The sequence below is a fragment of the Lacerta agilis genome, chromosome 5 (assembly GCF_009819535.1).
Source record: "Lacerta agilis isolate rLacAgi1 chromosome 5, rLacAgi1.pri, whole genome shotgun sequence".
NCBI lineage: Eukaryota > Metazoa > Chordata > Lepidosauria > Squamata > Lacertidae > Lacerta > Lacerta agilis.
This window is the reverse complement of record NC_046316.1, coordinates 72,361,551-72,479,313: the sequence shown is the minus strand read 5'-3', so window position 1 is coordinate 72,479,313 and position 117,763 is coordinate 72,361,551. Positions and strand designations below refer to the sequence as shown.

Below are 117,763 nucleotides of genomic sequence, written 5' to 3'. Positions count from 1 at the left end.
GTGAAAGTGAGAGTCACATACAAAATAAATGCCCTCTAGTGGTCAAAGCACAAACTGCAGCTGCTGTTGTGAAGCCAGTTAAACTGTTACTTCAAACGGATACTAAAAACCTTCCGCAGACACCAGTCCAGGAGCCAACGTATAGTCAAACAGAGGCTTCTGCAAAAGTTATGCAGGTCTGGAGAGCTGAGGAAGAGGTTAATAAGGAATTTTTGGAGACTGTCAGAGTAAATGGACAAGAGTTAGTGGGACTACAGGACTCTGAATCGGAAGTTACTCTGATGAGATCTAGTTGTATTCCTAAGGAACAATATCTCCCAAACCAATCTTACAGCATAAAAGGTATATGGGGACCGGAGTTTGAGGTGCAGGTAGCAGAAGTGAATATTCAGTATCAAGATTTTAATGGCAAGTGGACAGTGGGTATTTGGGATGATCTGGAGGTTCCTGTCCTGATAGGCAACGACCTAGCCAAACGGAGACCTCAAATACATGCTATCACAAGAGCGAAACCAGAAGCCCTTGTGGATTCAAATCCTGCCATTAATGCACCAACCACAGAGCCTGTGGGAGAGGAAGTACTGATTACGCTACCAAATGCACAGGAATCTAGCACCCAGGTTTTAGTGGAACAGAGGGAAGATGAATCTCTGAGAGACTTGTGGGATGAGGTGCAGGGTCCTGACTCTGAAGTGACTTTAGAGAATCCCTGCCTATTTACTGCAATAGAAGGGAGACGTCATAGAATAGCCAAAAGGAGAAAAGGTGCAGCCAAGTGGAAAATGAAAATAGCCAAAAGGAGAAAAGGTGCAGCCAAGTGGAAAATGAAAATAGCCAAAAGGAGAAAAGGTGCAGCCAAATGGAAAATGAAAAAAAAAATTGGTTTTGCCCCGGAAATACCGACTACAAGTTTTACAGCTGGCACTGGAGTCACCCATGGCTGCTTATCTAGGCATTAATAAAACCAGAGACAGAATAAAAGCATGGTTTTATTGGCCCGGAATGGGAATGGAAAGGAACCCATTGGGAATGCGGACGTCTTAACCTATCTTCAGGATCTACAAAGTGATTTACAGGAACTTAAGGAACTATCATCCTGTAATTTAAAAAGAGCACAACAGAAAAGATGGTACGATGCACACGCCAGAGATCGGAATTTACAAACTGGTGACCAAGTCCTGGTGTTGAGGCCCAGACGACAGCGGAAGCTCGAGGTTTCCTGGGATGGACCCTTTAGAGTGATAAAAAAACTATCAGCGGTGAACTATCTAGTTGAGTTAAATGTTGAAGAGAGAAGATGTAAAGTTTTTCATGTCAATATGTTGAAACCATATTTTGACAGAAACCAGGTAATATTGAAGGTTAATGGTCAAATTGGCATGAGGCAAGTATGGTATTTGGGACACATTTTAGGAAGTGGGGTCATCAGGCCTGACCACAGCAAGGTCAAAGCAATTAATGAATGGCCTAGACCTGTCACACACAAAAAAAAACAACACAGGTTAGAGCGGGAGTGTTTAGCAATAGTGTGGTCGATTGGAAAACTAAAGCCTTACCTGTGGGGAAGAAAATTCACCCTGTGTACCGATCACTCTCCTTTGAGGTGGTTAAACCAAGTAAAAGGCACCAATAATAAATTAATTCGATGGAGTATGCCTTTGCAAGATTACAACTTTGACATTAAACATGTAAAAGGGAAGGATAATGTCATAGCTGATGCATTATCAAGATGTTTTAAGGACTGAATGCTAGAGTGAAAAAAAAAAATAGAAAGATAGCAAATGGTATTCCAAATTAGAAATGTGTATAAGTGCCAAAGTAGTTGTTATGGTGGAAATAAGATACAGGAAAAAGTAAATTATTTGTTAAGTTATGTTGCAACATAGAAGTTGTGTACAAAAGGGAAGTACTATGTTGTGGGTTTTGATTAAGCTCCAATACATTGCTTCGGCATTGTTTAAAGTGTATAACTATGCCTATGCAATGACTTTGGGGGTGGGACGAATGTGGCGGAATAAGGCCTGGTTCATCATGGGTTAACCTATCACTCCCATGTTAGGTAGGTGTTCCCTGGGAGGCGGAGCTACTGGGCATTCTAAAAGGAGGGGGAACAACCTGAAAAGGCAGTTGGGGGTTTGGCAGTTGGGTGTGGAGGTTTAGAAAGAGAAACTGCGAGGTTAGGCTTTGGGGAATGGGAGGAAAGGTCATTACCAATGCTAACGGGATGCAGGAAAGATTATAACTGAGCTGGATTATATGAGAAGATTTGTACCAGTAACAACTCAAGACATCCATGTTTTCACGTTACCTTAATAAAGTTAAAAGTGTTTAAACGTTCGCTGACTGTGGCAGTGCGTCAGTGCCTCAAGAGGTGTGGCTGAGGGGAAAAGCACTAAGGGTTTCCTGTGATAGAGGGAACGGGTGGCTTATTTTCCTGGCATACAGAGGACTGGGCAGGGAAGCCAAAGGTGCCACGCAGTTGCCAAAAAGGGAAGGCAAGCTGCAGTATTTTGGGAACCCAGGGCGGGAGATCCCAAAGGTGGCAAGAGTTGTTTCGAACGTAAAGCACTGAGGTACCCCAGAGACACTCCCATATAACCACGGAAGGATTCATCCTAGTGGACAGTGAAACTTAGGGAGAGTCACGGTTGGGGAAGAATCGAAAGGGTGAGGGAGTGGGATCCCTCACAGAGCTCACCTAGGGGCAGCTGTGGGCAGGATTCTTACACTGCAGGGAGTTGGATTAGACGATCCTCGGCGTCCCAACTCTACAATTCTGATTCTATGGGCCAAGCTGCCATTTTGGCTTACTTGTTCCCTTGGCGACCAAAAGCCCTCCCAATGTGCTCATATCAGGGAACTTAACGATCCCGCTATCAGTATCGTTTGTACCTGCAAAAGTTTCAGGGCAGGCATGTCCTGCTTCATTTTCCAACTGGTGCATATCCCACAACTTGCAACAAAATAGCTGCAACTTTCTTTGCCACAAATGTCCGGAGCAGGGTGTTTGCCCACGTTTGTTGCTCTTCAGAAGGCACCAGTGCAGCAACGTTGCAGATGTATCACAGAACAACTTATAGAGGGGAATGATGGGTGGTCCACTATAAATCCACCTCTTAATGCACTATTATCGCAACAACTGCATGTGATGTTACAGAATGCACCTGCAAAAAACCCCACCACCATCACGGCCATTCTACAGCAGGGTTTCCCAAACTTGTAGTCCAAAAACAGCTGGAGACCCAAGTTTGGGAAACCCTTTTCTAGAGGAGGCCCCAAATCCTCTTCAGATGCATAGGCATAGCCAAGGGAGTGGGTGGGGGGCACCCCAAATCAAGTTAATTTTTTAAAAAATAACTAACTGAGGTTCTCCCCCTCCCATCCGCCGCGCAACATAAATCCTGGCTATGCCCACGTTCACATGTGTTATTCACAGCAGGCATCTCTCTACTGCTTCATGCTTCTGATTGAAGCGACCTCCACGAAAGCTAGCGCCTTAATGAATGCGTTAAGGAAGCTGTCAGCCGCAGAAGGCCGCTTGACAACCGCCTAGCGGTTCCAAAACGCCCCGCGAGGGGGTGGATTGGAAGTACTGCGTGGGGACAGAATCAGGAGGCGGAACGCTTCGGCGCGGAAATTGATTTCCGGCCGGGCACCTTTGGCTAAGGCGCCGAAGTGGCTGAGAGGGAAGGTTCCGCCTGACGCGCTGCAGCGGCGCCGGGGTTACGGACGGCGTCGGTTTCGGTCGGCGGGGGGCGCCAAGCTGCGGAAGATGTTGCTGGTCCTGTCGGAGGAGCATAAGGAGCACCTGGGCTTCCTTCTCCAGGTGGAGAGCTCAGGTACGAGCGAGGGGGGTGGGAACTAAAAGACAATCGGGTTAGGATTGGGATGTGCGCATTTACCGGGAGACAAATCCCACCGAAGTCAACGGGGCTTGCTTCTGACGTGAATTAGACACGGGTCAGGATTGCCCTGTTATTGTTAAGCCCTGTTTCTTTCAATGGGATTTGCTCCCAGGCAAGCGTTTATGGGATCGAACCCTAAAAAGTAAAAACAAAAAACCCAACTTTTTTGAGATTAGGGATAAAAGCTACAGTGCTTTTCTTTCTTTTTAGTGGGGGTGGCAATTAATACTTATTAGTTTTCCAAATTTTTAACAAACCAACGCCAGATTACATCGAATTTGATACAATGGATAAAACGTTGCAGCCCTAACCCCATTTATTTATATAAAAATATTTGTGTAGGTCAGCTGCATGAATACACAAACACTAAAAACTAAAGTAGGTAGCATGCCATGACTGAAAGTGCTTTTCTTGAATGGTTGGCATAGGAAAGGTTTTCAGCAAACGCTGCAAGGTTGAGAGAAGAATCTCTCTTGGAAGAGCATAATTCCAAAGCACTGGGCCAAGTTAAGGCCATTGAATTCAGTGGGATTTGCTGTTTTAGAAGAAATGGGATTGCAGCATTATCCTCAGTGGTGGACTTTGGTCTTTCAAATTTCAGTGGCATCCTGGGTGATGCCAAAATTCGGCGTCTCTACCCCCTCCCCCGCCCTCTGTGGCATCATTGTGGCAAAGGTAACCACCAACCTTCTGATCGGCAAGCCCAAGAAGCTCAGTGGTTTAGACCACAGCACCACCGGCGTCCCAATTATATCATTGTGGCACCCCTTGTGCCCTCTTGGTTCGTCGCCCAGTGTGGGCAAACTGGTCGTGCTCCCCTAAATCTGCCTCTGTTATCCTATACACCACTTAAGGGTAGTTATACCAAACTGATGCAGTTTGCACAATAAATCTAGCTTCATTTCCCCAACAGTATCACAGTTGTATGTAATAGAAATCATGATTGATTTGTGAATAAATTTGTTCACTTTACAAGATGTTTCAGGTCTGGGCCTGCGTGGAGTTGACACTCGCTTCCTCCCACCTCTATGTTTGCTTTATGCATTTTCTGTGTGAGCTTATGATTAGCTACGGCTTTTAATAGTAAATATTTATGTAGGACTTTTGAGCTTTCTAAGTGCTTCACATACTTTATCTTAGTAGTATTTACAGTAGCCCTATAACATAGGTCTTTATTATAACGCTCCATGTTGTGGAGGAGGGCCAAGGCAGCAAACACGCAGCTGGGCTGTGACCCCCAAATTCATAGAGCAGAGGTAACATTTCAGTTAATAACTTCCCAGTTCACATTCTCAGAGTCTTAACTAGACGTTATTGGGCAGGTAGGTGTGGCTGTCACTGGCATGTATCTCCCTGTTAAAACATGCTGAGACATCATCTCACTTGGTATTTCCCTGCCACAATTCACTAGCTCTTCCTGCCTGGTAGTGGGGAGATGTCGAACTTGGTGACATCATACGTTCTCAGGCAAATATTTAGAGATGGGGGGTCTTCAGCAGCCCCGTTTCCCCTGTAACAGCTGACTAGGTATTTATTTATTTTTAGTAAGCAAAACCTATGTGCCAACAAATAAACAAACAAACAAATAAGTGGTTTACATAAAATATTATAAAATATAAATTTTTAAAATAGAGATTAAAACACACAATAAAATTATCCAAATATAGGTAAAACTATCCATCCTTAGCTGCTACACAATGGAAATCTCACAACTGTAATAACACAAAATGCATTTCTTTACATTCACAAGGATCAGAAATTTAGGATGCACACTTTAGTACTCTGTCCATTCCTGCTGACTTTTAATACCATAAAAATTGCCCTGTGGAAATTAAAAAAAATGTATTCACAATTTACAGTAGGCTGAGATAGGCAGTATTTTTTTTTGTCTATAGATAGGCAGTATTAAGTTGGGCTACTCCTAATGAAGTCTGGTTTTCTACAACCAAGATATCATCTAAGTTTCCTGGTTCTGCAAACGAATCTTTTTTTCTTTTCAGTTGTCAATGAATTCTGCAAACAATCTTCTTCTTTCTTTTCAGTTGTCAATGAATTTGGCCGTATTGCTCTGGAGTTTCTAAGAAAAGGCACAAACCCAAAAATCTACGAAGGAGCAGCAAGTAAGAATTTGAGAAGTGTGGTTGAAGGGCAGTATTTTCCATGGGCCTTGAATCAATACACTGCTAGACATTGGTCCAATTCTGAGGTAACAATGTTGGTCCAGCAAAAATTGTATGTTGGACCAAGAATAGCTGTGTTTTCACACAAAGGTAAACTAAGGTACTTGACTCAGTTAACCAAACTGTGCACGTTGCTCCCAATGACACTTGCTTCGCTCCTCCCATGGTAAGAGCAAACCAGGATGGGAATAGCTTACTGCTCTATCTATGCCTGACATTGTGGTTTGTTTAAAGCAGGGATGGGGAATCTTTTTGGCTCCATGGGCCAGGTCCTTATCAGCATCAACCTCAGTGACCAAATTTGAAAGGTGAGCAGGGCCACCCACCTGTCAATTACACTGTGTCATTATGATGTCTCATGGTTGACAGATGGGCAGTCAAAATCCATTGCTGGAGTGATGTTAAAATGATGCAGGTGAGAAGCGCTTCAGAAAACAATTTGCCAAAAGTATGCCTTGCTGAGGGCTTACTGATTAAGAATTTTTTTGAGTGAAATAAATCATTATTTTTGATTTGAATGGAACATGATGACACCTGTAGCTTCCTCCAGTTATTACAAAGCAGCAACAAAATTGAAATAATTTCCTGCGGAGTTGTCAGGCTGTAGTACCTGTGTAAGCTCAACTGAAATGAACTGAGCTTTCATTGCTGCAGATGCAACAGTTTGCAGGTTGCTGATGGAAGAGTTGATCTGTACCTTTAGAAAACAAATTGTGCAGTCCTAGCACTGTTTGCCATGAGAATGTAGAGGAGGAATAGTGGCATGTTTGAATGCTTCTATGTGAAAAAAAAATTCTTTTAGACTCCTTGGAGCACTGTGTCACTTACTTTTCTGAACATATAGGTTCGTCCTGTGTCTATATTGTTTTAATCAAATATTTGTTAAGATGATGCTTGTTTACATTTTTTTCTTATAGATTCTGAAGAGACAGCAGCTGTAGTACAAAATGCATCAAAGATTAGTTAAGTCTAGAATACAAGCACTATTTACTAAGGCCTCTGATCTCCCATAATCGTCATGTACACTTCAGTGGAATATTCTAAGCTAGAGGCCTCTTTTTGCCTTTACTTTCCATTATTGTTATATACCATATATAGTACAAGGATATGCAGACTAAGTGTGCTTAGATTTGCAACCTATTTTTATTTGAGATTTATTTCCATGTATATTGTATTGGATCAGATCCTTGTTTGATGGTTTCTCATTCCATTTTTCAGGAAAACTTAATGTTAGTAGTGAAACAATTCAGCATGGTGTAGAAGGATTAACATACCTTCTCACTGAGAGCTCAAAACTCATGGTAAGTGTAAGTCATAGTGCTCTTAGTGAGCCAGGCAGATGCTTTGAACTTTCTTGGATATGTGGGTTGGGGGTGGCGGCGGGGGCGGTAAATAAAGGTCACAGTTACAAGATGTGGTGTTTTAGATGAAAGCTCAGAAAAATTAGTGCAAACTCCTATTTTGCTGCATCCTGCATATAGTGTTGCCAACTTCTTTTATTCCAGCCCCCTTCTGCTGCTTATCGGCAGGCGTTAATGCTTATCTCCACATCGTGAAAACTTCACCTGCTGATTGCTACCAATGTGGGGTGGGGAGAGAAAGAAACACTGCCAGGACCAAGACTTAGTGCTACTTTTTATACCAGCTTTCAAAAAGATAAAGGCCATTTTATAAAATCTTATGTATATTAAGAGGATTAAATCTGAAAAATTCAGTCGGTTTCTTCTGTATGATTAGGTTTAGTTTTTATTCTAGTTTCTGCCACGACGGGGGGGGGGGGGTGGCGGCGGCAGCGAAGCAGATGCTGCTGAATCCTCCCCGCAGCTTCTGTTTGCAAAAACAAGTCTGCTTTTGCGAACGGAGGCAGCGGGGAGGAACGAGCAGCATCTCCACTGCCCGCCGCTCCCCGCTTGCTTGACAGGGAGCCTTCGCTCCATAAGACGCACCAACATTTCCCCTTACTTTTCAGGAGGGAAAAAGTGCATCTTACGGAGCGAAAAATACAGTAATCAGATTCCTTTCACACATACTTCACAGTTGGAAATGCAATATTTACACAAAATTACAAAGACTGTGAGCAGGGTAAGGGCCATTGCTCAGTGGTAGAGCATCTGTTTTGCATGCAGGCTTAATCCAAGCAGGGCTGGGAAAAGGCTACTTCTGCCTGAACCCCGTGAGCTGCTGCCAGACAGTGTAGGCAGTCTGGAGGCAGATGGACCAATGGTGCAACTCAGTATATGGGTGGGAGTTTTCCTACGTTCATAAGTAAAACAGTAATAGAAGCAATCAAGAACTCAAATGTTCTGTTTTTAATTTTTAGATATCGGAGATAGATTTCCAAGACTCTATACTTGTACTAGGATTCTCTGAAGAATTGAACGCTGTATTGCTTCAGCTGTATCTTGACAATAGGAAGGAGATCAGAAGTATTCTTACTGAACTAGCACCGAAGCTGCCTAGTTATCACAGTCTTGAATGGAGACTAGATGTGCAGGTAAGGGTGAAAATCTTTAGTTTATAGTGCTGTTTACATTTGCCATGACACAAACTGATAAAGGCAATGGTTTCAAAATTACAGCGGTAGCAGTAGTATTATTCATACACATTTTTGCATACATTTATTCATGATAGAACAGTAGAAAGTGACGTGCACAGTTAGTTGCCCAGTGATTTAACAGCACAGCACAGCCTCCTTAGGTTTCCATGTACTTTGAAGCTGTACTTTAATATTAATACAGAATTTCCCACCTCTGTATCAGAACTAGCTCAGACAGTACGCCAGTGTTCTGCCTGGTTACAGACAATTGTATTGACATTTTATGGAATTGATTTGGCATTGATTTTGAAAGGAGCAGCTTGTTACTAAAATTTGCCATTTAAAAAAATTGAAAAATTAAATCAGAGGACATTTAATAAGGTATTGAAAATGTAGCTTAACAAAAAAATTAAAAATTAAAACAGAATTAAGAAACTAGGGAAAATGTGAAGTTTAACAGAGCCAGTAAGAAGTCAAGTATGCAAACAAATTGTGTGGAAAGCTATCTGTGAGCTGAGTGCAAGGGCAACTCGCATACATGTGCAAGGACACACATCTTAAATATTCACTACCACCTTAAGCATTTTACCCTGTTCTTTAGCTGAAAAGCTTCCAGAATATCTTACATAAGGTCAGTAAAAGCAAGGAGGCTCCCACCTGCAAATGTACCGACTCGCAAAGAGCCACAGCCTTTTAGCCCGAGGTTTCACAACAAGTCCCCCAACCCTATAAAAGGGTCTCATCTTCCATATCCTCCTTCCCACCCCCTTTATGTTACTGACGCCATGCTAGTATGCAGCCTATTGTGAACCTGTGGCAACTGTAGCTGGCCAGGCAGGTGAGGGGAGCACATCTTTAGTGATCCGTGTTCCAACCTTCCCTGGGCTGAGTTTAATCTTAAGGCAGAAATTGCCAACCAAAGGCACTGATCTGTTTTTGAAATGTTTATCCATTTCATCTTGTTCCTCAGAAGAGGCCTAATAGGGAGCATTTCATGCAGTTAGTCAAGCTCAAAAAATAACACTAGCTCCTGGTTTAAAAAACAAACAAACCAGTTTAGCTTATTCGGTCTACAGACCATAAACATCAGATACAGCATAGGGTTATCAAGACAGCTGCAGCGGGGTGGGAGATGGTTTGCATGTAAACCAGTTGTGCCTTTTAAAATAAGAGTATTACAAAATTCATGAACAATCAAAAAGTAATATTTTAAAAATGCAGGCAATTTGACTCAAAATTCATCTTCCCTTTGTTGCCTAGTTTTGATGGCTACAGCAAGGAACTTGGCTATATTTTCAGTAATCACGGGGTTGGAGTCTGCCATGAAAACTGAAACACAAAATTAATCTAAATTCCCCAAGTATAAGGAAAGTACTGGGGAAGTAAATCAGGATCTTATATTTCTATAAACATTACAATATAGAAGAAAGTTTTCAGTGCAGGCAAAGCCTATTTACCTTCAGGGATTTCGGCTGCCCCTGGCTTTGCTCGATAAATATGTTGCTTTTGGCTAAAATTTGTTTATAAAAAAATTAACACCTTTGGCTATTTACTACCTCAGCTTCTGCCATTGGGATTAGAAAATGCATGCAAGTAGTAGCATTAAACAGAGATTTCTAGATCTCAGTTTATAAATTTCATTAGCTTGGGCAAAATTTTCTTCTAGACACAGAAGTGTATTTTCAGCAGTTAGGTTCAGTGCTTTGCCACCAGCAGTTATGGAAGTTCAATTTACCTGGCTGCCTTGGCATTTAAGAATTTGACTTTGCAAAAGTGGCTCAGTTGAAACATTATCCCATGTAATGTTTATAGGAATATAAGACCCTGATTTTTTTCTCCAGTATTTCCCTTACACTTGGGGAACTCCAAAACTAGGCCACAACTGTTAAAGTAAAGGTGAGTTAGGAATCAAAATTGTTGGTATTTTAAATTTATTTTTTAGATACATTTGATTGTTCACGGGTTTTGTTATACTCTTACTTTAAAAGGCCAAAATCACAACAGTGAAGATAATAGTGTTTGGTTCTTATTTTAGTTCTTAACCCAGTATATGCAATTGTCCTTCTGAATCAAGGGGTGGATATCATAATGTAGTAGGTACACACTGTAAAATATATCTACATTTCCCTGTTGAATTATGAATGCTGAGAATTAGAATGCTTTTGTTAATTGCTATTCTTAGCACATCTCTTCATTTTAAATCTTACTGAGTTTTCTTTTCCTCACCTCACTATTTAAATAGCTTGCTAGCAGAAGTCTGAGACAGCAAATTAAGCCTGTTGTGACTCTGAAGCTCCACCTTACTCAGAATGGAAACCAAACTACTCAAATATTGCAGACTGACCCTGCTACGTTGCTTCACCTGATTCAGCAACTGGAACAAGCTTTGGGAGAAATGAAAACAAATCATTGTAGAAGAATAGTGCGTAACATCAAGTAGTATTTGCCATCTCAGTAAACTTATGGAAACCAGTGTCGCCAAACAACAGTGCGTCTGGACCAGTCAAAAACTTTTCCTTGGCCAAGTTCTTGAGGCTACATTTAAGGGCTGAATTTGCTTGGGTGCTAATCTAGTAATAATGTCAGATGCAAGTTAGAATAATCATAAACTAACCAGACATCAATATTAGTCGATCATGTGAGCTTTTCTAATTTTATGTACAGCTGCCTTTTGCATAATGTTCTGTACAGCTTATTGGTATAATGACCAAACATTTTTCCTCCTTATCTTTTCTGATCTGAATAAAGAAACATATACAGTAATATTTTATATGTATTTGTATTCAGGCTAATTTCTTGTAATTACTTTTGGGCCAGCTGCTACTCATACAGAGGTGAAAATTTTCATCCCCTAAGTGCTGGCTGATGTTACTGTGTAAAAGGAAATAGCACCAACGTATCGTCAAAATTGTTGTTGTGCTTGAAATAAGCAACCATGTTTGGTTCATACAGGATGTCACCTCCTCTGCATGAGCTGACTTGAGAAGGATGCCCTTGGATAACATAACATTGCAACAGGAAACCTGAAAAAATATCACTATACTGAAAAATATTGCGGTGTGGGATTTGCTAGCTTTATCTATGGTACAAACACCGCATTACTCATGGAAGTGCACGGGCAAGGCAACTGGGACTGCTCACATGTACAGGAAAATGCATTGTTATGAATCAAAGCACTTAACAAAAAAAGTGCCCCCAACTTGCACAGATTGTTCAGGAGGATACTATGGTCACAAGGCTGGATTAACCATAAGCACAATAAGCATGTGCTTAGGGCATCTAGGGAAAGTACAGAAGTTTTCCATTGCCGGATTTACCATGGACCATATGGCGCAGCTAAACCAGGTTCCACAAACAAAGGCTCCCATAATAAATGAAAAAATGCATACATTTCAAATATTTTTTAACATTAATGATGACAAATTGCTCAGCAGAGCATTCATTTTCTCATTTGAGGTATATTGAAAACCCCAACAGAACAACTATGCAACAAGCAGGCTGGATGCCTTAACTCTATTAAGTATAGAAGCAGATGTGTTACATAAGATTTGTTTTGAGGATCTGATCAAAGTCTATGCATTTAGACAAATTAGTAGAATCCCCCCCCAAAAAATTAAATAAAGTGGAGGTATACACAAAATAAAGCTCATTTCCCATCTTACTATAGGTTTTGTTTAATTTCTAAAAACAAAAGTTTATTTTATGGTCTATTGTTTATATTTTGAATTAGATATATATGGGGGCACCAGAATATTTTAGGTGCTTGCGGCATGTAAATGTCTTAATCCAGCCCTGCATGGTCAGTGGTATCAAAAATTCCTGAGAGATCAAGTAAGAGGTACAAGGTCATACACAGCCCACTCCTGAAGGCCATCCATTAGGGTGGCTAAGGCTGATTCTATCCCCAAACAGTGCCTGAACCCAGAAGGATAGAAACCAGAAAGGTTGACAAAGTTCTCAGGAAATGGGTAACAACAACCCTTTTCTTGGGAAGCAAACTTAGTTCTACTGTTTTGATTGGCTGAAGGCAAGGCACAAGGTTTTTCTGTGTAACGTTGCTAGGGTCAGAAAGCAAAGAAACAGTGCAGTTTCTATTTGTTCACTATGGGTATCCTCAACTACTTAAAAAAGCAGAAAGCAGCTAGCAACCCTCAGCCCCATAGTGAAGATTCAAGAGATCATTGGAGGTTGTGCTAGTAGTACCCAGTCCGTCTGCTTCAAAAGAGAAAGAAAATATCCAGGTACGTACAAGCAGGGGCGGGGCATGAGAACATCCCAGTTGTGAATACTGAGGCAGCTACCAGTTACTGCACAACCCAAACAACACGAAAACTGGATATAGGGAAGTACATATCGAAAGCAGGTGTTAAAGTCTGAGCTGCTTACACAATGCTGGATCCCTGCAGAAAGCCATCTCTGTGGTTGAATATATGGGGATAGCAAATCTAACATCCAAAATTCGGCAACAAGGAGGTGAGAACTTTGGAAAAGAATGGGACAAATTTAGGAAATACTTAAATAAGATGTATACAATATAAAAAAAAATGTAACAGTCATAGTTCAGAAAATAATTCTTTATTGGAATTTGAAGCAGATTATATAATAACATCAAAGTATAAAAAGTACAAACAGTATGAGATAATAATCTGTAAGTTGGGCATGCATGGATAAGAATTGTTTATACTTACAGAATGTATTTTAAGTTATTAGAGTGTAAATAGATGACAGTAGAAATACACAATAAAGAAGGGTAAACCGCGGAAATACCTGACAAAATAAAACAGCGGAAGTTTGGGGGGAAGCAGAAGGGGGGGTAATATGGGTTTGAGCTCTGTTTATGGTTTTTTTTTTTTTGTTCTTCTTTTGCTCCAGTAACAAACAATGAGCATAAAATATATTTGAGATATTTTAATTGAACAGAATACATCTTAACAGCTATGTGACAAACCATAGAATCGGTATAAGGGAGAAGCTTAAGAATAATCTTTTCTTCTTTTCACTTACTTGGAGATATTGGTATAGATCTATGTGAGATATAGATATTATACGGTGTTGTATTACTTTCTGTTATTTTTTCTTTCCTGTTTGCTGAAAATTCAATAAAAATTTTAAAATCGAAAAAAAAAAAAGAAAGCCATCTCTGGCAGGTCCCAGAGCTTTTTGCCATGCGTGGCTTTCTCAGCATACTTCTTGGTTAGCAAACTTTGCTGTTTTGAAAAGACCTGTATGTATGCCATTGTTGCATTTTATTTCCCAAGCTAGGTATGTCCCATTCGTTACCAAAGTGGATGACAGGGTTTCGCTTCTGACTTCCTTTCTGTCATGAACAGGAAAGAGGTGTCAATTGAACATCAACTTAATAAGTAATACGCAAGAGCTCTAGAGGAAAACAAGCAGAAGCTGTACCGCATTATGCTGTGTATCGTGGGTTGTATGACTGCTCTTTGTGTTAAGACCAGCACCGCAGGTAACATGATAGACTTGAGTCAAATAAATAAAAGAATATGTTTCGTGGGCCAGCATAGCTATTTTGAACTTGAGAGAGTGCTTGCCACTGCAGTTTTTAAAAGGCACGGTCTTAACCATTCAATGCCCAGTTTAATTCAATGGCGCTTACTCCCAGGTAAATGGGGTTAGGATTACAGTTTTAGTATATGAAATCCAATGGACTGATTAAGCATGGCAGTATCTTTGCAATGGGCAGGGGAAAGAATGGGAGAGGCTCCCAATCGAATCATCAGCACTGACCAGCTATAGAAACCCTCCACATCTCCCTTCCTCTCACACCAAGCACCTGTGGGAACCTGCAAAGGGGGGGGGGGCATTCCTACCATGCCGATTGCGATGCAACTCTCAATGCAGGATCAGTCAGAGCCTAACCCTGTGCTGTGCTCAAACTCCTTTTTGCATATGAAAGTCCCACTGAATATCTGAGAAAAAGCGGCTAAGTGGCTCCAGGGAAGTATTTAATGGTAGTTTCGGCCAGTCTGATAAAGGCGAGGCCGCCCCCAAACGAGCGAAAGGGACGGACTGGCTTTCTGCACCGGTACCCCTCCCCTCCCCCCCCCATTGTATGATTCCTTATTAGGGAGAGTCCCGCAGGAAGTGGTGGCACGCTTCCTTCGCCCGATGTATTAGTCATAACTCCGCTGGATTTCCGTTCAAGATCCCCGTAAAACTCCCTAAACCCACCCCCAGGAGGCTCCTCTAGCCCAGCCGGAGAAAAAAAAAAATCCAGCAGGGTCCGGCTCTCAGCTGAGCCGTGGGAGGACTCACAGTGGGTGTACCGTGTAATCGGGCTGGTCCCAGACACTGAGCTCATGAATAATGCAGCTGCCAAACTTTCTGCGCCGCCCTGAGAGTTTTGGGTAACTTTGTTTGGGATAGTCCGAAAGAAGCAGCCGCCGCTGCCGCCACTACCACGGCGGAAAGCACTCAGCTCTTCAAGATCCGGACGATGGGTATGTGAACGGGAAAGGGGACCCCCCCATCCCCTCTTTCTCCCCCCGTAAAAGATCGATTTTCTGCCCGCCCACCCTTTTAAGAAAAAATCAAAAACTTTATTGCGCCCGGCCAGGAAAAGGGAGGAATCTTCGGTCAGGCCTGGGAACCGAACGCTGGCGAGACCCTCTGGAAACCCCGGCGTTCGAAATCGGAACGTTCGCGGAAGCGTCAGCGTTCCAAATCAGAACGTTCAAGCCCCTCCGAAGTTTTCACTCGAGCCTCAGGCCTCCTTTGGAATTCCGGACGGCGAGGCTGAGCCCTCCTTTCCTCCCTCCCGTGACAGCCGCGGCTGCAGATCTACCCCCCCCCCCAACACACACACACACACTCACAAACTAGTCCTTTAAAGGAGCTGCTTTCTTAAGAGGGAATTGTAACAAATCTCTGCAGTTGCAGCGGGGGAGGGACAGCAAAGAAAAGAAAAGTTGCATAACTTTCCGCCGGGGCCTGACTTGGACGTGCTTCATGTGTACTCTGGAAGATCCTGCGAGATAAAAAGTTTTGGGAGGGAGGGAACGGCTGCCTTGGAGCCGCCGGGGCCTCTGGGGAGAAGGGGAAAGGGGGGGAGAAAGGGCGCTCGGATAAGTTTCGCTTTGGAAGGGTTTGAAGGAGCTTATCATCATCATCATCATCATCATCATCATCATTTGCATCCGGCCGGCCCCGTGTCTCGGATGACTGTCGGGTCTTTTTTGTACCCTCACTGCAAAATACTTATTTTGTGCGACGGTGGTTGGAAACTGGCGATTTAAGAAGGCGAAACCCTAGAGATCTGCTCCAGAGACTCGACTTCTTCCCCCCCCCCAAAGTTCGCAAAAAAAGAAGTTCGGTAAAAGGTGGCGAAAATGAACCCTGCTGGCGTCCCTCCCCCGCCGGGGCAGCAGGTGATCCATGTCACGCAGGATTTGGACACCGACCTCGAAGCTCTCTTCAACTCGGTCATGAACCCCAAGCCCAGCTCGTGGAGGAAAAAGATCCTGCCAGAGTCCTTCTTCAAGGAGCCCGACTCGGGCTCCCACTCCCGGCAGTCCAGCACTGACTCAGGCAGCCACCCGCCGCGGCTCAGCAGCGCTGCCGTCGGAGCCCACCACGTCCGCTCGCACTCGTCGCCCGCTTCTCTGCAGCTGGGCGCCGGCGCCGGGGCCACCCCGAGCCAGGCCCAGCAGCATGCCCACCTCCGCCAGCAATCCTACGACGTGACGGACGAGCTGCCGCTGCCTCCCGGCTGGGAGATGGCACTCACGCATACGGGCCAGAGATACTTCCTCAAGTAAGTGTGGGGAGGAAATAGCGCGGGAGTGGGGGGGGGGGAGCGGGCAGAAGGAAGGCTTGGGGGCACCGGGGCTGCTCTTGAGTGCAGGGAGGCGACTCAGAAGAGTCAGGGGGCAACGCAACGCTAGGTCTGGCTGGGACGTGTAAGATCGGTGGTGGAGAGAAGGAATAGCCTGGGCCCGGGGGAAGACCCCCCCCCCAGCCCGAAGCCCCAGAGAGTTGCTGCCAGTCAGCGCAGGCAGTACTGACCTAGTGGGTCCAAACGTTTGACTTGGTATAAGGCAGTTTTTGTGTGTAGTCCAGTGTTGTTGAGAAAATACAGGTGGGTCTGTTAAGATACTATACAAAGACTAAACAGTGCATCTGAGCGCACTCATCCGGTGTAAAGTTTTATGCTATTTCTTACATGGAAATTCCATCACACAAATCCATGTGTGTTTCATGGACTAGGACTTTGGAGACCAGAATTCGAATCCCCACTCACTGGGCCAGTCACTCAATCTCAGCCTGACCTACCTCACAGAGTTGTTGTGGGGATTAAATGAGGAAGGGCCGGGAGAACTATGCAAGCAATCCTGAGCTCCATGGGGAAGAAGGTGGGATATAACTTCAATAATTTTTTTAAAAAATAAAAATACACGGAAGTGACCATTGTTGGTGAAGGAGTTTGCATCTGCTCAGAGGAGCTTACCTTTACCATTTATTTCCTTTCCTTTCCTTCGAGGAGCTCAAGGTAGTGTGCATCATTCTTCCGCCACCCAGCCTCATTCAAACACCACCCAATTTTATCCTGGCTACAACCCCGTGTGGTAGGTTAGGCTACAGTGGTATAACTGGCCCAATGTCACCCAGTGAGCTTCATGGCTGAGTGGGAATTTGAACCCGGGTTTCTTCGGGCCAAGTTTGACATGCTGACTGCTACACTACCCTGGTTCTCGGTGTGATGTCTTTGATACTTCAACCTTGGCACAGAAAACAGGGCTCATCCCCTAGGGCCAGACTTGAATAAACTCTTCATGCTCTTCATGCTTCTTTTAATTCCTCTGCACACATAAACTTGAGCAGGTGTGCAAAGTTGTAAACGGGAGTGAAGGACCCCCCTGAGGAAATGCCCTCCTGTGAGCCCCCTCCATCGCCTGCAGAGCCATTCATATGGCGGGTTTACTAGGAGCAAGCAAGAGGCAGCATCTGTGATGGGTGTTTGTGAGTTGTACCACTGAAAATTAATTCTGGGCTTAAGTCCTTGGGGGTGATCCCTGGGACAAATCAAATGCCACAGTGTAGCCCAGTGGAGTATAACCTCTTTGGAAGCGGTTGACAGAAACAGTACATTTGACTTTCCAGCCAATATAAGTTGAGGTGCTGTAACGAAATCTTGAGGTGTAGCGACGGCATGTTCATGTTGATGTCTCCAGTGGCTCCACTCTACTCCATTCCCCTTCCTCTCGTTTTTTTCTTGCCCTGCCTCCCAGCAGTCAAGCTACCATTCCATACCCACTTGAGTATCTCAGTTCTCAATAGGCTTCTTTTGGAGTGGGGTTTTCTCCCCCCCCCTCCCGCCACTGCCGTTGCTGTTTGGGGGAGTGGGGTGGTGGTGGACAAGCTTGTTCAATTCCCTGTTGATGTCAATGGGCAGCTCCTCCTTTTGCTCCTGGGAATGTCTTAAAAATAGCTTCTCAGAGTGAAACAGGAAGTGGCCTATCTAGACAATGGTTTTATTCTCTACACTTTATGTGTGTGTGTTTATATATATATATGTTTGTGTCCCTATCTTCCTGTTCCAGACACTCTATTCTATTTTCACCTCCCACCCAGCTGGCAGGGATGTATTCTTTCCCACCCTGCAACCTCCTGTCTCTCAAAGGTCTATGCTACAGTTGTTATGGGTTTGTTCCCCCCTTGCAAATTTTCTCATGTGCGTTTCGACGTTATCTTCAGTCTGCTGATGATTGTCACCTGTGCATAAATTGTCCAGTTTTCCTTCCACGAACACCAGAAGGCTCAAATCAGTATTATTAATTAGAAAGAATTCTTTGCGCAGTACAGGTTCTCCACTACTTTGTAAAGGCAACCAGGAAGACTGCAAAAATAATATTTTAAAGGGTTTTTTTTTTTTAAATCTGTGGATTTAAAAAAAAGGAGTAAAAACAGAACAACACTATTGCTGTTATTCCAGATAAATTATTTTAGATAAAGGAGAAGAGGTTTAAAAATATGCCCTGAAATATACCAGAGAAGGGGTGAAGGTTAACCCTAGGAGCTCCTGGCCTGTTTCTAACTGTATGCTAAGCCATGGTTTAGTGCAACCTGGACAAACCATAAGCTGTTAACCATAGGGCATACCTTGGCTATAGTGTGTGGTTAGTGTGGAGAGAGTTAACCCATGAGCTAGAATTGGCTCGCTAGGTGGAGTGGAGCTGCTATGCTAGCTTTCTGGCAGGAGAGTTGATGTTGCTTATCAGGAGGGAGGTCGGCGCAGTGCAGCGGCACTGGCAGGAACACTGGGTTGGCTCTGCTGGTGCATTTGTGCTGCACCAACCATCTCATTTCCTTGCTGCTCTCTGTGCCAGTAAGCAACAGCGACCCACCTGTCTGGATGCTAGTGTCATGGCTCTTTCCCACCTGGAGAGCCACTTCTTCCACCAGCCCAGGTTCAGATGACAGGCTAGGCCAATCCATGGCTTGGCTCAGCACAGCACAACACCAAAATAACCAGGGCAGAGCAAAGCAGCTGCAACCTGCTCTCCCAGAGACGGTATGCCTGCAGTTTTCTCCTAGCATCACCTGCAAACAAGGCTACAGTGTGATGGGAAAATGGATGAAATGGGCCTTTCCCAAAGCCATCTGTGTGTGGGTAGAGAAACAAGAATCTAAAATATGGGCAATCTGTATGGCCTTCAGGGCCTGTGTGGGCCCCAAAGTCAGTTTACACATTCAGATAAACAAACATGGGAGGAACATGTTTATAGAGAGCATCGCTATGCTGCGTTGAGGGGAAAAGAAGGGTGAGATAGGGAAGGGATGAGAGGAGCACAGCTTGAACAGCACCCTCGATGCTAACATGTTGCTCAGAAGTAAGTTGCTTTGAATTCCATCATGGAACAACAGACTGTCGACAAATGCCGCAGAAGAATCACATCAGGTGTTGTGAAAGCAAGGGTCCTTCTGGGCTGGGGGATGCACACCATAACTCAGCGGTAGAGCCCATGGGTTGTATGCAGTGGGTCCCAGTTCAGTCACTGGCCTTCCCAGTTCAAAGGACATTGGGCAGAGCCTCTGCCTGTCTGAGCTAGTTCCCGCTCCACATGTAAAGATACGGAGCTCACTCTTGCAAGTTGTAGCAATGGCCACCAACTTGGAGGGCTTTAAAAGAGGGTTTGACCATAAAGAAGGCTGATTGCCGTAGAATTGATGCTTTTGAATTATGGTGCTGGAGGAGACTCTTGAGAGTCCCATGGACTGCAAGAAGATCAAACCTATCCATTCTCAAAGAAATCAGCCCTGAGTGCTCACTAGAAGGACAGATCCTGAAGTTGAGGCTCCAGTACTTTGGCCACCTCATGAGAAGAGGAGACTCCCTGGAAAAGACCCTGACGTTGGGAAAGATGGAGGGCACAATGAGAAGGGGACGACAGAGGATGAGATGGTTGGACAGTGTTCTCGAAGCTACTAACATGAGTTTGGCCAAGCTGCGAGAGGCAGTGAAGGATAGGTGTGCCTGGCGTGCTCTGGTCCATGGGGTCACGAAGAGTCGGACACGACTGAACGACTGAACAACAACAACAAAAGAGGGTTTGACAAATTCGTGGAGGTTAAGGCTGTCAGTGGCTTACCAGCCATGATGGCTGCATTCTGCCTTCACTGTTAGCGGAGGTATTCCCCTCAACACCAGTCGCTGCGCATCACAAGCGTGGAGCATATTCTTGCACTTGGGTGCTACTTGTGGACTTTCCACAAGCATCTGGTTGGCCACTGGGGAAGAGGAAGCTAGACAAGATGACCCTTTGGCCTGATCGAGCAAGCCTCTTCTTGCATTTTGGACTACAACTCCCATCATCCCTGACCGTGCTAGCTGGAACTGATGTGAGTTGTAGTCCAAAAACACCAAGAGGGCTCCAGTTTGGAGAAGGCTGGTTCAGTAACTTGGCTAGATGGACTAACAGTCTGACCTGATATAAAACAGCTGACATGAGGCCAGGTGAGGCAGGTGCCTCAGGTGGCAAGTTCCAGGGGCAGCAGATTCCGATGGAGATATTTCCTCCCATCTTGTTCCTGATGCAGATCTTCACTTGCCCCTTCTTTCCTGGTGGGAAGTGGGGTGCCATTTTGTGGCTCGCCCCCCTAATGTCATGGGCCAGCCCTGCTTCCTGTATTTCTGTACTAAAGACAAATGCTACTGGCCATTCAGGATTTCTGCAGTGCGAGGAAATCTGGATGTTAGTAGACAAAGCTTCTTAAAGAAGGGTGCTACCACTTAGGAGACTGAATAGGAGGGGTGGATTGGAAATTACTGAAACGTTTACACTGTTGGTTCCCTCCTCCCTTTCTTTTTGATTTTCCAATCATCTTGATTGTGAATTCCGAATACCGGTAAACTGAAGTAGGGTGCTGCAGTGAGTTTTATTGGGTGAGTTTTCTATAGCAGTGGCTCTGAACCTCTGGAGTAGCAAGATGAGCATATACTGTGCACACAGATCAGTGGGCTGACTGCTCTTAATATGGCCATTCTTGTCAGATTTGACAGCATCAGCTCCCCGTTTGGTGCTGCATCCATGGTCCCAGATTTGTGCTGGGATCTGTGTGTGCACTTCTAAGTGGCCCTGATACATACCCTGTACCACGCAGCGTGCTATTTTTTTTTCTTGTGCAGCTCCTTTCCAAGCAGAGGATGTGTTTAGGAAATCTGCTTTCCGCCTGTGCGTCGCTCTTGTTGCCAGATGGTGGGCATTTGCGGTAGTCTGTCAGCATTCATCAGTGCTTTGCAAGGGGATGATTTCAAACTCTGGAAACAAATATCCTGAGCGTGATATTTCAAAGAACACATTTGCTAACTCCCAAGTGTGCAGTCGAGAGTATTTTCACATTGTATCTCCCAAACTGGATTGCTAAGTTAAAAGTGTTTTTGTTTTGCATTTACTGTGCATATTTTCAAAAATACAAATGGCAGCCAACTGATGATGATGATGATGATCAAGGTTGCAGCTGGCAGGGAATGAAGTTTAACTATTCCTTCCCCTTGCCGTGCTACTGGGAGAAATTGCCTCTCCAGAGCTGCTATTTGCATTGGGAAAGCTCTCCTCAGTGCAGCTGCCATTTGCATTTTAAGTGCACATTAAATTAAAATACAAGTTTAATGATGTGTTGGCTCCATGTAACAGCCACACCTTGTCCTCCAGGGCTGCATTGGGTGCTTGAAAGACCCGTGTGGGAGTAGAATACAATGACGTCTGGCCTCTTGAGTAGAAAGAGTTGGCTAAGATGCAATCCTATGCATTTTACCTGGAAATTAGGGCCATTGTGCATAGTGGGATTCACTTCCAAGTAAATATAAGGAGGATTGATTGGTTATTGTTGTTTTCTCTCCAAAAATAATATTCATAGTGTCATTCAACAAATGTTTCTCCAGGACTATTTGCAAAAAAAGTAGCAAGTGCTTTTGTTGAAGGGTAGAAGCATCCAAACTTGATGTAGACAACTCTGGGATAGCTATTATTTTTCAATATTTTCCAATATTCAGAACCGAAGTGTCTTGTGGCAATTTTAAAGATTTATAGAATAATCATAACCATATCTACTCAGAAGTAAGCCCTGTTGACTTCCACAGACCTTACTCCCTGGTAAGTGCAGTATACCCACTTTCCCGAGAGTAAGCGTCATTGGTTCAAAAATGTATATGACTGTACTGTAAGAAATTTATTGTGGCATGGACCAGCGGCTGCTTCATCAGATGGTAATGAAATCCAAAAAGTACAGGGTATCAATCAGAGCACAAAAAGTGTGCAAAATAAAGCATAGCGAGCATTCGACTTCCCTGTTAACTTCCCCCCATGCCCTAGCACCACTGTATATATAAATTTCTTCCAGCTGAGAATAAGGCGTCCGGCATCTAACGAAGTGGATTTGTACCATCGTAAATGTTAGTCTTTAAGGTGCTGCAAGACTCCTGTTTGTTTTTGTTGCAATAGAATAATTCTGCTACCACTCTGGATGTTTTCTCCAATGGGAGACAAGATCCCACTGGAAGAATCAAGAAGTGGTGGAAATAATAATAATAATAATAATAATAATAATAATAATAATTCTGGACGGCTTCCAACACATAAAATGTGAACTCATGCTGTTTGAAATGGTCGATGTACAACACATTGGGGTAGATCCAGCGGTGCAGCACAATCATTTGCATGCTTACTCAGTAGTAAATTCCCCTGTGTTTAATGAATTTGATTCCCTAGTAAGTGTGTTTAGGACTTGAGCCTAAGTTCATTGAAATGAATGAATCAAGTTAGGTCTGACTAACAGCACAGTCCTAACTGTGTCTACTCAGGAGTAGGTCCTATTGAATTCATTGGGGCTGATTCCATTAAGTGGGGTTAGGTTCGCTGTCTTGGTCCCCTCTGAAATATATAGGCTTCAATTTCGCTGAACTCAACAGTGCAAACCAGTGCAGATCTACTCAGAAGTAAGCTCCATTGTGTCCCGTGGGACCTGTTCTCAGGTCTGTGTGCATAAGATCCAACCCATTGGCCTTGGAAAAGGTTTTAAAGGCTTGTAAAGCAATTTGTGTTTATATTAGGACACTGGTTAGTTCTCAAACGGTATATATTTCCACTTGCAAATAGAAGAAAGTAGAGCTGGAACTTTGTACTGACAATAAGTCTTGCTTTGCTTTGTTTACGCAGGACCAGCTGTGACTTATAGAAATCAGAGTTTTGCATGTCGGTTCCTGTGGAGATTTTTTGGCGATGACTGTAAGAAACTTAAGTAGCCCCAGGACCACCCTAAACTGTAATGGGACACCGGGTCTCAAAAGTAGGGGGTGGAAAATAGACTTACAACAAAGCTGCATGTGTTTACCAGGAACGATTCTCCATTGGTATTGGTTGTACTTGGCTGGAGATGTTTAGATATTTAACAAACCTTGAACAGTCACTGGTAAAACAATAGTGACCGGCAAGAACTGGAGGAAAACAAGATTGTCATTACGTTTGGCTTACCTGGCGCAACTCCAAAATGTGCAACTTGTTTTATATTTGAGGGCTGGGAGCTCGGTCTTGCGTCTGTCCCCCTTTTGAACATGGGAAACTTGGAAAGGGGTGGTTAACACACCTGAAGAAAGGAGACCCGGAAGAACTAGGAATGGTTGGATTAAAATTTCCCATCCCAACTTTATTACAGACATAATTGATCCAGATGCTTTCTTGTGCCAGCCCAAAATATTTACACAAGTTATTCAGTAAAAGGAAATCACTGTCAAGAGTGTATTCTAACTAACTAACTAACTAACTAACTATTTATATATATATATATATATATATATATATATGCATTCTGCAAAGGTCACAGAATTTCTGCTTCCTGAGAATCTCAGTTTTCATTTTTTAAAAGAAAGTTTCTAGTCCATAAGAGTGTGAAAACAGTCTTGTACAGCAAAAAAAGAAAAAAAAAGAAATTGATAGTGCACCTCTGTATCTTAATTGACTACTATGTGTACATTTCATCATAACGTTTGCCAGTCAATAAAACAAAAACATCCTTGTATAGTTAGTCTCAAGATACAGTAAACGTGTATACCAGAGGTCAGCAAACTTTTTCAGCAGGGGGCTGGTCCACTGTCCCTCAGACCTTGTGGGGGGCCGGACTATATTTTGAAGGAAAAAAAATGTACAAATTTCTATGCCCCACAAATAACCCAGAGATGCATTTTAAATAAAAGGACACATTCTACTCATGTAAAAACATGCTGATTCCCAGACTGTCTGAGGGCCAGATTTAGAAGGCAATTGGGTCGGATCCGGCCCCAGGCCTTGGTTTGCCTACCCATGGTGTATACAGGTACATTAGAATAGCCTCAGAATGACATCTTACCCAGATTTTGTGGCCCATATAAATGTTGCAAATTGAACACAGTTCCTTTAAACATTAATTTGCACAATCTGTTTTGGTTTGAAGTACTGTGTTACCTTGGTACTCGAACAACTTGGCTCCCGAACAAATCGGCTCCAGAACGCCAGAAACCCAGAAGTAAGTGTTCTGGTTTGCAAACGTTTTTCGGAAGCCGAACATCTGACGCGGCTTCCGCTTGAGTGCAGGAAGCTCCTGCAGCCAATCGGAAGCCACGCCTTGGTTTTCAAACGGTTTCGGGAGTCAAGCGGACTCCCGGAATGGGTTAAGTTCGAGAACCAAGGTACCACTCTACTGGTTTTAAGCTATAAAGCCTGAAACTGCTTGGTAGCCAGCAAGTGACCTGGAAGATCATCTCCTGCCACTTGTGTGTGTTCTGGCCTTAAGATGCATTTTGGAAGCCCTGCCTCGCCACATGGTGATCCAGGTAGCTGCCCAATGCAGCAGCACCCCCAACAATGAAATACCCCAGAGAGGCTCACCTAGTCAGGGGCAAAGGAAAGGGGGGTGCGTAAGGGGCAGGCCGCTCCGGGTATCACCACTGCGGGGGGTGACAAAATGCTGGGCAGCACTCACCACAGGGCCTGCAGTGCGCCCGAGCCACACATCTCTCCTGGCTTGGGCGTGCACAAGCTCCACATTGTCCTAAGCCCGCCGCCTCCCCCTCCTGCAGGCAGCTGGCCCCGCCCCTGAACATGTGCCGCCCCTGCCTTCTAATTGTATGTTAGGCCACAACAGCCCAAGGTGAATTTAAAAGAGCACAATCTGATCTGTAAACTGTTTTGCTACCTCTGTGCAAAGAAAGGCCGCCCCCACTTCCAAGGGCTGCATATTGGTTTAATGATCATGCACTGTGCTTGTAATATTGTTTTGTTTGTAAGATGCCCAGGGGATACTTGTTGATCGACAGCTATTTACATTTAAACAATGCATGTGTTTAATAACCTACTAAAACATATTCATAATGTTGCAAGAAGGAACATACGGTAATATTGCAAGAAGCGGGGAGGCGATTTTTTATTTCCCTTTTGCGTGCTTGAAATCTTTTTCTGTGGGTCTGTGTAGGAGTTTGTTCTCTTTCTCTCTCCCCCCCCCCCCATTTTACCTTCCTGTGCTCTGGCCTGTGACAAGGAAGGGTGTGAAGCAGCAGAAATGTCCTGGTTTTGCCTCAAACAGTTTCCAGACATTGCTGCCCCTGTGGTTGGGAGTTGTCCCTCTGTCTGAATCTGCAGGGCAGCTTGGCAAAGGAGTCCGTGGCTTGTGGATTTCTGCCACAGCGGTTTCCATGCTTCTGGAAATGTTGGCAGCTGAGTTTTCTGACCGAGCTGCTTGCCCGCTGCTGTGTTGCTCCTGAATGTAGAGCTTGGTATGACCCCCGGAACTGCAGAAATGTGTGCCAGTATAAAGTCTGGAAATGGCCTTTGGTTGCAGTTCAGAGGCTCAGCCTGTTTACTTAAATTCTGCCAGTGTCCCTATACAAGATCTCATGTAGCAGAGGGCTTCAGTCAGTCTGTACTGCACATCTACTGGGTTCTTTACAAGGCCTGTAGAAGCAAGGCCTGGACTTGGAATTATAGAGCGGTAGAGTTGGAAGGGATCCATTATCTAGCAGCCAACCCTCTGCAATGCAGGAATCACAGTCAAAATATTCCTAAGAGATGGCCATCCAACCTCTGTTTAAAGACCTCCAAAGAGTGCATCACCTCGAAAGGGAGTCCATTCCACTGTCAGACACACACACACACACACACACACACACACACACACATTTTTGCATTGTGCAGAACCAGAATTTCCAATAAGAAAAGCTGATTGCATACTATTAAGAGGCCTTTGTCCCCCTTTTAAAAAATTACTTCCAATGTCCTTGAACTTCTTGTTATTGCACCTTAAAGAAAAGTTGACTTTCTGGTACTTTAAAAGTATTTCCCCCCCCCTGAAAAGCTGCTTTTCTGGTAGTCCTGAGTACTCTTCCCATCTTACTTTGGCGTTTAAAGGTCATCTTGATATATCTTGCAAACTAGCAGGAGTACATTGCCTTGGTTTCATTCAGGGCTTGTATAAACATGTAGCTTCAGCAGGAGTGGTCAAGAATAATAGAGCAGACAAGGCACTAATTTAGCTTAGCTCGGTTTCCTAAAGGCATGTTTTAACTTGGGATAGCGGTTGTAATACTGAGGTTGAGCAAATGCACAACTTTTAACAGCCTCATCTCATTTCCTTGCTTTTCTTGCAAATCCCAAGGCAAGTCTTTGAAACAGTGTGCAGCGTCTGTATATGTTTACTCACAAGTAAGCCCCATTGCATCCTGTGTGGCTATGCGTGGGATCGCACTGCACATTTGTTATTGAGTGTTGCCCTAAAGAGGCCAATTTTTGATAAATGTGATTTATTCTTTTCTTTTTTAAGGTATGTGCAAAGCAGTGTTAGAAACTGGGATAGAAAAGCTAGGAGCCAAATGGCTTCTGGGACCTGGGTTGTGGGCGCCAAAACAGAATGCCAGGTCGTCACTGGGGGGGGGGGGCGTTGGGGTGGCCAGCAACACATTTTATTTATTATTTTGATAAGCATGAATTAATCCACAATGCACATAAGTGACACATTGTTAATATCACATTTTAAACAGAAATTGTTTATACATATTTGGTGTTTACAATAAAAATATTGGTACTGTACTTTAGTTTTCAAAACACTCTACTCTTTATTGTTAAACTCTTTAACGTATTGTCTATCCTTAACATATATGGTACTTCGAGACTTCAGAACACATACATTTCAGTGATAAAAAAATGGTGCCCAGACTTTTTCAGGTGCTTGCAAATGGAGAACCTTTAGGCACAAAATGCACCTGGCGCCCTGCTAATTTCAAACCCTGGTGCAACATACATGTAGCCCAAAGTGGTGTCCTGCAGATGTTGGACTGCAATTCCCATCATCCTTCACCATTGCCTATACAGTACTGCCTGGGACTGATAGGAGCTGTAGTCCAGACTTCCGGCGAGGGCGCCATTGCCGGCGGCTGAGAGCTGTCTCACCTCCGAGACAGCTCTGGTTTTCCCGGGGGCCAGGAGTCCCGCAACCGCGCAGCGGGCTCCGGTAAGCCGCAGAAAGGACGTCCCGCGGTCTGGGCTCTCCAGCGGGTCCCATTGCGGTGTCCTGTTCTCGGGATTCCCCCGCAAGGGGGAGTCCCGAGTGAACGGGTAACGTTGCGGGGCTGTGGAGGCTGTCCCCATCCGGGAAAACCAAGCGGCGGCCGCCGCCAGCACTTGAGCATCCCGTTCTTTCTCATTCGGACTAAAATAAGAAGAAACCCGTAAGCTGTAAGTACGGAGGTCAATTGGAGTCTAAAATTTGCTTAATTGGCTTTAGGGGAGAAACGTCAAAGAGGAAGTCCGTTCCTCCCCCCTGTGACAGGAGTACAGTAACATTGTATCTGGCTGTTGCTACTTTTGGCTGATACAAGGTGTTTTTTTTTACTTTGAATTGATCTATAAAGACCCCTTTTAGGGGTGGATGAAGATTTTTGAGGTATTTCTCTGGAGAGACTGTGGATTGTAAGGTGGAAATTTTTTGCACTCTGATTAGGGGGAAATGGCGGCTGTAATTTGAGACTTGAAGATGGAAAAGTACTGAACTTTGTTATTTCCTGCCTTCCTCTGTCATTTTCGGTTTCGTATCTGTGATGCCTACAGACTCAGCAATGATTTTAGGACAAAGGAAAATTCTTTTGGAATTAGAACTTTAACAACAGACTGTCATCGAAAGATTTTCTGAGGTTGAAATTGCTTTTGGGAACTTGGCTAAGGAACTTAGAGAACTTAAAGAAATAATCATTGAGCACTGTTCGGGGACTTCATTTGAAAGACTTCAACTCCAAAAAAAGAAAAGTCCTGTCGACGTGAGAGGTCCAGGTCTGATTATCTCAACGTTATAACTGCGTTCTGGGGTGGGAGTCCAGAACAGCAGGAACAACAATTTTGGGAATTACAAATGCAATTTGATTGGAAGACTGAAGTGGAGTTGCTTGGTGGTGATGTATGGTTTTCCCTGAAGAGCTCAGCAAATATGCTTTGGGACAACACTTTGATTTTTGGATATCAAGGAAAAGATGACATTCTGGATTTTGGTTTGGGAGGAGATTGGGGGGAAGTCTGGTGGGTGATTGTGATGGGTGAAGAGAAGATGGCGAGAGATGGGGTAGGATGAAAGAACAGATATGATTAACCAGGAAGGCCTATCACGGTACCCCGACGTCAGAGAGTAAAAATGGTTTTGGAAAAGGGAAGAAATACTTAGGATTTTTATGATATTGTGTTGGTATAATATTTTATAAGGTATGAATAAGAAGTAATAGCAGCAACAGTTTTATGGAACTAAGAGAAAGAAAAGGATATAAGAAATTAAGATTTGTAATAAGAGGTTGTATTTTTATTTAGAAGTTATATGACATAAGATTTTGAGATAGATATCAAGAAGGATAGTGATTGAATAGTTAAAATGACTAGAAATGTTACTAAAGTAAATTAGAATTGAACGCAGGAGAGAGAACGGGGGAAGTCCCCTTAACAAGATTCGGAATAAGATTATAATCAATAGTTGGTGTGTTCCTGTTTGTAAGGTATGTATTTGTTTTCTTTTATTTAGTTGATGTTGTATGTAATATTTGTTTTCTCTTTGTGATTGTTATTATTTGTTGTTGTTTTTTGCTTGCCTGGGACTGATAGGAGCTGTAGTCCAGCAACATCTGCTGCAAAGGACTTAAATTAATGAAACCGAAGTGTATGCTCAAAAAAGGGCATGGATTTTTTTGACAGAGGTACCCCAAATGGTCATTAAAATATTACAGTATAATATAGTGAGACTTGCAGCTTCACAGGAACATGACTTCTGAGTAGACTCCCTAACCTCCTGATTTTGCAGCACCAGAACACAGGAGTAAATACAACCTTTCTGTAGCGCTAACTTTCAGCCTGCCACTTAGAGAAAACGAGTCAAAGCTTCTATTCTGAGACATGGTGATATACTACTGCATAAGTGAGCTCCTATTATGTCCAGTGGGGTTTACGCCTAAATAAACGTGTATGGTATTGCAGCCTTCTCTCGACAGCCTTCAAAAGTATACTCTGTACCTCTGCAGAATTAATGTAAGCCATGCACACTCAGTAGGGGGCAATCTTATGGCAAGATTCTTCTGGGGTGTGGCGGTGGCAGGGTTTGGTGAGGCGGGGGCAGAGGATTAGGCTGGATCCCAAGCCTGTTCAGCTTGGTCACGTGACCTGGCAACCTGGCACAGAGCAGTATTTTAAAGGCATGTTTCCAGGCTTTAGGCAAAACAGCAGCAGCTCCCATTTCTGAACAGGGTTTAGGGGTACTCTCATTTTCCGACTCATATTGTGAACGCGATCTGTGCGGGAGGTGCGTTCGCAACCCGCAGCGTCCGTAAACCGCAGCGCCGCGCCTGCGCACGCTGTGATTCGGCACTTCTGCACATGTGCAAAGCACCAAAACCTGGAAGTAACCCATTCCGGTACTGCCAGGTTTGGCGCGTCCATAACCCGAAAACGCACAACCCGCAGCAAGCGCAACCCGAGGTATGACTGTACTGTCCCTCAATGAGGACAAACTTAGATTCACAAAATGTTTAGGGGTATGCGTACCCCTGCGTCCCACGTACCCCCCCCCCCGAAAAAAAACACTGGAATTTCCCACTTACTGGTCCTAGGCAAGTGACTCTTCTTTCTACCTCAATCCACAATCTGCTGCAATAGAGGGATAATAACATTGCCCTGCATTTGAAAGCTGTTGTAATAGTTATGGAGCAGATAACGTGTGAAGCAGTTCGAATGTGCACAATGTAAAATGGCGAGTGGTTGTTATTATTATTACCACAAAGTAGGCTTCACCTGATCCTGATGAAGACTCCGTAAAACGAGATGCTTCCAATTTCTCTTGAGGCTCTTGCTAAATCCAGTTGCCGGCGCTTGGACGTGTTGCGATAGTACAGCGCAGGGCACCTCCCAGCATCCAATTATACGTGAGAACCTCAGGTCTTCATATAGTAAAGCAATTGTGTTTTGTATTTGCTTTTCACTTATACTTAAGTAATCATTGATTATGGGTGATTATTAACTTAAGCTGCTGTGTGCCTGGCAACAGATTGAATGGTGGCATTCATGATCGTGGGTAGGACTGTATAGAAGACAGTATGGAAAACCGGGTTGCCATACATCCAGGAATTCCTGGACATGTCCTCTTTTTGGGGTCCTGCATGCCCATCTGGGGGGATTGTACATTTTAAAGCAAATGTCCTGGATTTTGGGTTAAATTGTTGTTTTTTGTGCACGGGCAGCTCGGTTCAGGCTCTGGGTCTGGTGTGGGCTTGGCAGTGGCTGTAGGGCTATCAGGTGATTGCCCTACAAAAGCGCAACAACTTTTTGTGTCAGGATTTGTACCTTTTGAAATATGTCAACCCTAATGGAAAATGGTGGGTGTATATATCCTGAACATAAGAAGAAACTTGCTGAATGAAACTAAGGGCCCATCCAGTCAGCTTTCTGATCTCATAGTGGCCACTCAGATACCTATGGGAAGCCCACAAGCCCTCTCTTCTGTTTGTGTTCCATGGCAAGTATGACTAGTAGCCCTCGATAAATCCTCTATGAATTTATCTTCTATGAATGGCTCCATCTGGAGAACTTTGGAGAAAACTTTGTAGGGTTTTTCTGAAACTTGGATATAGCTCATTTACACCCCATTAATAGCAGCCATTGTAGCAGTTCCATAGTTTCTGTGCAGAAATGACACATGGACTGTAGGCTTCTGACTTCCAGGTATATATGCCTTGTGACAAGAGACCATTGCTGAGTTGTAAGATTAGCATTTCTCTATCTGTGTAAATGTTGCCTTCTCATTGCACTGCTCAACATGGATGGAAGAGATCAAAAGAATTTCTGCGGACCAAGAATGACTTATTAACGACCACAAATTGACTCCTGAGTAATGGCCGCTCATTTTGCAGGGCTAATTTTTAAAAGTAGCTCTCCTTTTTCAATTAAACTGTTACCCAACGAGGAGTGCGGGTGGGAAGGTTTGGGTTAGCTTTCTCCAACCGGTGCCCTACAAATGCTTTGGTTTGTTCTTGGCTTCCTGGTTGTGGTTTGTTCGGGAGAAACAAACTATGGCCCCAGGGTCAGATGTAACACACCAACCCCTCACTGAGCTACTCCATGTTTTGTTTCTGGGCTCAACAGTGAGAGGAGCAAGGCAGGGGCACAGGCTCGTTGGCTTAGGGACTTCTTCTTACTTCCAGTTGCTGCCAAGGGGCAGCTATGTGGAAGAACAATGAGATCAATTGTGCAAAACAGAACAGTGAGTACATTTGAAGATCCCTGCTGCAGCAGACAAAAGGCATGTCTAGTCCAGCATCGTGTTCTCAAAGTAGCCAACCAGATGCCTGTGGGAAACCCGCAAGCAAGACTAGAGTTAGAGAGCACCCTCTCCATTTGGGATTCCCAGCAATTGATGACATACAGAGGCATGGTACCATCTGACAGCGGAGGTAGAACACAGCCACCCTGGCTAGTAGCCATTGATAGCTTTATGAATTTGTCTAATCTTTTAAGGCCATCCAAGTTGGTGACCATATTTTACATGGTGAATGAAATGGCATAGGGTTTTGGGGGTGGTTTTTTGGGTTTTTTTGACGGGGTAGGGAAGTATTATATAGTTTTTGGCACCCTGCGAAGGGTTATCTATGGGCCCAGATAAGTAGGAGAGTTTTAATTAGGGTGGCTATTCTAACCCAGCAGAAACTGGGCTGGAAGTGAAGAAACAATTTCTGGAGTTCCGAGAAGGCCCATTTGAGACCTGCTTGGACTGATGGGTATCTATTTCGAGCCTTGGCTTGAGAGTGCCTGAAAAGAGCAGAGTAGGCACTTCTAAGTTGGTGTGTTGTAAACCGATTCTCTCGAGCTGCTGCAGCTGAAACGATAGGTTGTATTTACCGATGATGATTTCCAACGGGCTGTTTTAACAATGTCTGTTTTGTATATGAAGAAGGAGGTCTGCCAAGTGTGAGGCTTAAAACGCAATTACCATTTTAAGAGTACAGTAAAATGAAATGCGGCTGGGGTGGCAGGGGTGAGGAACATGTGTAACAATGTTCAGTTCCATTAAAATACAGTGGTACCTCAGGTTACAGACGCTTCAGGTTACAGAAGCTTCAGGTTACAGACTCCGCTAACCCAGAAATAGTACCGGTACCTCAGGTTAAGAACTTTGCTTCAGGATGAGAACAGAAATCGTGCAGTGGTGGCACGGCAGCAGCGGGAGGCCCCATTAGCTAAAGTGGTGCTTCAGGTTAAGAACAGTTTCAGGTTAAGAACGGACCTCCAGAACGAATTAAGTTCTTAACCGGAGGTACCACTGTACAGTACTAGGTCCTCAGGAAATACTTGGAACAGGTAATTTCAGAATCAGTTTTATTCACTTGAGAAATAGACAAGTAAGTGGGCTGACTAGATAATTCAGGTGTTGTTATTGTTGTTGTTTCCTTAAAGAAACATGGCAGTTAAAAAAAAAGTTTCAGAAGGCTTTCTTATCAACCCGCTTGATGTGATAACAGCAGTTGAAATGAAATTAGGAAGGCATGGAGTAAGATTAATTAAGTCTTTGTTTGTTTTGCCCAGCATAGCTGGGGCTGATGGGAGTTGTAGTCCGAAACATAAGGAGGGGAGCCAGGTTTGCCAAAGGCAGATGTAGACTGGATGGTGTGCAGTTAACACTGTTGCCCAGTTTTCTTCTAACTTCTCTCTAGATCCTGACGGAAGAACTAGCTGTTAGGGCGGACTTGCTTCCTGGCAGAAATGTGCTTTTGAATGCAGTTGGAAACCTGTTTATTTCAATAACTCTGTTCTGCCTTACCCATAATTCCTTCACTTTGATTGCCGAGGTTATTATAGGACAAGAGCGCCTTTGTAGCAGGGTGCATGGAGCACTCTGAGGCCTAGCGTGACTAGAAGATATAAACTGTATGGAAGCAATTAAAGTAGAAGGAAATGTCATACAGGCGGAATTTAAATGTACAGGCTTGTGGCATTGATTCCCCCCCTCCTCGTTTTTATAGAAAGAGATAATGACTATTAAAAAAATGTTCCATCCAAACTGATCAAATATTATGTCGTTCTCATAGAATATCCAGTAAGATCATTCCCAGGAGCGATTATATTTATCCTGAAATGAATGAAGAATGGCAATAGAAAGAGTAAAAGGAGGGAGGGAGGGGTCTTTGAAGAAAATAACAAGAAGAGGGAAAAGTCCTTCAGCCTAGCAGCTATGGGGAATTCTCACAGAATTCCTTGTTATATTCTTCGAGCCTAGGTCAGATCCTGATTCCATCTTTGCTTTTACATCCTGAAGCTGTGAGGAGTCTGTTCTTAAAGGAGTCCGAGGACTGCTTTACCTCATGGGATTCCTTCCTGGGGTGGCATGCCAGGGGTAGGTGAGCCCCAGAGGTAAAAGTGGGACAGAGCAACACACTTACCTTTGTGCAATGGGCTACATTCTAGCCACGCAAAACTCAGAGATTTATAGGCACCCAGACTCATGCACATCTCTCCATCCCAGCAAGCAAAGTGTGTTATCACAGTTTGAAGACACATTTCAGCCAGGCAAAGTTCTCAAAGGGGAGCAGAGCTGAAGAGGAGGTATGACCTGGAGTTGGACAGAGAGAGTAATAGAACTGTAACCTTGTGGTCAACTAATGCGCCTCACTCCCAAGTCATCCCTTGTTTCGGATTCAAAGCGATTTGTGGTTCCGTTCGTTCTTTACCCCCAGTGGATCAGCAAATACATGTGCCCTCGGATGAAGGAGTTTTGATACTCTAGTTTTGACAGAACTATATTAGAGCATGAACTTGTAAAACTGGAATTGGTAAAGGAAGCAACTACCCAGTCTTATTTAAGAAAAACAAATCTGCATGCAGTGGCAACCTCCTAAGGCCTCTGAAGAGCTAAGACTGTATATAATATGCTGTGTGTGGGTGTGGGTTAGTGGAGAGCAAGAGAGAGAGATTCCCAGAGTTCCGGGAAGTTGATCCCATATTGAACTTGAGGCTTTAATCTCTGGATAGATAAACTTCTCTAGTACAGTTGTTCCTTGGTTCTTGAACGAAATCTGTTCTGGAAGTCTGTTCAACTTCCGAAAATGTTCAAAAACCAGGGCATGGCTTCCGATTGGCTGCAGGAGCTTCCTGCACTCAATCAGAAGCTGCAGAAGCTGCATCGGAAGTTGGGCTTCCAAAAAACGTTGACAAACCAGAACACTTCTGGGTTTGCAATGTTCAGGAGCCAAAACATTCGAGTCACCAAGTCATTTGAGAACCAATGTATGACTGTACTGGTTTTGCTTTTTGGCCAAAGTATTGACGCCAGAAAATTAATTATAATTTCCCACAAGCCCTTCTGTTTGGTTAGAGTTGGGACAGTGATGTTGCATCCCTGCTGCACTTGCAAGATGGCCTCTGTCTCCAGCCATGTTTGAGTTAGTGGGGAAAGAGGCTAAGAGGGCTTCAGATTAGCCGCAGCTGCTGTAGTCCAGATCTTTCACATGTTGGAAATTGCTGGCTCCTGCAAGTCTTAAAGAGTTTGCATGATTCACCCAAAGGGGGAATCCTAAGTGTGTTTTACTCTGAAATTGACTCCACTGGGCTAAATCGTACTTGCTTTCAATAAGGAGGCAACAGGATAAGTGGAACCTCAGAAACAATTAGCGCTGCGAAGAATGAGATCTTTTGTACAGAAACTCCCACACTAGATTTCTGGTCTTCTTGGCTTGAAAATGTTGACCTTTAACAATATTCTCAGACAACGGTTCACAGTTCAAACCATTCAGCACCGGCTATGCAGTGTTGTAAGTTCATTTACTGCTGGTGAGGCCAGCTCTGTCTTCCATTAGAAGTTTTACGTAAGTAATGTGAGAGACCAAGACTGCAAAAGTCAATCCAAGTAAAGATACGTTTTACAAATCCTTTGTGTTAGGACAATTTGTAAAAGGCCATCAAACCTCAAGGTTCTCCCACCACTGTTGTACAGGATCAGGCTTGTCTTGACGCAAAGTTGTGGTTTTAGGCTGCTATCCTTATTCATTTACACAATGGGACTTCAATCAATCAGTCATTTTATTTGTATGCCACCTTTCCCAAGTTAAAACCATGCTCAAGGTGGCTTACAACAATATTACAAAAGTAGTCATAAACAAAACATCAGCAAGTACACAACAAAATAGAAGAATTTCCACATAAATCATCACACAAAAAGTAACATCAACAACTCCCCCCCCCAACAAACCCCCACTAATCAATACCACAGTCCAAGATTTTGTTCAACAGTCTCAGCTTTTGTAGTTGGAGTCAGTCAGGGACCCTCCTTCCCAGGCCAGGTGGAAAAAGATATACAAGGCAGGGAGCAGGTCTTCCAGATCTAACAGATGGACTTACTTCTGAACAGACATGTAATTGGACTGTAATGTAAACCTTTAAACCATATGCATACTCGTTAACGCACTGCTTTATGCTCATGTAGAATGATAGGCTTTGAAATAACATACAAAATGTCAACTGTGTCAAATACAGGTCTTTTACTACAGCAGAACACTTCTCAATATGCATTCTTGTTGTGTCTCTTGTTGCTGTTAAAAGTAATATTAAAATGCTTTAAATAAAATAATAAAGGGGGGGGGAATAGATCCCTGACAGAATTTTGTAGCTTTGCCAACCTTGAAAAACCTGTACGTTATAATGCAGTTTCTGTCTTAAAACAATGGCTGCCAAACAGAGATAAGCTTTTAACAGTTTTTACTGCCTCATGTTTAGTTTTGGTAATGTCTGCTACACAATAAATCTACTGGAATGTTCAGGTGGGAAAAATTAAACATTATCCCTAACAAAAGCAGAAGATCGTATTTATGATTCCCGATGTTTTAAGGGTGAAGATTCAGAAAGAATCTCTTGCTAATATTTTTTTTCCAAAAAGGTCTGCGTGCAGATCCAATTTAAGCCCCCCCAAAGTCCACAAAACCTTTCTAAGCATTCTTCTTTAAAGCTGTGAGTTTCTATTACTTATCATTGCTTAGAACTTTTCATTAATTTTCCCCCTTGCGTGCCACTGTATGTATTCCTCAGTACTTGTGAGCAGCTTTTAAAAAAATATCTTCAGAATGTTTAGAGTTAAGTCTGAGAGTCTTGGTTTGAAAGCCATTCTGATTTTTCCCCGTCAAGGCCTTCTCAGAGAATTGTAAGCTCAAGGAGCATTGACGTCACCCCAACAAGAGAGTCTGTTGCATCTGAATCAGTAGGAATATTGTGTACAGCAAGATAACTGCCGTCTTATACCCTGAGGAGTTGTTCTTTATTGTTCCTTGCCTTAAATTTAAATACTCTGTCAGGATATGTGATAAATTTAAGGCTTCACGTGATAAAGCGAGTTTCTGAAACCTTTACTGGCTTCTCATTCATTCATTAGCAAGACGACTTACTTTTCAAAACAAGTTAAACTGAGAATGTTTTTGGGCCATTTCTTAGATTGGCTCCACCAAGTAAATAAGCACTTACAGAGAGCAAGTCTTAACTGTGTTGCCAGCCCAACGTCACAGTGAAAAATACTGCATTAGCACTGCAATGGCATTATGATAACACCACAGGCAAATATGCCAGAACAAATGTGTAGAGCTGATTAAAAATAATAATAAATGTCAGTAGGGGGCCTTTGTTAGCTCAGTGGTTTAATTCCCCCAGTTGTTGTTGGTTCAAAAAGGCACTGGAAAATAGCAAAAGCATGCAATAAAATATACTGCCTGACAAATTACTTGCGTAGGCTTTAAACTTTCATTTATCATACCTACAATCTTATGAAAGTACTGCTAAAAGCTCTGCTGGAGAATTTCCTGGTACAAAGGAGGATTAATATTAATTATAAAAGGATTGTGTTGTTTTATAAAACAGGATGAAGTTTTATAGTCTTCTGCGCACAACCTTCTTCTTTTTAATTTATCTTTTTAAATGCATGTGTGCGCCACATTCCATCCTGTCCTTATTCTGTTGGCTGTTACCCTCTTTTTAGACAAGCCAGTCTTCTTCAGAAACGTAATTGCAAAAGGGTGGGCTAAGCTGGATGAGAGTTCAAGTCCAAAACATCTGGAGGGCACCAGCTGGAGGAGGCTGGTGTAAATCAAGCGTGTGAATGAGGACCGCTTGTTAAGTTTGGAAGACTTGGGCACATTCTTAAGAGGAATTCCCATATACAGGGTGAGTCCTTTAAAAGCGGCCCCGTGGATACAGAGTACACATGTTCCACGGGGCCTCTTAAAAGGCTCACCCTGTATAAAGATCAGTGAAAATGTTGGGTCAGAACAAAAATCAAGATGTGTATTTGAGGGTGAAGGTATATGTAGGCAACCAGTCTAAACTTGGTTGTAGAGTACTTTACCTTTCCTAGAAGATTCTGCTCTTTCAGAAATTATTTGCAAGGTATCTCAGCCAAGCCCCTTTAAATATGCTGCAACAAACCAGGGAACAATTGTCTTTAACTGTCGGGGAATGGATGCTCAGCAGTTGCTCCTGCAACTCAAGTAACAAGGCATTAGAAAAGAAGACCTGAAGGTCAAGAGATCTATTTAAGGCACCTGAATTCAGTAACTTTAAAGCTTGCCTCACGGAACGTGTGTGACGCTGACCTGCAACACTTGCTTAGCATAAACTGCAAAGCAGCAGTTGTGTTTCCTTCCCGCATGCTGAAAATGTATTGGGAAGAAAGATTCCCAGTGTGTAAATAATGACTCAATAAGATGTACAGTGGTACCTCGCAAGACGAATGCCTCGCTAGATGAAAAACTCGCAAGACGAAAAATTTTCGCTTTTTTTTTGTCAAACCGCTCTTCCCCCATCCGTGCTTCGCAAGACGAAATTTTCGCTAGACGACATCACTCGCAAAACGAATTAATTTCGTCTTGCGAGGCACCACTGTAGCTCTCCTATTCAGGATGAGGGAAAATTAAAGAAGGCACGAGAAATTTGCAGTCCACATGAAGCCGAGGTATGCCTTGGGCCTGAGATAGCATAGAAGTGGACCTTGTTGATAAGGCAGGAGAGCTGAAAATAATGCCAATATATTTCACATTTGGCATCCAATGTGCCGCTTGGGTTTCAGATAGTACATGAGTAGATGAGTCTAAAAAGTCCAGGACACAAATTTTCATGGCCCTCTAGTGACTATGTTGGCTCATTTACCAGAAGTAATGTGTTTAGTGTTAACTCTGGAAGTGTATACAGTACTTGATTCTGACCAAATTAAGCCTCCTTGAGCAAAATATACACTAGGAGGCTTAGTTTGGTCAGAATTGAGTGCACATTTCTAGAGTTAACACTAAATACATTACTTCTGGTATCTGAGCCACCATAGTCGCAAGAGGGCTGTGAATTTTTTTGCCCCTGGCTTTTTAAACTCGTCTACCCATGTACTGTCAGTAACCAAAGCATGCATTGGTTGCCAGATGGAAGCCACAAGATATGTATGCTAGTCCATTTGAGACCTGCAGTGCTTTTCCTGGGAACTGGGGATTGACTGGTTAAAATGTGCATGTAAACGAGACGCTGCATTATGTATAAGGTTTCTGTTTGCCAGGTTCCCTGTAATCATCATAGCATTGTGGAGGAATGGTGAAGAGAGGTGCTGGATTTGTGCCAACAGCATGTTGAAACAGAAGTCCAGGAATGTAGAGAGTTTAATGGCAGGCCACTAGCTCTTAGCGCATTATAATCTGTGAGTGCCCCTGCAAATTTGAATGCTGTCGTGTGGGCGGGGGAGGAGAAAAAATCTTTAAAATTCTTCTGATTTCACACGGAACCCCGATGAACAAAGACCAGGTTGCTGTTGTGATAGCAAATCCACTTGAGTGGCAGATTCAAGTGATCCCAAGATAAATTGTCCATATGCTTATAAAACACTAAAGTACGTTTGAACTGAAACTTGTTGGAAAGCTGTCCTCTTGCCCCATTTCATAACCATTACCAAAGTGTTCTGCAAATCTTGTGTCGGCAACGTGCAGGGAATACAAGAGGGAACGCTTGAGTCATAACATGAAGTCTAGATTAAGTGTTTGATAGGCGAAGCTGCGCTGTGTACAGCAAACAAGACGTTTCTCCAACAGTTTTGCTGTGCATTTCAAGCTGGAGTGCATTCAGAGACCAAGAGTCTCATTTCAAATAATGGAGGCAAGGAGGGAGGAGAGAAGTCAGCCATATAATGCATTAATAGTTAACATGTGGAACTCAAAAAAACAATGGATTTTCAATAGGGTAGCCGCTTATGCATTGCCAAGCAAGAGAACAAAAGAGGGCACAGATTTGCATAAAACATGTGTGTGCTAAATCTAAAATGTGCAGGAGAAACATTATTAGGATTTAATTAGAAAGATGATGCATCTCACCACCACAATGGGGAATACTGTGTATTAGTAGGCAACGTGATAAAGCAGGTTATCAAATCCAAACTCCTCCTCTTCTTCTTCTTCTTCTTCTTCTTCTTCTTCTTCTTCTTCTTCTTCTCCTTCTTCTTCTCCTTCTTCTTCTCCTTCTTCTTCTCATGCATATGTTTAAACAGGACTTGTGCTAGGCAGTCCTTCAGATGGAGGACTGTCCTCTGTAAAGCAGGACAAATGGCCACTCGTAATTTTAAAACACATTTTTATGCACTTCTATGCTTCATAATTATTATTTATTTGTTGGATTGGTTTGTTAAATTTATTCTCTGCCCTTCTCCTGTAAGGAGCCCCAAACACCAAGCAGACCCACAACTTAAAAAACAAAGCAAAACAGTCTGAAACGGTGAAGAACATTCCAAAAGCAGTTTCAGTGGAAAACATTACTCCATGCAGTGATAACAGGGTTGCCAGAAGCAGTCCTACAGCAATGTTTCCAGCGCAAGATAATGAGGCACACTTCTCTTACAATGCAAAATTCGGTGGTGCTCCTCAGCTGATGGAAAGTGTCGTGATCTCTAGTGGAAGCTTCTGTCAGTGAAATGGGGGAGATAATTCTGTCTGACTCTCTCTGCCCCTCATCCCGCCCCTCCAGTTATGCTGAAAGGGGTTGGAGGACCCTTTGAAAACAGCATGGAAGGTGGTTTGGGTGGGGAAAGGGGGAATTGATGGAAGATTGTCTCCTTTTCTTTCCCAAGTGGAAGCCTCTGCTACATCCAAAAGTCTTTCCACTGTGGAGGGGACACCACTGGATAGAACCCAAGGATTTGTGCACATCTAACGTATGACCCCACTTCATGTATAATAGCTGCCTGACCACCACACGCCACATTGGCTGGTTCTCCAAAGGGAGCAGGTGATCTCTTGCGAGTTCCCTGCTCCTTTCTTAGACAGCGTTCTTGTACAAGTTTGGCCTCTGCTGTATTGATGGAACAAACTTGGTGGAAGCTTCTGCAGCGAAGGCATCGCAAAAAGAATATGTGGTTTGAAATAAAAATGCACGGAATGCCTACAAGGTTGTCGTTTTTATCCATTCGAAGAACATGCACACAGATCAGTGTGTTCAGCATATATATGGGCAGTTCTGTTGTTCAGTCGTTCAGTCGTGTCCGACTCTTCGTGACCCCATGGACCAGAGCACGCCTAATCATAATGGGCAGTTCTAGCAAAGGCAAAAGCAGCCAATTCTAAGTGGACGTCTTGCCTGCTGAGGATGTTGTCTCATATACATTTCCTCTTTGTATCAGGATGGCTGCTATTATAACAATATTGTTATCGGGCTTCTCTCTCTTTATCTCCGCAAAACACAGATGTCTGGTTCATTTTCCTAGGAAAAACAGGATGCTGTAAAGCACCCCAAGTGACAATGGCTGTTACTGACAGTAATATTTCTAAAAGTACCAAACAATGAGGGAATGAAAGTAGCCTAATCATAATACACAACGATGCAGTGGCCTCCTTTTTCTCCATGTGTTTTCTGAACACTTGTTATTATTAAAATTTATTAGCCGCCCTTCACACTAAGGCAGGGGTCAGCAAACTTTTTCACTGTCCTTCAGACCTTGTGGGGGGCCGGACTAATTTTTTTTTTTGGGGGGTGAACGAATTCCCAAGCCCCACAAATAACCCAGAGATGCATTTTAAATAAAAGGACACATTCTACTGATGTAAAAAAACACTAGCTTCCTGCACCATCCACAGGCCAGATTTAGAAGGCGATTGGGCTAGATCAGGCCCCCGGGCCTTAGTTTGCCTACCCTAAGGCCTCAGGGCAGGTTACAACAATTAAAACACAACTTGGATATTAAAACACATCATTGTTGTTGTTCAGTCGTTCAGTCGTATCCGACTCTTCGTGACCCCATGGACCAGAGCACACCAGGCACCCCTATCCTCCACTGCCTCCCGCAGTTTGGCCAAACACATCATTAGAACACATCATTAGAACAACTTAAAATGCAAATATTTATCCTCCGTGCAGTTCTCCGGTTTTGTTCCGCTTTAAAATGTATTGCACAAAGGCAATAAGAACTAGCATCGAATGGGTGAAATTGAAATATACTTGTCTTTTCCTGATGCAGTTCTGTCTTTGAAATGTGCCTGATCACTGCTAAGAAGGGAGGCCTGTTTTGCCTGCCTTTGAACAAGTTTTCTGCTCTATCATTGGCTAAGCTGTGTCGATAGTATGGTTTGCCCATGAATATTCTGAAGGGACAGCCCTGTGGACGGAATGTTGACAGACACTACAGTTTCTGTGAGGGAAGGGAGGAGGTCTGTTTGGCTGGAGATGGATGGTATGTAACTAAATTATACTCAGAGCAGACCCACTGAAATTAATGGACCTAACTTAGAATTCTAATGGGTCTACTCTTGGGTAAAATTTAATTGAATGCCACCCAGAGTGTATGGGAAAGAATGGCTGTAAGCTACTGACAGGAATTGGAAGCAGGCAGAGATGCTGATGAGGGCTGAGGGCTGAGGAAACAGACAGGGCTGAAGTGCTGGGCAAAATTGACAATTGTCTTGACTAGCACAGGCCCAATGGGAGTAGAGGTGAAGCAGGCAGAGGGCTGATATAAAGACAAACAGAGGAAACAAAGAACCGAGGAAAGCAAGGGCCAATGGAAAACAGGAGCTGTGGGAAAGCCCCTCACAGAGCTAGAGGCAGGAAGTGTCATGTGCTTTGAGTGTAGAGCAGGTGAGACAGGTAAGGCGAGGCTAAGGGACAGAAGGTCAGGGAGGTCCTACCTGAAGGAACAGCGTTGAAGTTCCACTGAACTAACAAGCCAGATTCTAAGTTGTACCTATCTAGAGCAGGAGTCGGGGAAACTTCAGGCTTGTGGGGTCTACTTTGTTTCACCACTGGAAGATTGAGATCCACCAGCTAGCACCTGGTGGAAAAGGCTTACCTTAGAATAAAAGTATTATAAATCCAGGAATTAGGCTTTTTGAGTGCCATGAGCTCACAGTTCTTCCACACACAAAAACACTCTCCTGGTTATTCCCCCGAGCTTTCTTAATTTTGGCAAGGAGGGTTATTTTGCTGCTACCATTGTTCAAAGTGAGGAAAGCCTTGCTGATCTATTGCAAACCACCTGGAGATATGCCAGCAGATCCAGACCTACCTACTGCCCACCCTTTAGTGAGAATAGCCAGGGACATCCATCAGATGTTTTTGTTGGCTCTAAGTAATGGCATTGCAAATTGTTTAACCAGTTGGTTTCTGCCACTGAATCTAAAATTTGAAGTCACCTTTTTAAGGTTCGTCAGATTTGCTCAGAAATTGAAATGCCATTCTGTAGCTTTGTGGATGCTTTGTGTGTATTTGTGTGTTGTTGAGTAAACATCAATAAACACAAAGTGTTTCCTTACTGTGGTGCAAAGACATGTGTCTTTTCCAAAGTCTTATTGGTGTTTCAGAATAGGCAGTCTCAAATCAGTTGTGTGCTTGGTTTTACATAGCTGTGAATCAATGTGCTACTCCACAGGTGCTCTCAATGCGAGTAATGTTATACTTTTTGGTCTCAAATAGTATCATGCACACAAACACAATCTACACCCTCACAAAGGTTGTATCCAATGAAACAATCTCATTCACACAGCAGTGCCCCCCCTTCTCACGCTGGCCCCCCCATCTGCTCAAGAAAGTTTGGGTTAAACCCAGAAAATATTTTGGGGGTGGGCACACGGGGAGAGAAGACGGAGGGGAACACTAATTGTGCAAGCAGAAGTCCTTGAACTTCTAGATGCCTTCATTTTATATTTTGTTGTTCAGTCATTCAGTCGTGTCCGACTCTTCGTGACCCCATGGACTAGAGCATGCCAGGCACCCCTATATCCTCCACTGCCTCCCGCAGTTTGGCCAAACTCATGCCAGTCGCTTTGAGAACACTGTCCAACCATCTCATCCTCTGTCGTCCCCTTCTCCTTGTGCCCTCCATCTTTCCCAACATCAGGGTCTTTTCCAGGGAGTCTTCTCTTTCATGAGGTGGCCAAAGTACTGGAGTCTCAACTTCAGGATCTGCCCTTCCAGTGAGCACTCAGGGCTGATTTCTTTAAGGATGGATAAGTTTGATCTTTTTGCAGTCCATGGGACTCTCAAGAGTCATTTTATATACAACCCACAAATCCCCTCCTTTGGAGGCAAGTCCCTGTCATGGGCTGGCTGGATGCAGAGGTGTGATGGAAGGTATAAGCTGGGGAACCTCCAAGGGAAGATGGCTCAGAGCCAGGGAATTGGTGGTGGGACCATGATGAGAAGGAGAAGACTGGGAGGAGGAGCTGTCAGAAGTTGAAGAGGCAACAGAATTTAGTGAGCAGGGAGAGTCTGTGGCAGAGGGCTGTCCAGACTCAGATCTAAGTTAGGGGATGTTCAGAAACCCATGGTGTTTTAGGAGTTAATGGACACCCCAGTTTGAGTGGCAGATACCCCTTGGGAGGTGGGACATTCTGCTCTTTAAAAGGAGGGAGCAGCCGTTAGTGTGAAGAGAGTGGTGACTGGAAGAAGGAGGGTGTGGGGCCAGGTTAGGTTTAGGTTAGGTTAGGTTAGGATCGTTGAAGATGTGTAGACGTTGCTGAAAGAAAGAGTTTACACTGTTATGAAACTAAGCTTATGAACCATCACTGAAACCGTTATGTTCTGTAAGAAATAAAGACCTCTTATTGTTGAGCTAAGAAAATATCGTCGTTCATTTGGTCCAGCGAGTTATATAGGCTCTTGAGGAGGTGAACTCAGGGAAAGGACAAAACTAAACTGAAGGGTGATAGTTTGTGTCTTGGAGTTCCCTCAGGAGGGGCTAGCGGGCGGAAACCCTGGTATTGCCACAGAGTTGCTAAGAGGGCTTAGCCAACTGATATAGTGAGGGGGTCTAATAAAGAGAGACCCCGAACTGTAGGCAAAGGAGAGGTTAACCCCTGAAGCCCAGAGCAGAAGATATAACCGGCCACGGCCGCTGGACAGGAAAACTCCCGTTACTAAGAAATTCCCAGATTATTAATAAAAGGGAAGTGAAATAACAGACGGACCTCAGAGGGACAGGTGGGGTGCATTGTAATTTGACCCAGAACACCTGATTAAAAATTCACTTAGTAACGAGGGGAGAGTCTGAAGTGGAGGTTCGTCGCAGCAGGCTAGGAGGCAGAGATGAGGCAGGCTGCTGAAGAAGCCAGGGGATTTCTTCCTCCTGCTGCAACCAGCTGCCCTCTCCCCTGGTCTCCCAGAATACACACAAAAATGAAGAAGGTGGAGCAAAGAGAGATAAGACACAGAGCATTAGGCTGCCGGGGAAGGAGAGCAGTGGAAGACAGGGACCTTAGTCCTTGCAACTGCCTCATTGGGGCAAGACCTACTGGGAAGAGTTGCTGCGATCGCTAGGGTTTCTTTGAATAAAGAGTTAACTTCACTGACACTGGGTGTTTTATTGCTGACCTACTCTTGACTCCGACTGCTGACAGCCCCCCTGCACTTGGTGGGATTCCTCCTGGAAAAATACAGATCGGATAAGTCTGCACATGGAAAAGACTCTTCTAACAAAGATGTTGTGTTTTCCTGCTTCAAACAGCCTGTTGTCGGAGATGTGAAGAAACTCTATCCGTTTAGTCTTTGGGAGTTTGCACATCTCTAGCTAACATTTGAACTAAGGGCAGATTTACTGGTTTCAGCAAACATCCTTCCAGTGCAATTTAAAGACATTTAAATAAAGTTTTTAATGTTCTTTTTTAGATGTGGTATACAGTATAGGCAGTTTTCATGCTGATTCCAGAGAATAAGAGTACAGTCATACCTTGGGTTGCGAACGCTGCAGGTTGCGCGTTTTCGGGTTGCGGACCACGCCAATACCGGAACGGGTTACTTCCGGGTTTCAGCACATGTGCAGAAGCGCAAAATGATGTCATGTGCTTGCGCAGAAGACCAAATCGCATCACACGCTTGCGCAGGTGTGGCGCTGCGGGTTGCGAACATGCCTCCCGCATGGATCACGTTTGCAACCCGAGGTATGACTGTACTGAATATAAAAGATTAGGTGAAATTCTTGAATCATCATATAATTGTAAAGTTCATTGTAGAATCATGAGGGTTTGCAAACCCCTGATGATTCTTTGCTGGTTTGTGCTTAAAGCACTAAATATTTTGCGATTGGGCAACTATTGGTCTGATGTCAAAGCACTTTCACACCCAGTTGTGGCAGGGAAACACCATTATTGCCTCAGTGCATCCTTCAGTAGTAATACTTACTGTATTAAGAAGATTGTACAAGCCACTTAATTGCAGGCAGCGGTAGCCAATGCCACTGCTCCGTTAGCCTAAAGATTTATGCTTTGGCTACAGAAATTCCCTGCCTTCTCCCCCCTTTGTGCACACCCTGCGCACTCCCAGTATATGCCCTGGAGGGTTGGGGGGAAAACCCCCAGAACAGATTTAGTGGGGTACACAGAGGGAGAGGGAGCAGTTCCATGGCATATGTAGAGCAATATAAAACAATTATTGACACACAAATAAAATCGGCTGTGTTTAAAAACAGAGAATGCACCACTGGTTTACATTTTTACGGGCTTGCTAAAACGAAACGATTTTTAGGCCCCTGGAACGGCACCACAAGGGTGCCTCCCTAATCTTAAGAGACAGGAGTTCCAAAGCACACGGAAAGCTTGATGTCTCACAGATGTGGAGCGAACGTCACAGGGTGTTTGCAAGAGTGCAAGCTCCGCGTGTTGAAACGGTCAGATTGGCCCATATTGGGCAAAGTGATCCCGCACATCAACTGGTTCTAAGGTGTTAAGGGATTTATGTGCCAACAAGAAAACCTTTGACTTGGCCTGATAGAAAAATGACAGCCAGTACAGATCTGCAGCTTCCAGACCAACTGCAAAGGAGCTATAAAAACACACACACACCAACTGATGGAAGAATGCTTTCGTTGCTATATTTTTTAATTTCATTTCTTGCCAGCAAATGCTGGCAATTTTACCTGGAAGACACATGGCCACACACATTTTCCTGCTGGTTTGCAAGCTTTATGTATGCAAGAAGATCTTGATGTGCCACTTTTCCAAGCAAATGATCACCAGGGTGCATTCCCAGGTGGGACAGTGGCAAGGCTAGGCCCTCTGTGCCTGCGTGAGTTTGGGCTGGCTCACAGGGAAGGCTGGAGCTGATGGTACTTGTAGTTCAAAAATACTTAGACGGCACAGAGTTGGGCAAGGCTGTTCTAAGTGAACAAAACAGGATACAGGAAATAATGTTCCAACTTAAACTGAATCTTTGGAAAGTCCAGTTCCTAAAGACCAATACAGTACATGTACAACAAGACATGGGCAGTATATACCTACTTGAAAGCATAAATATTTGGGTGGTTGTTTGCCATGGGTTATTGAAACTGTTTAAAATGGCATGTGAACAAGTCTCTGTATTTCAGAAAATGCCTTAAATTTGTCCACATCTGCAGCTGTGGAATGTGTGTGTGTGTGTGTGTGTGTGAGGTTACACATAGATATTTTATCTCTTAACATATGCATAAAATGCCAGTTTTTGTTGCACACCCCTGACAAGGTAAACCAGAAAAAACTGCATAATATAATGCTGCCTGTGTGGAATATGTTTTAAATAAAAGTTCACTTCTGACTTCATCTATACTGTCGGTCATGACCTCCAGGGCACAGAAATGATACAGATTGGAGGTCATGGCACTCTTAACAGCTTGAAAAAGAGAAACTTTATATTCTTAACCCTACTTGGCAAAGGCAAATTGCCCTTCCTTTAAACAAACAAACAAACAAACAAACGAAAACCAGTAACAGAATGGCTCGTAGAATGGCTGCTCTGTAGAAATTATTATTAAAAGTATTTTATAACCTGCTGTTCATTTATACGGATACCAGGGCGGAAGTATTACATTTACTATTTAGTATTGCCATAATGGGACCCAGGTGGCGCTGTGGGTTAAACCACAGAGTCTAGGGCTTGCTGATCAGAAGGTCAGCGGTTCGAATCCCTGCCACGGGGTGAGCTCCCGTTGCTCGGTCCCAGCTCCTGCCCACCTAGCAGTTCGAAAGCACGTCATAGTGCAAGTAGATAAATAGGGACCGCTCCAGCGGGAAGGTAAACGGCGTTTCCGTGCGCTGCTCTGGTTCGCCAAAGTGGCTTTGTCATGCTGGCCACATGACCCGGAAGCTGTCTGCGGACAAACGCTGGCTCCCTCGGCCTATAGAGCGAGATGAGCGCCGCAACCCCAGAGTCGGACACGACTGGGTCTGATGGTCAGGGGTCCCTTTACCTTTACCTTTATTGCCATAATGCTGATGAGCAGGTGTGAGCCGAGGCAAAAGTAGGTGGGGACAAGTCAGAGGTTTCCTCACATGCACCCTCAGACGGCCTCTCCATCCTCCAGCCTAGGAAGCAAGGGGTGCTATTGCAGTTAAGCACATTTCAGCCAGGCGAAAGCTCTCAAGGATTGCATGGAGTTAGTTTGGTTGGAGGTGGGGGGAAAGGTGCAGCCTGAGGTGTGGTCTAGGGAGAGACCCACGGGTCACATAGGCCTGGAGGGCTCCTCCATCCCTCCTTTAGAGCATTCAAAGAACTTCACATACATTATTATCTCAGCAATCTGTAAATAACCAGGTCAGCGTGACTATAGATTGCAGGAGGTGAGATGTGATGGGAGAGAGAGAGAGAGAGAGAGAGAGACTGACCTCCAAACGACAGAGGTGAGATTTAAACCAGGTCAGTCTTTTGGCTACTGCCCTCAATTAACATGGCATATAGCTGGCATTTTAAAGAGAAAATTGAGAAAAGCAAGAACTTTTTTTTAAAAAGAGTTCTGCCACCAGGATGCACAAGCAGTCAAAGGTCCCCCACCCCGATGCATCATTTCAATGGAACGGACTGTTGTGTTTTCCTTTTCCACCAAGTGTTTGCTTTAATTTTGAAAAACTGAAATGAATTCACTGTTACCTAGGCTGCATCATACACACCCGCTATAACCTTTAAAGCACATTCTTTCCCTCAAAGAATTCTGGGCGCTCTAATGTTGGCCCTCAGAGTTCCCGGTAACCCTTAACAAACTACAGTGCCCAGAATTCTTTGAGGGAAGGAGTGTGCTCCAAGTGTGTGAGAGAGAGGTGGGGGGGGGGAGTGTACACAGCCCCAGTGTGACTTACTGGCTTCCATATTTGTATGTCCATGTTCTGTTGGGGGTTTTTGGGGTCCCTTCATGGTCCTGCTTTCCAACTTGGGTCATGAAAAATATAAAACAATATACAAAGCACGTTCCCCGCTCCACTGAGAAACTGCAGTCTGTTCTCCCCACCCACAGGCCTGTAACCTGCTATGTTGCTCTTCAGAAGATTGTTCCCAATCTTCTCAAGCTTAGATTTTCTGGTGGTACCCCTGTACAACCATTAAAATTTAGTTGGGGGGGGGGGAGGGGGCTGGGGCTGGGCGGATTTCAGGCTTGTGGGGTCCCTTTTGTTGTTAACTACAACTCCCATCATCCCTAGCTAGCAGGAACAGTGGTCAGGGACGATGGGGCTTGTAGTCCATAAAACAGCTGGAGACCCAAGTTTGGGAAACCCTGACTTATAAGAATAAAAGACGGGTTTTCTTTAGAACAAGGGTGGCGGTCGGCTAGAGAGACAAGGTGGGGGGGGGTTGCATTTGGTCCCTGGGCTTGAGATTCACCAACCCTTCTTTAGAAGGAGGGCTGGGTCTCCACCGCAGTGTCAAAAGCTGGCAAGAGCATCCTTGTTTCTTTGGTACAAGCCTTGCTTCACCTCCTTCTCCGCACGCTTTAATTAGGTAAGGCTCTGTGTTGGCATAGACCCGTCGCCCTCCTTCATTTGAGGTCAGCTAGCAGCCAGCAGACACACTCTTTATTTTGGAAAGGCTTCGTTTGGGCAAAGGCTTGGTCGTTTAACCAGAGCCTGCCTTTCATCTGTTTTCGATGGCAAGAGACCATATTTCCCAGCCGTTTGCAAACAGTGACTGTCTGGCAGGATTTCCTGGATACACAGTAGTTTTTGAGATTGTGAAAGGCTAACATTCTGAACTTCGCAGATTAGTCTAGTTATTTGTACTCCCTCTTCTCTCTCCCCACCCCCACCCCACATGGGAATCAGTCAGTTTATCGCCAGGGAAGGCAGATATGTAATGCAAGGAAAAGCCTTGGGCTGCTTTGTACCCTTCTTTGCTAGCTGCCATCACAGCTCTTCCATGGGGAACTAGACCAGTGCTGTCAAGTATCCCGTTTTCCCCGGGATTCTCCCTTATTTTAAGCAGTTTCCCGCTGCTCTCCCTTATTTTTTATTTCCCTTAAATTTCCCATTTTTAATGGAAGCAGCTCCTCCCCTGCTGGCCAGGGACTGGGTGGGAAGACCTCGCCTACTTGGAGAGAAAAGCCTCAGCCCTCAAAGCAAGTGGGAGCTGTTTCCCATGCTTACAGGGGGGTGTATTCCTCCCCCTGCATCAGCCCCTATCCGTTACCACCGAGCCCCTCAGCCGGCCAATAGGGTTAGCTGGCAGGTGGAGCCTGGCTGCCTTTGAGCAGCTGCTGCTTCCTGTCCTGTTTTGATGGGATCAGACAAGAAGATGATGGGGCTCCATCGCGCAGAGCACATGGCTGCCCTCCTCTTTGCTCCGCTCCGAGCCTGTTTGGAGTTTACATTGCTGCTCCGCCCACTTTTGCTTCTGGCTCCGCCCACCACTGACATGTGACTGTCCCCGGGATAGGTGAGACTGCTGATCCCTTATTTTCAAATCCGAAACTTGACAGCTATGAACTAGACCCATTACCCCTTGCAAAAACTGATAGCCTGGGCTGCTTCTGCCAAGTGCCAACTCAGCCACCTCCTTGGCAACTGCAACCCCCAGCCAGGTCCTCTCACTTTGCCAGCTTGCAGGGTGGACTTTGGAGCCAACCCCATCTCAATGTTTCCATTTCCCAGGCTGAGCAGTTCCAACTTTTCCATTCCCAACCTGGATGTGCCAGGTGTGCACTTCCTTTACCTGCCTGTACATACATAGCCTCCCAATCTGACTCTCGAGACGCTCCCTATACCATGCCAGTCCCACGCCCTGTCCCCAGGCTACGCCCTTCTTCATGGGCTCTGTTTCACAGCCTCCTTGGACTCTGATAATACCTTTCACTTGCCCTGATGGAAGACAGAGAGCGTAAACTGTTCAAAGCTAAAAAAAAATATAAAAACCACTTCAGTCGCTCCAACTGCTTTTGCCTCTGCCCAGCCCCACTGGCATGTGACCTTGCTCAGAATGGAATGTGGATCTCAGACGGGGGGGGAAAGGTTTCCCACCCCTGCCACGGATCAACGACTCTTCATAGAAAAGAGGTTCCCCACTCTTGGTTTAAATACTGCTGTGCAAATTGCTAAAGGTCAACATGTTGCAAAATATATATTTTGTCGGGGAAGGAGGCATGCTTTGCAGCTCAGTTTAAAATAATAATAATGCCAAAATCTCTTGTTGACGTCACTGTTAGAGCTCATGAAAAATGCTTTTCTAGTTCAGAGCAATCCAGAGTAGAAGTGCGGTCTCTCCCCTTCTCCTTGCCCCACATTTTCTAAGTTAATTATCCTGAAATCTGGAGCTGCATGAGAAGGAGCTCTGGTTAGTACCAAGACCTGTTTTGCACAGCTGCTACGGCTCTGGAGCCATCGCGCCGATCATCTAAGGAAGCAAAACTGTTTGTTAAAGAAATGGAATTCCTGAAAGCCCATTGTGTTGACATTTGGAAAATCTGACTAGAATTGGGAGGAAAGGAGGATTTTTGTCACAGGAAAGTCTGAGCAACGCTCTGCAGCCTTCTTGCAGAAATGACATTGTGGAATCCTCCGGAGTCCGTTTCGTCATCACCCCTCTCTGACCAGGCCTGCACAGCCTGTGATCCAAGTAACAAAGTCACGTATTGTCAAGGGCTTGACAAAAGCAGCCTCCCCAAAGCCCACACAGTTAAAAAGGGCAATAGGACCCTGGCAGCTGCCCGGAGAGGAAAGTTGCCACCACCAGCCATGAGCTTGGTGCTGCTTCGCAACTTGTATAGCAAGCCTGCTCTGTGGTTTTCCTAACAAAGTGAAGATAAATGTGCCCTCAGGATGAAGCTTTAAACTGACTTTTGCAGGTCATGCCTCCCTCTCAAACCTTGGTTTTGCAGGAGTAATCGAAAAATACAGTGGTACCTCTGGTTACGAATTTAATTTGTTCCGGGGGTCGGTTCTTAACCTGAAACTGTTCTTAACCTGAGGTACCACTTTAGCTAATGGGGCCTCCCGCTGCTGCCGTGCGATTACCTTCCCCCCCCCTCCCTATGGGCATAGCCAGGAGTTTTTTGGGGGGCAGGACTTTGTGGGGGGCAGGACTTTTGTGGGGGGCAGAATCGATGTAATTGGTCAGTTAGTTAAGTATTTCTATTGTTTTACAGTGGACGCTCGGGTTGCGAACGTGATCCGTGCGGGAGACACGTTTGCAACCCGCAGTGTTTGCAACCCGCAGTGCCGCTTCTGCACACGCGTGGGTCGCGATTCAGCGCTTCTGCGCATGCGTGAGCGCCGAAACCCAGATGTAACCCATTCCGGTACTTCCGGGTTCAGCATGAGCGCAACCTGAAAAAACGTAACCCGCAGCATTCGCAACATGAGGTATGACTGTACTTGATCGGGGGAGGGCAGCTGCCTCCGTTGTCACCCTTGGCTATGCCCATGCCCCTCCCCCAGTATGCAGAGTTGAAGGAGGAAATTAGAAGAGTGATGATCTTTCCCATTTCCAGCTCTGTGATTTTTAAGGCTCAGATTAATTACTAGATCTAACTTTTCACACCAGTCTTTTGAAAAAGTGAAATGTGTGGGCGCACTTTTTTTGTTGTTGGTCTGTGTGCCAGGAGAGGGGGAAGGGGTCAAAAATCCAAATGTGCACACAGGCCTCAAACAGTTGGCAACCTCTGGCGATCACGAAGGGCTGGTCAGCAACTACAGTGGAACCTTGGTTGTCGAATGTAATCCGTTCCGGAAGACTGTTCGACTTCTGAAATGTTCGACAACCGAGGCGCAATGGGCGGTCGGGAAAATCCATTGAAAAAATGGAGAAACATGCCTTGGAAGCCGTTCGACTTCCGAGGCATGTTCAAAAATGGAAGAAATTACTTCCGGGTTTCTGGAGTTCGAAAACCAAAATGTTCAGCTTCCGAGACGCTCAAAAACCGAGGTTCCGCTGTAGCCGACAGCTAGGCCTCAAGATCTTGCACTCAGCGGAAGCCGCGTGGCATGTTCGACTTCGGAGGCGTGTTCGAAAACTGAAGCATTTACTTCCAGGTTTACGGCATTCAAAATCGAAATGTTCGTCAACTGAGACGCTCGAAAACCAAGGTGCCACTGTAGTTACAAAAAGAAGAGGCATTACTGATTCTCTCAGCTGGAACTTAAGAAGGCTTATATCAAGGCTCTGTGTGCAACATACATATAAAGCATATGACTCCCCCCCCCCCAAAAAAAAATCCTGGGAAATGTAGTTTACCTATCACAGAGCTACAATTATCAAATTACAGTTTCTGGGATTCTTTGGAGGGTATGCCATGTACTTTGTCGGTTTCAGACAATTGGTCCATCTTTTAATCTGGTTCTTGCTGTGAGATGTGAATGCATGCTATAAAGACAAAAGAGCAGGTTCCCTTCACCTCAGAACAATTGTTTTGTTCACATGCAAATTATTACTTTATTTACTGTTTGAAAAAGGCTCATAGTAACCTGCAAATATACTTCTGATAATATTTTTCAATAAGTAGTGGAATGATCTAAGGACAGCTGAAACCAGATAAAGAAATATCAGAGGCCGCTGAATGCTTGAGTAGACAAGATGGGTTTTTTATTACGTTTATATAATGTGTGTGGATTAATTATATGAGTTTTAATTGATCAATCAATCAATCAATCAATCAAGTAACAGCTCTAATGATGGTAATAATGCTTCATTCATCATGTATTACACAAAAAAACAGTGGGCCAAATAAATGTATTAAACTTATGTGCTGTGAGCATTTAACTTTTAACCGCCCTGCTACAATGCAATATAGTGTCATTCAATACCATTTTCCTCCTCTTCTCTGAAAAATTGGCATTTCATCCAAACTTTAAAGGTTAAGTTGTCAATAGAACTCAAAGAATGTTTTGTTTCCATTTGTATAACTAGTTTAATGTTTTTTAAGTCCACAGCATTGACTAACAATGAAACCAGTAAATTACTGAGGCATTCTTTAAAAGTTCATAATTGCAGATGCTCTTAAAATTAGCTCAGGAAAAGAGCAATTCTTTCGGAAAAGGCAATGGTTTTAATTAGTAGTCTGTGTAGGAGAATAGATGCTGAAGCAATTCAGTAATGTTCCACTTCAGAATTAAGAAATTGCCATGACAGTTAATTGAGTGAGAAATTGGACTTGTGACACAGTTGGTTCAGTAGGCCCAGCAGCTTGTGACACAAAAGGGGCTCTGAAGTTCAGAGTGTGAAGATGGCAGGAGCGAGCAGCTCCGAGTGAGTTGTAGTTAACTCTTTATTAGCAAAACGGGGTCTAGACAGGAGCGTGAGACCTAATGAGCACAGCAACTCATTTCTTGCCCCTGGGAAGCAGTTGCTGAGACTAAAGGTCCCCGTCTCCCCACAGTTGCCTATGTTTTCTCTAGGGTTTTCCCCCAAGCAATTGGAGACTACACCGGTGTGCCTGTATTCGCTCCTCCCATTTCATGCCTCTCCTGGTCCTGGCAGACCCTGGGAGACAAGAGCTCGTCACAGCAGAAGGGGGAGACACCTGCATTTCTTCACCTGCCTGACCCATCTCTGCCTCTTGGCCTCCCTCATTGCACTCTCCTGCTTCAGCTTCTGGACTTCTCTCTGCCACAGACTCTCCCTTCTCACTGAGCCCTGTTACCTCTTCAGCTACTGACACCCCCTCTCTTTCCTGTGGCCAATCACAGTCATCCCACCCCCCAAAACCCTGGCTGTACACCTTCTTCCCTTGGAGGTTCCCCGGCTGGTTCCTCTCACCGTTCCTCTGTGTCCAACCAGCTCCTGACAGAAGATACCAAAAGTTCAATTGTTTCTCCTCAGGCACCTTTCTCTATTTTGCTTAAATAAGCATTATATGGAGCAATGAATTTCAGTAAAATACAGTTATATTTTCCTTTTAAATTGCTTTGAGGGTTTTTTTTTTAATAAAAAAAGATTTTTTTATTTGATTTTTCAACTTAAAATTTTACAGAGATATATCAAGCATAAATCACAAACACAAGATTTGAAGGGATCTCCTGGACTTCCATCCTCCCCTATGTGGGTCTTATTATTAATCAGTTCCTCCTGCATCTTTTATGATAACCCAAACCCTTTACTTCTTCCATTATGTCCAAAATCAACCTTAAACTACAAGTGCTATTCCAGTCCTACTAATGATTTCAGCTGTTTACATTGGTCTTTAAGATAAGTTATAAATTCCGCCCATTCCTTATTAAAATTTTGGTCTTCCTGATTTCTGACTCTTCTGGTCATTTTAGTCATTTCAGCACAGTCCATTAAATTCACCTGCCATTCTTCTCTGGTGTGAACTTTATCCTGGGCCAGTAACATCTGTGCAGCCATGGTCACATACATAAATAGTATTTTCTGCTCCTTTTGAGTTTTCTTTCATTTATCTATGTGAACAATTTTGACAGGTGGCCCTTGTTTGGAAGGCCATCCATTCAACCGGTTCACGATCAAATTCCTAAAAGCATAAAGGGCAGAACCTGTCACGGAACGCAATAGTTGATTCAAACTTGATATAACAGACGCCACATCCCCACAGCATTTGTCTTTGCCTGAAATCCTTTACCCACTTACTTGGGAGTAAGGCTCACAAAGCTGAACGGGACTTAATTCAGAGTAGACACATATAGGATTGCACTGTTATTTTGGGAAGTTCTAGCTTGCACTCCTAACTGTGAGTGATGTGTTACCGGGAGATGAATAGCTGGCTAAAGTTAGCAAATAATAAGAACTAGCAGCTGTCTCTTTTTTCAATGCTTGGGACTTGGTATCCCATCAGTTGTTCCGCAGTATTGAGTCAAGCCACCCACAGTGCCTTGCCGCAGCTGTGAATATGAACCATGAGAAGGTAGTTAGCGTTGGGGTGTGTGTGTGTATTTATTATCACATTTGTTATCTTGACCTTCCTCCAAAGAACTCAAAGCAGCCACGGATTAGTCTGATGTGGTGACCACAGCAAGTTTTAAGGATGGGCAGGGATTCGAACTCGGTCCTCTGTCTGCTCTAACACACTGTCTGGGGCCGACAAGTATTTTGTGAGCATGTGTTAAGGACAGACATAATCAGACAGCTACTTTAAGGGGCAAGGAAGCTTCAGGCATGTACAGAAGGGCAAACCGGTGTTCCTCTGTGACCAGGAATTCATAGGAATGTGAGACTGGAATGAGGTCTCACTGTTGAAAGTTATTTGACTGTGGAACCATCTTGCTCGGGAGGTTGTGGACTCTAGTCCTTGGTGGTTTTTAAGGCGAGGTTGGGTGGCTATCTGTCACGGATGCTTTAGCTGAGATTCCTGCATTGCGGGGGGTTGGACTAGATGACCCGTGGGTCTTTTCCGGCTCTTAAGATTCTTTGATCCTATGGGGTTGCATGAAGAGATTCCTAAGATTGTATCTAATGAAGTGGTTCCATTAGCGCAAGGACTCTTGATTGTACAACAGAACTTGCTTTCCCTTTCATTTCATTTCCATACACCCCCAGATCAGCTCTTGGGGGTTGTGTGGGAACCCCCAGAATAGATTGGGGGGGGCGCATAAGGAGGAGGAAAGGGAGAGCAATTTCATTGCACAAGTGAAAGTCCTTGTGCAGATTGGAATGACTAGGTGGTTGGATATAACTTCTAGGTGATAGCGAAATGTGTGTGAGCAGTTTGAAGGCCTGTGATTACAACCCTCCATATACCACAAATTGCAAAAACAAACCAAATAAATTCACTATGCAAAGTTGTTCACACATTTATAAAGTTACAGGTTTTGGCAAACTATCCCCTCTAATTGAGTAAAAGAGGTTTGGGTGTTTTTTTGTTTTTTTGTTTTACTTTGGCTAGAATGAAACTGCAGCCACATCTCTTCTAGATTGCTTTTCCACTTGATTTCATCTTTGGTTTTTGTTTATTCAAACTTGTCTTTTGTGCACAGCATTTATCCTATCTTCAGCTAAATCCCCAAGGTGCCATTTGGCTTTTACGTCTTTGTTTCTAATACTGCAACCAGATATATATATATATATATATATATGTATGCATGCTTGTGATACTCCCAAAGAACTCTTAACAGGTTTGTAAGACCAGACAAGCCCAACCACCTAGCTCCCGTGAGATGAGAGGGGAAGGGAAGAAGAGAGGGAATGAGAGCCTTCTTCAAAATGCCTCTCACATTCCATGCATTCTTCATACACCTCAACCATTAGCTGTTTTTTGTTTTGTTTTGTTTTTTGCTGGTTGTGGGGGGCAAGCTCTTGAGCAATTAAAGAAGTCATTAGCATTCTTTTGCTGGACATAATGATAAGGCCAAGCCAGCCTTCATAACAATCTTTCTTCCCATTTTGGAGATTTTATTTTATTTTATTTTATATTGCCCCTCCCCCCCCCCCGAGCTCAAGGTGGCATAAATGCTTCTCCCTCTCACTGTTTCCCCCCCCCCCTTCACAATAACCCTGTGAAGTACGTGGTGCTGAGTTATGGTGCCTGGCCTAAGGTCTCTCTGTAAGCTTCATGGCCAGAGTAGGATTCGAACCCTGTCCTCTCAGGGCCCTAGACCAACACTGTGACAATTACACCAACCTGTTGTCACATTACTTACCAAGCAATGCCAAGGTTTTGGAGGATGGGTGGGTGTGGCAGAAGAGCCACCACTTCCTAAGTCCTCCCATCTCACTCTGGCCAATTTTCCAGTGGACCCAAAGTCTCCTGTGACTCACCCCAACACATCTCCTTCCAAGACCTATTGCCAGCGACAAGCAATATATCTCTACACATGGAGCTTTCCCAGGAGGCTCCTCCAGGGCCGTAAATGCTGTCCTCTACTCTCTGTCCACAGAATGGCCCTCCCAGCTGCCCCTTGGCCAGCTTTAGGTTTTTAGCTTTAAGCAAGTATTTTCTCTTCTATGCATACTCTGATTTGGAAATGCTCAAACCAAGATGTGTTGACTTCATTCGTTTTGTTCTTAGTTGTCCTTATCAACCATACCTGAAACCTGGACCTCTCCATGCCCCTTATTTTCTTTGTTCCATATTGCATTCTAAATTGTCCCTTTAAGTGCTCTGGCCCGATTGAAATAGCACACGAGCACTCTTGAGAAGCAGGACAAGAATAGAAGCTGTGACTTGCTGGTGGAAGTTCACCAGGGGAATTCGCCTACACAACCCTTCTTATTTGCCACTGTCCCATTTTCCAGTCCGTGAAGCAGCTCACAGGAAGTGAAAGCAATAAAAATCCATGTAAAAAAAACCTTATTTTTATAAAAAAAATAGCTATAAAACATAGCACAAACAAACAAACAAACACAAACAGAAGCAATAGTCAATGAGCAATTAAGCAGCCAATCAAAATAGCAAAAACTCATTTACGAAGCCGAGTCATCGTCGCTAACGGTTAAAATCCCCAGAGAGCAAAAGAGTCACAACTTGACACCTAACTGTGGCTAGTCTTGGCATCTCCCATGTTTGTCTGGCAAGGCCGTTTCAGAAGCAAGGCATTGCCACTGAAAGACCCACTCTCCTCTGTTGCCATCTGCCTAATCTCTGAAGGCAGCAGCACCCAGAGGAGGACATTGGATGCAAATGTGGGCTGGACCAGTTCACATAGGAGAAGGCATGGATGGTTCCTCTTTGTGTTCGTTTATGGACAATTGCAGCTCTTGCATGGACTGTGTACCTCCATCATCCCTGTTTATTTCAACGGCACCTTCACAGAAGACTTTCCCGTCAGATTGCGTGCCTAATGAACTGTGTTTTTCGATCACGGATAAGAAAGAAGCAGATCTTGATACCCGGGAAAACTTGATAATTCTTGGATATGCGCCACCGCCATCATCACAGAGCTACTTTTACAATACAAATATTTTCAAACGAACATAAGACCGTCTTGGCCCTGCCTGGATTAAGACGATGACGACAATAATGGATGTGCCGACCAGAGTCTGTGGATTTAAAGAGACAGGTGTAGGATATAAAATGTCCCTGCAAATGCTGGAGAAGCAGGGACTGTTCTGAAGAGTGATAGGCTGAATTTGATCCGGTCCGGGGGACTGTTCTGAGCCAAAGTGGAAGCCCCCACCCACTTGAGCCTTATGCTGGTTTCAGCAGCTGTCAAAAAGGGTACGATTGTGAAATTGGCTCAGAATGCTTCCCCTGATCAGGTTGAATGAAATGCAGAAAATTCTATTATTTCCACCTCCTTGGTGGATTTTTATTTCCACACCAACCATCCCATTCTATAGCCAACACCACTTTTGTAATGAATGAATCGAGCCCAGGATAGCAAAAACAAAAACAAAACAAAAAACAAGCAATAAAACAATAAAAACATCTGAAAAACAGTTCCAATACAGATACAGACCATGAAAGCTATTTGCCTGTCTTAGAGGAATTGCTGGTTCTGCTGTGTCAAAGGCCTATTACCGGCAAATGTGGTAATAAATAAGTTTAACTGTGTCGTATAAGGAGCACCAATATTCTGGGATGAGTAGGCTTAGGATCCTATAGATCTTGGTCTTTCTGGCCATTTTTAAATTTGTTCTCAAAGGGCTAATGTGCCGTCTTACCGCTTGACTATATTGTCACTAGTGCCCTTTTCTCAGCTTTTAGAGGAGAACCCCCAGTTCATCCACATGCACACTGGCTGGCCTTGGGAAAGCCAGTTTTCTCAGTGAATATCTGCATCAGTGCTTTAAACACACGGAACATTCATTTCCTCTCCCCACTGAATCTTGGGAACTGTAGATTTAGGGATATGTAACACAGGGGTGAGGAGCATGTGACCCTCCCAATGGTGCTTGCCTCCAAGTCCCACCAGCCCCAGCCAGCATGGCCAATGGTTAGGGAGGATGAGAGCTGTAGTCCCAACATCTGAGGGGCAACAGGTTCCCCACCCCTGCTCTTAGATAGTTGTTGGGACCCCACCTCCCAGACAGTGCCCACTGGCCCAGATACCTGCCCTGAAGTCTCGGCCAGCAAGCCACCATTTAAATTTCCCACAATGCCCCTTGTGGCATGTCATCTACTGCACCCTTCCACCACAGTCCCTCCAAGTGTCCCTATTTTTCAGGGACGTCCCTGATTTAGAGGAGCCCTCCCGGTTTCTGTTTTGATCCCGGAATGTTTAATGTTTAATTATCTTTTTATGTATGTTGGAAGCCACCCAGAGTAGTTGGGCAACCCAGTAAGATGTGTGGGATATAATAATAATAATAATAATAATAATAATAATAATAATAATAATAATAATAATAATTTATTTGTACCCCACCCATCTGGCTGGGTCTCCCCAGCCACTCTGGGCGGCTTCCATCAAACATTAAAATACATTTAAAATATCACAGTTTAAAAACTTCCCTAAACAGGGCTGCCTTCAGGTTTTTTCTGAATGTCAGGTAGTTGTTTATTCCCTTGACTTCTGATGGGAGGGCGTTCCACAGGGCGGGCGCCACTACCGAGAAGGCCCTCTGCCTGGTTCCCTGTAGTTTTGCTTCTCGCAGTGAGGGACCGACAGAAGGCCCTCGGTGCTGGATCTCAGTGTCCGGGCTGAATGATGGGGGTGGAGACGCTCCTTCAGGTATACAGGACCGAGGCCGTTTAGGGCTTTAAAGGTCAGCACCAACACTTTGAATTGTGCTCGGAAACGTATAAATAGTGAAATTATCATTATGGAATGGGATGTCCCTATTTTCACCGGAGAAATGTTGGAGGGTATGCCACCATTGCAAGTAACCTGAACTGGTCCCAATAACAATTTACATATATTTCCAGTCTCACTTCCTTCTGTGATACTATATACCTCTCTGAAGTGGTATTAAAATGAAATAGAAAAAAAGAAAAGAAAAAAGGAGCAACCACTTAACATGGATTTCAGAAATGCAGCGAATAGAATTCTAGTGGAGCTGCAAATGCAAAAGGGCTGGTCTTTTTCCTGAGGTACTTGGAGGGGGGCTATTGCGGCATTTTCCGCCCAGTGAGGCACTGATATACTGTATATGCAGGTGAAGAGGCAGAGATTAGCACTTGAGGTGAGCAAGTTTGTATGCCTTTCAGTCAAGGGAGTGGTTACGAGGGCTGGAGGGCATTGTATCCAGAGCAGGCTGGAGCTTGCCTTGCAAAACTGAGAGCAGCAGTAAGCAAGATAATACCACTTTCCTCACCATCATCTTTGTCTTTCATCACAAAGTCCTGGGGGGAGGGGGGTCTGAAGGATATGTAAAAAAGGTAAAGGACCCCTGACAGTTAAGTCCAGTCACGAATGACTCTGGGGTTGCGGCGCTCATCTCGCTTTACAGGCCGAGGGAGCCAGCATTTGTCAGCAGACCGTTTTTCCAGGTCATGTGGCCAGCATGACTAAGCCGCTTCTGGCGAAACCAGAGCAGCGCATGGAAATGCCGTTTGCCTTCCTGCCACAGTGGTACCTATTTATCTATTTGCACTTAATTGGCGTGCTTTCGAACTGCTAGATTGGCAGGAGCTGGGACCAAGCAACGGGAGCTCACCCCGTCGCGGGGATTCGAACCGCCGACCTTCTGATCAGCAAGCCCAAGAGGCTCAGTGGTTTAGACACTGAAAGAAAGACCCCAGATGTATCCTCATTTGATGCTGCTGTTTCGTTAAAAGTACTTTTTGAGAATGGGAGACTGGGCGACAACGATGTTCACGTGGACTTGTGCATGCAGAAAAGTAAATGTTTCCAAATGCTATTTTCCAGGGAAGGCGGTTCCACAAGATCCCTCCTCTTCTTCCCGCTCTCATCCCAGCTTGTTCCCTCTTGCTTTTCTCACAACTCCGCTGCACATATCTGTCAAGTGCTGATAGAGAGTTGAGGCCTTTGACTCACAGCATATGGCCTTAAGGTCAATTACCTGCTCCAGAGATGTTGCCTTTCAATTGCCTGCCAACCATCACCATAGTAATACCATAGAACAGGCACATCCAGCAGGTAGATTGCCCAACAACTTAGTCTCCCCTAAAAAAAGCTCAACAACTTTTGACCTGAACCCCAAAAAAGGGGGTAGATCGCTGTTAGTTTATAACGCTGTGAGTAGATCGCAGTCTCTTGGGAGTTGGCCACCCCTGCCATAGAAGAAAGGAAAGCTTGTGTTGATGATTCTGAGGGAGAAATAGGGGGGGCATCTCTCTTTTTTTCAGAAGGCAACAAGAACAACAAAAGCAGTTGAGCAATGGCTTTCTGTAAACAGATGTCCCAATGTTTAGTAATGGCTCTGTAGAGGTGGAAGCTGTTTGACGGGGTTATTGTGCAGGACAATGTAAGCTGTCACCCTGTGAAGAGCAGTAAATGAGTGAAAACATGTGGGTTGCTGAAGTTGATGAGTCATCAACTTCCCACTTGCTCTAAAGCCGGCTTCCTTTGATGTAGCCCAGCCGCAAAATCCACTCTCCCTTCTGTCCCAGGAACACAGCAGAGCCCTGATAAAGGAACCCCCATGTGATAGCTGTGTACAATATGTACATTTATAATAGCTAAGCCCCTTAAACAAAAATAGGAGATTTTTTTTCCCTGCAAATCTCTACATTTTGTTTCTTCTACTTTTTTAAAAAATAAAAAAGCAATTAATGCTTAGGTGTCGAGTAAGTATTCCAATCTGGTTTCAAGAGCCTGTATAGTATTAAATCCAGGAAACAGAAACTGGTGCGGAGAGATGGATCGTTACAGCTGGCGAGTAGTAGAAAAGGACCGGCAATATTTTTCATGCTGCTGCCTGCTGGTTGTGGGGAGAAAAAACACCACCCCTGGTTCTTTTTCTCCCTCTCTTGGCTAGGATGCAGTGGAAGTGAGGGATTAGAAGCTAGTCACTCTGTTAAAATATCGCGTGTGTGTGTCATTAGTACAAAATGCTGGAGGACATGTGATCTGTTCGAGTGGGAAGTTCCAAAAGGAAACGTAACCCCGCAGGGGAATGTAGCGTTTGGCCCCAATTCTGATTTGTATGTAGCGTTTGCCTCGATTCTGATTCTGAGGCTCGCTCTACAAAGTGGTCGAACCAGGAGATCCCTTGCTCTTAACTTGCACTAACCAGAGTTGAAGGGCGGAGAAAAAAATTCTCATCCGACAAGGGGCAGCGTCAGCCATCATTGCTACCCATTCCTTCCTTACAGCTGTTGCTGTAGCTGTTAGGTTGAATGGTTTGGGGGGGAGGGAAAGAGGCGACAGAGATTTAGCTTTTCACTTACCCAACCCTCAGCTGTTCAGCCAAGCATTGGGGGACCGGGCAGCTTCTTATCGTTGCCTCTCCCCATAGCGTGAGGGAGAGAAAGAGGGGTGCCGCTGTTGCTCCATGGCCGCCCCCCCCCAGCTATGTTGAACATTCAACTGAGTGTGCATTAGGGACTAATGTGACACGCCGACTTCCCCAAAATATATACACAAGTAAGACTAACCCAACAGGAGTGCTCTTGTTCAGAGCTCAGGCCAGGTGGCCCTTGTCTCACCGTTGTCCATTTTCATTTTCCAATCTAAAGTCAACTTTCCATGGCTAGTGAGCATGCTCAATCCTCTTCAGTCTGTTTTGGCATGTCCCCACCACCTCCCCTTTATCGCCAGTTATATGGAAACATAGGGAGTCGCCTTATCCCAAGTCGGACCATTAAAGTACATTGGTCTACTACACCTACTGTCAGGGTTTCAGCAGCCTGGTTTGGGTTCTGGTCCTGTTGGCACAACAGTAACCGCTCTGAGATCTCTGGGTATAGGGCGGTATATCCCGTATTTTTTCGTCTATAAGACGCCCCCATGTATAAGACCCCCCTATTTTTTGGGACTCAGATTTAAGAAAATGGGGCGATATATCAATGTATAAGACGCACCCTAATTTTTGACATTTAAAAAAAGAAAAAATCTAGTTTTATATATGGAAAAATACAGTAAATTCAATCATTCATCATCATATCTGCAATAAGATCTGCTCAGGCTCTTCTCCAGATGCTTTCTTTATCAGCGGCAAGTTGTACAAGAGGCAGGGCCTTTTCAGTAGTGAACCCCTGTTCAGGGAATGTCCTTCCCAAAGATGATAATGATAATATTTGTTTACATACATACATACATACATACATACATACGCCGCCCATCTGGCTGGGTTTCCCAAGCTACTCTGGGCAGCTCCCAACAGAATATTAAAAACATGACAAAACATCAAACATTAAAAACTTCCCTAAACACGGTTGCCTTCAGATGTCTTCTAAAAGTCAGATAGTTATTTCCTTGACATCTGATGGGAGGGCGTTTCACAGGGCGGGCGCCACTACCAAGAAGAGGCCTGCGTATGGTGCAAGTTTTTTTGGAGTCAGGCCAAATTTTATTTTTTATTCTTCTAATTTTTTAACCCAGGAATTTTAATCTTCTACAAACCCTGGTCTGCTGAGGTGGTATTATTATTATTATTATTATTATTATTATTATTATTATTATTATTTACATTTACATTTACAACACAGTGCAATTTAGTTTGCAAAATTATGTTGTATGCTACCTTGAAATCCAAATAGGATGAAGAGTAGTACAGAAATTTTTTGATAAATAAATAAATGAATGAGTTCACTAATAGAGGGAGCACCGAATATTATTTTGTGGCGAATAAAATGACAATAGGATGTTTTTCAGAACCTGCATTCTAGTTTAAGGATGTCAGAAGCTGCAGATAATTTTGCAGTTAGGCACTCTTGCATCCTGTCATTGTTGTTTTGAGACCCATCTACTGGCCTTCACTTACCTGGCCTAGAAGCCCCTTTTTGAGAACCACAAGCTCCTGTTTGCAGCCAGGACCTGTGCCAGAAGCCTGACACGCCTGCAGAGCAGGTTTGCCTAACCTGTGCTGACACAATGCTTGCGGATTGCTGTCACCGACCAAACTTCAGGATTTACCTGTCTTAATTTCCTTAAGCTTATGCAAAGATTTTATTCCCTCTTCAACTTTGCCATGAATTATGCTGGGTTCATACTCCCCCCCTTCCTGTTTTTACCCCTCTAAAGGATTTAATCCCTACAAATGTTTGCCTTCTTTTTGAATCAATAATGTGGCAGCTTTTTATTGCTTCAGTGACCTCTCTTTTTCAGAGACAATAAGCGGGTCCTGGTTCCGGCAGACTTTGAATCAAGGGTGGGGAAACTTTCTCAGCCCCGGGGCCACATTCCACTCTGAGCAGGCTAACAGGGGCCGCATTCCTGTGGCTGTAGGGATAAGAGGCAAAAGTGGCCAGAGCTACAAATGTGAATTTTAGCTTGGTACAGTAGACCTTGCACTCGCACATCCAGGCAAGCAAGAAGTATTTTCAGCGTTTAAGGACATATTCCAGCTAGGCAGAAATACTCAGGGTGTGTGCATGATAATGGTCAGAATTGGGGTCAAAATCTGCACATTTACAAACTGAAGTTGCTTTTACCTGGTGTACCGATTTTGTTTATAACCATGTATAAAATGCTTACTTTTGCCAAAGAAAGCAAGGAGCAAATTAATCTAAATGTCTGAATACATGGATAGTGAATGACTCCCTTGAATCCAAGTATAAAAAGAATCTCTCTCCTTTTTTCATACTTGCCTCAGCTTTCTTGGCCTATAAAAAGCCTTAGACTTTTTTTTACAGGGATAGCTGAAATTCAGGAGCTAATTATAAACCAGTCTTTAAAAATAAATAAGCAGCTTTCTGCACCTTACGAAGTTAAGTTGTGTTTGCTAAGTGCAGCTTTCCCTTGAATTCCTTGAACTAGAGTTCTCAGAGTGAGGCCACCCCTCCAAATAGATTCCGCCTCCATGCTCTTGAATGAAGTCAAAATGCTTTTCCTTCGCCAGGATGGCACCAGAAGGGCAATACAGGGCACTCTCTGGCTTCTAGCTTCAGGCAGTTTGAACATCTAATGTTTGCATAGAACATTCCTCTCTCTCGTGCAGCTGCAGAGTTTCAGATTTATGCACCCTGCACCTTTTGATCAGTTTTTCAGGCATCGTTGCATGCCTTCTGTTGCATCATTTGGCATATTTTAGTCCCTGTTCCATCTAGTTGAGTTTTGCATCGTATCTGGAAATCCCTGCAGCAATGCCCAGTTACTTGTTTCTGTCTGTTGTGCAAATCTGTTGGAAGTGAGCGCTCTGTGTGGTGAGAGCCAGTGTGGTGTAGTGGTTAAGAGTGGTAGACTCGTAATCTGGGGAACCAGGTTCGCATCTCCGCTCCTCCACATGCAGCTGCTGGGTGACCTTGGGCTAGTCACACTTCTCTGAAGTCTCTCAGCCCCACTCACCTCACAGAGTGTTTGTTGTGGGGGAGGAAGGGAAAGGAGAATGTTAGCCGCTTTGAGACTCCTTCGGGTAGTGAAAAGCGGGATATCAAATCCAAACTCTTCTTCTTCTTCTTCTTCTTCTTCTTCTTCTTCTTCTTCTTCTTCTTCGGATGCAATTGTGGCCACTGATTGATTGACTGCAACGCCAGGTAATGACTCTCATGTTGGGAAGAGGCATTGCGGAGCGAACACCACGCTACAGATAGTTTCCTTCACCTCCCAGGACTTTTCCGTGAAGGCAGTTTATGTGCTTAACTATGAGTCACTCTGTTGACTAATCAAGTGAGGAGAGATTGAGCGATGCCCGTGCATGTGAAACTTCAAGAATCATTGCTTACACGCTTTCAAACTTCTTACGAGGCCACTGGAAGCTCAACAATTATGTGTTCGAGGTGGGGTGTTCGAAAGCTAAAGTTCTGAGGAGCCCATTATACCTGACAAGAGTGTTGGACAAAAACCTGGGAGACGAGGGTTCAAATCCCAAATCGGCACCGAAGATCACTGGGTGGCGTTGGTCACATCCAAACCACACATTTAAAGCCTTCTCCCACCACTTTAACAGGCATGGCTTCTTCCAAAGAATCACAGGAACTGTATTTTGTCAAGGAACCACTCAACAGCCTTGACAATCTACAGTTCCTAGGAGTCTTTGGGGAGGCGGGAGGGAGCCATCCCCCAAGAAGCTGGAACATCTCTCATTCCAACAACCTGAAATCTATCCCAGTGTTTCATGGTTCCGCTCTTGCTTTTTTCCTTTCTGTGTGACCTCAGCTTCAGTACTTTGTGCTTTTCTTTTTTGCTTCCTTATTCCCCCACCCCACCCCCCAATAGCTAAGGCAGTGTTTTTCAACCACTGTTCCGTGGCACACTAGTGTGCCGCGAGATGTTGCCTGGTGTGCCGTGGGAAAAATTGTAAAATTCAAGAGAATTACTTTATATATAGTCAATATAGGCACAGAGTTAATTTTTTTAACATTTTCTAATGGTGGTGTGCCTCGTGATTTTTTTCATGAAACAAGTGTGCCTTTGCCCAAAAAAGGTTGAAAAACACTGAGCTAAGGAGGGACAGGAAGCAGCTGGCAGGGCTCAGCCTTTCAAATCCCTTTGCAGAAAACGGGCATTTCCAGTGGGTTTGGTCCAGATTACATGAAGGGTTAGAGTATTGGCTGGAAAAGCAAAGAGAGGCAAAACAAAACACCAGGCTCTGCGGTTCGTTTCATTCTCAATTGGTGAGCAAGAAAGCAAATGCTGCAGCAAGGGAGTGCTGTGTGACAAATGTGTTTCCCAAAAGAGTAGATGTCACTTGGCGCTGTGACATTTACAGCATGCCAGCAACCAGGGGTGGGGGTTAGAAAGAGGCAATTGCCGAAAACAATGGCTGCTTTTAAAGTGGCGGTGTTCTTAAAATAAGCCTTCACGTTTGCTCCCTCTTATTGGAGGTATGTCTAGTATTTTGGACCTTGCCCAAATACTGATTGATTTTACTTAAATGTCGCTTTCCCACAACGAGCTGTGCTATAGCAAACATTCGAAACATCAGAACACCGGAAATACATATCTGCAAAACACAGAGCATGTTAGTAAATTCAAAATACAGTGGTACCTCTGGTTACGTACTTAATTTGTTCCGGAGGTCCGTTTTTTTTTTTTTAATAATATTTATTGATTTTTCCAAAAACACAAAAAGCATCAACAAAAACAACTACAAAAGAACAAGCGAAAAACAAAGTAACACAACTACAAAAATACAATACATCAAAGAAAGAAAGCAAAAAGAAAGAAAGAAAAAAACAAAAATATATCATCTTACCAAAAATCTACTTTTTTCTTATCATCTTTTTCGGACTTCCTCCTGTTTCCCCTTATTTGTGTCCCTTTAGAATATTTCACGTAACTTCCAAATTTAGTTTCCTCACATATTTTATACATACTATTATCTCTTAAAAAAAAGAAACTGTTCTTAACCTGAAGCACCGCTTTAGCTAATGGGACCTCCCGCTGCCGCTGCGCCACCAGAGCATGATTTCTGTTCTTATCCTGAAGCAAAGTTCTTAACCTGAAGCGTTATTTCTGGGTTAGCGGAGTATATAACCTGAAGCGTATGTAACCTGAAGTGTATGTAGCCCAAGGTACCACTGTAACCAAAAATCAGCAATTTAACAAACAGAATAAATCCAGTATTACAACAACAACAACAACAACAAATAATCTAGGCTTAAATTGCGTAAATACAAGGCAAAAATGAAAGTTAAGCAACAGTAAAGTTCCTGACCAAAGAATGTTTCATTAATGCAGTTCAGAGGGGAGCGGTAGATGCCATACAGCTGGCATACAGGCTAGATGACATAGGCTCTCACATTTGCAGCAAAATTCAAATGGCCGGGTGGGCAATGATGGCAAGTCTTTCCCCCAGCCTCCTGGAAGTACCAACAGCTGGTGCAGGTCTTATTGCAAATATGCAGGTGAAACAGTAAAACAGTGTTCACCCGTTTTTTAAGGCCCATCAGAACATTTGGGCTTTAGGTGCCAAACCCTCTGGTCACTTCTCCACTCAGATCAGTCCCACACCGAACGACAGAGAGAAAGTATGTGTATACTCACTTTATTTTCCCCTAGGGATTGGGGTGAAAGTAAAATCTACTAGAATTAATCTAAGCCTTGGGGAACAGGTAGAGCTGAACGAGGAAGTGGGAAAAGCATCGCTCTGCCAGCTTCCTCCTTAATGTCTATGTGCTTTTCTTGGGGGGAGGGGGGGCGCTGTTCAGATCCTTTGAGGGCACCATGGGAAGACCCCAAGGGCACCGTTGTGCACACGGGCACCATGTTGGCGGCCATTGTTGTAAAAGGTTCAGCTATATTTCAGACCCCAGGAGGAAAGCTGTTTCGAATGGAGGTGCTCAGTTGGATTTCAAACAGCTTCCCAACCTATGTTTGGTGATTTACAACTTGCAGCCAAGTTGTATGTTTTCAGTAACGTTCCTAATTTCTCCTAAAAACCCAATGCAGCTTTTATCTTTTTTTTTATGCAGGAGAAAGGAAAGTACACTTACATCTGCTTAATTACTGGCTAAAACTAGTATGGCAAAAGAATACGGTGAAACACTGCAATATGGAAACTGTTGTATATGCATCAGCCCTCAATGAATGGAATTTAAGCGTAAACCTGTCTTTACATTTTGAAACTACCAGTTTATCCATTCATTTCAGAATTTGGTTTTTGGAAAGCTCCCAGGTTCAATCCTTGGCATTCCCAGTTTTGGGGGGCGAGCACTTAAATATGAGCAACATCTCTTCTCAAGACTCAAGAGAGCTTCTGCCAGTCTGTCATTGCTGAGCTAGATGATAAAGTCTATGTGCATGTGCATTCCGATTTAACAGTTGGATTTCTGATTCTAAGAAATAGTTTGTGGAAAAAATATGGGCACGGCTCATTTAAGGCACTAAGATCAAGTGGGCAACCAGGGAGATCTTCATCGCAGTTATTCTCATAAACATACCTTTGGGAACCTATCCTTTGCCAAATTTGTAAACTTTATCCAGCAGTCAAATAGATATTAACCAACTCTCATTTCTGCTAGAAGCATTCTCATTTAAGCTCATAATAATACAATCGTACCTCAGAAGTTGAATGGAATCCATTCTGGAAGTCCGTTCAACTTCCAAAAGGTTCGGAAACCAAGGCGCGGCTTCTGATTGGCTACAGGAAGCTCCTGCAGCCAATTGGAATCGGCGTCAGATGTTCGGGTTCCAAAGAACGTTCGCAAACCGGAACACTCGCTTCCAGGTTTGCGGCATTCGGGAGTCAAAACGTTCGACTCGCAAGGCGTTCGGGATCCAAGGTACGACTCATAGGTTATTTTCACAAGGGAACTCTCAGCCCAATATATTATTCCAGTCTTTATTCTGAAATGAGTCAAAATCAGAGGGAAGGGTGGGGGGTGGCTTGGGAACCTAAAGGATACAGGAAAGGCAAACATTGCATGGTGTCATGCAAAGGGAAGAATGAATTAGTATTGAAGGGAACCTTGAAGTGAGGAAGTGAGTCAATCGCTGGAAGGAAGGGCATGTGAGATGTACAAAGTGAAAGTGACCTTGAGCTGCAAAGTTTGAAAATGTAGGGTAAAGGTGAAACCAAGCTTCGAATTATTTGTAAAAGTTGTGTCAGAGTGTATTTCTTTTCATATTCGAATGACTGCTATTTTTTTTCATTATTATTCATAAGGCATTTACATTAGGGGGCACACAAACCCAACCAACATAATATTAGGGGAAATGAAAATTACATGAGAGACGGATAGTGGAGCAAGAACCCCCAGAGTACAAAGGCATATTGTTTAAACCAGGGTTTCCCAAACTTGGGTCTCCAGCTGTTTTTGGACTACAACTCCCATCACCCCAAGCTAGCAAGACCAGCGGTCAGGGATGATGGGAATTTTTGGATCCTGATAAATATGACTGTTGTAAGACCTAGCAAAAATTAGGGGGAATGGCTGACATGCACAGATGGACAATCGGAGCTCTGGGTCATATTTGTGACTGCAATCTCCTCAGTTCCTCTCAGCCTAAAATCCCTGCGTTTCTGTTTTGCAGCCATATAGAGAAGATAACGACGTGGCAAGACCCTCGAAAGACCATGACCCAGCCATTGAATCACATGAGCCATCATCCTTCAGCCGCTTCCACCCCTGTATCGCAGAGATCCATGGCAATGTCACAGCCCAACCTTGGTGAGTAACAGGATGTTCAGAAAGGGCAAGGGACTCTGTGCAAACAGCAGCACGATTCCAAATCATGAAAAGCTTCCCCTTTGATGGACACTCAGTGTGACAGGTGGAGGAGATGATGCCTAACTTCTTGTGATTCATAAATTGATGTATTTTCCCTTCTGGGTTAAGGCCTGCATTGGGAGGCAGTGGGGGTGATATCAGAGCCCCCCACCCCACCCCCATGATAGCTGTTCCTGGAAGTCTTTCTTGGTATCAGGTCATAGTAAATTTGCACGCCCTCCAACAGTTTTCTGATGAAAATAGGGATGACCTATCTAATAATAATAATAATAAATTTTACTATTTATACCTCACCCTTCTGACTGGGTTGCCATTCTGGACAGGTTCCAACATATAATAAAACATGAATATTTTTTTAAAAAAACTTTCCTATACAGGGCTGCTCAGATGGCTCAGGGGGTCAAGATAACTCAATACCCTCCAGCATTTCGCCAATGAAAATAAGGATGTCCTAAGGAAAAGTAGGACATTCCGGGATCAAATCAGAAACCGCCCCGGCTTCTGTAAATCAGAGACGTCCCTGGAAAATAGGGACACTTGGAGGGTCTGAGTTTGTTGTATGTTTCACTTTGATAGAGAAACCACATTAACTTGTGAATGGATGGTATGCATAACCATATGCAGATAACTTGGGAGTTCTTCAAGTTCACTTTGTGGATCTGTGTTTGGATTTGCAACGCTGAACCAAATCAGTGTCATTTGTGCCACGATAAACTTCCTTTCTGTTTGCTTTCTCCTGACAACTATCTCAGCAACTTTTATCTGGAGCATAAAGGGGGAGTGTGGGATTGCTCTCTGAGTCACTGGACAGTGGCAAGTGTTTCATGAGAATTAAATATAAATAATAAACCTGAGTAAACCCCCGAAGGCTAAGGGACAATTAAGTGAGTCATAGCACCAAATGGTAATAGTGAGCTTGCTTCCTGCAATATCCTAAGGATCAGGGTGAGTAATACGTTGTTAAGAACTGAAATTAACACTCTTATTGCTCAACACCAATCTTCACATAGCTGCCTATACAGAGGTTTTAATTGGCCTAATAAAACAGTAAAAACTGTAAGACCGCAGTGGAAGAGAAAGCCCATAATTGACAGACCCTCGCCACTGAGATGCACCTCTCGGCCTCCCTCACCAGATCGGTGTATGTACTTACTTAACATATTTGCATACTTCTTTGCAAAGTGGTTCTCTTTAGAATCACCTCCCCTTTGCATTAGACTGATGGCATTTTTCATAGGCCTTTGTTGGACATTGATACCAGTTGACTGTAATAATTCTCCTGTTCATATGTAACCCTAAGCCAGACCATGGTTTAGTACAGGTATGAATTAGCAAACATATAGACTCCTGGAAAGAAGATTGCAGCTGCTTTTCTTTTCTTTGGTGGTTTTCCTGCTGTGCTATGCTGAGTGAAGCCATGGTTTGGCTCAGTATATCATCTGAATTCAGGCTCATGGTTTACTTCTCTCCAGACAAACCACGAGCTGTAACCTAGGTGTGCCCAGGTATTTGGGCCTAATGTTGGCTGCTATTGTATTTATTCTTTAAGTTTTAACATACTTTTAATGTTTTTTTGTATACTGCCTAGTGATGTTTACATGAAAAGCAGTACAGAAATTGTTTTAATAAATAACTAATACAGACCGAAGCGTTAAGACCATTTAAAGAAATTATGACAGAAAATTGCAGGGTATTTTTTAGCAAGCGGAATGCAATATGCTTCAGATTATATGAGCCAAAACTAACCAAACTAAGCAGATGAGGAAGTATTCAAGTTTTTAGACAAATGCAAAGTTGTTATTTTGAATTAGTGAATATTAATACAGCACCTGAGCAAATGAGATTGGGGTAGACTAGGCTGTAATTCACATAGGACTCTAGTTGGTTGGTTGGTTGGTTGGTTGGTTGGTTGGTTGCATGTATAGTCCCATGCATACTCAGGTTAGACAATGCAATTACAAACTGCGATTCCAAGTGCACAGAAAGCCTGGTGTAGAATGCTTCCTGAATGGTTTGCCTGTTGTATTGCAGCCTGGGCCAATGTATTCATTCAGAATGTGAGAAGAACTTACTGGATTAGCCAATGGCCCACCTAGTTCAGCATCATGATCCAGTGATCAACCAAATGCCTATGGGAAGCCCAAAAGCAATTTCATCACATGAGCATGCTATTTTTTAAAAAAGAAGTGACTTTCTCTTTATTAATCATAGCAGTTACAACCCTATTCACATTTACCCAGAGTAAGTCCAGTTGAATTCAGTTGGAGCTTCTTTGAGTAGATATGCATATAATTACACTGCACACTTTTCTTTCGGGAATCGTAATTCAAAGTAAAATCAGGATCTGAACTGGATTTTTAAAACCTGGTTAAGAGGGAACCTGATTAGCATTAACTGTGGTTAATACCTACATGGATGTGACTACTAAGCTAGAGATAAAGCTGACCAGGGAAGAGGAGATTCATGCTGGCAGTGGGGGACCCAGACATTGGAAACTGCCTTATACTGAATCAGACCATTAGTCCATTTGTCTACTCTCAGTGGTGGCGGCTCTACAGATAGGGGACACTCCCAGCTCTAGCTGGAGATGCAAGGATTGAGCCTGGGACCTTGTGTATGCAGAGCCTGTGCTCTACTGCTGAATTATGTTTTGTCTCCTGATTTGCAAATTCTGGTTTTCAGAGCACTGGTGTTTGCAGTTCAGTGGCAGTAAGACCCATTTCCCCCCTGGTCATATCCCAATGCTGTAAAATCTGTTTTGCTGAGTTCATGTCAGGTATTTAAGCAAGCAGATTTTTTGGAACTCTGCTTGAGCCCCGAAGCCAGATCTCTTGTGCCAACATCCCACCAGACAACACAAGCAGAATGGAAACTGGATAAGAAGTCAAAACCACCCTTCTGGCAATAGCTGGTTCAAAACCTTTTAGTGAAAGCAGGCTACACCTCTGTCTGTTGCCCTCGTGTTATTCAGCACCAGAGGAATTAAAAAATTCTTTTGAAGTTGTGCCATGAACAAGGTGGGGGCCTAAATTTTTTTCCAAGTCTGTGTCCTGGCCTGCACTTCCAATTGCAAACACGTGTGTCTGTGTGTGTTTATCTTGCACTGCTTCCGATGATGAGATGGAAATGTTGGCTCTTCCTGTATGGCGTGTTGCTTTTGCTTTGTATTTCCCCTGCATCTACCTGTACGTTTGCAGGGAAACACACAAAAGTACCCATGGAGGGTCTATCGACAATAATGCAGCTAAACGGTAGTAACACCAAAGATAAGTCTTGAGGTAAAAAAATGATTGAAATTAACAGTTGTTCTGCCTGGTTTTGCCTCTCCCATTGCTTTCTAGTCTCTGACTCATGCTATAGATTTATGAGCTAAAGATCTCATATTCCCAGCTCAATATTTCCTGAGATCTCTGACGGTGTGTGTTTATCTCTTGTATTTCTTCATGATGTATTTACGTCTAGTGCTTATGGCAGGACCATCTTCTTAACTGCGTGGATTCAATTTACAATCCATATTGATACTGGCACCGTCTTACATTGGGTCTAGATTGATTCCTTCTCCTAATATGGTTATATGCAAAGAGCAATTCCCCAGACTACAAGAAGATGTGTGTCCTGTTTATTTATTTATTGAAAACCCCACCTGTGTGTTGAAAGTGTTTCTTCTTAAAGAGAAATTGGATAAGAACACCAGAAGAGGTTGCCAGATCAGGTCAGTGGCTCATCTAATCCAGCATCCTGTTCTCACAGGTTGCCAGGCAAAGGACTATGGGAAGCCTCAAAGCAGGACCTGGGCACCGCAGCACTCTTCCCCACTTGAGATTCCCAGCAACTGGCATTCAGAGGCATACTGCTCCTGGTAGCCATTGATACTTACCCTCCTTGGATTTGTCTCAACCTCTCAACCACTACACCACAGCCAGTGTGGTGTAGTGGTTAAGAGCGGTAGACTCGTGATCTGGGGAACCGGGGCTCCTCCACATGCAGCTGCTGGGTGACCTTGGGCTAGTCACACTTCTCTGAAGTCTCTCAGCCTCACTCACCTCACAGAGTGTTTGTTGTGGGGGAGGAAAGGAAAGGAGAATGTTAGCCGCTTTGAGACTCCTTCAGGTAGTGAAAAGCAGGATATCAAATCCAAACTCTTCTTCTTCTTCTTCTTCTTCTTCTTCTTCTTCTTCTTCTTCTTCTTTTAAAGCCATCCAAGATGGCAGCACTCACTACTTCCTATGGGAGCGAATTCCATGGTTTCACTATGGAATGGTCTGTTCCTTTGAAAACGAGAACAAACTTGACAAGTCCGCAATAACTCTTTATTCAGAGAAACACAACAGCACAGACCTGGTGATCCCAGCAACTCTTCCCAGTAGGTCTTGCCCCAATGAAACAGTTGCAAGCGCTGAAGGTCTCCACCTTTCCACCACTCTCCCCTCAGCTCCTCCTCTCCAGGGTCTTTCCCAAATAGTCGCAAACTGTGTTTGCACACAACCCATCTCTGTGCTGCTCTTTTCATTTCTCTGCATGTTCTAGGAGATCTGGTGGGAGGGGAGCTGGTTGCAACAGGAGAGGGAGACTCCTTGGCTCCTTCAGCAGCCTGCCTTATCTGTGTCTCTTGCCCCCCACTCCTGTTCTCTCTAGCTTCCACTTCTGCCTCTGATTCTGGACTGCTCTCTGCCACAGCCTCTTCCTTCCCACCAAACCCTCTTGTGCCTTCAGCTTCCGACACCTTCTCCTCCCAGCCTGCTCACTCCTCTCCCTCTGATCATTCATTGTCATCCCACCAACAATCCCCTGGCTCTGAGCCTTCTTCTCCTGGGGGTTCCCTTGAGTGCCTCCCACTGCTCCTCTGCCTCCAGCCAATCCATGACAAAGCCTTCCAAGGGCCATGTGCCAGTGGTGGATGGCGCCAGAGGTAAAAGTGAGTGGAGCCAATAGTGTAAATGTTACCTTTGTACAATAAGCTAGTCTCTACACACATGCACCTCTGTATCCTTTGGGACGCGGGTGGTGCTGTGGTCTAAACCACTGAGCCTCTTGGGCCTGCTGATCAGAAGGTTGGCAGTTCGAATCCGCACAACAGTGGCGAGCTCCCGTTTACTCTATCCCAGCACACCAGTGCAAGAAGATAAATAGGTACCGCTGTGGCGGGAAGGTAAACAGTGTTTCAGTGTGCACTGGCACTCATCACGGTCCTCCATGCTCCAGTAGCGGTGTAGTCATACTGGCCACATGACCTGGAAAGCTTTCTGTGGACAGACGCCGGCTCCCTTGGCCTGAAAAGCGATGAGCACCGCACCCCGCAGTTGCCTTTGACTGGACTTAACCGTCCAGGGGTCCTTTACCATTACTCTGTATTCTCCAGGCAGACCTTCCGAATGCAGAGCAGATTCTCTGCCACTGAGCTATGGCCCTTCCCCTGTGTACCTCCTGGTTTCTTTTCCTAGAGGCCTTGCTGACACCAAAATGTTCCTGCTAATGCTACTTTGCCTTTCCTTCCAGTTGGCAATTCCACAAGAAAATAAGAAGAAAGTGCTCCCTCCCGCTTTCTATCCTTTCCACCCGAAAAGGAATTCCGATCTGACCTTCCTACTTGGCAGTCTGCACCATTGGCTTGCCAGATAGGCTGTAGGCTTCTGCAATTGCTGTTGTGATGTGATTGATGGGCGGCAAGTGGAAAAGCTGGTCTGGTGTTTGAGCTGGATGCAAAGTGTCAAAGGAAAAAAGGCCCAGTGAGTTGCTGTTGAGTCGAGAATCATGCCACGCCGGTTCTCTGGGACAGCTTTCCTTACCCGAAGTATTTTATCCTTTGGCTTCCGCCAGCAATGTTGAACTAATGTATCGGCCACTCTTTCTCTGTCAGCCTTCTTGGCACAGCAGAGTAGGATTTTTGGCCTGGTTCTCATGTGCAAATGACAGCAGAGTGGCTCTTTGAAGTGCAGCCACTTGGAGAGAGCTCTAGTTGGTGAGCTCCAACTTCAAAAAGAAAAGAAAAGTCTTATAGTATCTTCAGGACTAGCAGCATAAGTTTCCACGGACTAGAGTCCACTGTTTCAGTTGCATGAAGTGTTCCCCTCTGTTGGCAGAGGGCATACACACGCAGTAAGGGTGGTAACCAATGAAGTCGTCCTATTCATGCAAGGACACCTTCTAGCACTATGTTACTTCCCTGCAAAATCTGCTCCAGAGGGTTGGGGGAACTCCCAGAACAGATCTGGGGGCATGTGGAGGAAGGAGAGAGAAGGGAGGTTCCATTGAGCAAGCTGAAGTCCTTGCATGAAGGACACAACTGTGGATACAGCCCAAACTGTTTGTGAATGGAGATAGATAGATATACACTAGGGTTGGCATACGTTCCAAGTTTCCCAGACATACCTGGTATTTGGCCCTTGTAAACAGTGGAAATCGCTGAAATGGCCGGGAAAACCTGGACATATGGCAGCCCATGTAGAAAGTGTAGACTTTGGTGAATTTCATTTTGTTGTTGTTGTTGTTTAGTCGTTTAGTCGTGTCCGACTCTTCGTGACCCCATGGACCAGAGCACACCAGGCACTCCTGTCTTCCACTGCCTCTTGCAGTTTGGTCAGACTCATGTTGGTAGCTTTGAGAACACCGTCCAACCATCTCCTCCTCTGTCGTCCCCTTCTCCTTGTGCCCTCCATCTTTCCCAACATCAGGGTCTTTTCCAGGGAGTCTTCTCTTCTCATGAGGTGGCCATTCGTTTTTAAAAAAAAAGGGGGGGGAAGCTAAAAACCTCATTATTATTATTTTTTGAGTCACTTTTTTCAAATATGGCAACCCTATATACACATAATCACACACACACAGGTATGTGGGGTAAGTGGAATCAGAAGTCCATGAAATGCAAAGGGCACCCTCTGTGACAGCTCCCTGCAGCAGTGTTTTCAAGCAACTGTGTTATGCTAGCACAAACTGCATAAAAAATGGCTTGCATTGGCTTAATGAGAATCGGCGCATGTGGAGCTGCTTCGCACATAAATGCAATCATGACATAGATCTGCCTTCATGCAGCTGCATTTCAAGTGGCCACCCACACTGCTATTCATGTATGAGGTTTCCCCCCCAGCTAGGGTTGCGATTTGATGTGCTCGATTCTTGGCTGATAAATAAGAACTGAATTTGCAAAAAGAAAGCATTCTTATGAAAGCTGACAAATGGAAGCCACTCCATTACCAGGTTTGCAGCAGCATAGCAGGAGGAGAAGTGGAGGAAGAACACTACTCCTCCCATCTCCTCTCTGGAAGGCAGCATGCTCACATTAGGCTGTGTGTGTGCATGTACACACATGTGCAAGATATATGTGCTATATATTTGTGCGTGTGTGTGCATGTTTGATGTGATATACAGGGTGAGTCTTTTAAAAGAGGCCCCGTGGAACATGTGTCCTCTGTATCCACAGGGCATCTTTTAAAGGACTCACCCTGTATGTACACACATAGGCACATTTTACAATTTCCTATGCAGCGGGTGGAAAAAAAGGAGAGGCAGGGAAAACACAAGCCTCTGCTGCTGCCCCTCCAAACTGCCTTGTAAGTGCCCACCTCGAGTGGAGGAGATAGGGCAGGCTTTCTCAGGCTTGGCTCCATCAATACTTTCCATCCATTCTGACTTATTTTTTTCTCTTTCTTCAAATCACCAGGAAATCCTACGGATAAAAGCATAGTGCAAACCTCTGTTGACAAAAATGAGTGGGTGAACCACACTTTCCATATCCTGCTGTGATAATATGGGATGTGACCTTCAGAGGTGGCGATTGTTCTGATTTGGGTACATTAGTCATGTGGAACTTCCAGAAATAAGGAAAATGAACTTACGTTTGCCAAAGCTGGTGTTCGCTACAACATACCTGAGATTTTGAGAGAGCACGCCCCAGCCTTAGCTCTATTGTTGCTTCACCTGTGCTTCCGGTTTCAAGCTGTGTTTGATCACTGCAGATCCTGAAATGAACTGGCAGATGCCAGGTGGAGATTGTGATGAATAATACAGTTTTCAGGTGATGGGTGTATAATTTCTGAGGCACCTGAATCAACTTCTGCCCCATTTTGTAGAAATGCTTTTCCTTTTCAAAAATGTTTTATTTTTCATTTTCACATTTTACAATATCTGAGTTAGCAGATCCAATTGAAATATCCAATCATCGACCCCCCCCCCTTTCTGCGGTTACTTTTGTTACATCTTTCTCCACTGCATATCCAGTTCATATCTTATCTACTAGTCATCCTTTATGTTCTATTTAAGTTATTCTCACTGCACGTTTTTATATCAGTCCTGCTAGTGATTTAAGTTGTTTACAGTAATTCTTCAGATAATCCATAAATTTTCCACATTCTGTATTAAAACATCTCTCTTGGTTTCTTAATTTTCTGCATATGCCATTTCTGCATAGACCATCAGTTTTTGTTGCCAGTCTTCCTTAGTTGGAACTGTTTCTTCTTTCCATCTCTCCATCTCTGGGCATACAATGTGTGAGCAGCCACGGAAACATACATAAATAATTTCCTTTGTTCTTTGGGTATCTCCAAACCTATTATTCCTAAGAGAAAAGCTTCTGCGTTGTTGTTTTTTTAAAACAAATGTTATTTTCAACATTTTTTTCAACTCATTATATATCATTTCCCAGTACTGTATGCTTTTGCTACCTTATGACACCATTGTAGAAATGTGTTTCCTTTCACCCAGTTGATGGAAGACCAGGCTTAAAAGATTTTGTTTCACAATCAGAGGGTTGGTTTTAGACATACCTACTTTCTCAAATGTGACCCTCCTGATGTAAGCGGTAATATATGTGTGATGTTTAGTGGGTAGAGACAGCCTGAGAGAAAAAGGCCTGAGCTCAAATCCCCACTCAGTTATCTTGGACCAGTCATCTTCTTTCTTGACCTAACCCATCTCAAGGTGGAGATACCTTGAGCTTAGAACAAATTTGATAAATTTGAACGCACCACACTGTAAGTATTAAGGAATTACTTGAAGGCTATCCATGTCAGAACTGGTGTGCAAATGTGTACACAATTAGAAGGTGTAAAACAGAGATGGACAGACTAGACTTGTGGGAACTTGCTTCTTGATTGCTAGAAATTCTGAGATTCACCAACAACGAACTAGGCGAGAAAAGGTCTCCCGGGGGTCAGAGTCAATTATCTACCCCACTTCAGTGAGCCATACAAATCTACAAATACAAATCTACAAATACAGATCTGCACCTGAAAACTCAACACAACTGAAAACACAAATCTTAAAGCCAACCATCAGAGACCTGGCCAAAAGCAATATTAATATGCATATTTTGCAGGTGAGGGCCATAGAAGGTGACAGGTAAATGATTGGCAGAAGGCCATGATGATGGATAATCCTCCCCTCCTTTCCATTTTGTGTGTTAAATAATTGGGAGTCGGAAACTATTTACTGATCTTCTGCATATCGCCCAGAAATGTACCAGTGGATTCTGCAAAAAACAAACAAAAAACAAAACAAAAAAACACTTCTACCAGCCCCTGTTGGAAGGAGAAATTGAACATTACACCACTTCTGTGGAGAGCAGGTTTTTGGCAAAGTAAGGTCTAAAGTAATTTTGGGTAGTAATTTCTAGTGTCTGCCACATTCATGTTTGGAAGGGAATTCCTGCTTCCCTCTTCCTGCTTGGCTTATTTACTTGAGTCATTTGAAGCTATGTATGCTCCATGTACCTTGATGTGGAGAATCGTGTTTTCTGTTGAAAGGGCTATGTGCATTCTGTGACTCTGCAGCTGGACCTCAAACTATTTGGGGAGACATTTAGCATCCTGAGCACCTTGGTTTTAGAAATACATATTAAAAGCAGGCTGTTGATCAGTAAGGCTGAAAAGAGAGGCATGACAGCATGTGGCCAATGCCTGGTGAAAATTTAGAAGCCAGGGTGGGAAATGGACTGAGTGATTTTTTTTATGTGAGTGGGGCTCCAATACCCTCTATGGCTTTCCCCCCACCTTCACCATGGCTAGTGGAAGCAAAATAAGTTGTGCAGTATGAGCAGAATTATCTAGATTTCCAAAAGATGCGCACGCTCCAAAACTTAGCTTTGTTTGGCACAGAATCTAGGTCACCTTGTCTCACAATGCAGACTCTTATATATGGTTTGTGAAGTCCAATCCAGAGAAAACTTTTAAGAGTGCAAAAATACCATTCATAAAACTGCATGCCAGTGTCTTAGTCTCTACCCCCCTCACACAACTCACAGCTCCACCTGTGCAATGAAGACCACAACCCTAAAAAGCTATGCTTGTTATAAGCCCGATGGAACACCCTGGAAGTTACATCTAAGTAAACATGTGTAGGATTTTGCTGTCAGACCACAGTTTGCTATATGCAGGAAGCAGGTGTACTGCAGAAGGGCAACTCCAAGGTGCACACTTGCACACTGATCAGATCCATCCAGTCCTTGATGTGGCCTGCTTACCACCCGAGAAAGGTAATATCGCCGCAGTCCGTAAAAACCACCTGGTTAAAACTGTTTTGCGACTAATCCAAATGAGTGGCATTGCACCTGCATCGTTTTAACAACTAACCAATGAGGATGGGAAATGGATGCTGAGTATTTACTGCCCTACATCTCTCTAGGTATCTGCTCCTAATGGACGGGAGTTTTCTGCATGGTTATTCTCCACCCAGAACTCCCAAAGAGAAGGTTCTCTGTGCACGTAGGACAGTGCAGTGTGTTTTTATTTAATTTTTTACAGATTTTTGGACCATGGCATGCTCCAAACCGAAAAGCAGTATTTTTGCTGACCTTGTTGGAAGGCTAATGCTGTTTCTGGGAAGTAAACGAAACAGGCAGTTCTTTGTTGGCAAGAGCAGAGAGAGAGAGAGAGAGAGAGAGAGAGAGAGAAGAGAGACTCCCCTCCCCCTCACAATGTCGTGACTAAGTCAAAAGTGTAATGTGGCTGGGTTTTGCTTCTGCAGACATGTGTTTTTCATCAGACAGCTCTGCATGACACTTGACGCTGGCCAGTTCGTAATGAACTATTCTGGGGGTGGGGTGGAGTACCTTTTCTAAGGGGGCTAACCCACAACTGTACTTAAGACTCTGCCGAGGCCAAAAGAATAAAAACTGCGCCAGCCATTTTAACAAATGCGTCATTGACGTTTTGCACCTGTGCTGATGGGTGTCTCCTCCGCCTGTAGCCTCTGCTTCGTGTATATCCAGCAAATAAATCGCCCTTTTCCACTGCCAAAGGGCCATTCTTGCTAATAGTTGTTAACGCTGCTCTGTGGTAAATTTGTACATTAAACTTAACGAAGAATATAACAAGGGCCTGTGCGAGGCCTAGTTTGAAAGAAAACCACTGGGAAAGTGGTTGAGTTTCCCAGTGGACTGAAGAAAAATTATCTTGCTTCGGTTTACAGTGCAAAATGAAAACACATATGGGTCACAAATCACACGTTAATCCTGGGACTTCGAGGTCGAAGGTTGTCTCGTGTGAAGGTGGTTGTAGCCTTGTGATCTCATTTGCGTGCCGTTACGGATGGGGCTGAATGCCTTTGAATGCCAGTTGCTGGGAACCTCAGGCCCGGAGAGTGCTGTCGTGCTCAGGTTCAGCTTACTTTTCCTTCCTCAACTCCAGTAGGGTTTGAATCCTAAAGCTGGACTTTTTGCAATAAGGAAGGTGATGAGAAAACACACTGGAAAGGGTCCGTACATTGTACAACCCTCCCTGCCAATCAATGGGAACGAATGCCTGATAAATAGCCAATGTTGTCTGACTTCCCCACAAGCTTTGTGTAAGCAAGTCAGAACGAATGCTAAATAAATAGCTTATCTGGAAGTAGCCCAAGTGAGGTCGCTTTCCAGCTGGTGCCAAATGAGATCACTTCCCTGTTTCTTTTACTTGCTCATGAGTCAGGGGGGCCAGGAAGGTCAGAGGCAGTTAATGCTTCTGAAAACCAGTTGCTGGAAGTTACAGGAAGGAAGGTGTTCTTGTGCTTGCGTCTTGCTTGCTGGTTTCCAACCGGCACCTGGTTGGCCACTGTGAGAACAGGATGCTGGACAAGATGGGCCACTGTGACTGGCCTGATCCTGCAGGATCTCCTTACGTTCTTAAAATACACTTTAAACTCATGGGGCTTTTGAGCCCCTGTAAGTCACAAATTGGGTTTAAAGCCATCAGTGCTGCTTCATAACCAGCAAGAAACAAGGGCAAAAAAGGGGGCAGATTTGCTGAATGCACCAGACTTAGAAAAGGCAGCCTTCTTCCCGCAGTATGAATGGTGGGTCCTGCCCTGAGGACGATTTCCACCTCGTAGCCAGCAGAAAGGCAAGGGGAGGACATTGGTAGCCAGCCATCATCTATTAACAATTTGCTGTGCCAGCTGTGGCTCATGGGAGTTGTAGTTCAACATCTGGAGAGCACCGTGTTGGATATCCCTGCAGTACACACATGGTGTCACATAGAGTGTATCTGGGCCATTTCATAATAAGGCATAATAAGGCACACATCTGTGGGTTGTGTGGAAATGTGGCCCTTTTTAAAAAAGAAAGAAAGAAAGCAAAAAGACCGTCCCCTGTTGTAAGGCTGTTCTCACTGCATGAAGGCCTCAACTGCTTTCTGCTCCTTCCAGGTGGAATGATTATCAGAGGGAACACTCTAGGACTGCTGTTCATTATTAGCAGCACTGCTTCAGCCAATTGCTCCTGGGGCAATGTCTGAGCTGCTGCAAAAATAGGATCCCCAGTGGTAAGATAACTCGCGAATGGTTGCTTTCGAGGGGTAATATTTGCATCTCATCTGTCCTTCGAATGTGATCAGGATGGCTCATATCAGATGGTCGATCCAGGTGTGTGGCTTAGCTTAAGAAATTGAATTGCACTGGGTGACTTCAGACCACTCTCATGTCCCACAGCTCTGTTACTGAAACCAGCCAAATACCCCACAATTTAACCTAAATTTTAAAACCACGCCGAATCTTTCACAGTAGGAATGTAGAGAGGGATCTGCAGCTGTTATAACTGATGTCTTTGATGGCTCTGGAAATTGAGAGCCTAAACTTACCTTTTAACATGAGTGGGTGGGGAATAGTAGGATACTTAAGGAATTGCTGACATTACCGAAAAGGAATTGGTATGACATACCGGCAGTTTGTCAAATGCACCATTCGGCTATTCATGCAGCTTGCATGCTGTAATCGCAGATGGGCAGATTTTCACCAACTGCAACCCAAAGTAAACCTTGTAGAGGCTATTTGGAGGGAAAGGCACTCTTTGTTCAGATGGTATAGACAAGTTTCTGAGGGGAAAGTTGGCAAGACTCGAGTCAGCTTGTGTGGATTTTCCTTTTTTTTTGCTTTGCTTCCTTTTCTTCTTTTGTTATTTATGAAAGCCCTATAGATTCCAAGTCACTTCCTCACTCCGAGTTTATTATTGTTTTACCCACTTTGACATGTCAACTGTAAGAGAGATTAAACAGAAGGATTGAAAAGATGTCTAGCTTTCTCCAACACACTTAGTTTACTTGCTGCCTGCTGGTATGGATGTCTGTGTTTCCATTCTCTGCTTGTTCTCCCCAAACCTCCTAACTCTTGCAATCTGTCCTCTGTTCTTTCTGCCTGTTCTGCTTACCGCTACCACCCACCAAGCAAGCCCATCAGCCAAGTGTCTACAAACTCAGTTGCCTGGATTGCTCAGTTGGCTAGAGCTTGGTGCTGATAACACCAAAGTTGCAGGTTCATTCCCCCTATGGGACAGCTGCATATTCCTGCATTGCAGGGGATTGGACGAGATGGTCCTCAAGATCCCTTCCAACTCTGAAATTCTATGATTGCATTTTGCTGAAGACACACACCCCTACCTGCAAGACTGTTGTTTCTTATGTCACGGTTGGATCTAAAAGGCAGCTGAGCATGAAAGGAGAGCATGGAAGGACCTTGAGAGCCAGTGTGGTGTAGTGGTTAAGAGTGGTAGACTCCTAATCTGGGGAACTGGGTTCGTGTCTCCGCTCCTCCACATGCAGCTGCTGGGTGACCTTGGGCTAGTCACACTTCTTTGAAGTCTCTCAGCCCCACTCACCTCACAGAGTGTTTGTTGTGGGGGAGGAAGGGAAAGGAGATTGTTAGCCGCTTTGAGACTCCTTCGGGTAGTGATAAAGCGGGATATCAAATCCAAACTCTTCTTCTCTTCTTCTTCTTCTCCTCAGAAAGAGGGGCATTCCTGAGCTCTGAGACCAAAATATGTTCAGTTTTTTTTTTATTAAACTATTACATTAGGAGTTCTTGAACATTGTGGATTTTTGGCTTGGACATTGTTCATCAGATTTAATTAACCACTTTGGGGGACTTTCAGTTAAAAGACCAAGTCAATTAAGTTTGTGATGATTGTAACACCCTGCTGACAGCTTGTCGATGACTTTTAATACGGCTTTCACAAAGCGTTGGCTTTCAACGTGGTTTGAAGTCGCAGTTCAGTTATGAATCCGAATGGATAGCTCGGGGCAAATCCACTGGCCCTGATCCACCAAGTTAAACCATGAAACTCGCTCCCACAGGAGGCAGCGATGTTCTCACCAACTTGGAGGGCTTTAAAGGACAAATTCATGGCTCATAAGGCTATCAGTGGCTAATTGCCACAACGGCTATGCTCTGCCTCCACTGTCAGATGCAGTGATGTTTCTGAACACCAGCTTCTGGAAACCACGGGAGGGGAACAGTGCTCTTGAGGTCGGGTCCTGTTTGCCAACCCGCTGGCATCTGGGTGAGAACAGGATACTGGGCTAGGTGTGCTATTGGCCTGATCCAGAACAATCTTCTGTTCCTATGTTCATAACAATGCATGGGGAAGTGTCGCTCATACAGTAGTAAGGACCTGTCAGTGTCGTTCCAAAGCTGCAGATTTTAAGACAGCTGCATTGCTTTCCAGCGTGTTTCTGGGCCGAATTCAAAGTGTTAACACTGGTGTTTAAAAGCCTAGATTAGAAGGGGGTTGTATGCTGAAGACATACCTCTTTGCCTTGGCCAGTAATTTATTTTGGACTGTTTTAAAAGCTGTAATTTGGACTGTTTTTAAAGCTGTAGTTATTATTATTATTATTATTATTATTATTATTATTATTATCCAAATAATTTTCTAAACTGTGTTTTCTCCTTAGTAATGAATCACCAGCACCAGCCGCAAATGACAGCCAGTACAACTATATCCCAGCAGAACCACCCTACCCCGAACCCTCAAGCCGCCTTATTGAACATGCCGAATGCCTTGACTTCCCAGCAGCAGCAGCAACAGAAGCTGAGGCTTCAGAGGATCCAGATGGAACGAGAAAGGATTCGCATGCGCCAGGAGGAACTCATGCGTCAGGTATTGCTATGTTTTTAGGCACACCCTGTTAGTGCTGTTGGATCTTTGGAAGATTAAAGAGGTCTGAATTCTGCAGAGTTGGGTGAACACTTGCATTCAAATAACCATGGAGTGACACAGTGAGGGAGCATGCAGACTTCTTCCTAGCTCCTCCAAATGGCGTATGAATAGACTCAGAGGAAGGGAGGGGGCAGGATGTATATGGGGCACTAATATTCCCATGTGCTTTGCTCCTATTGGTGGCTAGTGCCCATATGACCATCACATGGAGAGCCTCCCTATGACAAAGGCTACAAATGCTCCCAAGGGCTAGTTCTTAAGTCTGTTTCAGCAGTTTGCGGCCAGCTGTGAGACTGATGTCATTTCGCATTTACAGGTATCTTAGACTTAATGTCGTTAGCAATTATACACTGCCAGGAGACTTTCCTCATCATGTACGTGTTGCACAATTTTGGACTTCACTTATGATATAAGATTTGGCTTTTATAATGCCTTACATCTAGTGCTTCCTTTACATGGCTTTAAGGAATTATCATCATCATCATCATCATTATCTAAACTTGTATATAGCCCTATACCCACAGGTCTCAGGGCAGTTCACAAGATAAAATCACAATGTAAAAACACAAAATACACAATGAAAGGAAGAAAGCATTCCGAAGAAGAATGCTTTTCACAAACTGGGGAGTATCTCCCTTTAGAAGATACTGTGTTTTGCCCCAAATATTAATCAGTTTCCCTAGATAACACAATTAACCACTTACTCCAAGGAGCAATGTGGGTAGGAATTAAATATAGTCCAGTTTTATTAAGGCAATTTCAGCATTCAGTGAAAGTTTTCTGTGTACTTTTTTCAGTGCTTTATTTTCCTGCAGTTGCACAGGTCCATTCGTAAGAATGAACGGATGCCAACTGTAAATATACACAGTATTAGATAAGCTTGTTAGTTTCAGTTTTTAGCTTTGCTTACTAAATACAAGCAAAATAATAAACGTAAGAATTTAGATCGCTCTCTAGGGCGAGGGTGAAGAACTACAGCTTCCAACAGCCCCAGCTAGCATGTCCAATGCCTAACGATGATTGCAGTTGCAGTTCAGTAATGTCTGGAGGGCCAAGCCAAATTATGGTAATTTGCATAGGCAAAACATTCTGGGGGAAAACTCCGATTCATTTTTTTAAAAAATTGAAAACTCACATTGCTCCCTGCCCTAACAGCATACGCAGTTAAGCAAAGTTGCAAACACATCACACCAATTCCCCATGGTGATCTGTCTACACCAGGCATAGGGAACCTTCGGCTCTCCAGATGTTTCGGACTACAATTCCCATCATCCCTGACCACTGGTCCTGTTAGCTAGGGATCATGGGAGTTGTAGGCCAAAACATCTGGAGAGCCGAAGGTTCCCTATGCCTGGTCTACACTGAAAAAAAAACAGCTTAGGTTGCTATTCTGCGCTCATTTTCTTAGGAGCTCATCCTAATGAACTTGACAGGGTTTATTTCCGGGTAAATATGCATAGGACTGGGATGCAAAAGATCTAGAATGGGGGTGGGACTGGAATTCTCCTGCCTACAGTGTCCTTTTGCCTTTGGGATTTGTGCCTTAACCCCGTTTGGCTATTCCAGGGTAACATTTGTTTATACTGTATTTAGTAAGGCGGCATCACATTTCTTGGCAGCAAACAGAGGTATGGTTTCTATTTGTGCAGTGACACCAGTTGGCATGTCGCTTCTGGCGGGTTATTAACGCTCCGTCAGATGTACCAAGGATGCCACTGACCCTATCAGGGCATATCAAAGCGTGTGCTGCAAAATCCCCTCCCCCCCTTCCCCACACAGCCCCATCTTTTTTTGCTTTTAAAATAACTAGCCAAAGATATATGTAGCTGTTTAGGTCAAATCTCCCTCATCGGAAAGCTGTGTCCATTCAAAGGCCAATAATAGTAAAATTAAATATAAAAACGGGTTCCATTTTATCTTAATTGACATGAATGCAAGCTGGCAGCGTTAGGTTCTTCTGTAGGTAATTATCCTTTCTCAGTCTTGTTGTTGTTGTTGAGAAGTTAAGTGTCCCTGATCAGTTTACACTGAGCCTCTCTTACATTTTGATATAAACGTCTTCTTTGTTTATGAAATGATGCACAAGATGGCAAAAAGAATGCCGGGCATAGTCTCCGACCAGGTACCCTTAATATCAGCGTTTGAAATTTTCCAGTTGCCAGTCGCATTTTGCACCTGGCTTCTGGCCACTTGCGACCAAATGAAGATGCCTGGGCACCAGGATGGCGCCTGACGTCTCCGCCATCTAGAGGTGCATGCCTGGGGATCCTTGGATCTTAACTGTTTTCACATGCTAGCAACGCGTCCTGTAGAAGTCTGTCTGCTATATTTTATCTGCACAAACAGAATGAATCTCAGGAACCAAAAAGTCTTGCAGTCGTACCTTGGAAGTCAGACAGAATCTGTTCTGGGAGTCCGTTTGACTTCCAAAATGTTCGGGAACCAAGGTGCGGCTTCCAATTGGCTGCAGGAAGCTACTGCAGCCAATTGGAAGCCACAACGGACGTTCAGGTTCCAAAGAACATTCGCAAACCGGAACAATCACTTCCAGGTTTGCGGCGTTCGGATGCTGAAACGCTTGTCTTGCAAGGCGTTCGAGATCCGAGGTGTTGTTGAAAAATACAATTCAGGAGCCATCAGGCCCCAAAATGGCAAGTAGGTGACTATAACCATGGTTTAAGGAGCATACGGCTTGCCCCAGAGAACACCGGAAACTGTTGTTTACGCCTCCCAGAGCCACAGTTTCCAGTGCACTGAACAAGCTACAGTTCCCAGGATGCTTTGGGGGGAAGCCGTGTGCTTTAAATGCATGGCACGGATGTGACTTTGGAAGCCTTAGATTATTGGCTCGGTAAGACTGCTTCCAGTAACCCAGCGTCGTGTTTCCTTGGCACTCCCTGGTTCAGTCGCTTGATGGATTGAGGCCCCGCTTTCGCACCCTGAAAAGTCCTTAGCTGAGCCATGCAAGGCAAGTCACTTGGTCTTGGGAGGACGGAGCTGTTCGAACCTTACAAGCTCCGCTGTTCCGCAGTTGTGCGTGCTAATTTTAACGAGGAGCAGGTTGTTTTTTTTTTGCCCCCGCCAGCAACTTTAAAAAAAGAAATTGTGGTGCAATCCTTGGCCCGCAGCCTTTAATCAGCAGGAATCTTTATGAACTTCCTGTCTGCAGTCTGGGCGGTGCTGATGGTCGACTCAAGGTAGCAGACCCCACCCAGCTGCCTGAATCCTTTACTGTTGCCTTTTCTTTTCATAGAATTGTAGAATTATGCAACCCATTTAAGGGGAGGGAAAATGATGTGGGGGGGGGGTGTTGCTGGCTGCCAGGCGACTGAAAGGAGGTGAAAAGGGTTTGGGTGAAAGGGAGTGGAATTATTTCTCCTCCAGTAACGAGTCCCCAACTTGACAGCAGCTGCTGTTGCCTGGCTATTTTACAGCAGGCTTGCTCTGCAGAAATTTCCAACTCCGCAGCTGCCCTGCCTGGAGAGATACGCCCAGCAGCTCTCTGGAGCTGTCTGTTTAGCTGATGGGGTTTCTCCTTCCCCATATCCCGCTTCAGTTTCAGAAGGCTGGGACAATGTTTGATCACTAATCACTAATTGTTAAACTATGGAATTTGTTTCCACCGAAGTGCAGAGACAGCCCCAAACTTTGGATGGTTTTAAAACAGGATCGCACTATCACAGAGGATAAGGGATGTCTGCTAGCCATAGTGGCTATGGTCTACCTCCCCATCGGAGACAGTATGCCTCGAAATGCCCGCTGCTGGGAGTAACAAGTTGGTAGGGGACTGCTGTGCTCAGGTCTTGTTTGCAGGGTTGCCATAGGCATTTGGTTGGCCACTGTGAGAACATGATGTTGGTACTAGGTGGCCCGCTGACCTCTTTTTATGTGTTCAAGTAGCGTTTCCCAAACTTGGGTCTCCGGCTGTTTTTTTGGACTACAGTTCCCATCATCCCTGACCACTGGTCCTGCTAGCTAAGGGTGATGGGAGTTGTAGTCCAAAAACAAGTTTTGGAAGCCCCGTCAGCTAAAGAGGTTTGGTGAGCTGAGAGAGCTGCCTTAGTTTCATCAGTTAGCACATGATTCATATTTCATATGCACAGTTGTAATTTAATTTGATTTCTGCGCTCCCCCCCCATCTGTTTCGGAAATGAACAGTGTCATCCCATGAACGTCTACCCTGAATTTTAAGACTTCCTTTGTTCCATGGAGTTTACTCCCTAGTAAGTACATTGAGGACAGCAGCCAATATGATCTAAAATGGGCAAACAGGCTTCGAACGGTTTCCTTGATGAAGCTCGCAATGGGAAGAGCACCTGCTTCCTTTGCATGCCAAAGATCCCAGATGTGATTCCCATCTGCTTCAAGCCCTGGAGTGTCCCTGCCAACCAGTGTGGACAATACTGAGCTCGATGGACCAATGGTCTGACTCAGTATAAGGCAGCTTCCTATATTCCTAGATCCTCAACTCACCATGCAGTCCCAAGGCTGGAGTAAATCAGAAGGGCGGCTTAACAACCCATCCAAAACCCAACAGGGTTTCTAATATTGAATGACTTTCCCCCTCCCATTAGGAGCAATGGGAGGGAAATCTGAGGGAGACATTCAGATCAGCTCCTCAGCTGGTATAATTTTTGCCCCAGTTTGGTGGTGGTAATGGTGTTGTTGGACCATAAATATTTTGCATCCTTTGGCTCCAGTCAGTTTCCCAATACTACCCTGACAATCCACATCACCACCGCTTTCATCTGTACAGCTATCGCAGCTCCAATGTCGGCTGGGTCAGAGCATCAAATATTTTTTGTAGTAGCAGGCAAGGGGGGAATCTGATATCCAATCTCTCTTTCTCTGGCATCAAAGATCTGGTTTATCTTAGGGCTCCTGAGACCCTCTCCAGGGACTGTAGGATTGCAGCATAAGAATGGTTTGCATTTAAAGCACATACCCTCCCAAAAAAGAATCATGGGAACTGTAGTTTACTTCATAACAGAGCTGCAGCTCCCAGCACCCCATGCAAACTACACTTTCCAGGATTCTTTGGGATAAGCCATTTGCTATAAATGTGCACTGAATGAGTTTCAAATGTATGGCGCGGGTGTGACTTAGAGTGCTGAACAGAGGAATTTGAGGAATACAAATGCAGGGTGGGGGGAGGGGTGTAATCTGGATTTTTTTGTTTTTGTTTGTTGCCCTCCATCAGATGACTGGGTGGGACGGAAGTACAGTGAGGAGCAGCATGAAACCAGACCCTTCCGCATTCTCAAAGGGGCAATTCAGCGGCTGGCGCATCTGCAGCTATTTCTGCAGGGAAATGTTCCAGGAAATCTGGATGGAGATTTCCAGAATCATTTTGCACGGAGTAAATTATGCCAGGGAAGGGCTGTAGCTCAGGGGTAGAGCATCTTGTCTTGCAAGCAGAAGGTCTCATGTTCAATCCCCGGCATCTCCAGACAGGGTTGGGAAAGAAAACCTGCCTGAAAACTTGGAGAACTGCTGCCAGTCAGTGTAGACAGTACTAAACTAGATGGCCCAGTGGTCTAACTCTATATAAGGCACCTGTTCCTTCTCTCTCTCTCTCTCTCTCTGTGTGTGTGTGTGTGTGTTTAAAGAAAACGTTACAGTGTGTGTGTGTGTGTGTGTGTGTGTGTGTGTGTGTGTAGAGACAGTGAACACTAGAGCATGCTGCAGCCCCTTTAAAGTGTTTACAATGTTTTGGCAGCCTCTACAGAAGCTGCCAAGGGACGCAGGTGGCACTGTGATCTAAACCATGGAGCCTAGGGCTTGCTGATCGGAAGGTCGGCATTTCGAATCCCCACGACGGGGTGAGCTCCCGTTGCTCAGTCCCTCCTCCTGCCCACCTAGCAGTTCGAAAGCACGTCAAAGTGCAAGTAGATAAATAGGTACCGCTCCGGCGGGAAGGTAAACGGCGTTTCCGTGCGCTGCTCTGGTTCACCAGAAGCGGCTTAGTCATGCTGGCCACATGACCCGGAAGCTGTACGCCAGCTCCCTCGGCCAGTAAAGAAAGATGAGTGCTGTGACCCCAGAGTCGTCCACGACTGGACCTAACGGTCAGGGGTTCCTTTACCTTTACAGAAACTGCCGAAGGAGCAGATCTCCGGCTGCTGCTGCGATTGGAGGCATTTGAATGCTGCAGCAACATCACACAGCTGCCTTGATCTCCCCTTTTTGTTTTTTTCCTGACTCCTCTCCCCTTTGCTTTCTGGAAGAAGGAAGGTTGTACTCACGGCACCACCACCAAAGAGAACAGACTGCAACGGCTGCCAAAGGTCATTTAAAAAAAGAAAGAAAGAAAGAAAAGAAGGTGTCAATGATTGAGCATGTCATGATTGGCCTGCAGGAGGGACTCCCTTTGCCAGATGACTTGCTGCTCTCCCAGAAGTGTCATGTCTGGTTCTGTGTGCTCACAGACCTGTCATCGGCTTGGCACTGCCGTAGCAGACCCAAAACACCCCTTTTGCTGCAAAGCAGGAGTGAAGAAGGCTTTTCACATGAGGGACACATTCCCTTCCAGAATAGGAGGTGGGACACATTCCTGCAGTGCAAAAATGGGTAGAGGAATGAACTTGAGTTCTACCTTCTGTACAGTAGGCTAGTTTCTTCTCTCAATCTCTCTTTCTCCTGAATCAGATTTCAGGTGTACAGTCCACAGAGGCAGAGAAACACTCATGAAGGCTTGAGGTTTTCCCATACGTGCTGTAAACTCTCATGTTGACTAGCCCTACCACGAGGCAGAGTGAGGCCTTACATTTAAAGCAGCGTCATACTACCACAACTTCCCCCAAAGAATCCAGGGGTCTCCTAACAACACTCCGCACCCTTAACAAAAGCCACTCTGTGAGTGGGAATTTTGAAGCCTGGTCACTTGAATCCTAGTCTAACACGCTAACTCACCCTTCCCCAACAAGATGCTTTGGACTACAACTCCCACAATCCCTAGCTGTTGCTCAGGCTGATGGGAGTTGAAGTCCAGCGACATAAGGAGGATGCCAGGTTGGGAAAGGATGATCTAACCATAACATTACACTGCAACAGTTGCCTCTTGGGAAGTGGGGAAAAGTTGCAGGCAGTGTACCCATTGACCCAGGAACTTCCATGTGGAAGTGCCTTTATCAATATGTGATTTAAACATGCAAATTAGTGTCCCTCCCCTCCTGCTCCGAAACTAGGTTTTGTCTTTAGGCTTCAAAGCTGCATCGAAGGCCAGACAGAAAAGAGATCCCAGGCTCTAAGCCAGTGTGGGGTACCTTTTGCCGTTTAGATGTTTTTGCTGAACAGCCATGCTTGCAAGGGCTGATGGGAGTTGTAGTCCTGCAACCTCTGGAATGACAAAAGTCTCCCTGTGGCCAGAGTTCTTCGACCTTGACTCCCCAGGTGTTGATGGACTCAGACCCCCACCAACACCAGCCAGCATAGCCAATGGATGATGAAAGGTAGTTCGACAACATCTGGAGGCAGAAGATTGAAGGATGCTACTATAGGCAAGGCTTTCGGCCTAGTTCAAGAGTGCCACAAAGCTTCCACCGCTTGTATTACAGAAGGTAATGCTCGTGCTTTATAGCCACGGGGTGGGCAACCTGTGGCCCATGACCTAATTCCATGTGGGGGGTTGAGGAGGGGGTAAAAGGTTGGCAGAGAGTGAGATGGGGGGGTGCCCAGCCCTATTTTCTCCCCTGGCCCCACCCATCTCTGGCATGTGCCCACCCCTTGAAACATCACTGCCTGAGAGAATGCGGCCACTGGCAGGGAAAAAGGTTTCCCACCCTTACTTTAAATGGGGAGCACATAATAAGGAAGTCTGCCAGCTGAAATTTAGGTGGCAGCCTTTGAACATCATTGTGTGAAGCAGCCCCAGGCAAGCAGACTAACTAGCCTTGCCAGAGACGGAAGCCAGTAACCCAGCCTTACACCACATTCCACATGTTCAGTTGCAAATTATTTGTGTGTTCTCCAATTTTGCAAATCTGCGCAGCTGAGGCAACAGCCTTGCTCATAGATCCTAGGCCGCTGCTTCTCCTAAGATCTCCTGAGAAGAGCAAAGGAAGGGAAAGTCAATGTATGTGTTGTGGGTGGGTGGGTGGGTGGGAGAGAAGCAAAATAAAAGAAAGGGTAAGGTGTAGGGAAATCCTGGAGCTAATTGGAAGTATGCAAGGTCCAGTACTGAAACAAATCAAGGTAATATTGAAGAACACAGGAAGCTGCCTTAAGTCTCCATTTTTATGTGTGAGATTTCCATAGGCAGGTTGTATACAGCTAGCAACCGTCGTGCGCACGAATGTTTGGAAAAGGGAACATAAATCCCAGCTATTTTTCCTGGTTCCACCTTCCCTGCCACCTGACTGCAAGTTTCCTCTGCTTGATCCATACTACAATCAAATCCAGTGACTGGGGGCAAAATGAGGTTGAGAGATCTGTGATCAGGTCTCACAATATCTTTTTAACAGCCAAAAAGTGAGAGGGCTGTGTGATCTCTGGTTTTCAACATGGTGATATATCATCAGCCAAACATTGTGATATACCGCTATATCACGATGTCCGAAATAAGGATGGAACTATGTAGAAGCGTTGAATGGCTTCACAGTTTCCCCCCGTATCGTGATTTTTGCCAGTCCCTGCTCTTGTGATTTGCTGCCCACTGCAAGGAGACAGGGGAGAACTGAGCTGGTAGAGGTAGGTAGCCGTGTTGGTCTGCCATAGTCAAAACAAAATAAAAAATAAAAAAAATTCTTTCCAGCAGCACCTTAGAGACCAACTAAGTTTGTTTTTGGTGTGAGCTTTCATGTGCATTCAAGAACAAACCTAGTTGGTCTCTAAGCTGCTACTGGAAGGAATTTTTTATTTTTTATTGTGTTTTGAGCTGGTAGAGTTATTGGGGGCTGCAGGAAGTGAGAAGCATTGGCTGGCTTCACGGTTCCCCCCACATTGCAATTTTTGCATAGCACACACACACACAAACATATCATGATTCACAATATATTGCCAGGTCAAAAAATATGAAACCGATATGATACGGACTTCAAACCGGTTTGGATGATATATCGCCTAGCCCCCTTCAATTAAAACACAAGCACTTACTGACATACATTAAGTGATTTTGGTGAAACCATGAAAACAACAGGTTTCTCTGAAGTCTCAAAGGCACAGTTGTTTGAATTTAGCAATCCGAGAGGAGGGTGCCAGATGTACCACGTCAGCATCCCAAACTAGGTTTGGTTCCCATTTGCATCCCATAAGCAGCGTCATTAGATTTCCAAGGTGAGAAGTAATTAAATCTGCTCAGCTGGACAACAGGAAATAGCCAGTGATATTATATTTCATATACATACTGTGATACTTACTGCCACTTCATTAGGTGTAGTACACACAGCAGGTTTGAGCAAATGTGAGCCGTCTGATATTCCTTTCTACTGGGAGAAAACAAGGGAGAAGCGGCTTTTAATTGTTTGATACTTACCTTGTCCTTAAGTGGCAAAGAGCTTGAATGTAAAGGTACAGAGACACATGCAAAACCACCCCCCCACCCCCGCCCAATGGCAGGTTTTGTGTTATTTCATGACTGTTGCTGTTGTTAATCAACGGGTGCAAGCATAAGATTAAATATGGAGTGAAGCAATAACAAATACTGTATTCATTAGCCCGCATTCTCATCATACATTCACAGGGAACTCTGGGAATTGTTGCCCTGTGAGAAATTCCCTGTGGATTATGCCCACAGACAAACTTGCAGACCTGTAAACTTAGAATTGCAATGTGCTATATTTTTAAACTTTTCATTTTTTTTTTTTTGCTACAATCTGTATTTGGATCAGTATGCAATCAGTTGTTTGGACGACTCTCAAGAGAAATAGGGATTCTCTGCGCTTTCCTATTAATAGAAGTTCCTTTTATTATTATTAATAGAAGTATTCCTTAGGGAATAAAAGTACAAATGGGAACACTCCCTATGTCATCATCTTTCCCTCCACTTGGTGTCACTGTCAGACTACAAAAAGCAACAACAACACAGACATTCCTGGCATTCTCTCATGTACTTTCTGTATAGAAGTTTTGCACCCTTACTTCCTCTTTAGTTAGTTATTATATTCCGAATAAAGGAAAGGAAACAAGGTGTGCTGCTGCACATTAACTGTAGGTCATCCTGGCACAAATTATACCCACTTGCTAGTTCCTGCATATGAGCGGCAAACTTCTAAACTGATCCATGTATTGAATCAAATGATGCACGCATGCTGTCTTAACTTTCGTATCATGGGCTTCCTGCATTGTCTTACATCACTGCAAATCAGAAGTCGCCCCAGGAAATAATGATGCACCTACTGAGATCAGCATGTGGACATTTTTGAATTGCTTCTTTGGGACTGCCTGTTGAGAAGCTTATGTCTGTAATAGTGAAATTCTGTAATGTAATGAATCACCTCTTTCCCCAACCCCCCTGCCTTCCTTTTCTAGCCTGTGAAATAATGGAGGATATTTGTTTCCAGCAAAAGGGGCCAGGGTTTGGAAAAAGAAACTGGGCAGATCCAGCAATCCTAACCTCATTTTGTTGTTGCATGTTTGCTTGTTGTTATTAATTTGATTTATTACCCACCTTTTGCCATACTGTCCCAGGGCAGCTCACAACAATTTAAAATGCAACATTAAACACAGTTTACCTGTGTGTAAGGCCCATTGAATTCAGTGGGCCCATTAAATTCAGTTAGGATCGCCGCTTAAAATATTTGCAGCACCTTGTAACATTTGTGATCTGCAGGCCGTTAGTAAGTCACGGCAATTTTGTGTCTATGCATGTGTATGCCTTGTACACTTGAGTGGCAGTTCCCAAACTCCCCCTGTCCCCACGGATCACTTGGAACATTTCTAATGGACCGCTTACTGATTGATTTTTTTGCCTGTTGCAGCAATTGCAAGGTGCAGTGCTAGATCCTGTATGATTTTAAATGGTGCTTTTGCAGACAATGCCGCTGAACACCTGAAAGAAGTTTGTGGACCACTGGTGATCCACAGACCACCTGTGCTAGAGCTAAGGTGCCTTGGTTCCTTACTTAGACATTTTATCATCCAAAGGTTGGAGATGTGGGGCAAGCCGAACCCTACAGAATTCTACGGCACATGTGTGTCTGCCAGCAGTTTTTATTTTTATTTTGTTTAAAGACACGCACAAAATACCTCCCCAAAGTAAACCAGGCTGCAGGAAATAGGCACCATCCCTGGTTAATAGGGATGGATAGGGCATATGTGGGATTTGTACCTCTAGAAACCTGTTTTCCAGGCCCCCCCCCCCCCCAGCTCCAGCACTGACAGTTATGTATTCATTTTCTACTTTAGGAAGCTGATTTGTACAGACAACTTCCCATGGAGTCTGAGAACATGGCTCCAGTTCAGACTGCTGTGAGCACACCTCCTAACATGACACAAGACATGAGGTCTATTACAAATAATGGTTCGGATCCCTTCCTGAACAGGCAAGTACACTGTTTGCTCACAAACATTTTTTTATATTCTGCAGCGTAGGCCGCATTTGAAATTCTCATACCTGCTAAGGCGTGTGATTTCTAAGCAAAGGCATTTAGCTTTTCGGGTTGTAGACCGAGACAGAAGCCACCAGCCTTGCTTGTAAGATGCAAACGCTTTAATAAAGCAGGTGTTTGATCCTTCTGATCCAGTTCCCACATCACATTAAGCCATAGTTAAAAACAAACCATGGTTTAATGTGACGGTGCAGTGTGCTCGTGCTCAGTGCTGTAAAGTTCTTGCTCTGATCCTTCCCCGCTCCTGTTGTAGCCACACCACTGAGAAGCAAGCCAGAGTCTGGCTTATCATGACATTCAAACCTGGGCTAGTGGTCTGTTCTTCTCCAAACAAATCACAAGCAGTAGCTAAGGTTTGTTCTTGGCTTAGTACTTAAGGTTTGTTTGGAAATATACAAACCATGAGCTGCCGTTTTGGCATCACAACATGCTAGGCTGACATTTTCCCCAGCAGCAAGGGAGGAGTGGAGCGGGATCTTTTCAGCAGTGTCTACAAACATGCTGCACCTTCACAATAAACCATAGTTTAGTTTTAACTATGGTTTAATGCTACATACAAACCAGGCCTCTGTGACCAATTTTGATCTTACTGTGTATGACTTGCACCTTATAAATGTATATCAGCCAGAAACTGGCCAACGATCCTTGCGATTTGGCAACATTCCCATGTGACAGGACAGGACTGGCATCCGTTCTGAGGACAACTTTGGTGTAACTGGGGAGCATGTACACCGTATTAGGAACCTTGGCTGGTCCTAATAAGCTTGCTGGGAACTTTGCTTTAGCAGACCAACATGGCTGCTTTTCAACAGTTGGCATCATTTTGTATTTGTGGAGGTGTGATTCCCTAGCATGGAGATCATTGCTATTGACTCCCAGTTAAAGTAGTGGGTGTGGCATTCCCCCCCCCCCCCAAAAAAAGCCAAGAGAATGGCTGGGAAATGATTTGGTTACTTCCAAATCACCATGTACTTCTGCTTCCAATGCCTACTTATTCTGTGCATAAGCTTTCTCCCAAGAATCTGGCTATTGATGAATTTGGAATTCTTGGCAAAGAGTGCGGGGGGGGGGGGCAGATGGGAAGGAGCGACCCTGGCCAATGCAATTGGGACAGTGCAGCTATGGAGAGTGAGCTGTGCAGTGCACAGAATATATGAATATATGAAGCTTCCTTCTGCCAGGTCAGAATATATGTCCATCTGGCCCAGAATGGCCTACTCCAGAGATGGGGATCTCCTGTGGCATTGTTGGGCTGCAGCTCCCATCATCCCTGACCTTTGACAGTGCTGGCAAAGGCTGATGCAAAGAACTGAGTTATGATCCTTCTTCTTAACTCATACTTAGCTCCGTTTGGCTTCTGAGCTCTCGCCATGTTCTGCCCACCTGCCTAAACTACTGGGGTTAGAAGGTTTGCTTTTATTGCCATATTCTGCGCTGGGTAACAGGTTTTAGGCTGGTGAGCTGGAACCCACAAACAAATGGGAGTACATCCAGGCCTATCTAGGGCATTCAGGCCTAGCTGCAGGAACGGCTGTCCTTCCCTAAAGCCATTCTGGTGACATATTTCTGATGAGCGCATCCTTGACCGAGGTTTCTTCATGTTTCGATTCATAGTGGGCCATACCATTCCAGGGAGCAGAGCACAGACAGTGGCCTAGGCTTAGGATGTTACAGCATACCAACTACACCGGAAGACTACCTCAGCAATGTAGATGAGATGGACACAGGTAGGAATGAGAAGCATTTTGATTTTTGAAAAAATAGATATACTTCTTAGCAACGCCCTAAGAGATCCACTTGACTGTCAATGTTACTTCTGCATTTGCGTAGAGCACATGTTTTTGTGTGGGCACAAGAAGACACGGGTTCTGGGGTTCAAACTTTCCTATACATTATGGGGGGGGAAGAGGTAAGGAGGCCCTTAATGAAACCCACAAGTGTCCCTCCTTGACTCCCTCCAGTTTTAACCAAACCATAACTCCCTACACCCTTCTAAAACAGAGAGCAAAGGGGCCCATTGCGAAGGTGAAGGAGACCACCCCTATTCTGACCCCACCTGTAATTTGAGCTATGAGTCCTTCCATTAACCCCTTGGCATGGGTGGGGCTGGCACTGGTGACACAGGAGTGCGGAACAGGTACTCTGCACATGATCAGAGGTGCTCTCTTCTCCAGCTGGTCGTTTACATGACAGAACCCAATTCCATGTTCAACAAGAACTTCTGAAACAGATTTGAGGGTTTGCCTCTGGATGGTATTCTCCGGCCTACTAGAAATCAAAAGTTGTGATGGTCTTTTGGAAATGTGATCCCCGATGGGTCTTCACAGATACCGACACAGGGAAACCTCTGTCCCATAACTACATTTGGCGTTTGTGAGAAGTGAAGTGTGGTTTTGCCATCCAAGCACTGATTAGGGTGTGAGCTATATCGTTTTGAAAGTTGAGCCCCACCAAATATTTATTCATTATTATTATTATTATTATTATTATTATTATTATTATTACTTCATTGCAACTCCACCTTTTCTCCAAAGAGCTCAAGGTGACATTACATGGGTTTTCCCCCTCCCCATTTTATCCTCACAACAACCCTGTGAGGTAGGTTGAGCTACATGATTACCCAGTGAGCTTCATGGCTGAGTGGGGATTTGAACAGAGGTCTCCAAGGTCCAACACTGTGACCATTAAGCCACACTAAAGTACCCAGGGAGTCTGGATTGGGAGATGAAAGCTGAGAGAGCAACAAAGTCTATCAGCAGCTTACAGCGGCTTCATTTGGCCCCAAAGGCCAAATAATTTCCTGGTTAAGAAGCCCCCACCTCACTGATTCCTTCTCTTCTTTTGCAGGAGATAATGTAGCACAGACTCCCCTGAATATCAACCCACCACAGACCCGTTTCCCCGACTTCCTTGACTGTCTTCCAGGAACAAACGTTGACCTTGGGACATTGGAATCTGAAGACCTGATTCCCATCCTCAGCGATGTAGAATCGGTCCTCAACAAAAACGAGCCCTTTCTCACCTGGCTGTAACTGATAATGCAACATTGTTTTTTTCCTCCTAGCAAAAGAAAAGAAAAAGGGCAGAGCATCCTCAAGCCTCTCAGTTAGCCATCCTTGGTGCCTTACCGACGTCTGCGAGACCCTTTTACATCAGTGAATCTCGGTCTAGATTTCACTGACTGTAACTTAAGTATGATATAGTAGAACTGCTTATATACGCATCTATAACCTTTCCTCTTTAGTAACATAGAAATGTTTTGAGGACATGAGCGGTTCTCTTTTGTCTTTTGGTGCATAACTGAACTTAACAGCCATCAGTTACACGCAACAAGTTTAGCAAATAGTGAGAAAATAAAATAAATCTGACCAGAAGAAGCTTTAGATTGTAAGAAGGCAGCTTAGTTCCAAAAATCCTGCACGTGATCAAGTTGAGTGCAGTTCTGCAGCTGTATTTATGACAATAGTACCAAATGCTTCTCATCTATATAACTTGAGCTTTAAAAATCATTGCATTTTTAAAAGTGAACTTGTGCTGTATGGAAAACAGATTTTTTTTTTAAAAAAAATCCAAATCAGCCACAAGGCTCCAGATCCAGATTTTTTGCAAATATACAAACAGTACTATTTGCATTTCCTCCCCACCTCACCCCCACAATATATTATTGTAGGTGAAATGTTTTAATTACAATTTTTTTTACACTACTACAATATTGTAAAATAGACCAGTTTTACACTACTACAATATTGTAAAATAGACCAGTTTGGTACTAATTGCTGCCATTTTATATATACACACGCACAGACACACACACACATATATATATAAAACACTAAAAATCTGATTATGTGTTTCCCCCCCCCCCCAAGAAGTACACTTTATATGTAGCTGCTTAATATTCACTACAGTTCTAAAACAGAACATGGTTGAGTTTTCTTGCAGCTTTTAGTCTACACAAAGCGGACACTCAACAGAACACCTCCCCCCCCCTCCAAAATTCAGGATAAAAATACGGCACAAGTTTGACGCTTCTGAATGCAGTAAGAATTAATTTTGTAAAGCCTCATTATCTTCTCTTTATTTTTAGTAATTATTTTGTCGTTGAAATTTTTAAAAAGCTAGAAACAGGAGTCTCACGTTATCATATAGAGCGATAAGCCAGCATCTATTTGTCAGCCTGGCAAAGTTGCTACCCAATTGCATTTTTTTATTTTTGACATAATGGGACACAAGGCACTATACATGTTGTACTCCATACCTATAATATTCATATATAGGGTTGCTTTATTAAAAACAGCTTGATATGTGGGACTGAGAATGCATCAAGGATTTCAATCTCCTCTTCCCCTGAAATGCAAATGATGTCCTGAGATCCTTAAGTATTTTTAACTGATATTATTTATAATTATGAATTTTAAGCTTTTTTATATTGAAAAAAAAACCATCTTTTATAGAAGGCATTATAATTTGTGCAAGCCTCTTAATACACAATATGCAGGGCAAGCAAGAGGCGTAGCACTTTGCTGTGCATTAGTTTTAAGAGTAAAGAAACCATTGCTATAGCATACTAACCTTTGTCAACGTGCTGGCTGGGGCCAATGGGAATTCTAGTCTAAAACACCTGGTGGGCACCGGCTTGGCGAAGGGATGCTATAGCACATTGTTGGACATTGGATGGGTCCCCTCCGCCCACCCCTCTCTTTGGTCTAGTTGAAGAAAAAAGGCAGGTGAAATGGGTGGGGAGGTTGAAGTCGTCAGAATTTGGGCTTGGAAGGAGAATGGTTGTAGCGGGAAATAGCAGTGCTGGAGGGTTTAGAAGTGCAGATCGGGGAAATTGACTATATGTGGAACCACCACTGATTGAATCAATACCTGTGAATACTTACCTTATGGGAGAATTGTTGCTTGAAGGTAGCTGATCTGACAGCACCAGGTTTGTTAGGATTTATTATTATTATTATTATTATGAATATTTTAAGATGTGGATGATGAAGATAAAAAGCAACAAAGTTCATTATTTGACTCATAGAACCAGGGTGGGTGAGAAGAAAGGTAGAAAGGTAGGCATTTGTGAGTTTTGTTCATTTTAGCACATCATTGCACCCACAGAGTATATTTTCAGTTAATGGGCATTCCCTGTGCCCTTCTTTTAAATGTCTTTCCTCTCCTTGGCTGGCTTACCATATATAGTTCGTTATTAACAAAGTAGAAAGCACATCTTCAAACAGTGACCCTGGGTTTTCCTATTATTTATAGATATCGGCCATAAAATGCAAATCAGGCAGTCCTAAGGTGTTTATTCTCTTAGTATTTTGGTGGAGGGGCTTTGCCCCCTGAAAATGCTCAGAAAGCAGACAATATCCAGGGCCAGCTCCAAATCTAATGTAAATCATTGTTCTCCAGTTAGGGGCTTTGTGCTCACTTACAAGGTGTGAAAACAACTCCATGGTTCCCTGCTGCATCCAAGATAAGATCTGGCCATACTTGGACAATCATATCTGAGATATGAGGCTTGAATGAAGAGGGGCTGGCTTATCCCTGCGGGTGGGGATGGGGATCTGACCACACAAGTTTGGACTTGAAAAACCAGCTCCAAATTTTCATTGGCCATAGGAAAAGGGGAAAGGACTTCACATGCCAGTTTGTACATCCAAAATACCCACCGACGATTCGTTTCAGGTAGTACAAGCTATGGAAATCCCCTTCGCTCATTTCCCAGAAAGTGGTCACATCTATATAAAGCAGGGGTCAGGTTAGAGAAGGAACTTGGTGGCAGAGGAGGTGCTCAAGAAATTCTGGGTCAGATGTTGCAACAGCAAGGATAATTAATGTATTGCTTTGGGCCAAGGACACCATCCCAAAGATTATAAGGGAGACAAAATTCAGGACAAGTGGTGCCATTTCTAGAACCTCATTTAGAAGCAGCATGTCCTGTGTGTGAACCACATGGTATGCACTGAGGTCTTTCCCATTCATTTCTGTGGAAGGGACATCTCCATGCCTGCATCCCTTTGACCCAACAGAGCAAACTCCTCCATAGAAGTCAATGGGGATGTTCATTTTATTATTGGAGCACCTCCAGATCTTTGGATGGAGGGCTGTGAACATGAGAAAACCTGGGAGAAAGTAATTATGCTGTTCTTTGCTCCACTTCCCTCTTGTCTGAAGCAGCTTAAAGTGAAGAGGGGCGCATTTTGATTAGGAAGGTATGCTTGGTTTAAGTTTGCAGTTCTAAGCACACTTACCTGGAAGCAAGTGGAACTTACTTACTTCCCAGTAGACACGCTTAGGATTGTAGAATAAGGAGTATCTCCACTGGAGAGTTTAGAGCAACCTCCTCCATCCTCAAGGCTGCCAGATGTTTGCTCCAGTCATCCCGGAGCATCAGCCAGGCTGGCTGAGGCTGATGGGAGCTGGAGTCCTACAATGTCTGGGGGTACCAGTGGGCGGGGGAGTCTCATTCAGAGCTATACTGTGAGAGCTGAGAATCAGGCCTGAGAGGGGGACCTTCTGGGCTTCTGCAACTTCTGGTTTCCTGTAACTGTGATTTAAAAGGCAGTGTGTGTTATGCTATGGTGAAAGCTGCAGTTAAAACATTAACTACTATTGTAAAACAACTGCCAGAAACTTTTTTTCTTTTAAAAAAGTAATGAACCAAATGATAGTGAAGATTTTGAGGGGGTGTTGTTCTAATATTCAGAGAAGTGTGTGTGTGTGTTTTGGGGGTGGGGGAGAGAACGGGCTTTCATTGAAGCCCTCTTTTCAAATACTTTTTTTAAACTTTAAAAAGGCTTGCAAACATGGGCAGAGTTGTTTCTAATGGAATCTATTGTTAATTATTTGACAAAACGTTGACATGTGACTTTTGGTTTGTGAAACCCGATTTTAATTTTTTTACGCTACACTACTTGTATCGACAATGAACGGATATGCGAGTGGCACCGAGTCGATCAGAAATGTCGAGTGACTTCATATGTAAATGCTGATTTATATGCAAATTGTGAGGTGCTGATTATTTGTCACCCAGTTGTGCTATTAAAAGTAGTGGTTTTCAAACGGCGCTGAAGGGAAGCCTAGGGTACCTTGGAAGCCTTTCAGGAGCTCCTCAGTGATACCCTAAGTAATGGTGGATGACCCAGCATGAAAGAGAGAAGACCTGCCACCTTGTGTGTCGAGCCAGTGCAGCGTAGAGGTTAGAGTGTTGGACTAGGACTCGGGAGACCAAGGTTCAAATCCCCACTCAGCCATAAGAACTTAAGAATTGTCCTGCTGGATCAGTCCAGTTGACCATGTAGTCCAGAAAGCTGTTTTCACAGTGGCCAACCAGATGTCCATGGGAAAGCAAAATCTTGAGTGCAACAGTACTCTCCCCTCCAGCGATTTCCAGCAACTGGTATTCAGAGGCATTGTTGCCTCCAGTTGTGGAGGCAGATCATCAGGCTTCGTAGCCACCGATAGCTTTATCCTCCATGAAGTTGCCTAATCTTTTAAAGCCATCCAAGTTGATGGACATCACTGCCTAATGCGGGAGCGAGTTTCATAGTTTTAACTTTCTTTTATCTTTCAACACGCATCTTCGTTGTATGGAAGTTCTAGTGTTAGGAGACAGGGAGAAATACTTTACCCCATCTACTTTCTCCATGCTGTGCACTTCTATCATGTTGCCTCTTACTTGCAAACTAAAAAGTCTCTAATGCTGTAACCTCTCCTGATGGGCTGTTGCTCCATCATCTTGATCGTATCGGCTGCCCTTTTCTGAACTTTTTCCAAGTCCTTTGAACTTTCCCCAACCTTTTTGAGGTGAGGTGACTAGAATGGTATGCCCTATTCCAAATGTGGTTGCACCATAGCTTTGTGTAGCAGCAGCATTATAATGGCAGATTTTATTTCATTTCCTATTGACCTATTGGCATGGAATTTGCTTTCTTCACAGCTGCCACCCTCTGGGTCAACATTTTCATGGAGCTATCCACTATGAATCTGTAGTCCTGCTCCAGTTCAGACCCTATGAGTATATATGTGAAATTAATATGTTTTTGTGCCTTTCCACTTGTTTACATTGAGTTGCATTTGGCATCTTACCACTGAGTGTGGAGTGGTCCTTTTGGAGTTCTTCACAATCCCCCTCCTTTTTTTTGTTTGTTTTAACCACCCTGAACACATACAGTAAATATCATCAGCAAACTAGGACATCTCACTTGCTCACTCCTAACTCTAGATTGTATATGATCTTTGGAGGACCCCACTTCCTACATCCTTCCATATGGAAAACTTGTCAATCTATTCTTTCTCCCTGCTTCATAAGAGCTTAATAATGGCCATCTGGATCAGGTCAGTGGCCCATCTAGTCCAGCATCCTGTTCTCACAGTGGCCAACCAGATGCCTGTGTGAAACCAGGGAGTAGAACGAGAGCCCTCTCCTTTCCTGTGGTTTCCGACAACTGGTATTCAGAAGCATTGCTGCCTCCAACTGTGCAGATAGAAAACCCAGCCATCATGGCTAGTAGCTTCCTGTTACTTAACCAATTCCTGATTCACAAGGGGATTTTGCCTCTTATTCCTTGACTGCTAAGCTTGCTCAGGAGTCTTTGGTGAGCCATGAAGCACCATGGGTGGCCTTGGGCCAGCCTAACCTACCTCTCAGGGTCATTATGAGGGAAGCTTCTTGAAAAACAACTGGGACGGAAGGGTAGTAAAAATTAATCCTTCATTTCCCTCCCCCTATGACAGAGGAGTATTGGATGAGTTCTAGGGTTCGTTCTCAGGTCATGTTAAGTGGCAATGAGGTCCAACAGGCCTAGTCTGTGCCCCGTGTTTACACCCTAGAATGTTTCCCCAAAATCCTTTGCAGTAACTAGGGGTTCTGTAGCCGACTTGCCAGAGTCCCTCAGCCAATGTAAAAAGGATTCCCTAAAGGCAGAAGTTTGAAAACCACTGTACTAGAAGGTAACTATTGGGAAAGAAGGCTTCATGAAAACAAATGCGGGTTTTTGTGTGTTTTTAAAGAGTTGGGTGGGAGGGACTAAGTCTGTGTTTTCAGTAAGGGAAATGGGTGATGAAACACATGTTTCGGTTTTCTTAATACACTACATCCATGTTATGTGCTAATACTTTAATACTTTTTTATTTTATTTACATCAGTTTGTTATGCTATATGCCATCTTGTGTGAGCATTTGTTTTTCAATGTAGAATGATTTGCATACATAGCGTATGCTTCAAAATTCAATCAGATCAAACGATTGTATCTACAGTTTGGTTCTGGTTTTTCTTTTTTTTAAAAAAAAATATTTCTTTTAATATTGTACAAGAAAAAAATAAATAAAATAGAAATGGATTTAAACTTCCAATCTATGTACTTGTTAATGTAATGGCGTCCAGTCACTCTTGGGGATGGGGGTGGTAGAACTTCATAGGAAGCTCCCTTCTATCAAATCAGACCATTGGCCCATTTATCTTAGTATTGCCTTACACTGACCGGCAGCTGCTGCTCTCTATTGCTACAGGCAGGTATGTTTCTTAACTACCTTAGCAATGCCTACCAGAGATGTCCGGCACGCAAAGCCAACGAGGTTCAGTCCTTCCTTTCTCTAATTGAGCTTGTATATTGTGACTAGAAAGAAAACGAAGATAATGGTTCTTTAATTTGGCATGAAGCTAGCTCTGCCACCTCTGTTTTAGCAACCAGAGCATGATGATTAAAGCAATCGTCTGAAGTTTCTCCTGGCAGAGAGATGCAGAGGGAGAAAGCATCTCATTGATTTGTACGTGATGGGTTGCCGTTATAAAGGCAAAGAAAATGGGACTGGGCGAGAAGAGTTGGCAACCTAATATGTACTTGAAGAACTTGTTCTTACTGTTTTCTGTTTCCCTAATACATCAAGACATGCCTGGAGATGGCTTTGTTCAAGCTGGAACGACTCCTGTGTGCTCTCAACAAGGTACGTTCCCAGCGGTAGAACACTCAGGGAAGCGAAAAGCACCAGAAGATGCTGCCAAGATAAAACTGACTTCATTTTTATTTATGGGGCCAAGTCACAAGAGGGCAGTACATTTCTTCCTTCCCAGCTGTATTGCAATTAAATGTTCAAAATGTGGCATTTCTGAGATCATTATTGCTCAGATGATATTTCTGGGAGCATTTCGGTGGCTCTAGGTTATTTGCCTTGTGGCACTGTTGTTGTAAATGGTTTTGCTAGCTGCCTTTGTGATTTGAGAACTTGACAGAAGTCTCTTGACTTCAGACGTTCGTGGCCTCAGATAACCCAGTTCTTAACCATGCAAAGAAAACCTGAGACCTGAGGGAATCTGCTTTTGAAGGCAACGGGCTTTCACCTGCCTGTTCAGGTCTGTTTCTGTGCTTTGCTTGCCAGCCTGGATAGCTGTCCAAATAACACGAATGCTGGGGCAGATTAAAAATGAGTTGCTTTCCCCCATTCTTCTGTAGATGTTGGATATTCACGCTTGAGCCCTAGAGAAGGAGGATGGGCTTTCTCAAAATACCAGATCTCTGTGGTCCACTTTGATGTTCAGCTGAGCAACCCTGTGTTGGGGGGATGTGCATGAAGTGGCAGAGAGTCCCATTACTCCCTAATCCATGCTGCCATGCACCAGCCAGGGCAAGAATATTGTGTGTATTTGTGTGTGTGTGTGTAGTCCCAAGAAAAGGTCTAGCAGATAATTTGTTTTAAACACTCTACCCCAATGAAACCAGTATGAGGAAAGTACCGGTAACTATCCCAGCTCTGGTTTGGCATAGATGATGGGTTCAGCCTTGGAGCCTTTTGAGTGAATGAAGGGGATTCAGATCCAGCAAGGCCACCTCCAATCTACTCCAAGATCAGCCAGTTTGAGGACCTACCATGGAGAGAAACAGAGCTGGCAATAAATCTATACTGAAATTTCCATGCTCAGTGAGCCTGTGGTGCCAACAAAATTAGGGACCCAGGAACAGAGGCAGCTGCCTTACACTGATTCAGATCACTGGACCAGCTAGTTCTGTATTGTCTACACTGACTAATTTGAATGGGAGACCGGGGTTGATGGAACTTCAGGCTCAAAGTCATCATCCCATGAAGACACTGGGACTTGCAAGTAAACATGCGTAGGTATGGGGTGCTCTCAGAAAGACGGATACCGAATGTCAGCGAAAGAGAGACCTGAGTCGCAACATTCAGGACACACACAAATTTTATACCGAAAAAGAAAGTTGAAAAACACTTTCACCCCACCCCACCTCACCCCAGCACAAAGGTCCTGATATATACAGTGAAATATTTGTGTTACAGAATTGTAATTCCATGAGCACAAAATAAACCAGGGGCAATAATTAAAATAACATCAGAATTTGTATTAGCTGCTAATAATCAACAGAAGCTCACAAATATGACCAGAGATGACAGCTTTCCCCCTTGGTTTTGCTCCCTTGTCTTCAAAGATGTAGAAAGCTGAAGCTTTCCTTGAGCACTTAAACCCTCATGCCAAGGAAGACCTCTGCTTTAGGATTGGGGAACCTATGGCCCTCCAGATGTTGTTGGACTGCAACTCCCATCAACCTCTGGCAGCATGGACCATGGCCAGAGAAGACAACAAAGGACCATAGCTTTCCAATCCCTGTGCTATTTCTAGAAGTTCTTTGCAACGCTGCTTTTAAAAGCACAGGAGCAAGAAATTATCTGGCAACCCTTATGAGCAAAATATTAATTCAAATGAAGGTTTTGTGCCTATAACAGACATGTCCAAAAGGAGCAGCAGCAGTATTTCTCACTGCAATATAGCTGCCTCTGCTAAACTTCTGACGTGTGGTAATCAAGAGCACAAAAGCCTCATTGGGATGCGGTGTATACAAATATTGGCTCTCTCTTCTGATTGTGGGTTGGCCTAAACAGACTGGCCACCCCAAGTCCAGTCAGGAAGTCTACAGTTATGCTTCAGTTCTGGAAGCATGGGGGTTGTTATCTTTCCAGGTGGCAAGCAAGACTCAGCATAATTATAGCAGAGGTGGGAAACCTCAGACCTAGGAGGCAGTCGTGACCCTTCAGACCTCTTTTTCTGGCCCTTGGGACTCTGCAGGCCACAACCTTCACTGGGCCAGCTTCACACCCTCCTTTACTGTTTGTGCCTGGCTGGAATGTGCCCTGGACCTTTGACAAGGCCTCTTCCTCGCCTGAGTGGAGGACATAGGGGTGGCTGTAGAAACTGTACAAAGATGACATTTACATTCTTGACCCCCACCCACTTTTGTCTCTGGCCATCAACCCACTGGCGTTTGGCCCTCACAAGGTTACACAGAATAAAACATGGCCTTCAGGCTGAACAATGTTCCCATCCCTGATTTATATTATAAGTGGGGAAGGGGAGGTCAGTATTCACGTAAAAGTAACTCCCCCAGCTGGGGAGAAAGAGGAGCAGGGAGATGCTTCTGGGTTGCCAACATTTCAAGGCCAGAAATTCTAATTTTGGGGTTGTATCGAAGTAGACAAAAATCAACTGGCTGGCTTTTCAATTTTTTTTTAAAGGCTGCCCAGGTCCTTACACGGCAACCCTAATTAAACCACTGCTCTTGCAAGCACCCCACCCAGCAGCCCCTGTTCCCACTGTCTCTTCCTCACTGCAGTTAGGCTTGGAAGAAGCCTTCTTGCAGTATGGAGGGCATAGTTGGGGGCAGCTGGGAAAGATTAAACCTCTTTCCCCAGATTTCTGCCATGGGTCCAGCAATGAGAACTGGAAAAGGCTAAAATGTCTTTTTAGGATGGGGCAGACAACTGAAGTGTCTGCATGCATGTGTGTGTGGTTTGGTAGGGTTGGCGAAGAGGGAACGAGGTCCTTGGGCTGGACATTTTCTTCTCACCCCTGCTATATAGCCCAAACAGTTGAAAAACTCATTGGGAGATGTGAAGGGGAAATGCCGTCAGGGTTCTTTCTAACACCCTTCATTCTAGATGTTCTTAGTGTGTACTTGACTTGGCCCATCATATCAAGGTCTGGCAGGGCATTTTCAGCCTTGTAAGAGGTGGTTTCTGCAGTCTCTGTATATTTAAACTGCTCCATCTCCCTAAAAGAAAAGATAAAAGGGAAATGAATTCTTACACGCTGGTTGACAAGAGTAAAGGCTAATCATCATCATGATATTTGGTCATATCTTTCATTCTTGTATTTGGCAAAGCTAGGTGGAGCCTTATTTTGACACTTCTCAGTCAGCCTCCAGTTATGCTCCCATGCAGTTAAGTCTTCATTTTTCGTTTAAATGACTGTTGAGAGTTTGCAACAAACCTGCTTGTGCATATTTGCTATTCCTCCCCCAGTGTGCATCACTTTATACTTGCTTACAGTGAGACTAAATCACACGTGCATTTTAATGCCTATTCAACTGCTTTAGAAATATCTTTTTGGAGCTCCTTGCGATCCCTTTTTAGTCCTTACCACCTTGGGGCACTTTAGTGCCATTAGAAGAAGAGAAGAAGAAGAAGAAGAGTTTGGATTTGATATCCCGCTTTTCACTACCCGAAGGAGTCTCAAAGCGGCTAACATTTTCCTTTCCCTTCCTCCCCAACAAACACTCTGTGAGGCGAGTGGGGCTACGAGACTTCAAAGAAGTGTGACTAGCCCAAGGTCACCCAGCAGCTGCATGTGGAGGAGCGGAGACGTGAACCCGGTTCCCCAGATTACGAGTCTACCACTCTTAACCACTACACCACACTGGCAAACAAGGGCCATCTCAATGCTCACCCCCTAACACCAAGTCATTTAAAAACAAGGTGAAAAGCATGGCTGCAAATACTGATCCTTGGAGGACCCCACTTCTCATTTCTCTCCATTGGGAGAACCATCCCATATGTTCCTGCTCTGCTTCCTAATCTTCAAACACTTACTGCTCCATAAGAGGACCTCGCTTCTTATCCCATGACTGCTAAGTTTACTCAGGATGAGAATCCATCATCTGAAGATCCCCGCTTGTCCATAGTTTGGGCTCTCATGATAGGTTGCCTTAAATTTATAGCTTTTTAATTTAAAGCTTTTTTTGGGGGGAGTTACTCTATGCTCCCATAGTTGATTTGGAAAGTGGTGTGCACATGGCATTGGTGCAAATATATTCAGTTTCTTTTCTGTTGTTCCTTATGAAAATTCTGTATTTTGATGAGTTTTCCCCCTAAACCAGCCAGCAATGTGTACACAGCCCAAATCTTAAGTATATGGTGTATCTAATGGATCACCTCTATCTGTATGCATATTGACTTCATCGAGGGAGAAACATCTCAATGGTAAGAGCAGTGTGACATTGGAACAAATTGCCTAGCAAGGTGATTGCTTGAGGTCTTTAGGCACAGGATAGGCAACTGTTAGCTCTAGGTTTTTTCCATCAAACAAGGGGTAGGACTACATGGACAAGACCCCCTCCAACTGCATGGTTAAATGACTGATAAGTCTGCTTCCCATATAAAGGTCCACAGTATGCTGGGAATTAGAGAACAGCTTGTTCATCCCCTCCTTGCAATTTCAAGGCAATGGGGGACATATGGGGAACGTTTGTGCATTTGTTTGTATTGGAAAATGCATGGTTAATGCTAACAAACACCATAGGTAGGGCCGGCTCTACCTTTAGTAGAAAGGGGCAGAGAACCTTGTTATTGTTGTTGTTGTTGTTGTTCCATGGGCCAGATTTTAATCAAGATTGGCCTTATGGGCCATATTTGACAGGTGTGCAGGGCCATCAATCACATGTCACTAAAATGGAGGAAGGAAAATTGTTTTATCACGGGCTCCGAAGCAAACAACGTCCTGCTTCAGGGAAAGGGTTGCACTAAATGCTGGACAGGCGTGCCTGGCGTGCTCTGGTCCATGGGGTCATGAAGAGTCGGACACGACTGAACAACAACAACAACAAATCCTGGTTGAACTGAGCAGGATGTAAACCACCACCACCCCAACCAGGAAGCAGGATTTAATCCCCCCATTCATCAGCTGTTGAGTGGGGGGGGGGTTAAATCCTGGTGCCTTGGGTGCATGAGCCAATTCCCTGTGAGGAACTGGCATGCATAACTTAAGAGTTGAATCCCATCCTCTGCCCATTGACTGTCATCATTCAGAGTGATACCAGCTGATTGACAAGTGGGTGTTGTTTTGAAGGGGGGAAAGCATGCAGGTAAAACTGGGATCTGTGTGGGTCAAGACTGGCTTGCAGACTAGAGTTTCCCTACTGCGGGGGGAAGAGGGAGGTAGATGCCTTGGGCTGCTTGGGTCCAGAGAAGTGGCAGTGAGGTTTTAGAAGACAGATGAGCATGTGGCCTGTGGCGGCAGTCCCATCACCAGCATTTAAGTAAGCCCAAACGGTTGGTTGGGTCAGCTTCAGTATGTGTACAGTCATACCTCTGGTTGTGTCCGCTGCGGGTTGATTTTTTGCGGGTTGCAAACGTGGCAAACCCATAAGTGTTTACTTCCGGGTTTTGCCGCATGCACAGAAGCGCTCCACGCAGTCTGCGCATGCGCAGAAGCGTGATAGTGCGCTTTTGCGCATGCACGACATCGCCACTCGGGATGCGGACTTTTCAGGGTGCGAATGGCACCACGGAATGGATTGTGTCCGCAACCCGAGGTACCACTGTACTTTGCCTCGGGCAGCAAAATGTCTTAGGCTGACCTTGACTGTAAGCAGCTGGTTAACCCAATTGGCAAAGGGGAAGAGGCACCAGGAATGCTCATACATGTTGGTACCAACAAAAGCATCTTACCCCACAGCATCCGCATTTACAGTCCCCGCACAGCGTTCCAAGCAGTCCGTTGATAACTTGGATGCCACACAGCACCAATTGAGCTCCGCTCATAATCAGCAGTAGAGAGAATAGAGTCAAGTTCCAGGGCACGATGGACTCCGGAAACTTGCATTCTTCCCATAACGTATGTTCCGTCAGATAGTCCCTGTGCCCAAAAAAGAAGGTTTATTGATTTTCTATTATATTCTGTCAGTAAGGCTATCATTGTGAGGGAACACCTGGCCAGTACTTTCAGAAATAGACAAACTTCTCAATTTAACTGCCAGTTTCTCATATCCCCCCCCCCCGTCAATCTTTAATTCAGGATTCCACATTTTGCCAGCAATTTTTTCTTAATACTCATGAAACTCCTTCAGCGTTTCAGTGCAAATTTTCCCCGATAAACACATCTTTGTACTGTATTCAGTTTTGTCTAATATACACGTTTTGGCAATACCCTTTCCGTACCATAATGCATTTCTATATGCTATTTTCAAGCATGTATGCTTTATATGCATGCTTCCCTGTAAGATATGCATTTTTGTACACAATGTTTGCATGGAGAAGTGTGCTGCAAAAAGAGAGAGAGAGAAGTGCGAATTTTGAAGGATAGCTGCTTTAGTTTGCATATTGTTTCAGGAAATGCGGAATTAAGTAGTTTCTCATTAAAATGCCAGCAAATTGTTATCCTGTAATATTCAGTGATGTGTCATGTGTCTCAGGTAGGTTAGAGGAAATAAGAGGCAGGTTGCACTTCTAACAGAGACTGAGAGACACACAAATAAATGAGTTCTAGATTCTGGAACAAACTGCAGGAGGCAGTGAAAGATAGGCGTGCCTGGCGTGCTCTGGTCCATGGGGTCACGAAGAGTCGGACACGACTGAATGACTGAACAACAACAACAAGAAGATTCTGGAAGTATTTGGGGTGCTGGATGTCTCTCTCTGACATGGGATCAGTGAACTTTGGCTGTTTAAGATGTGCCTCAACTATACTCTAGTTTTTGACTAGTTTTTGTACTTGCTTGGCTGTACAAAACACCACAGTACCTCTGCATGCAGAAAATAAATCTTTCTCTCTCTGAAGCCAGCAGCCTCAGGTGTCTTTTCTGCTTCCATGTTTTCTCACCGGGCGCAACCATGGGAACCCGTAGGGGCAAATAAGGCTCCACACCCAGACTATGAGGAAAACTCCTACCGCCAGTCACAAAACAAGGGTGCCCTATCTCCCCTTTATTATTTATCACGGTCCTGGAGGTCCTCCTAAATATGATACGAACGGAGAATCAGATAAAAGGCATAAGGGTGGGGGAGAAGGAATACAAATTACGCGCCTTTGCGGATGATCTGATGCTATCCCTACAAGAACCTGAAAGCAGTGTCCCCAGAGCGTTGGAATTAATTGAATCGTTTGGACGTGTAGCTGGCTTCAAACTTAACAAACAGAAAACCAAAGTATTGACAAAAAACATGAACTCAGAACAGATACAAAAATTACAAGATCATACTGGCCTCAATTTTGTTAAGAATGTAAAATATCTAGGTATTAACCTTACAGCAAAAAATCTGAACCTATACAAGGACAATTATGAAAAACTGTGGACAGAGATAAAGAAAGATTTAGAGATTTGGACAAGACTGAAACTTTCATTGATGGGCAGAATAGCTGCCATTAAAATGAATGTGTTACCGAGGATGCTGTTTTTATTTCAAGCCATTCCAATAGTGGATAAATTGGACTGTTTCAAAATATGGCAAAGGGTCCTATCGAAATTCATATGGCAGGGAAAAAAGCCTAGAATTAAATTTAAGATTTTAACAGACTCTAAAGAGAGAGGAGGCTTTGCCCTGCCAGATTTAAAGATTTACTTTGAAGCAGCGGCCTTTTGCTGGCTTAAAGATTGGTTTAGATTGGAAAATGTTGATGTGTTGGACTTGGAAGGCTTTGACAACATGTTCGGATGGCATGCTTATCTTTGGTACGATAAAGTAAAAGTTCACAAGACTTTTAAGAATCATATAATCAGAAAAGCCCTGTATCAGGTTTGGATGAGATACAAGGATTTGTTAGAGAGAAAAACTCCTAGATGGCTTTCACCGGTGGAGGCCAAGGCATATAAGAGACCTAATATGTCTGCAAGATGGTTAAGATATGCAGATATATTGCAGCAAGAAGGTGAGTCGTTTAAGCTGAAAAGTTATGATCAAGTAAAAAGTGAAGTCTGCAATATCATCAGATTTATTGGCTGCAATATCATCAGATTTATGAGATATTTAAAGCAGACAAGAAAATTGGTTTTCAAATGGAAAAATCAAAACTGGAAACAGAACTGATTGAATCGAACTCTAAAAACCTTTCCAAGATGTATAATTTGTTGCTAGAGTGGCATACGAAAGATGAACTGGTTAAATCGACAATGATAGATTGGGCAAAAGATGTGGGTCATAACATTATGATGGATGACTGGGGGAAATTGTGGAAGAAAGGTATCCAATTTACAGCTTGTAATAGTTTAAGAGAAAATATCATGAAAATGCTTTACAGATGGTATTTAACACCAGTTAAGATAGCAAAGATGAATCCTATAATGTCTGATATGTGTTGGAAATGTAAATCTTCGAAAGGTACCTTTTATCATATGTGGTGGTCATGCCCAGGGGTAAATGCCTTCTGGGACAAGATTTATAATGAATTAAAGAAGGTAATGAAAATTACCTTTAGTAAGAAACCAGAGGCATTCCTTTTGAGCATGACCAATGAAGAGATACCCAGTCAAGATAGAGTATTTTTTATGTATGCCACAACAGCGGCTAGAATCTTATTGGCAAGAAACTGGAAAGATGAAGAGATTCCGACAGTGGAAGAATGGCAGATGAAGCTAATGGACTTTATGGAACTCGCCGAACTGACCGCGAGAATCCGAGACCAGAGGGAGGAGAAGGTGTCGCAGGAATGGAAGAAATTTAAGGACTATTTAGTTAAATATGCAAAATTGAATATTTGAGCAGAATTAGCTAGCAGAATTGGCTTTAGCATGTATATGTTAGGTAAAACAGTGCAGAAGAAGTTTAGATGTTACAAATGCTTAAGGGTTGTTTAAGATATTGAGTTTAAGTCAGAAAATATATTTGTTTAATAAACTTAAAGTTTATTGAGGGATAAGGTTGAGATTTATGGAAAAAGATACAAAGCTACCCAAATTTTATATCAGTTTTGAATGCAGGAGGGGGAACGGGGGAAGTCTGAAAATATGCAAAGAAGATAGAACCAAGAAGAAGATTGAGTTAGGTGTATGTTTAGTTATGTATTTGTGTGTTTTTTTTCTTATGTTTATTGTTACTGTTATTGTTATTGTTGTTGTTTATTGTTTGTTGCTTATTATGTATTTCTGTATTTTCTTTTGTTTATATATGGAAAAAGAATAAAATCTTTATAAAAAAAAAAACTCCTACCGCCAGTCAGAAATGTGACTGCTCAGCCTTACAATTTGCTCTTTGAAACACTGATGGTTGGGGGCCATCCAGTGGCTCATAATATTTGGTAAGCACTTTGCTGCAGAATTTATAGATCAAGACGAGAAAGCAACAACCCTTCCAGTGGAGATGGAGAATCTATCCAGAGGTTGAAAAAAAAAATCTTACCCGTTAGCAAATGGATACACCCAGGTGCTGTTTGA

The 117,763-nt window shown here is 44.1% G+C and overlaps 3 protein-coding genes across 5 annotated transcripts in view; 2 read left to right on the top strand and 1 right to left on the bottom strand.

Moving 5' to 3' along the window:
* The first annotated feature begins 3,677 nt into the window (after positions 1-3,677).
* COMMD2 (COMM domain containing 2) lies at positions 3,678-11,391 on the top strand. Of its 3 annotated transcripts, none has more exons than XM_033150424.1 (5): positions 3,678-3,839; positions 5,906-6,025; positions 7,304-7,386; positions 8,406-8,579; positions 10,864-11,391. In XM_033150424.1, the coding sequence occupies exons 1-5, from the start codon at positions 3,773-3,775 to the stop codon at positions 11,059-11,061; spliced, it is 642 nt and encodes a 213-aa protein (XP_033006315.1). In that variant the 5' UTR covers positions 3,678-3,772; the 3' UTR covers positions 11,062-11,391. The 3 variants fall into 3 exon arrangements, with proteins under 3 accessions (XP_033006315.1, XP_033006316.1, XP_033006317.1); XM_033150425.1 differs by having other exon boundaries at positions 3,680-3,839; positions 5,948-6,025; XM_033150426.1 differs by lacking the exons at positions 3,678-3,839; positions 5,906-6,025 and adding an exon at positions 6,103-6,175.
* Positions 11,392-15,764: 4,373 nt separating this feature from the next.
* On the top strand, positions 15,765-101,408 carry WWTR1 (WW domain containing transcription regulator 1). The gene is made up of 6 exons (XM_033150423.1): positions 15,765-16,395; positions 71,203-71,339; positions 86,528-86,733; positions 98,137-98,273; positions 99,954-100,066; positions 101,187-101,408. Exons 1-6 carry the CDS (start codon positions 15,971-15,973, stop codon positions 101,369-101,371), a joined length of 1,203 nt encoding a protein of 400 aa, XP_033006314.1. The 5' UTR covers positions 15,765-15,970; the 3' UTR covers positions 101,372-101,408.
* Positions 101,409-111,307: 9,899 nt separating this feature from the next.
* Positions 111,308-117,763, bottom strand: part of TM4SF4 (transmembrane 4 L six family member 4) — an 8,701-nt gene continuing 2,245 nt past the window's right edge. The window contains exons 3-5 of the mRNA XM_033150422.1: positions 117,729-117,763; positions 114,066-114,252; positions 111,308-111,391 (exon numbers count right to left, since the gene is read on the bottom strand). The exon at positions 117,729-117,763 is cut by the window's right edge and continues 102 nt beyond it. Coding sequence (XP_033006313.1) covers positions 111,374-111,391; positions 114,066-114,252; positions 117,729-117,763 — 240 coding nt within the window. The 3' untranslated portion in view covers positions 111,308-111,373. The remainder of the gene's footprint in view (positions 111,392-114,065; positions 114,253-117,728) is intronic.

Bases quoted from the DNA above. Each gene is read 5' to 3' on its own strand.
- COMMD2 (XM_033150424.1), top strand. From the start codon at position 3,773: ATGTTGCTGGTCCTGTCGGAGGAGCATAAGGAGCACCTGGGCTTCCTT. The intron at 6,026-7,303 runs GTAAGAATTTGA...TCCATTTTTCAG, and splicing joins AATCTACGAAGGAGCAGCAA to GAAAACTTAATGTTAGTAGT. The intron at 8,580-10,863 runs GTAAGGGTGAAA...CTATTTAAATAG, and splicing joins AATGGAGACTAGATGTGCAG to CTTGCTAGCAGAAGTCTGAG.
- WWTR1 (XM_033150423.1), top strand. From the start codon at position 15,971: ATGAACCCTGCTGGCGTCCCTCCCCCGCCGGGGCAGCAGGTGATCCAT. The intron at 71,340-86,527 runs GTGAGTAACAGG...TTTTCTCCTTAG, and splicing joins AATGTCACAGCCCAACCTTG to TAATGAATCACCAGCACCAG. The intron at 100,067-101,186 runs GTAGGAATGAGA...CTTCTTTTGCAG, and splicing joins TGTAGATGAGATGGACACAG to GAGATAATGTAGCACAGACT.